This window comes from Gymnodraco acuticeps, unplaced genomic scaffold, assembly GCF_902827175.1.
Source record: "Gymnodraco acuticeps unplaced genomic scaffold, fGymAcu1.1, whole genome shotgun sequence".
Lineage (NCBI taxonomy): Eukaryota > Metazoa > Chordata > Actinopteri > Perciformes > Bathydraconidae > Gymnodraco > Gymnodraco acuticeps.
The window spans coordinates 2,138,970-2,247,038 of record NW_022990023.1 but is presented as its reverse complement, the minus strand read 5'-3'; the positions used below and the strand labels follow the sequence as shown (position 1 = coordinate 2,247,038).

Sequence of the window (108,069 nt, the reverse complement as noted above, 5' to 3'; positions counted from 1 at the left end):
TGAGAAAAAAAGGTTGGCAAAGCATGTCTAGGTCTAAAAGCCACTCGCCCAAAATGATCATCATGAACGTAAAAATGAAACATGGCTTATGTTAGTACTCACAGGCATCGAGCTAGAAGTTTGTGGAAGTCTCCAGTAACGTGCCATGAGTACACGGGCATGCAGGTAGGTAGACAAGTAGGTCAACTAATCAAAGGCCTGCACACCCACAGATATGAGATTTGTATACTTTTTATATCTTATTTATGAACTGCTGTCAGAGTGTAAAGAGTACTTTAAAGGTCCCCTATACTGTTTTTCATCAATATAATATAGATCTCAGATATATACAAAACGTGTCTCTGAAGTGGTTGGCTCCAAATACCAAACAATAATTGTAGCATCCCATAATCCCCTCTGTTTCAGCCCTGTTTCAAAAGTGCTGATTCTCTGTCTGTTACTTCAGATGAAAATAAGGAGCCACTCCCCACGCCCCTCTGAGAGATATTTGGTTACAAAGAACTCAATGGTGCTCTAGGAGGAGATTCAGGTGATAAGGAGGGGGGGGTTACCTTGGTTGGTGATTGGCTAATGGTTACACGAGACAAAAAATCGCTATGACATCATAAAGTGGCCAAAATCTGATCAGCTCATTTTCAGACAGGTTTTTATATAAATGGATCAGAACTAATGGAGCGCAAATCTTTTTTTCTGAAACTTTCAGAATCTCTTTACACAGAGGGGACACGTGTTTATGTATAAAAGACATGAAAAAGTGGATTTTGCATAATAGGTGACCTTTAACAAATACACAATCATGTTTTCTTAAATAGCTTTAAGAAGCAGTGTCATTACTTTCAAAGTCACACTGGTTGCCTCAAAATCTCATCTCTGGAGCTCCTCAGGTGACGGGCAGCACAGGGTCTGAGAGGTGTTTCTGGATGCCAGCCAGTCCCGAGGTCATGTCCAGGTTCCCCGGCAGCGAGGGGTATCGGAGGCTGCCGCACAGCCCGGGGCTCTCCAGCAGGGTGGATTTGACCGACGGCTGCTGCGGAGACAAGCCTGGGTTGGTCTCACTTTCAGGGGTGACGGTCATGAACATGGTGTCGTCTGAAGCCACAGTCACATGGATGCCGCTGGACAGGGACTCCTGGGACCTCTTGGTGAATTGAAGGTCAGTCTGGGTAATGCTCTGGAGTAAAGAAATCACCTTTTTTAATTTAGCGTCTTAGCCCTTGTACCTCACCAGGGAGATTTTTGCCTTAATATTTTTCAATTGCTTTGTAAAAAGCTAGTTTTTAACGACCAGCAGACGGAGGACGGTTAGCTCTTGGAAAAAATAAAAGTATCTTTTATGAGAATATTTTCATAAAATCATTTAATTTTGGTCAAAATCAATGAAAAAAGGTGTGACACTAAAGACACGTCTATTATAATTATTCTTAGCATAGTTTTCACTTATTTGGGCAAGTCAGGTTTATTGATGGTCCCTAAGTGGACCCCTGTGGTTAAGAGAATGGACTCGGATGTGAGCTAAAGGTCTAATGAATATGTATTAGTTTTTAATGAAGACGACATCTGGTTAAAAAAATGGTTTGTCCTGTAGGGATATCTCATTTAAAATAAAGAACAACAGTTTAATAAAATACGAGGAACAAATCTCCGTTGTTATTAGTAGTATTAGAAGTAAAGCATAATTCCCTACCTGTGCGGGGGCCCGGCTGTCGATCTGTAGGGCGGGGGAGGGGTACATGCTGTGCAGTACTGATTCATCAGTGGGGAGTGCACCAGACGATACGCTGCTGTAGGCGGGAGGAACAGGAGCCATCTGCCTCTGGAGCAGCTGGAGAATAACATTGATGTCGGCTGTCATGCGAGTCTCCAGTCTGGGCAATTGAGAGACAATCAGAATGGCAGAGGTCAATAAGTGAAGGAACTATCGAATAATCGTATTTGCTTCAACTGGAATGGGGACATGAAATGAGAAACATTAGATTTTTGAGCATTGGAATTTGAACACATTTTCAGATCATTTCTTTATTTGTATATCTAACTGTAGATTGCCTCCTCTATTATTTCCTTGAAAACCAGCCAAAGGCCTCCCTTGAATTCACCTGTTGAGCTGTGAATGGAAAACCTCAAGTCGAGACTCCAGCTCAATGGGCTGATCTTCTGTGAACGGTGGTGGGTGGTATGAGTTTCGGACAGATGAAGATCGCCAAGTGCGACTGGAAAACTGTTGTGGCGGTCGTTCTGGCCAGCCCTGATACATTCCTGGCACATTCAAAGATGTAGCTAAGGCAAATATAAAGACAGGTTTACCCATTTAGGTTGTATTACAGTAATGATAGTCCAAAAATATTCACTATGCAACATCAGCGCATGTTGTTAATTATAGCGTGTGTGTTTAAGTTAAGACACATATCTACCTTGGTCCAACACTGGCTCCCTCTCCAGTGAGGTGCTACTTGGGGGGATCAGCTGCACTGCAGAGGGGGGGAAGTCCACTCTGGCATCTTGTGGAGGGTATAACTCAACTTTGGCACTGTGGGCGAGCGGCGTAGCCAAGTCTTCACTAGACTGGGAACACGGGGATTCGCAGCTACAGTTGTCATCCCACTGGGCCCGAGGAGGGGAGTGGCGATTGTGCAAGGACTGATGGGGGTATGAGTCCTCATGATCGATTCCATCTGTTCACAGGAAGGCATCAACATTTAACACTTTTAAACGTAACGTAATATTATCACATAAGTCTAAGTTATCGGTAGAAGGCAGTTATTTACCAGGGTAGAGAGGAAGTTCGATTTTGAAAGGCTTACAACACTGATTACCAAGAAGAGCCTTGTATCCAAAGAATTGGCAGTTAGTTTGTGAGATAATTGTGTTCTCCTTTACGCGTCTCACCTGGCCTTATTCTGCAGTCCAGGGAGTGGTTTCTATGTCTTAGCTTGTGTCGACACCCGTAATCGTCACCAGAATCATCAGTTGTTATTATTGGTGGAACTTGATCGGCCTGATGAACATAGAAAGAACAACAGTTAACCTGTTTCTTTGGCTTTACAGGCCTAAAACAGCAATCAGAATTAAAATATGGAAACCAACAACAACATACATCTCTCAGGTCAAAGGTTATCTCCAGGTTCTTCCAGAAATTGTCTGCGAAGCCGGGGTAGATATCGAGGACCTCCAGCAGGTCTTCCCTCCGGACACGGTGCAGGTCACAGTATGTGATGGTGTGTACGTCTGCTTTGGACTTCCCTGGCTCATCGTACAGGTTGATAGGCTCTCCAAACACGTCATTCTTTTCTGCAAGAGCATGAATATTTGTATGAGATAGTCATGATGTTTTTCAAGCATTTTTGAGAGACTGCAGGCAAAACGACTGAGGCTTGTTATTACCTAATATTCCGACCACCACATCATCCCTCATGACTTGGATTGAACCGCGTGCGATGAAGAAGAGAGAGTCCAGCATGTCTCCATAGTGGATCAGAATATCTCCTGGAGGAGCGTGGACTGTCTTGAACCTCATACTCAAGGTGCGCAGACAGGCCTGACTGCCTCCATGGAAAGCCTTACAGTTCTCTAGCAGAGATCTGTTCAAGTGCAAATAGATGTCTGCCTGCAGCGAGCCTGGTAATCCCTTCATCACCTGAAAACAGAAAGACACGACCAACAGTATATTAGTGAGATGCAAAAGAGGGATATTAAACAACCTCAACCAAGTTGGACTTTTAAGAAGACCAGAACACTTAGTCTTGTAACTTTTTACTTACACCATTCATGTCAATGCCATTTGTGTAGGACCAGGCGTGTTGGAAGTGCTCCTCCAGCCTTTGGCGAAGGCATCCTGGGATTTGGTGGAATCGGATGAACTCTTTGACTCGCAGCATCTGGGTGTGGTAGCGGGTTGTACCAGAGTACAGACGCTGGATGATGGCTGACACATTCCCAAATATGCTGGCATACATAAGAGCTGGGAACGAAAAATAAATTGGGAAACAGATTATAAGGGTTCAGTGATTGTGGGACTTTAGTACGAATATCTGTTTAAAATTCAATGAAGATGTTGGGACTGTACAAAAAGTGCAAAGGTGGATGGGCTTTCATAAATTCCTCATTTTTTGAGACATTTACAAAAGGTAATTGTAGTTGTAGGGTAAAACCCAAATAAATCCTAATTAATGATGGGAGATTTCAGACTCCATTGTTACCCTTATCATTTCTGTACAGTCCCGCACAGTGATTTCAACTTACAGCCAATAACCATGACGCATATGGAGAAGATCTTCTCTGAGTTGGTGTTTGGAGAGACGTTACCAAACCCCACGCTGGTCAAACTGCTCAACGTGAAGTAAAGAGCCGTGACGTACTTGTCTTTGACGGAAGGACCCGAGCCGGTGTCAGTATCGTTGTATGACTTGCCCAGTTGTTCAGCCAGGTTGTCCAGCCATCCGGTCTCAGTGTACGGCCTCTCCACAAAGCCAATAGCGTACCAAATACAGGCGAGCCAATGGGCAATAAGCACAAAGGTGCACATGAGCAGGAACAGGACAGCAGCCCCATATTCAGAATATCTGTCCAGCTTTCTTGCCACGCGGACCAATCGCAGCAGTCGAGCTGTTTTCAGCAGGCTTGTTAGGGTTGCCATCTTTGGTGTCCATTAACGACAGGGAAGAGGGGGTTAGGCAGGAAAACGGCCATTCAAATTACAGTTACTTGAGATAACTAATTGAGGAAGAAGTTAAAACATTTGAGGAAAGAACAATTATATCTTAGTATAACTTCATTTTATAATCAATAGAGTGCTGAAAGAGTCCTAAAAGCTTGAGTTGGTATTTTATTTCAATTCCTGTTCCCTTGTCCATACGTTTTTTTGTATGGGTTTTTGGTTAGATTGCTCAAGCTTTAGAGATATTAACCTTGTTCTACAACATTAAATGCCTCAATAAATACACTATTTGTTATTCTTGAAGCTTTTACTTGAACTTAAAAAGGCAATAGCTAACAAGCGGCTAAATGAGACCACAGATGTTGTCTGGGACATTTAACATCAGTGGTCTAATGTTGATATTGTAACCGTGGTGTGGTTTACATTAGATTGTTATGAAGATGATCTTGTGTAAGTATCAAACATTGAGCTGAATTTTGCAATAATCTGAAAGATAATGAACAAATCATTGTTTTGCTTTCAGTCAAGGGAACCAAGGTGGTGCCAACTTCAAGATTGGCCTACAAAACGACATCATCTCTGCAGCACTCGATACAAACGATGTTAACTTTGGTTCTTCTGGAAAAATCATATTATATAATCTGCAGAGAAGCAGATCTCTTACCTCGTCAGAGCCAGATCTGAAAATGAGAAGGTCGAAAGGGATCGCTGCGAACAGATCAATGGGGAACCAGCCTTTGATATAGTGCTTGGCTATCCGGCTCGGCTGTGTGATCACTTCGTCGTTGCGGTTCACGTAAGTTGTGCGAAGGTTGATGACAATATCCACAATAAATAGCACGTCCACCAAAAGGTCTGCCACGTTCAGAGGGTTGCATGTGTAGCCACAAGTATGACTCCTTTGACGTATATCCCCATGTTCATCCAGGAGAAAGGTGGCCGAGTAGGGAGTGAAAACAGCTGTGTAGAGAACCAGGAGGAGAATAATCCAGTCCCAAAACGCCTTGAACGGGCTGTAGTGTAGCAAGATCAACCATGTTGTCTCTGGCACCTGGAGTTTGTATTCAGGCAGCACATCGGACTCCAAAGAAAGAACCTAAATATAAAGAATGCATCAGTATGCAAATGTTTCAATGTTCCCTTCCATCATATTTCTTCTATAGTGAAATCTGAACTATAGATTTTTAGGAGCATTTGAATGCATTTTAGAAAGACAATTTGTTCTCCCAGAAACCAAATGAACACTTTTACTTTAACCAACATTACAAATATAGCTTTTCACTTTGACACCAAGCAAAACAGGTACATTCTGTTAACTAATATTAAACAAAATCCCTTTCTAGAAGACACACTGTGACCATGTAGGTCCAACAAATCCTTGACCACCATCTTGTCATTGGTGATTCCCAACAGAGGCGTGACTTGAGTAAAGTTTTCCCCACAGATCATACAATTATTTCCAGATAGTTAAAAAGCAAAAAAATGTTGTGGTCTATAATCTACTATGCAGGATCTGACTGAGTACTGGTGAGCTGGGGGGGGCTGGAATGATGAGTTGTGCATCACACGACAGAGTTCATGTGCTGCCACGCTCCTCATGTTCTCTTCAACTTAACATTGGAAGCCCTGACAAATGTCACACTCATTGCAGACAGACAGTTGTATTTACCAGGTGCACAGATAAATAGTTCGATATAGAAAGATGGAAAATGTTAGGTTTTAGCAAGTGACCCCGTGCAGCAAGGTCACAAAGTGTCGACAGTTGTAGTTCATCACATAGCTTCCCAAAGAGGCAGTGATGCAGAATGCCGAGCCTCAGGGCTCCAACAGCGACAACAATAGGTCTGAATTGAACCGGTGCTCAATTAACTTTGCTTTTCACACCCAGAAGGAAAACACCCAGCCACATACTGATTTTTCCACTAGCAATCATCATGGCAACTTTCTGAAAGCCTCAAAACACGATTAATATGATCTCCTTAACGACGGCGTTAACCTGGCAAGCAGTGAATGCATCTGCGACGTCCTTTCTTGCTCCGTACCTGTGTGACCTTCTCCTTGACGTTCTGTGAGCAGTCCTTCACCTTGGAGGGGCTGAGCAGCTCTATCCTGGGGGTCGGAGGCGAGCGGCACTCAGGGCCCCTGCTGGCTGGACCCCCACTTATCTTAAGGTCTGAGTCAGACATGGAGCTCTACTGGAATACAGGTGAGCAGAAAACACATTTATATTAAGGCCAAAGTGAACCAAAAGATTATTTTTGCAGATGTTTTGCTTCTGTTTACTTCTTATAGTATAACATATCATTTTTCACTTCATTATTTTCTTGCTTTACTGGACTAATACAGTAGATTCGTATAACATTATATTTTCCAATTTCAAGCATGTCAAGCAAAACAAGTGACTCAGTGATGTTTAATATTCCGTAACGCCCTTAACAAATTAATCTCAGTTCGATTTCACAGAATGCCCATCTAACATCTAACACTTCTGCCCTTTAACACTTGATTGATAGATATACTTTATTGATTCCAAATTAGGGAACAAATGTGTTAGACAGTCTCAATACTTGACTCACAGTGTTACTGCGTAGAGAAGGCACGGTTACATAGTGGGAAAATCGCTATCAAATCTTCAGCAAAGCTTAATTTCATTGTAAGTAATATAACGTACCTGATTCGAAACCAGAATGTCAGATCCTTCTTGGACAACCATGACTCAGATATCCATACTTCAGGACACTTTCTGGACAAAGTGTTATCGAAAACATTCACTCTCTTCCTTCATAGTTCATATTTAGGCAAAATAAATGAACTTCTGTCATTCAGACATCAATGTTGAACCCTCCACTCGGGCACAGGGCAGAGGACTGGCCTGCAGCTCGCATGTTGCCGCGTGACACTCACCAGCACAGGAAACGAATCAATGCCATGCTATAGCTGAGAGGAACTGAGGGAGAAATCAATGATGAGCATTGATAAACAGAGCAAATGGGCTCAGTGCCATTATGCTGGACTTCCCCGCTAAAACCAAATCACGATTTTAGTGTCCTTGTATGCAGTTTGGCTGTGTAGATCTAAAATATAGTTCAGGTTGTGACGTACATCACACTGCTGTAGACAACAAAATCGGCCAGCTAAATGTACGGAGCTTGACAGTCATTTTTGGGGTCAATTACCTGTTATGACACTGGCTCAAAACGTCCTTCAGTTGTAACCTTCAGCCATATACTCTATATACATAAATATGTGTGTTATGTGTTACTTCCCTTTGAAATTTGAGCTTCAGTGTGAAGAATGATGTCTCTATTTGTATTGTATACGTACAACATGATTTTGTGACTGTCACTGAACATACAATTTATTATCACGGCCAAATATTTGATGTGTAAACTTGAATCCTCCAGACTCGAGCATATACCCTGATAATTGACTTTTCAGTAAAGATGACCTTTTATTGAATTTAACAGTTCAACTTTGTCATTGAAAAATATTTGCATATTCATAAATGATGTAGGAAAACGAGTAGATTTCATTTTAAATACTTTTAAAGAGGCTATTGTACTGTACATCTCATTGTGTCTTGATGGTATCTTTAAAAGAAAAATCATATTAAATTGATCCATGTCAACGTTTCTTCCATATTCAATGAATACAAGTTACATTTGATTTTGGTAAAACGTTTAATCTTCTCCAGCATCCCAAGAATGATGAGCTAAAGAAAAGGGACGTGAATGTGGTTATCAATACTTACTGTATTACAAACTTTTAAATACAGCATTGACTGGAATAAAATAAATAAAAATGCAGAAGTCTTTTGGCGCCGGCTGGTAATGATACTCTATTAATTTCAATCTTTTGAGAGAATATATTAAAGAAATGTCCATTTAAGTATACATCATGACAAGGACCACAACTTTCTTCCGCTTATAGTTCCTCACAGACAAGCGGTACAGGTTTTTTCCCCTTCGAAATATAATATCCAACATATGCGATATTCAGCGTCCACAAAATGTCCCGGATACGTCCTCAGCTGTCAGCCTGGATGTTGTCCCAGACTTGAACTACATCTGGACAGTCACTGAGGACTTCTACTAGCATTAAAGCCGCCTCCAGCTGATCTTCACTGAGAGACAAAGATATGCGTGGTACAAACTCCAACCCAACAGATGCGATCTCCAATCCAAGCTTCCCCAGTGAGGCCCGCAACTTACTGGTTTCCACCATGTCACAGATAAACTGAGGACAGAGAAACAAAACACAGTATTAGTTCAACTGTGGTTGGGCTGCAATTTACTATTATAGTCCTCATCAACATTGTGTATTTAAATGTGAGAAAATAGTGTCTTTAATCATTTCCAAATCGCAAGGTTCGGACAGCATTTGATCTGATAAACAGTCAAAAACACAAGATGGATACGCATTAAAATCATTTAAAAAAAGAGAAAATACATTTTGTTATTTTCTTTATGGGACTGGATATTTCTATTGTTCCCTCATATTTCTGGACTGCTCTCCTTAGAAACATGTCTGACCTTCAGGATGGGCTGCTCCTCCTCATCCTCGCTCTCTTGGACATCTTCGGCTCCCGCCTCGATGGCCAGCTCCAGAGCTCTGTCTGTGGAGACGTTCTGACCCGGGACCACCACCACCCCCTTCCTGATGAAGTTGTGGCGCACTCCGTCTGAAATCATCCCTCTGTGGGTGAGTAGTGGGAGAAAACACAAGACTATATTAAACTTCATGAGGCTATATTTGATTGAAATACATAAACCACATATGGGTTTGTATTAGGTAAGTTTTTTGTTTAAAAGCTGTATTTTTCTCATTGTTTTGTTTATATTCTTAGCCCAGTAGCCACTAGGGACATCTAGTGGCTACTGGGCAGTGGTGTAAGTGGTAGTAATACTATTGTCCTTAATACTCCAATACAAGTACAAAGTTCAGCAAAATGTTTTTTAACTATCAACATTAAAAGTACTCAGTGTAGAATGTTTTCACAGTATAGTAGTGTTATAAAGTGTAATCATTTGCTTTTATCGCCTTGAAATATTGTGACATGTAATGTCATTTCAATGTTGTAGTGTGCAATTCGTAGTACAGAACTGCTTCATATCATATAAGCATATTATACCCGTTCTTTGAGAGCAGCCGTTTGATTTCATGGTTGGTGCCTGTGCGGTTGTCAGTCAGCGTCTCGATGAGCAGCATGCACCCCCCCGGCCCCCGAGCTTCATAAGTGAGCTGCGACCCTGGTTTGGTCTTTTCCAGTCAAGCCAAGGAAAAATACATGAATGAGTTAATCGCAGCATTTTATATCATAACAATAGCATTTTCATGATATGTTCTATACTGGATAAGTATACAGACAGGTAACAAGGAAACATTTGTTGTTCTCTTTGCCAAGTAGCATTGATGCTGTTAAGTATAAAGGACTTAAGCTGCCATTATAATAATAATAATAATAATATATTTTAATTATTATAGCACACTTAGTCTATTAAGATATTTTTTCCACATTTATTTTGTCATTCATTCATTATATTTGCTTTAGTCTCTGTCTGTAAGTGGTGGCTCAACCTCTCATTAAGAAATTGTATTTTGTTTAGTTTTTTCATTCATTTTTCACCCATTGCCCACCTACCGCAGTCTTGATGGCGGACTCTATGGATGTTTTGGGCATGTTCTTGCTTTTGCACTGCTCCAGCACGTTGGCTAAATTTACATTCATCCCTGGGTTGGCTCCCCCTTCTGCAGATTAAACAAACATCACAATGAGCTGACATGAAACGCTCCGAAATGTATATGCAATATCTTATTGTCTTTAAGACTCTTGAATATCTTACCTTTCACAGCTACCTTTATCAGAAAAGCTAACTTCATGAACATCTTGCACCTCGCCATATCTTTAGGTCCCTTGATGTGTTTCACCTTTGACCACTTGTTGTGTCCTGCACAGAGGGCGGAGCACACCTGCAGCGACCGGGCAGGAGAGATCCTCCACGGCGGGTAAAGCACACATGAAGCCGGGAAGAGGACGCACTCCCCCGGGTCCAGAAACCTGCCTGAGGTCGCTAGTGTCCGGGGGCGCAGGATCCGGAGAGACCTCAACACCGCCGCCCCAGCCATGCCCTTCAGAGTGGATACAGTGTTACAGTAACCTGCTGTACATGTGGAGGGAGACAATACTACGAGCCTCCGTCTGCAGGTGAGGCCTTTAATTTCAGAAACCTGTAACTTTCACATCATCAAATAAATGTAAAAGCCTTAAGTTTTCCAAACGTACTGTTTGGACAAGTCGGCTGAACACGCAGCTGCTGCTGTCCTTGTTATGAGACCAGTTACTTCCTGGTTGTGACGTCAGAACGTGACGTTAGAAATGGTCGCTTCAAAATAAAAGCGCAATAAAGCGACATAAGCAAATTGACAGTTCACTACAAAAATGAGAACAATACAAGATAATGTATTGAATAAAAAATGTTCTTTCTACAAAACTACACCTGCCAGGCATACCATCATTATATATCACAGCTGGTAAAGGTGGAACTACTTTGAATTCTGTCGTTCAATGGACAGCTTCCCCCCCCCATCAATGTATATACTCGCATTTTAGACTCTAACTGTATATCTGTAGACTTGGTATGTCTTAAATGTCCGGTTAGGATGTATTAGAACGAAATCTAAAATGAAAATTGTAAATAAGCAATCTGTATGTAAAAAACCACCTGTATGTAACAGTGGCGAGCCGTGACTTTTATACCTAGGCCCTCTGACCCCCCCCTCCTTCCCTCGAGTTATTACGTCACAGCGTATACTTCAGCGGAATATCAAAACAACGGCCCGGGGTGCAAAACGCATCAATGAAAGTGACCCTCTACCACACAAAACAACACCTGTAAATAACCCTATTTGTGTTCTTTGAAATTGAAAAGGATATTGCATTGTGTTTGTTACTTTCGTTGCAGTTGTATGTCTTAAGTGTAATGTGGCATGCTATTATTTTGAAGGCGAGTAAACGCTGTTGACAGGAAGTTGTTGTTGCTATGGAAATAGAAAAGTTTCACAGCGGGCGGAACTTGTCATAAAGTCCGCGATAATAACACCCACCCATTTAGAGGGAAGATATGGTTGGTCAATTGTACTGTCATTTGACATTACTCTCTCGTTCAGTTACTAAAGCTGGGCCCTCTGTGAATTCATAGCTGGACCGCCTGGACGTCCAATCAGCTCCTGTCTTCACAGTAACTCGCAGAGACGAGCTTCTTTCATTTAACCCTTCACATTCCAACAGAAACTGAATAGGCAGATTCGAAGGATTTATTTCTTTGGAAATGTTATTTTAAATACAATTAAATCAAGTTATTTTGGTAAAACTAATGAAAAATATAACTAAAACAAAATATTTAAAAAAATATTTTTTTTAAATATTATTTTTGTAGAATATCTTAGGCCCTCACAGAGGGCCTAGAGGGCCCTGACGGCTCGCCACTGGTATGTAAATTGTAAATAAGCCATCTGTATTGTAACGTTCCCAAGATGAGTCGGAGACAGGCTTGTAGTTATTAGGCTATATAAATAAACATTGATTGATTGATTGATTGATTAGGCTTTAATAACTAGTATTTGAAGACAGATGATAACAGGTCACTTCGTGGGTTCTACCCATAGACTGTATATATAAGGGTTCTACCGCACACTAACTTATTTCCTAAACCAACCACAAGATATAGCACTGTCTACGTCACAACTCCCCGCCCTCCCCCGTCCGCTCCACCAACCACAGGCCCGCACCTCAGCCACCATCACGGTGCAGCTCTATGATTGGCAGAGAGACGGGGGATGCCTAAGTGACACCCTGAGTAGCCTATCAGGATCGCTACAGTATGTCAAATATGTCTTATATGTCTTAAATGATATGATTAATTGGAAATGGGGGACCCTGATGTAAACAAGACGAAAGTCTTTCTCTGGTCTGCATCCCCTTAACAATTGTATGTTTTGAGCTGTACTGTACTGTACCCAATATACAAGCTGTTAATAAACTTTTCAATCAATCAATCAATTAATTTATGTCTACTGTTCCTGTGTATCTTCACCTAAAATAGCATGTCTATTTAATAATAAATATATTTGTTTGTATAAACTAACCATTTGAATATAAAGTAACTTGTTATAGAGTATAAACGTACAATATTGGCTTCTAAAATGCAGTGGATTAGAACAGTGGTTCCCAAACGGTGTGCCGTGAGGCAAGTCTGGGTGTGCCGTGGGATTTTGTGAGAACCAAACGTTATTATTGCAATTTCCAACTACACAAAAATAATTATTTTTTAATTTACTATATCAGTAATTTGTAGGTTTATATGTACGTAATCTGCGCGACTTGCGCGTCCACATCTCCACGTGCAGTGCTGCATAAACATGGCTGAGTCAGCGATAACTTTCGAGGGGTGGAGGTATGCCCATTATTTTGAGTTCGTCCGAAGAATAGACAGGAATGTGACGGTGAGGTGCAAACTGTGTCCAGGCCAGAAGCTGTTATCCACTGCTGTAAACACCATGTCAAACCTCAACAAGCACCTGCAAAGAACACATGCTAAGGTGAAGCTAACGCATCTATTTGTTGTTTGTTTATATCACGTAGTCTGTTCTTCTTCTCTGTTTTCCGGTTGTTGCCTGTTTTGAATGACAAATACACACTACCGCCGCCTGCTGGTAAGGAAAGTTATTGCCACTAACGCATGCGCAGTTCGTACGTGCTCGGCGAGTAAAGTAACCAGTATGTAGATAGTAACGAAGTAGTGTAATATATTACTTTTTAAAAAGCAATATGTAATATATTACATTTTTTAGTAACGACCCCATCTCTGGAGTTGGCGTTCTCTACTCTGATTTACATGAAGAACAACAGGAGGTCACGGCTCTCTGTTGAACAGGACTTGCGAGTGGCCCTCTTCTCAGTGCAACCAAGGATTAAAAAATTCTGCGCGCCCCGACAGGCACATGTATCTCACTAATTTGTAAGTCGGCAACAATATTTACAATAGCACATGTTTCAATGCTGATTGCTGAAATGTTACATTTATAATTTGTAGTTCAGGACCATGGACAATGCAGCTTCCTTGCATTGACAGTTCTCTGTGCTGAATTTCTGCTGAGTTTCCTTTGCCTCATTTTTTATTTTGTGACCTGTCTGGTTTAAATGAGTGTGTTGCTGCTTTGATGAAGCCTAATTTGATACAGTTTCAAATTAATTTCTGAAATATTTCGTTAATAAATATTTCATGAGTAATATAGTTGTCTTTGTCACATTTTATTTGGCATTAGTAAATAATTATGCACATTTACAGATATTTTACATGATATGAGTGATAACACGTGTTATAAGGGCTATTTTGCACAATAGGTGTGCCTTGAGATTTTTACTTGTCCTTTGGTGTGCCTTGGGCACAAAAAGTTTGGGAACCACAGGATTAGAAGAATGAAGTAGTATAAAAGGAAATAATCAGGTAAAGCAGACATTTACATTAAATTAAGTACAGCACTTGCGTAGATGTACTTAGTTACATCAGTATGTTTGTTCATGTCAAATATTCACAGACGTTGCTGGTTCCTCATCTAATGAATACCATGCATACTAAATATTTATACTGTTTATTGTCATTTACATTCTCCAATATAGTTGTATATATTCCTGGGTCATTGTAAGGAGTGCTGCATGAGAAAAATGTAAACTCGTAAACCATGGGAACATAAAATCTCTTAGAGGGCCCCTGGGTGTTTCTGGTTGACATTGGGAACATTTATATATATAAGCACACATGTTAAACCACAACTGATCCCAAAAATAAGCCAAATTATTATTTATGATTCCCTTATCATTTGTGTATTCATTATATCTGATAGTATCAGCGAGGTTAGTTCTAGAGATGATAGGTTAATTGGCACAAACAGTAAGCAGTGTGAGTCTGGTCTGTATCATTGTCCTTCTAAAATGTCCGAGCGTGAGAACTGGAAAATAAATGTTGGACTCTTGGCATGGGACCAACGTTTATCAAATCATACTGCTTCTATTCATGATAAAGGGACATAATAATAATAATAATAATAATAATAATAATAATAATAATAATAATAATAATAATAATAATAAAAAGCCTGTGCTCCATTCTTGTCTAGGATAAAAAAACAAAAACATCAAAGAACATTTTTGAGCACTAGAGATCTGACCAATATATGTGTGACCAAAATGTGTATTTAGGTGATAAAGTATAAGACTTAAGTTATGGTCACAATTAAGTTCTAAGGAGAAGGCTTATATTCTAAGGAAAATTAATGAAATATTAGTTTTTTACTTAAACATACAGGGAGAGTAATTCAAAGAGCTTTACAGCAAAGGCAAGAAAATAGAACAATTAAAAAAAGACAAAATTACACTTGTGAAATACTACATTAAAATATGTTGAAATTCCATACATTTACTAGATATAAATTGCACAAAATGTGTCTAAATATTTGAAAAAAGTATTACTTTCATGCCACAATATTGTTATAGCTTTCTTTTGAGTTAAAACATCGTTAGGGGGTATTCTAAGAAAATATTGATATATGTAATCAATTGTGATTAAATCAGCAAACAGGCAAATATTGTATTACTGCCACTGCTTAAAATCTTCATGCCTAATGAAAACGTATATAGCTCCGCCCCTTTTACTTTGTCTGGAAGGAGACAAGCGGAAAAAAACAGCCACAGAGAAACAAACAGATCTACAAACAAGACAGCAGAGACAGAGGAGCAGAGCCGATGAGCACGAAGGGTTAACTGAGGTGGAAGCCACAGCCAATCAAAGCCAACCTGTGTCTGATAGACAGCCGTCCAAAGAACTGAAAAAGGAGGAGATTTAGTCCACAGTGCTTCCCTCTGTCTCTCTTCTCTCATTACACACTTCTACATTGTCCCTCAAACCTGAGACGTGATGTCCACCGAGCCTCGAGGAGAAGCCTGCAGAGAAGAGAACTTCTAAAAAGCTCCAGAAGAAGAATCTGCAGAAACAAGAACACCATGAGCAACGATGGGATACCAGAGAAGAAGAGACCTTAACTTTGGGATATGAGTTCCTTCAATGCAACGTGAGGAGGATAAGATGATCTGATGTCAAACAAACGTCCAGTTTGAGTCGAAAAAAGACGTCATGTCTCCTGCTAAAGGAACCGGTGTCTTGGCTCTTTTCCACAGTGCCATGATAGTGATGGCACTGGTGAGTTTAATCTACTTATCCTGATTGGTGATTGCATTGTTGATTACTTAATTGATTGAATGGGTTTCAGAACTATTTAACTTTTCTTTGTTTTTTTATCTACTTTCCTCTATTTGATTAAGTTTATCGACCAAGCATAGAGAGACAAATAGTTTCTTTGCATTTACTTTTGGTCTCCGAAAAAAAACACGAACATTTGCAATCCCATTTTATTTTTTATATTTATGATTTGTGCAACAAAGTTCTATTGGATCCTATTTCATTAGATCTTATTTGTATTGGGAATCACCTCCTTAAATGAAACAAAGCAGCAATTCAATTCTCAGTCTTAACAAAGGATTCGTTTTTATATTCTACATTGAAGCTTTTCACACAGGAGCTTTATATCTTACACTATAACATGACTGAGTCAGAAATAATCCTCACAAACTTCTGCACTTTGGGCCAAATATAGAAAATGTCATATATCTGTGACTCTCTTTGGTCGTTATGTACTTCAGAAAATGTGCCAGCCATTCACAAGCAACACTAAGCATAGAGAGTAGAATGGTTCTTCTTTTTTTAACAAGTGAGGGGATAGCGAATCGTTTTTTTTTTTAGCAGTATGGACCCTTTAACTAAATGCCTAACTAATACCATAGGAATAACAACAAAACTAATATAATTGTAGGATATGTTGCCTCTACATTAGTGAAATGACTGATAACAACTAGGGAATTGCACAGGTAACTCACACTAAAGCGCAGAATCTCCACAATAACAAATCACCTGTGTTCTGCTTTACCTCACCTCCATCCGGGTGACCCCTTTAACCTTTCACCTACTGAAGCGTGACCCCCCCTGCAGCTCCCAGACCACCGTCGCCTCTGAGCGCCATCTCTTTATCTTCGCCGGGTCGATCCTGAGTGTCGACCTCAGGCAGAATTACAACCTCCTGCTCAGTCAGCCCGAAGCAGAGGTCTGAGATAGCAAATTCAATTATGACACAAAGGAGAGCTGATTGTTTTGCTAACACTCCCTGTCCGTCAGCACAAAACCCTCCTGTGCAACGAAGGGGAACGACTTCTCCGTATTTACTTGCTTGTTTTAATTTATGGGGATATTTTGTCGAGGCCGTCTTTGTTCAACATAAAACTTCCAATATCTAATTGTGGGCAGAAATTATCGACAAGTGTTTTAATGGGATTGCCAACACAGCCAGAGTGTGTCCAGTACAAAAACAACAAGTGGATTCATCTGAATTCTCTGTATTGACTTTGGCTTCAAGTCCGCCCCCCCAAAACAAATCACTGTAAGGAATGAGTGATACAATACTGAAAACAGTGCTCACTGCCAAGCTTATGCCAAGAATGTTAGTTATCACATATCCATCAACATGAACAAAAGTTTCCAGTTAGTCAGTTTCCTTTGCTTAAAGTTACAATTTGAAAGATTTGCACTATCTTTTCTTTATAAGTGGTAGTTGCAGGTGGATCTCAATTCCTATAAATCAAAACAGTGTGCACCCCTTGTGATTTTTCCCAGGATTATTTCCACAGACACCATCAGCGATAAATAGAGTTTTGACAGACTGAATTCAAATCTTTGAGATTATGGCTTTAAAAGATTAAATAATTACAGAAAATAATAAATACAAGTATATTCAACTTCTAGATTTAGAATCCTATTTAAAGGAATATTCTATTCACAACATGATAATTTGAATATACATTTCTCACAAATCTCAAGAATGTATTTTCTCTCGCATGGATATATCGGGAAACTGAAACTGTCTTGAAGAATTTAAAGTGGACCTATCATGCTATATTTGAATAATATAGTGTAGGACCATACCTATATAAGGCATATTTATACTTTTTATTTTTCAAAATCCCAAACAGATCATGCATTTTAGCCATTCCTCATTTCGTTCAATTTAACACCGTCTTTTCATGGGCTGATTCTGTGAGAACAGCACCATCTACAGGCTTGGCATATGTACTACAGCGTCTCCAGCGCTTTCGAACGGCAATGTCCGTGGCTGTCTCCTCCTGATTGGTGGAGTTGGCCCAATAGCCGTAGCGCCACTTCTGTGACGTCATAGAAGTGTTCAAATCTGGATCAGTCTGTATCAGATCCGTTGCAGCCCCTTTTTAAGAGATTTGGGTATGGAGGAAAATAGAGAGGGTTGTGTTTTCTGACACTTGGTGAGTTCCCTAGAACACCGGGGACACATATTCATGTATGAAAAACGTACAAAAGTGCATTTTGCATGATCGGTCACCTTTAAGTAAATCAACTCTGATTGTGATGTATCACCCAAGACCCAAGTCTCATTTATCAAGTCAAATGCTCACTTCTTATGTGCATTTTTGCTAAACCTTGAAAAACTGATGGTGCATTCACACTGAATGTGAATTTAAGATTTAATATATTGTTTGTGTCATTCCTGCTGCCTGTCCATTGGCTCCTTTGTATTGAGCCTAAAGTTGAAAGTATCAAAATGAAAGTGCTCAGTCTTCTGAAAAACAGCCCTCATGATGGATAACGTTTATATATTACGTTATGAGATGCTTCTATTCATGCAACTTAACTATTCTACCTCTTTCCAACTTTTGCCAAGTCTCTTTCTTTGAATCTCTCTGCCTAATCGCTTCTCTCACCGCCCTCTTCTGTCGGTCAAAGGATTCTCATGTGATTTCTGTAGTTGCTAGTTTTGCTGCTCTGTTGTGAAATGTAGCCGCCAACACAGAGCTGCTTGTGTGGAGCAGCTCTCACCGGCATGGCCGAGGTCTCGAGGTAAAGACCCCCATGTGGCGAGCGGCCGCCCCTCCACTGAAAAAAAAGCAGTTTGCGAGGGATCACGACATACCGCACCCTCACAAAACTATTTCACAACACCTGGAGGCAGCACATTAGATCCTCTGGAGGTTCTGCGGCTGACACATCGCCCTGCAGCTGGGAAAATACTTCAGAGGGACTTCAGTGGGTTTTCCGATGCTTTATTTGAGTAAGGTACAAATGTCACACTGGGAAAATCCTGCATTTAAATCGTTACCTAAGTAAAAGTATGTAAGCAGGCAGTAGTGAAAGAAGAACTATATATATATATATATATATATATATATATAAAACCTATGTTAATAAAGTAAAAGTACTCATCATACCATAGTGTAGAAGTACTCTGTTCAAGTCCAATATCCAACATTTTATTTGAGTAAAAGTATGAAAGTATGAGTGTCAGAATATTCTATAATATTATATTAATTCTGCACACCAACCCACTTCCGATTAATATCTAATATGCTATTGGATACAAATTGGATAAAAATCATAGATGCATTATTTTGACTGAGGATTTTTGACTATATTCTGCTGGGTAATTAGTTATTTCCACCAAGGGATCAATAAAGTTAATCCTAACCTCTAACTAGAAAATGCATTTCCTGCAGAAAATGCGTGTGAATGCTGTAAACTGTGTACATTTGTGGCTGAATTTAGCTGAAAATTCAGAAAAAGCTAAATATGTTATTAGTTGAATGGTCTCTGTAGCTGCTTTTAGCTACAAAAACCAAGTAAGTGTGTTGCTGAACTTAGCGGAGAAATGCAGAAAAGTGAAATTATTTGAATCAAAATTGTTATAGAAACTTGAAAGTGAAATGTTAACTGGAAGAGTAGGAAAAATAGTGAAGAAGCTTAATATTTAAAAGAAAGGGTTTAAAAAAGGTATAAACAACAACATGTATAGCCTCAATGTCCTGAAATAGCTGAATAAGTTAATAGTTTAATGGTTTCTGTAGCTGAAAGTAGGCTGAAGGAGTTAGATATTAAATGTAAGTAGTAGTGAATGAATGTGTATTAAGAAGAGAAAACAAAGTAAAAACCAGACAGAATATTTTAACTGCACACTTTTGAACTAAAACCATACGTCACCAATAATGTATAAAATATGTGGAACGTGTTGAAGTCAGTATGAAGTCTCCATCAGACAGAAAATAATAGGCTGAGACAGTCTTTAAACTCCAGTCTGTTTGTCAGTGTTTGTTTCTGTGCTGAGCACCTAATCATAACACCTTTGTGTGAGCCCAGAGATCAAAGGTTACCATGGTGACGGCGTTATCAATCACCTGTGTACGTGAGCCCAGAGATCAGTGGTTTCCAAGGAGATGTGCTGTGAAAGGAGAGCCTTTCCATTGTTCTGAATGAGAAATAAACCTCTAACATTTCTAACTATAGTTTAAAAACGGTAGCTGCTTTCGTAAAATGTCAACGCGTGGAGGATGTCAGGACCCTGACGAGCGTCTGAATCTGCTTTTTGTGTACTTTCGGGTCCATAATGTGGCATTTTTGGCAGATTTACTAAAGGTGTGCAGCTGCTGCTCTGAGGACAGATCAGGCTTGATTTACAATGGGCCCTAATGGAGACATGCTGAACGTTTTTGTCACTTCATGCCCTCAGGAGGCATTTTGTTTGATTTTTTTTTCTTAATTTTTAGAGAGGTTTTCCTACTTTTTTCACAAGAAATGATGTCCCAGGAGTGTAGGGTTTGGGAATTATGGCAGTTTTAAAAAAAAAAAAATGTAAGGCGAATTTCAAGCTCTCCTCCACTCTAGCTGTGACATCACGCCCTCTAGCCTTTAACGAGCTGCGCAATACACACGTTAAAATCTGAAGAAGGCCTCTTTACCAAGCTCCAAACTAAGTTAAATATCTCAAAAAGTATAAAGGTAAAAAACAAGAAAAGCCATGTCCTGAAGGAGCTGAACATTTTAATATTTGAATGGTTTCTGTAGCTGAAAGTATGTGGAAGGAGTAGCACAAGGTGTAGGTAAAAGAGGATTTGAAGGTTCCTCCCATTGAGTTACGCATGTTAAAAAAATTGTTTAAAAAGATGAATATTTCAAAAAGTATAATATATTTTGAAAAAGTTGAAAGTTTCCCATCATGTGCTGAAAAGGCTGAATAGTTTGATATTTGAATGGTTTGTGGCTGTTGCACAGCATTCACACTAATTATAGATAAGTTATTTGTTGGTTATATACTGTAGTGGCGTACAAATATAATGTAGCAGCAAATGGAAATGCTCAATTAAATTACCTCAAACTTGTACTTAACTAACATGTTCCCTGTCACTTCAATAACTTTATTGCATCTTTCTCTACAGATCGACTCTGATGATGTCATCACCCGAGATGAGCAGATCTACGTTCTGATTGGTGCTCACGCCCGATGTGAGAGGAACATCCAGGCACAGTTGGCCCTGGTTAAAGGTTAGCGTGCTTTTTTGGATAATTGTATCCATTTAAATTAGGGACAGGACAGTGCTCAATGTAGTTATCCTGTCATTAAAAAGACTATATGAATAAAATGTAAACCTTTCCATAACATTACTTAAACATTTATATGTTGAGTTTGCCAATTAAATTCAAATAGTTTTGTTATCTTTTAAAATATTTATTTCATAGCATACCAATTGTTTCTATGAAAACAGAAGAGGTCAGGGAGTGCATGTTCAAATATGTAATCAGAAACTGTATTTATTACATCAATTATTTATTTTGGATCAGATATGGCACCCATCCAATATCCTGCTGAGCAGTATCTCTGTGATTACAGAGATGAATTTGGGTGCAGACAAAAGCAGGTCATTTTTCATTCATGCTACTGATGAATTGTTTGAATGATCTATTTGGAGAGGAAGATGGAGCCCACAGTCTGAAGAAAAGTAATGTCCAAGCGAGGCGCAGCAAACATCAGATCCACAGATATCATACAAAATCCTCCAATATAAAACTATAACAATAAAAGATTTGACAGTATATATTTTAGGAAACCATAACACGTGATATTTTCTTCAATCATAACCATTCAAACCTTTTTTGAGATACTTTAATGGAGTATTTCCATGTAATGCTACTTGTTTCTTCAACTCCATGTCAGAGAAACAACATTTAACTAACAGCTCCTTTTTAATATTTCTGATTAAAGTTTTCACCCAAAACATGACAACACCAGAAGAGTGCACTAGTCATGATGCTTTTATACAGATTGAACTGCAGTACAGTATCTAAAGTGGTCAAATGCAGCTATATTTGTCTAGTAATTAAAATTAAATGCTGCTTACACGTCAATGGATCAAATACATACTCATTGAATATGAAGGAAAGCTCAAACTTTATCTTTACCTGTCTAACAGCTGTGTTCCTTTATTTGTGAAGAAGGTGACTGTGTCCCCGAGTGGGATGGGATCATCTGCTGGCCGCGGAGCAGGGCGGGTCAGCTGGTGTCAGTGCTGTGTCCAGAGTACATCTACGACTTCAACCACAGAGGTGGGTCAGCTCAGGAGACGCTAACACGCAGGAATAATGATAGAGCAGATTAACAAGGAGGAAATAAACGTTATTCAAATGAAAAATTACACTATTGCTAATGTTTTGCACTCCTGTGACCCATGCAGGACGAGCTTACAGACAGTGTGACGCGTCAGGAAACTGGGAGCAGGTTGCCAGTATCAACCGCACTTGGGCTAACTACTCCGAGTGCACCACATACCTGACCTCCAACCACAGGATTCAAGAGGAGGTACGCACGTGTGTTTGTCTACATACAAAGAGTGTTTGTCTATGGATTTTGACGGATTTTGAAATCTTTAGTGTTGCAGAATACTGCTGTTTAACAGTGTATTCAGATCCGTAGTACCAAACTGTGCAAATACTATATTCAAAATCTAAACACATCTGGAATACATGGTTTTTACTGGACACAGACGCAATGGTAAACTGGAATCTCAAGTTGACTAAAGCTGATAAATGCACAGTAAAAAGTACCGTATTTGCTGTTGAGATGCTGTAAAGTAGAATAACAGTATAAAGCCTCGTAAATTAGTAATACCTCAGCACCTAGACATACTTGGTGTCTGTTGCGCACTATTAACCATGTTTTTGTTTTGCTTCAGAAGGTGTTTGAGAGACTCCACCTCATGTACACTGTCGGATATTCCATTTCTCTAGCATCGCTGTTGGTAGCCGTCTCCATCCTCTGCTATTTCAAGTGAGAAACATTAACACATCTCTTCAAAAAGCATCGGTATTCACAGTCTATTGTCTACATCAGTGGTTCCCAAACTTTTTGTGCCCAAGGCACACCAAAGGACAAGTACAAATCTCAAGGCACACCTATTGTGCAAAATAGCCCTTATAACACGTGTTATCACTCATATCATGTAAAATATCTGTAAATATGCATAATTATTTACTAATGCCAAATAAAATGTGACAAAGACAACTATATTACTCATGAAATATTTATTAACGAAATATTTCAGAAATTAATTTGAAACTTTATCAAATTAGGCTTCATCAAAGCAGCAACACACTCATTTAAACCAGACAGGTCACAAAATAAAAAATGAGGCAAAGGAAACTCAGCAGAAATTCAGCACAGAGAACTGTCAATGCAAGGAAGCTGCATTGTCCATGGTCCTGAACTACAAATTATAAATGTAACATTTCAGCAATCAGCATTGAAACATGTGCTATTGTAAATATTTTTGCCGACTTACAAACTCGTTACTTTACTCGCCGAGCACGTACGAACTGTGCATGCGTGAGTGGCAATAACTTTCCTTACCAGCAGGCGGCGGTAGTGTGTATTTGTCATTCAAAACAGGCAACAACCGGAAGACAGAGAAGAAGAACAAACTACGTGATATAAACAAAAAAGCATGTGTTCTTTGCAGGTGCTTGTTGAGGTTTGACGTGGTGTTTCCAGCAGTGGATAACAGCTTCTGGCCTGGACACAGTTTGCACCTCACCGTCACATTCCTGTCTATTCTTCGGACGAACTCAAAATAATGGGCATACCTCCACCCCTCGAAAGTTATCGCTGACTCAGCCATGTTTATGCAGCACTGCACGTGGAGATGTGGACGCGCAAGTCGCGCAGATTACGTACATATAAACCTACAAAGTACTAATATAGTAAATAAAAAAATTATTATTTTTGTGTAGTTGGAAATTGCAATAATAACGTATGGTTGTCACAAAATCCCACGGCACACCCGGACTTGCCTCACGGCACACCAGTGTGCCGTGGCACACCGTTTGGGAACCACTGGTCTACATCATCAATAAAACACAAGTCAAAATATGTGTCTTTAACCCTACAGGCGGCTCCACTGCACACGCAATTACATCCACATTCACCTCTTCACCTCCTTCATAAGTCGTGCAGTCAGCATTTTCGTGAAGGACACCGTGCTCTACTCCATATCTGAAGATAGAGAGGATGACTTCAATGCATTGAAGCCCCCTATGGTGAACAATGTGTTTTAATATTTATAACCATTTATTCTGTTAACACCATAACTGTGCTGACAGCATACCGTCAAACTATTCCTTTATTATAAACAGAGCTAATGGACTTTTCATGTCAACATTTGATGGCATGTTGATGTTTCCTTCTTCTTTGTGTCCTCAGGCCGGCTGTAAAGCGGCCGTCACTCTCTTTCTTTATTTCCTGGCGACCAATCATTACTGGATCCTGGTGGAGGGGTTGTATCTTCATAGCCTCATCTTCATGGCCTTCCTCTCTGACAAGAACTACCTGTGGGCCCTCACCATCATCGGCTGGGGTGAGCTGCATCAGACCAGATACTCTGCTGTCTTACAGTGGATTAAACAAACTCACATTATCCTAATATCTCTCTCCGCTCCTCCCAGGTGTTCCAGCTGTGTTCGTGTCTGTCTGGGTCAGTGCTCGAGCATCGCTGGCGGACACACAGTGAGTCTTGTGATGCTTTTCAGTGTCTTATATTACCACAAAGCTGTGTCATAATTCCTCACGTTTCCTTTTTTCTCTTTTTGCTTTCAGATGTTGGGACATCAGTGCAGGGAACCTGAAGTGGATCTATCAAGTTCCCATTCTGGCAGCTATTGTTGTAAGAAAAAATACTTTTTCAGACTATTGTATATAGCCTACGGTAAATACCTTTTACACTTGGGTTGATTCTAACTGCGGCCTTACTGTACACCTCTGTCCATACAGGTGAATTTCCTCCTCTTTGTTAATATAATACGTGTACTGGCCTCTAAACTGTGGGAAACAAACACTGGTAAATTGGACCCTCGGCAGCAGTATCGGTAATATTTATTTTACTTTGAAATTCCACTGAAAATGTTTAATAGACATCCATCATTCTACACTATAGTTTTTACAAATGTTAAAAAAACGACATGAATGTTGTGCTGTTTATCTTCAGGAAGCTGCTGAAGTCCACATTAGTCCTCATGCCGTTGTTTGGAGTTCACTACATGGTGTTCATGGCTCTCCCCTACACTGAGGTCACAGGGCTGCTGTGGCAGGTTCAAATGCATTACGAGATGTTCTTCAATTCATCTCAGGTCAGAAAACACAATTATAAACTCTGCATAGAATGCTGTGATTTCATGTTTAATTCAAGTGTCTATTATGACTATGATTATAACTTCTATTGAAATGCTTTAAAAAAGCGTTAAGAGTGTTAAATCCAGAAATATTATCTCAGGGTTGTACTATGAGGCAACATTTCTGATAACCTGAACTCGTGAAAAAAAAATCTTTCAATGATTTATATTTAGTTATTTTTAACACATTTCAAGTGTGTGTTATTACATTTTAAACAATACACTTATTTGCTTTTTGCCAACTAAAATATATATACCACACATGGTCTGTGTGGTAAACATTGCGTTTCAGCCAGCAGCTGTTAGCTTAGCATAAAGACTGTGCCATGATGTTTTGTTTATTAACTAAATCACGTTTTTTTCAGGGCTTTTTTGTGGCATTCATCTACTGCTTCTGCAATGGAGAGGTAATGAATTAGTTACTTTTGAAAAGCAGATGTACTCTAATAATAAATGAAACAAATATAACAGGGTTGCCAACTTTGGGTACCTGGCTGGAGTGAGATTTTGATATCATGGGTTTAATTACATAATGCGCACGAAATGACTGCTATCGTGTCAGCAGCGGGACCTTAGCATATATATATAGGATATATATACAATATATACAAATACAGTGGCGTTTTTATATGTACAAAAGTGGTGGGGCACAAAAAACTTAGATGTCTATAGCTTCTGCAGTGAGGTTCATGGCTGGTGAGGCACTGGCACTGACTCTTCAGGTTTACAAATATTATATTTTGACCTAAATCAAAATATAATATTATTTTCAAAAGCTTTTTTTGTCTGATGCTTCAATTAATTTTAAACAGACAGTTCAACAAAAGGATACCCAAAAAATGTAATTTTCTCATTTAAATATTGAATTGTTCTCTCTTAGTAAGATCCCATTTTCAATAAAATTGCAGTCTTACCTTGACTTGAAGATTAAGTCCATTTGCCTATCCTTCTGGACAAAAATCTCTATTACTTTTTTGTAAAAGTCCTCCTTATGTTCTTGTAGTTTCAAAAGTCTATCATAAATCTAATCTAATCAATAGATTTATGATTCGAAAATTATAAAAGTAGGGTAGACATGTGGATATTATCCGGCTGAACAAAACGTGCATGTATCTAACAGCTACGTTTCCCACATACAAGTCCTATGGAGAAATCTCATTGCTTTTTTGTCGAGGGAAGCCATGCGTAGCTTACTTCCGGGTGTTAGGACGCCTCACTGCAGCTCTCTCGTCTCCTCTTCACACACACCACACTTTTCGCGGCACACGTACAGCCAATCAGCTCTGAATGATGTGAGATGACGTATGGTGGGGATGGCAGCACTATGCCCCTATGGTCATAATTTTTTTGCCACACACATTAAATAGGAAAATATTCTGAGCATGCGCAGTGTAGTTTTTACAGTCACCGTTCACTTAGACCAGTGGTTCTCAAAGTGGGGGGCGCGCCCCCCCAGGGGGGCGCAGAGGCATGACAGGGGGGGCGCGAGAGACCAGGAGGAAAAATGGTTATTAAAAAAAAAAAAGATTATAAAAAAAAAAATAAAAAAAAAATCATATTTTGAAAAATTATTGATTCGAAAATAATATGATACAGTACTATTACGTCTGGGTCTCTGTGTTTCATTAAAGCTCGGCTCTGTGTGTGTGTGTGTGTGTGTGTGGAACGAGCCATTTTGTGTGCGTGCGTGAGCGAGAGAGAGAGATAGCGCACCGGTACCGGAGATCGTTGATGTTAGCTTCTGGTGCTAGCGAGCTATGCTAACGGATATAAGGAGTTTTTTTAACAACAAAGTGGAGGAGAGTCCTCTCCTGTCAGACTGAGAGACTCAGTGAACTAAAGGACTCTATCAGTGTTATCTCAGTGGGTCTCAAACGTTTTGGTCACCATTAATGTAAACAATTATTTCTGAGGCACACGTTTATATGATCATTATAGTTATAAAAAAATAAGAGAATAAATTAAAAACAGCTATGAAATACTATATGACAGTAAAACAAGAATAAAGTTTAAAAGAGTGATTTATAAAATATCCATAAAGAAATAGTAAATCTGTTTACAATTCTGTTTCATCTGGGTGTTGAGAGATGTATCCATAGATCTCTTCATTTTGCTCTCAAAGTGCACCAGATTGATGCTTTCAACTTCAATATTTAAAAATCTTCCCGGGGGAGCATGCCCCCGGACCCCCCTATGTGAAGTCCACACACCACCTATAAAAATAGCACTTTACCCCTGCTTACACCTATATGCCGAGATTTGATATCGAGCCTTCATTGTAACAGTCGCGGGTACATAGTGTATGTGCGTGGGGAGTGTTGCAGTAGAAAATTCCACTGTAGCTCCCGGTACATTAATGGGAAACCCTAAATGTTTGAGCACGCTCTATGAAAGGTCAAGCTACCCCACAGCACCCCCAAAAGAAATCTCTGGCGCCGCCACTGAGCCTGACTATTTGTGTTGGGGGGGCCCGACTTTTTTTTTTCTCCAAAGGGGGGGCCTGACCGAAAAAGTTTGAGAACCACTGACTTAGACAGAGAGAGGGAGGGGCAGGATCGGGTTTTGTCCCACATGGCTCTAAACAGCTCAATAGGCACACACTGTAGACACTAATTAGAAGAACACAGACTAAAACAGCAATGTACAGACGAATCAGATGATTAAACATGATCTTAAAATATATTTTATAATTTATTTTTTGCATTTTGTTGTAATCATTATTTTTAATACTTTCTGCTGACACTAGGTGGGGCTGTGCCTGCACCTGCCCCTAATGACCAGTCGCCACTGTACAAATACACAATATTGGACACAGAATATAAAGGGCACAAAGTTTCATTAACTATTGAAAGTCAAACACATGTTTGTTTCCACTGTTTTATTGTGTACCTGTCGCGATAAGCAATTAATTGACGTATCGCACGATAAATAAAAATGAACTCGATAAATTGCCATTTACATGAGGATGTGACTAGCAGTTTGAAAGGATGTACTTGAATTATTATTATATATTATCATTATGTCAGTGGTCTAAAATGGTCATACAACGGTGCCGACAATATTATCGTTTATCGCAATAATTTCCGGGAAAATGTATCCAACAAAATTAATTATCGTGAGAGCCCACATACGGGTATTGGGCCGAGCGCGACACCGTACTTACGGTCTGCGCCGTTTTACGCGAGGTGCAAGCAGCCGTACACCGTCTAGGTGTTGCTATGCTTCCTGTACTGAATATCATAGTCTATTGCCTTAATCAATATCTAGTCAACTCTAAAATACCACATATATGCAATGGCATGATAATATTATTGTGACAAGTGGGGTATTCACCTGGTGTTTCCAGAAATTAGACGTAGATGCTGCCAAAATCGACGAAGGCCACTGTCGTTTTTCCATACATCTGCAGGCAGTCTGTAACAACCCACACAGCTCTAGTTTACGCTGGTAACGACCTAAAGCACACCCCTCAAGTCCAGAGATGTAATCCGAAGACATGCAGCGATTTCTTCGGTCGTTAATTCAGAAAAAAAACCTACTGCGCTCTGCCTGGCTAGTTAGCTAGCTGTTTATATTTGCACTTCCAGGATATTAGCACCTCCAGGAAAATGGCGCATTTATATATATTTATATGGCGCGTGTTGCATTGTGGGTAGCTCGTGACGTCACTGTGTGTGAAAGAATACATGAAACACACACAAACAAATCTACAGACTTACTCCAAACTGCCAAATATATTAATTAACACACTCTCACTCTCATATACTCTTTGACTCTATTTTGGCCTAGTAGAACAATAAGCAGCAGACTTTTACTTTTTTATCATTTCTACTGGTTCTTAGATCTGCGCATGCGCAATACGGGTCGGCAGTTGCGAGAGAGTATTTGTGTATGGGATAACCCATACAGTGGTGGGGCTCATGTCAGTATTTGCAATGTAATTACATACACGCTCCCCTTGACAGTGAAACGCCACGCGTGAGGTTTAGATTATTTCCCTGTCTCAATCCAAATTGAACTGTATGAAATAAAAAGGCACATTTGTCTTGTAGTAAATAAAAAGGGCGACATGGAGCCAATCCTGCAATTTCCCCACAGGTGAAAGAGTTGACATGCTGAAAACCCAACCCCTGCAGGGGGGGGTCTGGGTGGATTCTCCCCCAGGAGATTTTTTTAGTTTTAGTTTTGAAATAGGCTACTAACATAAAATACACATTCTGGTACTCTCTTGAGAAGAAAAATAAATAAATCTATTACTACACGACATATTAAAACAATTAATTCCATTTTAGTTTTTTGTTACTTTGAAAGCTGAACCTGCTGCTCCTCACAGAGAGAAGAGGCTGTGTGAATTACTTTACATTGTGGATAAGGGTGGATAGCCCCCATTGTTCTGTGTGTCAAAATGAAAGACAGCCCACACACCTATCAATCATCAAACCGTGGGGTCTTATTTCATTACGTGTTGATTTCTATCAACACGTAATGTTGTATCGATGTATAGAGATGTACTACAACAAAAGTATTCTCCGTTGGGACTTCCTGGAACAACACCACGCCGTTATCTTGATTCTGATTGGCCAGAAGACATTATCAAAGATAATTTTGAGAAGACGATCACTACCTGACAAAAGTTTTCAAAACCGTTTCTAGTCTTCGGTATTCTTGTTTTTGGCGTTAGAATAGTTTGGGCAGCGTGAGAGCGTGAGATTGAGAGTGAAAGCATGTGTCACACGCCAGATGCGTGAGAGTTGGCAACCCTGATATAACTTTCTGTCTGTCTCCCTCCTTCTGTTCTCAGGTGCAGGCAGAGGTAAAGAAGGCGTGGTTAAGACGCAGCCTCGCTCTGGACCTCAAGCAGAAAGCCAAGATGACCAGCAGCGGAGGCAGCTGTTACTATGGCGGCATGATGTCTCACACCACCACACACAGCGTCAGTCTGTCTGCTGCCAACCCCCGGGCTCTGTCCTCAGGAGGAGCCTCGGGCGGCGGGGCAGGGGTCAGGCCGCCACGCCACGGCTCCCTCCACCCGCAGAGCAGCCTGCCTGGATACGTGCCCGGTGATGCTGAGACCCCCGGCCCCCAGCAGGAGCTGCCAGTGAGGAAACCAGCCGGGACGGAGACGGGGGTTTTTTCCAGGCACACCAGAGCCAGCAAGGAAAATCGTGACAGCAAAACTCATGGAGCACCTGAGGCACAAAACCCAGGAGCAGAAGATCCAGACAGCAGCTTATCTCTGAAAGAGCTGGAGACCATCCTGTGAATGTTTTCAGTATTTGAGAGATGAGCATAAACGAAGAAGTCATTTCTACAAACCTCTTTGTTGTTTTGTAAGACTGAGGACCTACATGACATTTTTAGGGTTTACTTGTGTTGGGATTGTTTTGTCAAGGTCAGGAAAAAACTTTAAGTCTCTCAACTTTTTTGTTCGTCATTTATTTATACAACTAAAGGTAGAAAGGCAAGTGGGGGAAAGAGAGGGGAATACTTCGGGTAAATCGGATTTTTACCTGTGTTGCTTCAGTATGGACTGGCAAAACTTTGAACATGGAGTTCTTGAAGGGCTCAGAAAAATGGACGACTACAATTCCATGACAGCTGTTTGCTCATGGAGATTTTGTGAATTTATCAAAAACTGAGCAGAGCTTATTATAAGGAACTCTGTACATTTTCATTGTTATGAGGATGATACTCAACTATATTTATTTATCCATCAAGCCTGATGAAACCAATCATCTAAATACAATTCAATGCTGCCTCAAGGACTAAAAACATGGATGACCATAACATGTTTTATGTTAAACACGGCCAAAACTGAAGTTATTGTACTCAGCCCAGTAAAGTCGCTTCAGCTGATTCAAAATGCTGCAGCTCGTGTACTAACCAGAGTTAGGAAAAGGGACCACATTACTCCTGTTCTGGCTGCCTTACACTGGCTCCCTATAGAACACAGGATAGAATTTAAAATTCTTCTTCTCGCCTACAAAGCCCTTAATGGGCAGGCGCCATCTTACCTAACTCATTATACCCTACTGTCCTACTAGGGCATTGCGTTCCAAGAATGCAGGGTTGTTGGTTGTTCATAGAGTCTCTAAAAGTACAATGGGAGCCGGGAGTCGTGGCTGATCCTGTTGCTGTGGTCCTGGATCCTGGGTCCTGGATCCTGAGTCCTGGATCCTGAGTCCTGGATCCTGAGTCCTGGATTTTGAGTCGTGACTGAACCTGTCACTGTGGTCCTGCCTGACTCATCATACTACTTCCCTGATGGCTCCCTCCTGGGTTCATCTTCTTATTATACACACATGCATTTCCAAACATTTGGACTACCTATGTTGAAAATGTATTATCTTTTTCAATTTACACACAGCATCTATTGCACGTCTGTCCGTCCCTGAGGTTTCTCCCATTTTCCCCTTTAAATTGTGAGGTTTCTTTGGAAGTTTTTCCTTGTACGATGTGAGGGTCTAAGGACAGATGGTCGTATTGTCATACTTATATTCTGTACAAACTGTGAAGACCACTGAGACAAATGTAACATTTGTGATATTGGGCTATAATGATTGATTGATGAACTTGTTTTTTGCTTAGCAACGGTCTTAGGTCATTTTTTTTTGTAGGTAGGATCAAACTACCATCACATAAAATATGAGCATAGAAACACAAACACATTTTAGAAAATGACACTGAAGGCCTTTTCTCATTACAGAGTACAAAATCAGGATTGTATGCAAGACTTGTTGTAAATCTTTTTAAGAACATCTCACTGTAAATGGACTGAACGTGTATTTATATCCTTTTAAATGATGTCAACAGAGTTCGATAATCTGTGAGGATAATGAAGAATCTGTAGGGAATGAAGAAAAGTCAAAGGCAGGACCTGGATGTTTACACAGGAAGACTTTTTGGTGATATTTCTCCCTCTTCAAATCTTTCCTGTGTTGGATTTCCCAGGCCAGACTGGCTGACGTGTGTGTGTGTGTGTGTGTGTGTGTGTGTGTGTGTGTGTGTGTGTGTGTGTGTGTGTGTGTGTGTGTGTGTGTGTGTGTGTGTGTGTGTGTGTGTGTGTGTGTGTGTGTGTGTGTGTGTGTGTGTGTACTCTGTCTATCAATCTGCTGTAGCAATCTTAAATGAAAAACACCACGGCCCCATGACTTTACATCACATCCATTAACCCTAAGGGTCTGGGTATAATGAAGTTAAGTCTCATATTGTGTGAGACATTTAAAAGAAATGGGGTATTTACTGACACATTTGATGTCTTGGACCAAAACATTAAAATATCTGAAGCTTGTGTTAACCACAGACCTTTTCTCAGGCATCTAACTAAAAACACAAAACATTTAATGCTAACTCTTTTCCAGATGTTAAGACTAATTACTTCAGAACTCTATATACTTATCATTCAGCAGTGTCCAGACAGCTTGTCTAGACAGCGTATGTTTCTCTGTTGTTGTCAATATTGTAAATACAGCCATATTTATCAGCCTGACTGGACCCTAAGGGCTGACACAAACCTTCTGCCCCTCGCAGGCCAAACCCCAGCCCCTTCCTCCCTGTAACCTCTGCCCCGACCGCCCTCGCAACACCGTCCAGAATTTCACACTTTGTCCTCAGGATCTGACTTCGAGCTTCAGGAACCTGAGCTCTTTAAAGACTTCGAGCATGAGTGACAAAACCTGCAGAACAAGGTAAACACACAGGGAATTGAACCTGCACATTTCAGGGCTGGTTATAAAATAGAGAAAAATATAAAGCGTAAGATTATTTTAGTTTTTTTTTTAGGAGTATGCATTGAAATGAGAAAAGTGAATCAAATAAAACTGAACTAAAATGAATGGGGGTGATTTATTTACCACTTGTTAGCCCTATGTGTTTTCAAGGCAATGCACTTTACGGCATACTGGTTTCAGGATGTAAAAGTAGAATCAAAAAGGTTTTTCAGTTTTCTTAATTCTACCTTTATTTAACCAGGTATGTCCTACTGAAGTTTGGAACCCGTTTTTAAAGAAAAAGCTTTCCAAAGACAACCAAATAAAGGTTACAAACAACACAATAAAAGATTAAGAGATTAGAGAGATTAAGATTTAATGTCAAGAGATTGAATAATGTGATATAAACAGAAAGGCTATAAAAGGCTAAATTAAGAATGCAATTTTAAATCATGTAGTTAACAATGGTCATCACGTCTGCCAGAGATATCAGATTCATTTCTTTGATTTCCTCCTGCAGACTATCTCTATAAGTGGCTGCGCAGAAAACCTGGAGGCTTTGTCTCCTCTCTCTGTAGGGACAATATGGTGAGACACTGTGTACAAAAGAGGTGTCACCATTACTGGAGGCAATAATGACAAGTATAAAGCTCAGTGTGGCTCAATATGACAATTCCATAGTGGATGCATATCCTCAACGTTCTGAAATACATGAGCCGAGAAATATGTGAATACACTAACATGAGATATATATATAAAACATTTGTTCATCCTTTTTTCAGGGCTTTTTTGTGGCATTCATCTACTGTTTCTGCAATGGAGAGGTAATGAATCAGATACTTTTGAAAAGCAGATGTACTCTAATAATAAAAGCTTTTTGTTTAGATGTCTGAGAGTCATCAAAAGCATGGACTTCTAGAAAACATACGGAATAAAGCTCTGCCCCCTGTTGAAAAAAGGAAACATTACAAGGTAAAATGTCCTCACTGGTTTACGCCCAAGATATAAGTCAAAATACATAAACTAATTATCAAGCAATATTTCCGTGTGCACTGTTTCTGACTTTCCCACAATGAAAACCCTAAAGGCAGAACATCCCTTTTAGACAAAAACCACATGTCGATGTAAAAAAAAACAAAAAAAACAATAACTTTAGAACAGAGTTTGACTTGCTTATCACTCAGGCATTTAGAATAAGGTTATCATGATACTGAAGGAAATGGGATTAGTTTTTAAGTAGTAATAGTGAACATACCAAACTCCAAGCACACATGGACTTAAGACATATCATCGCAGTAATTCAACATTTGTCAGATTTGAATATAAATAATATATATATATAATTTAATCTAACAGTACATAACAAACAAATAACTGTGACTCCTGTTAAAAGCTTGACATACGTTTGCCCTAAAATGTGCTCTTCCTTACCCTACCATTCCGAAAATATTTGATGATAAAAATGGGCCCATACATCTTGTATATCAAGCAATTCAACCTGAATCACATTTTCTATATTCTATTCATGGGCACTTCTAGTTTATTCTGCATATAAGCGATATGCCCTCTGATTGTCCTTTACAGACTAAAATTGTATATTTCACAGCTCTGGTGTGAAAACAGAAATATAAAGCATCCGAACATATGGAGTGCCAGACACAGATATGCATGAGTGATTGCTCCTCCACCAGGACAAACAAAAAAAAACACCAACCCCCACCAGCAATGTATGGTGGCAACCAGCTGTCAGCTCATTAGAGAGGAAAGGTTGGGCGGCAAAGTGTCCACAGGGTGATCCAGACATTATCTACTGTTAGCAAGAGGGTGAAGGAAGAGGAGAGAGGAGGAGAGGCTGATGGGAAATGACAGGAGGAGGAAATGATCAAGCATGATGACTAGAGGTGATGATGTCAGTCACTCTCATTGTACAGTAAACCCATTTTCAGAGGCTGTTATTGAACAGGAAACTTAACGCTCAGTCACATGATCACATGGTTATACATTATAGGTGCTTTGTGGCCTTAAAGAGAAAGTGTGGTTCATAAAACAACATGCAATTTTGGGAGCTCTCTGCACTTCATTTTGCAGAACAGGACAACACACACAGTATATCATATGCTTTAAATAAACGTAAATAACACACCATTGAAAACATGTCGCAATATAATCAATAAATCAATAATGAATTATTGTTATAGGCTATTTTTGATTGTCAAAATGTGTAATATTTGTTTCACTTAAATTTGATTTAGTTTTTTATATTACCTTTCATTCAAGTCTAAATGTTGTTATTTGTCATGTTCAGTCTTTTAATGTAATAATTTTTATTTGTTGTCTTCAGTCTTTTTATTTTCTGTTTTGCTTTGTCTGTTTCATTTAGTTTCTTCATTTAGTCATGATCCGTCTTTTGTTTTATTTATTTTTTCAACATACTCAGTCTTTTAATTGCATTTATTTCCCCGACATTTTTATTTATAATTTTTTTCTCCATCATGTTGAGTCTGCATGACGAGCCCATGACGTCATGTTGAAGTCATAAAGTAGGCGGGGTCAGAGAGAGAGCAGCAAATGTATTGCAGTCCTCAGCGAGTCCTCTGTGTATGAGAGTAATAATAAACCCCACATACTGCATGTTCCGGTGTTTCTGATGCCTCAGGCTGTGTATCCTCCGGCGTAAGACGAAGCACCAGCTGCCGGCAGGAAGCAGCTTCCTCTCCGGCCAGGAGTGCATGCGGAGGGCCGGTGGCCGACAGGGAGGGGTCCTTTGATTTCAGGGCTTCCTCCTCCTGGATGGAGCCCGGCTGTGTGCAGCCAGCGATGGCCATGGAAGATAACTCGAAAAAAACACCGGGTCGTAACGTAGCGGTGGAGAGAAAAAACCTGATTACCGTGTGCAGGTCAGTGTGCTGTCAAAGTGTGTGTGTGTGTGTGTGTGTGTGTGTGTGTGTGTGTGTGTGTGTGTGTGTGTGTGTGTGTGTGTGTGTGTGTGTGTGTGTGTGGTGTGTGTGTGTGTGTGTGTGTGTGTGTGTGTGTGTGTGTGTGTGTGTGTGTGGTGTGGTGTGTGTGTGTGTGTGTGTGTGTGGTGTGTGTGTGTGTGTGTGTGTGTGTGTGTGTGTGTGTGTGTGTGTGTGTGTGTGAAGTACGTGTGTGTGAAGTACGTGTGTTTTAAGTGCCTGGGATCTGAATTTAGTGCAGTATTTAACAGGTTAAATGTTGCATATATGACAAGTGGTCATGTGGTTATAATTTGTTAATGTTTTTTCTGGTGTTTTTATTCTAACACTAGATAATAAATGCACACAAGACATCTTCTGACATGCATGCTTACGTCATCCTCATAATAAGTCATTATAATGAACTCTGGGCCTGTGCGGACATGAAGCCTGCATGTGTATTAACAACCTTTTAATACACATCATGTTTATTTTATACTTACAAAATCAGACAGACTTGCCTCTGAGTTTAGCAGTGTCATCTCTGTCAGTGAGATGTATCTCCTCCCTCCTGATGGGGTGGTTGCTATGACGACAACCTTCCTGGGGCAAGGACTAGCTGGCACCCCTGGGACTCAGGGCATGGAGGCAGTTACTTAAAGTGTCCTGATTGAACCATGAGGGGGGGGTTTGGATAAAGGTTTGTACTTCAAAGCTTTTGCCAGAACACATACAGTATAGACATAATCATACTGTATGCATGCTTGCTATTGACCACACAGTGTAAACATCAGCACATATAAACTATATGTTTACATGCATGTCATATTAACTTACCGTGAAGATCTTCATTCAGAGATGTGGTCTGTAGTTAGGTCTGCTTTAAAGTGTAAACACACTCAGTTAAAGTAACTAGCATCACATTTAAAGCTGCCACTATCAATATTTTTGAGCTCATTGTTTTGATTGTCCAGTTCGCACATTTTCTGTTTTGGTTCACTTTCAATTGCTCAAAACAGCTAAATGGCTGACTATTTGTTACTTTTTCTGTGCCAAACAGTCGACAGATGCAGTTGGCGATTCACAAGTAAACATTTAGCAGTTAAAGAGCCAAATACTTCCATCTGGAGCATTGAGGAGACCAAAATTGGAGCTAAAAGGAGAGTTCATATTGGACTTTGTCAGGGACCAGAAAAATAAACTTAGATTCATGCTGAGAATTTGCTCAAGTTGCCAAAACAATCAGTTATTTCAGATAGAAATTGGCTATTTATGAAACTGACATACAATTCACTGTACTGGGAATGCACGTAGATTTAGACTTTTGCCCAAACAAGTGGTGATTGCACTTGGTTATTAAATCTGGCAAAAATAATGGCATAATCCTTAATTTAAAGCGCAGTAAATGTCTAAACTCTGGCTTAATGTCTGCTCTGTCCAGAAATATGCTGCTTGTTCTGCCAAATTCAGATCATTGATGTTAAAGTCAACTGGAAATCCTGTCATCAAAACATCTCTTATCTGTTTGTGTTAGGCCCAAGTCATGTGACTGGAGTCCACATGTCCAGTCATACATTATGTTCTTGTCGTATGTACAACTAACAAACATTACACACACAAACACACATTCAGACGATCTGGTGCAGGTGAACAGCACCTCTGTTGAAAAAAGCTTGTCTGTGTCAAGTGACGTCCCTGCTGTTTGTAGTACAGTGAAATCACGAGGGAGTGTGCTTTTTCTGAAGATAGTCGGACATTTATTGTCCAGTATCTGTCAGAGCAGCTGAATGAGACATTGTTGCCCCTTGAACAATGGGGATTGAAATCACTTGCCTCAATTGCCTATGTTTGGAGAAGCTTTGTCTTACGGACACACACAAACTGACTGTGTGTTTACTGTAAAACGCCCAGATGTGTTTTACTTTAAAAATGTTAATATTTGGCCACTAAACTCTGTGGTTCTAGAGTCAGTAAAACATGACCAATCTCTATCAGAAACAGTGTTTGTTCATGCACTTCAGAGGTCATGTTGACCGGGTTTCAGTTGTGTCTGTGTCACCCCACAGCATATCTCCTTGTCACTGGAAAAACAACATTTGGCAGGTGTTCCTCCAACACACCTGCTGAATTATTTAGTCTCCAGGAAAAAATATTTAGGAGTGGTCATTTCAAGGAAAGGATAATGTTGCCTTAAATAAACAGCATTCATATGGCAGGAGTTCACCCCAGTTAACATTCAATTATTCAGGCACATTGTAACACCAGAATCCATTTGGCAATTTTAAATATTTAGCCATGCTAGACATGTAGGGATGGCACTGTCTGTCACATGGTCCATCCCAAACTCAAATCTCAACATTGAACAACTATATGGAATGATAACTATGAATTTAGTACAGACATTCATGGACCTAAATATACAAATATTGTCCAGTTTGTGACGAAATACCTGCAAAAGTAATCGCATTCCCACCAGCCATTGATTATTTATGTTTGTTCTATTTCTTCTTATTATTGAGTGTTTATTTTGACTATTTCACATGACAAAAAACGGTATACATAGAGAATTGCAAAACAATTACTCAATGCTTATATTACAATGTTTTTGTATAGTTATCATTTCTAAAGCTTGCCTGAGAAGGCTCTTTTAATATTACAAATATAAAACATGTTCAAAAATAAAACAGTTGAGCAGATCGTACAGTAAACACTTAGCATTGCTAACAGGATGTCTAGGTGACTCAGATAAGTGACCAGAAGCGGATTTATCAGCTAAAATTCCCTTTTGTTAATAAGACTAAAAAAGGGATAGTGATGAATATATCTGCTTTATTGTTAACTCCTAAGTTTGTCCTTCCCCAACAATTGTGTTGATTTCTGCTTTTCTTTCACAGAACTATTCCAAATATATTTCTTATTACAGTCACTTTCATTATTGTGCTGGTTGTCTGGCTACTTTTGTTTTCTCATTTTAATAATGTACTGAAAAACAACATACTGATGGGCTACAGGCTTCAGGCATCCATTACATCAGACCAGAGTCATAAATTCAAGCTGTCCATTTCTAAGTAAACCAAGTCGTCAGAGCTTCCTGAAAGCGCTCCATTAAGTCTACCTTGTGGATGAGTCAGACGGAAATGGACAGTGCAGCGTGAATGGGCAGAAATTCACATTAACATCACAATTATGGGAATAGCATAGTGTGCATTTAACCTAGGATTCAGTTGCTTCTCATTTTAACCATTTTACAGGTTTTTATCGTTTGTTCATCTAAATGTATCATTCCAACATGGTTATATCCTTATAATTCGTTAAACTGAATCGAAGGAAGAAGTAATCCATTAATCGCATCCCTGACTAATCTATTCCCACAATTATATTTTTCCTGGCAAACTCTTTGTGTATAACTTTTCTCTCTCTGTCTCTTCTCTCTTTAGGTTTTCAGTGAAGACGCTGTTAGAGAAATACACAGCCGAGCCCATCGATGATTCCTCTGAGGAGTTCATCAACTTCGCAGCCATCCTTGAACACATCCTCAGCCATTGTTTCATAGGTACAACTTATAATCAATGACATGTTCAAAAAACTTTTTTTAGACGACAATACAAGTTTTAAACTATTTTTCGTCAATATTAAAGGTCACCTATTATGCAAAATCCAAATGTTCCTGTCTTGTGTACATAAACATGTGTCCCCTCTGTGTAAAGACATTCTGAATGTTACAGGAAAAAAGATTCGCACCTGTCTGAAAATGAGCCGATCAGATTTTGGCCACTTTATGATGTCATAATGATTTTTTGGCTTGTGTGACCATTAGCCAATCACCAACCAATGTAACCCCCCCACCCCCCACATTATCACCTGAATCTCCTCCTAGAGCACCATTGTGTTATTTTTAACCAAATATCTCTCAGAGGGGCGTGGGGAGGGGCTCCTTATTTTCATCTAAAGTAACAGACAGAGAATCAGCACTTTTGAAACAGGGCTGAAACAGAGGGGATTATGGGTAATGCTGCAATGATCTGTTTGGTATTTGGAGCCAAACACTTCAGAGACATGTTTTGTATATATCTGAGACTTATAATAAAGTAATGAAAAACAGTATAATAGGGGACCTTTAAGAAATGAAGACGTGATTAGCCATTGACCATTTATTAAAACCAATTCCACCATCTCTCTGAATTCAAATTAATGCATTAATTATAATTTATTGAAAATAATTGTCTAACATGCTGTTTGTTCTTTGTACTTAACGTTTTTCTTTATAGTCGAACATTGGGCTTTCTCTCATACTGTACTGTAGCTGCACCTGTTTGCCCAAGACTACACTCTGTGTTTACTGAGATGAAATAAGTTGATAGCCAGGTCCAACATATAATTGTAGAAAAATATCTTATTCACGTTGCACTCTTTTCAGGCTCCGGCAGCTGGTTTGATGGTCAGAGGAGTTACTGGGACTATGTCCGTCTGTCCTGCGCTAAAGTCCCCAACAGCTGCATCAGCAGCATCGAGAGCATGGAGAACATCAGCACCTCCAGAGCCAAGGCAAGACCTACGTACACTTAAAGTGAAAATTGAAAGGATTCACAGTGAGATGTTATAGTATACAGTAAGAACTGTAAAGTCATTTCTGAACCTTGTGTGACTCCTTCAGGGGCGAGCCTGGATAAGAGTGGCCCTGATGGAGAAGAGGCTCTCTGAATACATCGCGACTGCTCTGAGGGACAGCAGAACAACCAGGTTAGAGGCCACACACACACACACACACACACACACACACACACACACACACACACACACACACACACACACACACACACACACACACACACACACAACACACACACACACCACACACACACACACACACACACACACACACACCTCACTATACAGAACCGAAAATGAAGGTGTTTATGTCACTTAACCTTGTCTATTTTGTATATGTAGGTTTCTCCAAGATGTGCTTAGCATTACATTATGTACTCCAATTTAAACATACTACTTCATCAGCACCAGCAAACTTTCCATTTTCAATCCTTTCTATAATTTGAAAGTTTATAGATAGGGGTCTATTCATATATCATTCAGAGCCTCATATTTATCATTTTTCATTCCTAAATAGGATACATGGCAAAGTTATCTCTGTAAAAGCCACTTACTCTATTGCATCAACAAAATGAACCAATCATTTTAACCCGGCATTATCCAATAATTAGTTTTCTTTTCTAAAAATGTTTGCAAATTAAAACATTTATTAACATAATGCTTCAATTGGGCAAGTTTAATGGTGGTTTATAGTTGTTAAGTTTTTTACCCCATTCACCTGAGTCTCCCCTTTAGGAGGTTTTATGCAGAAGGAGCCATCGTGTTAAGGGAGGAAGCCACCGTCCTAACAGGGATGCTCATAGGACTCGGAGCCATAGATTTTAAGTGAGGAAACCTTAAAAAAATGCTATCTACGCATTCAAAACACTTGATTTGACATGGCTATGTGATAATATGATGTCTCCTGTCTGTCTGGTTTCTCCTTCTGTAGTTTCTGTCTTAAAGGAGAAGCCTTAGATGGGAAATCTTCTGCCGTGATTGACTTCACACCTTACTTGAAATTCACACAAAGGTTTGTTCATTAACACTGTAGAGAAAAGACAAAGTTAATTGAATCTCTTCTTTACTAGGAAAGTAGATTTTGATACTAGACACTTTAAAATAAATAATTGAGTGCTTCTGCTGCAGTTATGATTACCTGAGTGATGATGACGATCAACACAGTGTTGACAGCAGCACAAGCGACGACAGCGTTCCGGACCACCCCTACATCCCCCTGGTCCCCGACGAGGAGAGCTTGAGCACAAAGTGTCGCAAGATGGAGCAGAGGTTCAAGATCGTCAATGCTCAAAAGGTAGACAACCATATTTGGGTGTTTGACAATGCACAGGATAGTATTGCTTGAATAAATAGTGTTTCCACTTTTGGGATATAGGGTTATATACATTATCCCAAATGTTTCCATGAATTCAAATCCAGAAAAAACTGTAATTTAATCAAGATAACAGTCTGTTTCATCTGGTCGTTTGTAATGGCGGCTTTCCCCTTTACCCATGCATTAGTCCTGTGGTAATCTGTCAGAAATTAACCTTTTATCGCCAATTTGGTGGTTTTAACGTTGTTTTATTTAAGTAGGTGTAGCAAGTAGAGTTACATAAGTTAAGTATGTTGTAAGGTACCTTATGTGCGTTAAAATAAATCAACACTCCGTCTCCTTGGTGAAAGTCATTTTGTTATTTGACCCATTCATCAACCCTAACCTCCTCACTACATGGACTTCACACTTCCTCATACTATTTCCTTCTTTTCCTTTGTAAAAAATTGCATCACAAAATAATTTCTGTAATTCGCTCAGCATCTCTGTTGGACAGTTTCTAATTTGAGTATCCGAGAATGAAGATATGTCCTGTCACTCAGGGTTACCTGGAGGAGCTTGTACGCCTGCGTGAGTCCCAGCTGAAGAACACAGAAACGGAGAACAAGAGGCTAAAGGCCCACCTGGAGGAGCTGGAGAGCCACTGCACGCAGGAGAAGAAGGAACTGGAAGCCATCGTCCTGGAGCTTCAGGAGCAGCTGTGAGTGATGTCGACTTACTGCATGTTACCCTCATATTCCTCACTTTAAACCATAGAACAATTATGCATTTTCATTTGTTTAGGTGAAGGTTTTGACGTGTCTGTATCACAGATTTCAATGCTTTTTAGTAATGTATGTGTTGTATGCAAATTGTTGCCAGGACCAGCTTAATTCCCTGTGACTCCAACCACCTGGCCAAAAACCTTACAATCCCTCTGGTCAACCAGTGGCCGGCGATCCAGATTTACAACAACCAAGACGACGTCAAGCTGTTCCGCCGGTTTGTATTTGTTTAGACAAGGACGTGTCAGTTAATAATAGCCAATATAACGCCCTATAGCCCAGTTTGATATTTTCAAATTGCTCGTTTTTTGGGGGATGAGTGGTGCAAGACATGACAAAAAAAGATGACTTCCTTACATTGGAAGCTAAAACCAAAAAATGTAAGTTGCCTATAGATAGATTTAGCATTCCAGCTCAAATACTGCCCAAAAGTATTAAGGTGGTATATTACAGGGTTCATATCCACAAATACTGTATATTTGCATATAAGAATTACCCCTTGAAATGTAATGCATGCCATTTTCTTGTACTACAATCAATAAAGAGACTCCATTTTATTATATTTACAGTATTGTTAACTCCTTAGTTTGTCCTTTTGTTGTCCTGCAGGAGGAGTTTCCCCAGCACAGAGCTGCTGTCAGTGGAGATCAGCCTGGACTCAGACTCCCAGAGGACTGAAGGGAAACAGAATGGAGGAGCCTGGTGCACAGGTGACATTTTACACAGCCACACACACTGTGTTTTAGTGAGATAATAACTAACTCACACAAAACAGTTGAGTTGACCCTCCCTTCGCATGTGTGTCGCACCCTTACAGAAAAGGACTACACCCCCTCCATGATGGGCCTGTGTGGGTCCCTGTCCTCCCTCCGCAGCTGCAAGTCTCTGGCTAGCCTCAAGTCCAGTGAGTGCCTGGTCCACATCAGCAAAGAGAACAGTCCTGCCCTCTCTCCCAGCTAGGGGGCGCCAAATAAACACTGCCGACCTGTTAACTGAGACAATTCAACATGAAAACACAAAAGACTACTTCTGGGAGGTGGACAAATGCTCTTTTTTGTGGCCCTGACGTGAGTTCCTTCATGCTCTAGGTCTCAAGTTACACCTTTAAAGCATTTGTGAAAGAGTAGCCTCCCTATTTGTGACAAAGACGCAGGAAAAGCTGCTGTACTGCCCGACGGCCTCCTGCAGCTTCACTGTCTCTAATAGTCTTGACACGATTAAGCCTCCTGGAATGCAAACCACTGGTCCAGGATGACCTCTGTTACGTCATGATGTGTGTAATTACAGTCACGTCTCTACTGGTAACATTGAACAAAACATCGCTGTAGGATTGTCCTGTGTGTACTTGTCCATTTGTCTGTGTCTTATCCTTCTTCTGTCAGTGTATCTTATTCCGCCTCTTGCATAATACTGGCGGTGCTGGGTGGATGAGCTGGTATAACCTTAAAGGGAACAGAAACAATGTTTTGCCATATTATATCAGACTATTTTAAAAGAGAGGCTTATACTGTTAACATGGACAGAGGGTTTTATGATGAAGATTATTTAGAAATGAAAAGAAGCAGCTCTATGATATTAGGATGGTTTACAGTTTAGGCCTTATTCAATCATATAGTATGTTAGACACAGATTTTAGGATGTGACAGTAAAGACTTGAGAGGCTACAAAGGTTTGCAGAGCCATTACAATGTGAACTGACAATATCTATTGCATATGAATGCAAAGTGCATTGCAACTATGCAGAATGAATGTTTTCATTGTCTTTTTCTAAAAACCTGGCAGTAGTTTGAGCAGGAGAGAAATAGTGAATGTGCAACGTGCGTGTGTCATTTGATTTATTTTGTATTGGTTATTTTTATATTTTTAATTAATGTTATTGCTTTTTATCATTTAGTGACATACACATTGCAATCTCATGCAATGTTGTGAGATTTGGGATGCATTGTGTTATTTAAACTGCAATAAAACTCCCTTTTTTGAAACATTAAACAGTAGAATGTGTATTTTGTTTAGTTTTTTGCTAGTTTAGTGTATGTTCAAAAACAAGCATGAAATAACATTATCATCAGTATCAGCTGTAGTTAGTGGTGAGTAGAAAAGGTTATGCTAACATGCTAAAGATGGAAAGCTCTGTGAAGATTATTCCTACAAAACATTAGCATGTTAGCATTGGTGTTGTGAGCATGTTAGCATGATGATGTTAGCATGTAGCTCAAAGCACTGTGTTTCTCAAACAACCTCATAGCTCTGTTAGCATTTCTGCAGACTCTTAATCTTGTTCATATAGATACCCTTCAGGAATTGCCTCCACATTTACATTTAAGTGAATCTTTTTGCTGCATTTAAGAATAGTTGCCAATACACTCAGAAACCACAGTTTCAATGTATTACATGATCAGACCTTTATATATACAGTCTATGGATCAGACACAATAACACCACACTGGTAAGATATTAGTTGATTTATTTAATTTTCTGTAAATAAGTTGCTGAAATCTCATCAGTTGCATTTACTGTAGGTTAAATAAACCCACACACGGTCTTTCACATTGTGCAGAGGTCAATCTTTGTTTTCATGTCTCCCCTTTTAGCTCAACTTTGTGAAGCATGACATCACTTTCCTCAGATGGGTTTGAAATAGCTTATGTGAGGTCAGAGGTTAGGATCATTCATTCATTAACACAGACAAATACACAGAGCTAAACAAACAACAGCTGAAGGTCCTTTGGTAAACCCTGGAAATGTATTGAGACACATTCCTGATTGACATACTGTCCAATTAACTGCCTGGCTGTAAAATAAATGGATATCGGAGGGTGGGGAAAAGTTTGGTTTAGTTATCTGGTTTTGTCTTTTGCTGTTTTGTCAAAGTGACATCAATTGTTGGGTGCAGTTGCACGAGATAGATGAGCAGGCCGCTGGACACATTCAGCACTTCACCCTTCTGTGATAAAGCACATTTACTCCCATTGTGGTTTGCCATGGACACAAGTGTGTTATCTAAGCGTGGACCGAGGTCTCGTTTAACTAAGTGCACGCTGAGGACAGTTTAGTTTAGGTCAGGGGACATCGGTAGAGTTAGCACTGGTCCAGGATCTGCCTTGAAAGTAGAGGCCATGTTATCTTTACCACCTGCTCTTGTCCCCCCATTGGCACTCCCTTTACACAGTGTCCGGACACTTATCTCCCAAAATGCACACTGTCTCATACATGCAAATGCTACACCCAAACCACTTCTACCCAGATGGTGCACAAATGCCCTGCTAGGGTGATTTAATACGCCTCAACTAAGTATGATGAAATATTTGGCCAATAAATGAATGAAGGTGATATTAAATCAATATCTGTGGTTTTGTAGCCCATATTGGGGCCTATAAACTACAGATCCCATACTTTACATCACAACTAATAGTGTTTAAAACATTGTATCACTGGACTGTTGCCTAAAAGTAATTAGTATTAGTAATAAGTAGTAAGCAAACATTAAAACTGTAGTATATACAAATCTTAGACTGTATGAAATGCGTTTGAAAATGGCCCAGACTCCAGACAACTCTGAAGGCGACATGATTTTTATTTAAAAAAAACAAAAAAACAAAATAAAAACAACCTTGCAAACAAACGATGGCCCTTTAAATACGTCGTCGAATCACACTAGGCTTCAACCATTGACGAAGTTCTAAGAAGTAATCCATCTGTAATCCAACATACTAAATACGTTTAAAGTTGTTTTTTTAACACGTATTTAAAGGCGAAAATCGGTTAATATGAGATATGAATTGGGGGCGGTGACAGAAAGTAACATTGTCCGATGTTTGACGGATTGATGGGGGATTGTCCAATAGAATTGAAGCCGAGGGCTCCATCAACCAATGAAAAGTAAGATTCCGAGTCGGGCCCCGCCCCTCATATAATTAAATCCACACCAGCGTGGTGGTGGAGGTGTTTTGGAGTAAAGACAAGAACGCGGAGGGGAAAACTACTGTGGCCACCTCGCAACTTTTCGGGCCACAAAAACCCTCTACAGCCCGAAAAACCATAATGAAATATACTTCCAGGTTTGGTCAGGAGACGTAGAGGTTGACCCTAAAGTTACTTTTTGAAACTGGAGCTGCTTCCTTGTTCGACAACGGGGTGAAATATCTCAACATCCTCACAAAGAAACTTTGCTTGCTAGGCTGCTAACTCGCACACAAGCCAGAAAAAAAGCATGATCACCGCCGAGGATCACTTTATCTCAGGCTGTTAGTAACATCTCATCTGTCGAGTTAAGTGCAGCTGGTGGATGTGTCAACCTGGAAATTATATTTAAATGACTTAAGGCCGACTTTTGTAACGGTTTTCTAGTTCTGGTCATCATCACCAGTGGAGGAAGGGTTGCAGCTGGTGATTTAGCCACCAGTGTTTCCACAGAGCGCCCCCAATCTCCACCTGATATCCACTGCTTTTTTCAGCCACATAGTCCCAGATTTGTTTCTGGAAAGATGTTTGGTCCATGTGGAGTGGGACAGATCCGGGGGGTTACTCTGGGTCCACAGCCCCTCAAGGCTACTATTCCCTATCAGCTGTCCAGCAAGCCGAGATCACACCGGAGAGATGGAAAGACAGGTATGAGCTCCACACCTGTCGCACTGTGTGGATTAAAAACTGATCCTGTGTCGATTAGTATACTCTTAATGTGACTTTAAAAAAATGCCTACATTGTGTAATGCAGCTTAATAAACACTTGGCTTTACACAAGCTAAAATAACTTCTAATTAGTTATCATTTGACATACATGATCGAGTAAAGACCCTGTGATTGAGGAACCCTGTGAACTAGTAATAATCAATTATTTCAACACGGAAGTTTTCAACTACTTATTCATTGTTGTATTGTATTGATTTATATGCAAGTCAAACAGTGAGTATTAAGAAACTAAGATACAACCCTGTGGTTATGATCTGCCATGAGTTCTTGTTTTTGTTCATTTATCTGGTAGATGCCTTGTTGTAAACATTGAATTCTCATAGTTTGAAATACAAAACAGAAGTTCCCTGATAGTCATATCTTTTTTTCACAACAGCTGGAAAGCCCAAATCGCACCAGCTGAGCTCTGGCATGAGGCGGACGATGTCTCTGGACGCCATCATCGGGCCGTACCTACAGGGACACTGGCCCAAAGAACCAGAGGGACCGAGCAGCCCGTCTCGCAAGGACAAGTCCACCCAGGTCTGCTCCTGCTGAAGAAAGTGCTGAAATGAGTGGAATGCATGACTTTACCACAGCTGTTTCCACAGTAATAGTTTTGTTTTGAAGGTCGTTAACAACTTTTTAGGGGGTTGAATCATGTTAAACGTTAGGTTGCAGATTTTAGAGGAGAAACCAGTTGCTAGGAGATAGAAAGAAGGAGGGTCCAGTGCTTGCGTAGCTAAACCACAGCCATGAGAACTGTCCCTGAAGTCAGCTGATGAGGCCGTTTTGGCTGCACCCATCCTCTGTGCTGCTCTGTGTGCAGGCGCTCGCCACGGCTGTTCTGTTGCCCACATCCTCCCCCACCCCCCCTTTTGTTTTTCAGTTTCTCCATGCTCTTTTGCTTTTTGACAAGTGTGAATAAAGTCTGTGGGTGTGGATGATGTGATGTGGCTGCAGATCAGCCTTTGAGCATGAAGTGTGCAACTTTTGTCAAAAGATGTGTGAAGTCCTGAAATGTTGTGTGACTTAATAGTTATGATTTCCAGTCTGTGTGATTTTGTTATATGATCAGCAGCTTAGGCTAAAACTATGATGTATATAAGCTGATTTTTCAGACACATGTGATCTTATTTGTTATTATTTATAGTTGCCTTTTTCACTCCCTAGACCCCAGACTCATGGTCTGATAAATCCCAGAGCAGAAGAAGCAGCAGCAGCCACAAACGATCGGCATCGTGGGGCAGCGCTGAGCATCTGCGAGAGGTGAATCTCGACTTTACTGCATTACTCAACGTATGTTTGAATCAACCAGCTGAATGTCGAAGAGAGCAAGCTCCGGGGGGGAAAAAGGCCTGACTCAATTACTTTGACAACATTGAGCAACAGGAGACCAAATGATCTCATCTGCAAAGAGACTTCCCTTTTTTTGAGCTTCACTCATCATATATTTGATCTGAGCCACCACATAATCAGATTATAGCTGCTAACATGCTTCTGAAGGGGACCCTTGTTATGAAACATGTGACATTTGTAATTGAGTGTTTGTGTGTGTGTGCAAGCTGATTGACTGACAATAACCTGTGTTCGTTGCAGATCTCTAAACTAAAACAACAGCTGCAGCAGCGCAGCAAACCTGCCGTCTCTGGTGGGCACGACAAAGACCGCCAGTGTGGATACCCTCAGGGGAGCTGTAGCTTAGGAACTACTCGGGTACCTTAGCATCATCCCCACACACAAACACACCGCACCAATTACTCTGTGCTTGCGGGTACTCACAGATATTCCTTCATCAGTGCAGCCTAGCATCACTGGTTTACCTTCATCAACGTGAACTTGATGTGCAGTTCATCGCAGGAAGTGAATTCAATAAAACACTGAAGCAACAGGAAGACTACTAAATCACACTGCTTCTGCTTTCAGAATGAAATGTGTAGTTCTGCTTTTCAGCACAGCTGGTCTGCTCAGTTCTGTAGCGCCTCAGTCCACCGGGCCGAGGCGGTTTCACACCAAACTGTGGTGACGTTACAAACCAATGAGAACAGCTAGAAGCCTCATTAATACCTTAAGTGTTAAAAGAGTTTTTTAAAAGGACCTGCACCCCGTTATGTCCCTTAACACATGTTGCTTTCATATTTAACTTAAGATTAATTGGCTTTTCTGAAACAATGATTTGCATAGTCGATTAACCGGCCGATTATTTTCTAGATTAGTCAGGAATAGTTTCAAATAAATTCCTTCCTAGTTCCTCAGTCCATAATGATGGTTAATGGGTTGATTTTATATATTGCTTTCACACATACACAAAATATGTAATGTCTTTTTTAATAACTTGTTTGGTCAGTCCAAGACATTTATTCAAATATGATGTAAAGAGGACATTTCAATATTTGGGAGTGTGAAAATAGCGTCTTTAATCTTTGCAGGAAACAATCCTTAAACCATTAATCAAATATCTTATTGGAATATTTTTTCTGTCTAATCGCCAGGTGGAGTTATCGCTGCCTCGATTGCGGCATAAGAGTTTTTCAGAATTTGTAACGATGATAAACTCTATTTATGCAACATCTTTGTGTTGCTCAAAGTGCCTAACAATTAGAGCAAACATGTGACACTGACTTGTTAACTGTATAAAAACACACGAGGTGTTCGATCCGTCAAAGCCCTCAAAAGTGATGAAGCCATTTGCTTTGTTTGTGTCCTCAGACTCAGCCCATCCCCATCCCCCTGGCCCCCCTGTGTACTCTGGTCCCCCGGCTGCGCTGCAGTGTGGAGGGACTCAACCAGGAGCTGGAGGGCATGTTCATCTGCCAGCCAGCACACCCTCAGCACAGGGTAACTGCCCCCCTACCCTCCCTCAGCACACAAGATTCCTGCAAGATAGCATGTAATATAATGGAGGCTGACGTTATTTACATTGCTCATATTCTCAGCTCCTGGAGGTTCCAGACGGCCACCGGGCTCCGGTTCCTCCGCAGAGCTGCAGCAGTGGATCTCAGAGTGACCCCGCCACTACACCCTTGTCCTCCTCACCCAGTTCCTCTCCCACAAACTTCTACAATTCCCCACCGGACCCTGAAGATGCACCTCTGGATGTGCAACAAGGTTAGACAGGGTTACCAGAAAGGGAAAGTCACTGCTGTGACACTTGCACTTCTCTCAAAACATGGCCTAGATTTGGCAAACCACTCGGACAGAACCTAAAATGAGAGAACCACTGTGCAGTCTCACAGGCATCAGCTAAACCTGTTCCCCCAGCAGACACTTGAATAGTAAAGTCTGTGCACACTTCATTGTAGCCTCTTTCTAGATTGACACCATGGAATACATTTAAAAAAACAAGACATTTTAACCCTGTTGGTGGGGCAAAGCATTTAACCGCTTTTAACACAGTTCATGTTGATGGTTCAGACCGTTTTACTATAAGGATTCAACCTGCATTTATCTTGTGAAACACTGACTGCAGCTACACCTCCTTACAAACCAACGGGTTGTTTTGGTGGTTTAGTCAGTGAACGATCTGAAACTACTTTGTCTGCATACGTACACTATTGTATTAGAGTTGAACCATTTAAGTAGTACATGGTTGAATTTGAAAAAGGTTGACTAATCAATTTTGTTTAATAATTAACTGAAGTGATGGAGTTATGTCTAAGCCACAGATTTACTTGTATAGCCCAGAACATGTTTTTCGGATTGTCTGCCCCATTAAATCCCAGGAACAAACTGTCTATGAAAGTTTAACGAATCATTGATATATTGTCGTTTTTTGTCTGCTGTCTTCAGGTCTGACAGACGGAGCAGAGATGTGCCTCCTGTCTCCGTTTTCCTCCCAGAACGAGGCCGACCTCTCGTCCTCCCCGGGGCCCAACAAGAGCTGCTGCTTCCAGAGGGAGCCGCCAGAGGGCTGCGAGAGGGTCAAAGTCTGGGAGGAAAGCAGGTATGTGTGATCCCCATCTCCACAAAATGGAGACATGGCGCCTACATTACCCACAATGCAAGTTGAAAGCCAACCGTTGGAGATTTGGGTGTGTTCTGTTAGTGGGCGGCATTGAGCTACAGAGGTCTCTGCTCCAGAGCCCCGGTTGTTTCTGTTTTCAATTCAAACTTGTATTCTTCACTCACACTCGAGGCAATTCATCACAGCTCCCTCTGGAGCCACAAACACGTTATACAAGCTCTCTACATGGCCTTTCAACAGACTTTGTTGCTTAAAATGGGCACATTTTCCCTTTAGAGACTAGTTAATTTCCTATTTTAGATGTTTTCCTTAACCTCTACCCAGAGAGGTAGCTAATAAAGGGCTTTTTTTGCAATAAACTATTTAATTAATTCCAAATATTAAACATAAATTCAAACTGCGTGGAAGCTTTCTGGTGTTTATACATTAGCCTTTTTTTTTTTTTTTTAACGTGACCACACGTATATTTAGAACTATAACCAGTATGGTTAACCAAAGGCATGATAAGGGAACAATGTTTTCAAACTAAAACAACAACTGTACCATTAATGACAAAAATACTTCCAGTTTTTAAGTCTTGTTCTTACTCAACCTGTATATTGCGATGTGAAATTAGCTGCAGTGTAAAAATTCCGCTCAAGCCAAAGTCCTGCATTTATATCCAAAATATGTACACTTGAAGTACTTATTATGCAGAATAGCCCATTTCAGAATGTTCTATGCTACAATTATCATTGCAATAATGTTTACTGCCCTAATGTTGCATCTTGTAATGATGGAGCTCATGTTTATATACTCAGGGTGTCCGCTGGGTCTTAAAAAGTATTAAAAGGCATTTTCTAAGGTATTACATTTTGTAGCTTGTTTTCAATAAGTATATGAATGGTCCAAAGAGGTTGTATTCTACAGTCTGCCTGAATGTAATCATTGCGTAGGTGTGTAGTGTGATTCTGTGTAGTTTATTTATGGCATCCCGTTGGGTTTGACGTCATCTGAACAGGACATCGCGCGCTCACTGCTTGATAGCACGAAGCTCCGTTTACGCCGGTTGTCAAACAACATCGTTATGGGGAAATGCAAGTTTGCGTCCAAATGGTTGGAAGATAAGGAGGAAGGACAATCAATACTGTATATAGTAAATGTGAGGTAAAGTGTTTCGCCAATGTAACCAGTTAGAACTCAAAGTGGCGATGAGGTCTTCAAATGTATGGAAAGGGTCTTAAAAAAGGCCTTAAAAGGTCTTACATTTGACTTCAGGATTCCTGCATATACCCTGTCACTTTATATACAACTGGGAAGATGAACCTATTTTTCCTACACATCAGAATTGATTTATTCATTCATTTATGATTTATTTAATCTGCAAAGCTGTCAGATAAAATGCTACCGTTCTCGCTGCTGTTATAAATATGTGTCTTTCTCTTTTGTGAGTCTGTAACTTGTAATGTATTGAAGTCTTTGGTAAAAACCCTTAAATCATGAGGAGAGACTACTTTTTTAGTTAATTTGTAAGGGACCAGAATACTAACCATATCATTGATGGTTAAAATAACTGTTGTCTAACCAAATAAAGGTGTTATTTTTTGGGTGGTGGCGTCTTAGTCCGTAGGGACTTGGCTACATAATGGCTGCTCCTAACACTAGGAGAGGACTAGTGTTGTCAGGATACCAACATTTTGGTTTCGATATCAAGTCAAGAATTGCGATTCCGATTATTTTTCGATACTTTTCTTAAAAAAGGGGAAACGGTCTTAAATGTAATTATTGTGCTTTATTTCACACAAGAACCATAACACAAACTTTTAAAAAATGAGAACAATAAATAAAATAAATGACAAGAATTCGTATTAAATTAAAACATTTCTTACTGACAGGCCTCGTGGTGTCCGTAGGCTTGCCCTCACTGTCAGAGATATAGCTCAAATACTTCCAAATTTAGCTTCTGGCGTCTTTTTTGCCAACAAGCTGAGGGGCAGCGGCAGTTGCACTCCCACTTGCAGCCATGCTTCTCCTGTTCTCACATGCTCTGGCAGCTAGCGCGTGCACGAGAGAGGGGAGGCACTTGGAGCGTGCTTGAGAGGGGAGGGACTGCAGGTGCGGAGCAGAGCGCTGAACACACACGGCTCTTATTAAAGCGGCGCTTTCTCACCGGAGTACTTTCCCCCGTCATTCTTAAAGTACCGATACTAATGAAACGGAGGAATCGTAACGTTTTTAGCGGCAGGGTATCGCGGTACCTTTCAAGTATCGGTACACCGTGCAACACTGGAGAGGACGCCCCCTATTTGCCCACCCTGGACTAACCGATGTCCTTGGTGACCAACACAGGGGGGCAAAGTGACTCTCATAAACCTGTAGTGAAGGAACACCGCCCTCTCTGCGGATCCTGTCGGGAGAAACAAACGCAATGCGGGGTCAGGGGCTCAGTCTGTCCTAACTAGACTTGTCCTGAGAACCTTGGGGTCTCCGGTTCTCGTCTATATGTACACTGGCACCTCTTAAAATGCATGTGTGCACCTATACACCTGTCCATTTGTACTGTGAGTGAAGCCTACATATTCCTCCGGGTTATCAATAAAGGTTTATCTTCTTATCTTCATTTTCCTAAAGCCCCTCTCCTCTTGTCTTGTAGCTCTCCACGCCAACCCATGCCCGCCCTCCTCTCCTCCTGCCCGGACCCCAACAAGGTGAACTTCACCCCCTATGGGGGCTCCGCCTTCTGCCCCGTCAGCCTCCTGAGGCCGCTGCTCCCCTCCATGGACATGTTGTTCCGCAGCCTGGCCGTCTCCCCTGCAGGCTCCTGCTCCAGCCAGGGGATGGGTCAGGCTCTCCCAGACCCCCCCAGCACCTCCCCCGCTGTGGTGGGAGAGAGCTCTGGGGAGGGTCTCGCCTTCTGAGCAGCTGCAGATCTTTTTCTGCGGAAATTATAATGCGTAATGCAAATATTTGCTTTATTTTAGGAAAGGACCATTCCATATCTATACAGGTTTAAAATAATCTTATATTGAGAAAAAAATTATAATATTGAAAAAAATATATTCTATGCAATCCAATGGATTTGCTTTATGAGCGACTTGTTCTTTTTGGTGTCCGGGCATTATGATATTTCTAAATTAAGGCATTTCTGTCACTTCAAAGATATATTTTTGGCCAAACACACAAGTGTGAGAGACAGGGCAGACCTCTGTTGGATGACTGGCCCCCTAACTTCACATGATTTTATGTTTCCCCAAAGAAAGCCATGACACAAATTTATATTATTATACTGGTTTTTAAACTGCAGTGCGTCATCTCTCCAGTCGAGTCAGAAACACCCTGTGCGGATCAGTTTGCTTGTTTTTAAGTATTCAAAGATATTTATCTAGAATTCTTCTTACCTAACGTTACGTTGCACCTGTTGCTGGTGTACAAAGCACGACAAATCAGTTGGGTACTTTTTTTATTTTCCTAAAAAGAAAAGAAAAATGTAGATTATTGTAGACTGAAGGGAATTTTCCAGTTGTTGGACTTTGGTAGATTCAATACCTAAATGCTTCAGCTCATGCATTCCTGCTTTAAAAGATGTTTATTTTTGTTGTCATATTGTTTACGTGCAGAGAACAGCACAAGTTAATGGATGAAAAACCCTGTTATTCCTTGATGTTATAGATGTGTGCTGTTTATAGATATAAGGTTTCGCAGCCTAGTTGACTACCTAACCAGTTTTAGTGGTGTAGATTTGTCATCTGTAATTCTCTGAAGACGTTCTTCTTCTGCCAATCTGACAAGTTGATGTTCAAATAGTTTTATTTCTGGTAGACATGTTTGCACAAATTGAAATGCTACTTTTGAGTCGCAATTCTTATTTTTATATTCACTTTTGTACTTTAAGAGTAGTAATGTGTAATTTCTACATCCTTTTCCAATTACCTGCAGCATAAGCTAAAAAAAAACCTCTTACGTTTTGTTCTGTCAGTATAATTGAGGCAGGTGTTACATGGTATACTGTATCGGGTGGATTTTTATGCATTTCAGCAGAGGGTTTTTATGTGGAGACGTTTGTTCCATACCTTAATCCTGACCGGAGTTTTGTATGTGTGTGTGTGTGTGTGTGTGCACGTGGATTGAAAGTTAATAGTCGGATTGTTTGACTTCTAGTTTTAGTGTCCAGGTGAAATGCTGTTGGATTGAAACATTGTATGTTCCAAATAAGCCTCAATTTCAATGTTTTATGAAGCGGTGTCGATGCTGGGGACGTTCTGTTATCTCAGGTTCTGTGTTCTGTCCACATAAATATATAATTGATAACGTGTTGTCTTTGCGATTTATTTAACTGGTCTGAAGTCCTAACTCTTAATGCTGTGGTTCACCATGTCTGCAGGGAGGTGTTGCAGCTGCAGTCTGAACTAGCTTTGATTTGGGTCTACTGTAAACTACACATTTATCATTTAAATTAATGTCCTGTAGGGTCAATTTTAAAATACTGAAAGATCAGCTAGATGTTAAAGGTTTATAAAAAGAAAACTGAATTATTTTAGTCCCTCAAAATGTATATTTTAAAGTTTACAATTGTTTAAAGAAAATAGCTAAACTTAAGTGGTGGGAATTCGTAACTAAGTACTTTTACTGTACTGTGTAACTAAGTACTGTACTTGGGTACAATTTTGAGATACTTGTGCTTGAGTATTTCCATTGTATGCTACTTTGTAGCCCTACTTCGACTTCTATTACAATTCAGTGGTAAATGGTGTACTTTTACTCCTACATTTATTTAATACTTTTAATTACTTTGCAGATTTGGATTAATTATGTGACATAATCAACACTTTAGTTTTATAAGACTTAAGTTACACCTGCAGCAAAATTCAGCTGCACCTCACCAGCCTTCATAACACTATTGCATCAATGATTAAAATAACAACATATCATTATTCTGAAATGGGCCTACTTTGCTTTTGGTACTTCAAGTATATTTTGATGCTAATACTTTTGTACTTTTACTTGAGTTACTAAATGCAGGACTTTTACTTGTACAGAGTATTCCTACACTCTGGTACTTCTACATTTACTCAAGTACAATATCTCCCACCTCTGGCAAACCTCCTACTGATGAAGATCGTATGCTATGATTGAAAGTTACAAAAAAAGCAACACAATTGTGTGGTGACGGTGGCAAAACTCTATCTTAAAATGTAAGGAATCAGAATGTGTGAGGTAGGTTTATACTCTTGTAATGAAGAAATTGGTCCCGTACAGCATGTCAAAAATGCAGACGATGAGAGATTATGTTTTTTTCTTTTTTCCTGTTTCTGGTGTGTAGGTTAAAGTTATATAAGGACAGGGGAGTTTTCTTTAAGAGCTGCAGTTGCTGTACCACACTTGATCCACATTGCGGAAGGGTACACATTATACAGCTGTTAGCGGTGCATTGTGGGACTGTCTGACTGGAGGAGCTGCTCTGCTGTAGCGCGCGTTTCTCTTCATATATATTCACTTCAGACTGCCAGAGGATTCACCGGCATGTTGGGGATCATCGCCAAACAGCTCAAGAGCCACCCTGCTGTGAGTCCTAAACATGTTTATTTTATTATTATTTATTTATGTATTACATGAGTTCGATAACGCAAGATCGAGCCGGTGACATTGAACGAAGTGTTGAGGACGAGATGATCGCGCATGCTTCCCAATAACCGCACCTCATTAAGCCAACATTTTTATTTTTAAGTTATTGATATATTACCTGAGTTATACAACATTTGGGGTTTTATCATACATTACCCGGCAAATGATGATCTATGACTGCATGAATGTAAAATCTATCGTGGCAGATTTCAGGAGGAAATGGACGATAAAGGCAATACAACGCCAATAAAATAACTTTGTAATTGATATTTTCCCGCGATCATGATTTTTATTTGTATTAATAATATTGATCTTAATTTCTCAATCTCATCACAACATTCCGTTTATTGGGATATCCTCCTTTTAAAGGCGTTGTACATGTTTAGAGCTGGAAATCCCCATTAAAACAGGAGCTATCGTTTTAATTGTTGTTAAAAGTATCAAATCTATTTTCCCTATATGGTATATCGGTGTGGGTCGATGTACACATGTGCACAGGCATGTACAGTATGCAGTTCTGTACAGCACGTACACAGTGCAGTGTGACCCCCTGGCCTGATGCCAGTGCAATGCATGTCTGATTATCCAAGGGCATCCGGTTCGCTTTACGGCAGAGTCCATATTAATAATCCACAGGGTGCCACCGTGTTTGTCCTTTAAACAGTGTCAGATTTCCACTTCACTGTGTAAATGCTCTTTTATTGTCACTGAGGAGGCAAGGATGGGAGGGGATTATACATAGGCCTATATAGAAAGTGAAATCGTATGTAAGTGGTTAGTGACATGCAATGCAAACAACCAGCCTATGAGATTATTCTTTACTGTATTTATAAACTGTACTCTCACTTTTTATCTTTCCTTATGAAACCGAATACGAGTAGATGATTAACAGAATATCGTTATTTCTTGTGAGTTATAAATAGTATGTGTGTGATTACATTTTCTTGTCCTTGCCCCACAGCTCATCCCCCTCTTCATCTTCATCGGTGGCGGGGCGGCCATGAGCATTACGTACCTGAGTCGGCTGGCTCTGAGAAACCCTGATGTCTCGTAAGTCTCTATCACGTCTAATAAATGACACAACTACAGACATAGTGTTTTCTTAAGGATTTAGTTAGCTCTTTTATGTGTGTGTTTTCAATCAAATCTCTGATGTCATGTTAAAGAGTTTTTATACTGTTTTGTTCTCAGATGGGATCGCAAGAACAACCCCGAGCCCTGGAACAACATGAAGCCTGATCAGCAGTACAAAGTATACACCTTTATTTACATTTTGCATAAATTACTAAGGGCTGTTTGGTTAGATTTAATCCATAGTCCATATCGTTTCATGTTATCTTGCCTCCAAGTCCATATTCCCGCCCTCACACATTTGTTTTTTATTTGCAGCTCTTCGCAGTTAACATGGACTACTCCAAGCTGAAGAAGGAAGGGCCTGATTTCTAAATCTTCACTTCCCTGTCTGACACTATCGGCAGTGTTAAAAGCTGTTGCACTTTTTGCCAAATCCAAAAACAAACTCATGACACAGAACGAAGGTTGAATCATTTGCACTCATTCAATCATTTTCAGTGTGAAGGGGGAAAGGGATCATACTCTTATCAATTACTATATGAATAAAACAGGGAACCACCTGTTATACTAATTGATGAATTTATTTTTGATGTTGTGTTGATAATTAAAACTATTTAAATCTCTCTTGCATGTGTATTTCTTTTAAGTACACAGCTGCTTTGACAATAGGCACACTATAGTTACATCCTCAGGGTTTCACAAGGAGATGATTATATTTGTATTACTAATTCAGGGGAAATCCAGTCATTTCCTGACATGTATTGCGGTTTTTTAGTCTGCTGAGAATCTATGATGGACAGCAGTGGTTGAAAACTGCAGCTGCTTTGATTTCATGAGGTTACTGTCGTCCATGTCAGTGAAACTACAGCAAGTCAGATGTGGAGACCACCACTGAGTCTGTTTTTGATTAACCCTCAGTTTATTTTTTCTTGTTTGCTACATTAGGACATTTTTACATTTCCCACTCAGATGTATCTTTTTCTACAAATAGCATTGAAGTCATTTTGTTTTCCAAATGTTAAAGGTAGGGTAGGTAATTCACTTCAGAAACACTTTTTTCTATATTCCATGGAATGCTCTTAACATCCCGATAGCAATGAACAAATTAAATGCTTTGACAATAAATATATACAAATATTTCATCTGTGGAAGCCGTGGCGCTGGAAAAAGCAAGTCCAGTTATCTGCCCCGGCCCGCGGCAGATAACTGGATGGCCTACCTGCCTGTCAGCCTTCCATCTTGTGCCCTAAGGAAGTCTGAAGGAAGGGCAGATTTTTTTCGGTTGTGTACTTTCAAATTCTAGCTTACTCGAGCTGGTTTCTCCATTCTTACCTACCCTACCTTTAACACTCCGATATGACCTGTTAACTGTGGACATACTGACAAAGACCAAAACATAAGCAGAACCAGACATGCACATTTCTTGTTCACCAATAATCAAATATTAATTACTCTAATTTAAGCAATTCACTCTCCTTAAAGTTACTAACATTTAAGCTTCTAAAAACACAGTGCCACAGTTTTGGCTTTTTTAATCATTTCCAGTAAGAGCTGATCATCTTCCTGTTTCTATCACCATTAGCTGTTGTTTATTTTTCCAGCCAGCAGAGTGTGCTGTTACAGTAACACATTGAAATATAGTCTTTTTTAGTATTCATTTTATTTAGCAGCAGGAATATAAACAGAACAAGACAAGAAAGTAACATACTAAGATTGAGGACAGAATTAATTGACCCAATGTTTGGAATGATGCTACACCACCATATTGTCGAAATCCACTTTATTGTCAATCTCCTGTGTGTGTGATACAGACAGGGAGATCAAAATGCTGTTGCTTACAATCCCGAATAAAATGTTAAATATATAACAAATATATGTAGCTATATATACATACATATACACCTGTACACCCACATTTATGTATTTATCCAAAAAAATCTACAAGAGATCTTATTAAAAAAAACTATGTTTTTCTCACAACTTTTTCAAATGTTCCCCTTTTCCTATAAAAGTATTTACATTAGTAATAATGTTTTTTTTGTTTTTAAAAATGTAGTTTTCTTATTTATCCACTAGTCAGTGGTAATGCAACGTCTTTATGGCAACCTTGTATGCACGAACGATTCACCAGTTGTAAGTGTGACCAAAAGGCTGAGAGCAAAGTGAAGCAAGCCGAAAATGGACATAGTGGGTCTGTTGTTAATGGAGACAGCAGTTTAGAGGCCCTTGTTCTTCCATCAAAGTCCTCCACTGCTAGTGAAACAGTGCAGACAGACAATGCTGCTGATGAGGGACCATCCTCTGGAGACTTTTGCCCCATGTGTCAGATGCCTTTTTCCATTTTGGTGGTACAGACTCAAAGATGAAATGTTGCTGAATGTCTTGACACCTCCAGAGACACATGCAAAGGTACAGATATCCATATATCATATACTTTATCAAATAAAAAACATGACCACCAGCAGCTTCCTCATCAGAAACCATTGATCAAATAACTACGTCCATATCTATTCTTACTTGACACACCTTTCCTCCTGCATTCAGGTGAACACATGTTGTCAATTGTAGGCGGGGAAAACAAATATATATTATTCAACACACCTGTTTTTAAATGTAACTATTGCAGGGAATAACCTCAAAACAACTGATAACTGGCAGCCTGGTGCAGTTACATGACTTATTTGAATGCTTACAATGGCAGTAGGTCTGGCAGGCAGGTCACAGCCACATAAACACATGATAAACTGTGGAGGAACAAAGAAGCTGGGCTGGTATGAGGGCAGCAGGATCTAATAAGCAGGTGTGTGATGCAGGTCAGGTGGAGGGCAAGAAGGGAAAGGCAGATGAATGAATTAGAAACAGGTGTGTAGATGGAAATGGGCAATTAAGGGTCTGTGGTATGAAGTACAGCTGAGGAGTAGAGACAAAGGAACAAACTGGTGACAACTCAGGAGATAGTTTATTGAGTTTAGATTCACCTAACGAAATGATGTACATTGACAATAAATATTGCACCATATCCATTGAAATTCCCCTACACTTTGGCATATGTGATGTATCTTTGTGTCTCTTTCAGCCACTTTATTTACTGGACATGAGTAAAGTTTCGATTTTGAGAACATTATTTAGTTTCAGATACATCCTGCCTGGTTAATGCACACATTTTGTTCACCCCTAGTTTGTAAAATAGGGCTTTTGTTCAACATGTCAAGTCTCAAGCCCAATTTAAGAAAACCTGGACTACATAGTTTTTTTTAGAAAGCTCCCTTGAGACACAGCTGGATTTATGTGATGAGTAAACTGATATATAAAATCAGACACTTTTTGAGTATAAGTATTGTCAAAATGTTTTATCAGAATTTGCATGTGCTGTTGCTTTTGAATGACCATTTAGTACTCTGTTGATAAGTCTGTCTTCATTGTTTTCTTTTCACACAGAATGTCCAGATGGCTTCCAGTGCTGCTCCACCATTCCTAACCATTATAAGAAATGTAACCACACCGTCCTGGCCCAATGTCGAGCAAACAGCGACACAGCCCTCCTCAGTCTGTCCCAACAGGCAGGGACCAGCAGGGGGACGGGCCTCAGCTGTCTTCCAGGGCTGATAAACAATGAGGAGGATGGCTCTACTTTAGAGACTTTCCAGGATAGTGTTCTCAGTGTTTCTGTGTTATCCACTCACAGTAATCTCCCTGGAACACCTCCATCCAAACGTATGAATGGACTCATGTTGCTGCGCTCACCTGGCCCAGAGGATTGAAAGAAAAAGAAAGGCTGGTCGTCCTCTACTAAAACCAAAAAGTCAATCAGTTCTTTCTTTGGAAAAGGGGTAGAAATGTAAATTAGATTGTAGGTAAGATTCAGGAAGCCATTACAGAAATTGAAAGATGGTCTCTCTGACATGGGGGTTTAGATTGTCGGTAGAAAAAACTGAAACTTTATTTTTACGAGAAAAAGGATAGGTGAGGAGGTAGGTTAAAACTTTATGGACAAGAACTAAAGAAAGTGAAGACTTTTAAGTTTCTGGGAATATGGCTGGACGAGAGAGTCACATGGAGTATTCATATTGATAAAGTAGTAGATAAATGTAAAAATGTGTTAAATGTTATGAGGTGCTTGGCAGGCACTAAAGTCGGGGGCTGATAAAGCTGCTTTGAGGAACGTACAGAGCCTTAATTAGATCAGTCATAGAATATGGACTATAGTGTATGGTTCAGCTGCATACTCTTCTCTGCAAAAATTAGATAGAGTCCAGGCACAAGCACTAAGGATATGCTGTGGGGCAGTCAGATCTACACCAGTGTTGGCACTTCAGGTAGAGGTCGGAGAAATACCAATTTATTTGAAGAGAAAACAGTTAATTGTTAATTACTGGGCAAATTACTGGGCAACTGGGCCATGAAGATACTCACCCTATAGGCTACTAAACAAACTGTAAAAACAAGTTGGGAAAGTAACACAATTAAAAAAGAAAGTTTTTGTGTTTGTGTTTCTGAATTATGTAAGGAATTAAAAGTTAAAGAATGGAATATTAGTCCGACTGTTGATATCAGCGGTTCCACCATGGTTATACCTCAACCTGTAATAGATTTATCCTTATTGAAACGGTTACATTCGAAGAAAAATAAAATGAACGTGCAGGCTTACATGAACACTTCTATGAACAATATGGGCAGTTTATACACATATTTACTGATGGATCCAAAAGTCCAGAACATGGTAAAACTAGGCTAGTTGTGCATTTTATGTTCCTGAGTTAAAGGTCAAAGTGAAAAAGCGAGCAAGTGATCACATCGCAGTGTAGGCTACATAGTGGAGATGATGGCTATCTCACTAGCACTTCAGTGGATAGAGGAAGTAGGCTACAGCCAATGCGAGTGGTCATTTGCTCTGACTCCAGCGCAGCTTTGGAGAGTATAAATAACTTATCGTCATTCTGTCGTCAGGATATTCTGCATGAAATTGTGCACATCATGTATAGGTTGGGAATTGTAGTTCAATTTGTGTGGATTCCAGCGCATGTGGGTATTAGAGATAACGAGGTGGTGGATCAACTGGCAAAAAATGGATTGAAAGCAAATACAATTGATTTAATAGTAGGCCTACCTATCAGTAGAGCAGAAGTCAAATCATTTACGAAAGTTATTATCAAGCAACAATGGCAAAAGTTATGGGACAGTAACACTAAAGGGAAACATTTATACCAGATTCAAATGGAAGTAGGAATGGAAAGCACTTAGGGGAGTAATAGAAGAGAACAGAACATTATCAGCAGGATAAAATTGGGTCACTCTGGATTAAACTCATCACTCCATCTGATTGGAAAACATCCAACTGGCAACTGTGATGGTTGCCAACAATCAGAGACAATACATCATGTATTCTTTAGCTGCGCGGAATATACCAGACAAAGACTCATTCTGAAAACTGCAATGGAACAACATAACATTAAGGACATGGATTTCAAGTCAATATTCGCAAGTAACTCAATAAATGAAGTTAACAAACTCATCTTCAAGTTTCTCAAAAACACTGGTCTGAAGCTTTATATATCTGAAGACAAAGATTTAACATGAAGATTCAATAAATCAACAGTAGGTGGCGATAATGCTCCAAGTGGTTGCGACTCGCCATTAAAGCAAAGAAGAAGAAGATGAACTACGTTTTAGATGTAAAAGAAGAAGAAACTCGTCATCTCGCGATATTTCACTTACAAATAACGCGGGACAGTTTGAGGAGAAAATCAGTTGAAACCACAACCATCGCTGTAAGAAACAACATTAGACAGTCAACACATGTTTAATTAGACAAGCTGTGTGTTAATTGAGGCGGTATTGAGCTCAACGCCGTTTGTTAGACTGGTTTTATTTATATAGAGCCGCAGCTTAACAAGGTTTATGTTACTAGTGTTTACCGTGAACAACGTTCGTTAGCTAAACTGAGCTAACCAGCTGACCGTCTGGGAGTAAAACAAAAATAACCGGCTCTGTTTCTAAATGGATCCGATTGAGGACCTTTCTGCCCGGGTCCTGCTGACCCAAATTCTCAGCACCGAGACACCAAGGACCCCCTTCACCCGCAGGTACTTCACCTTAACCCTAACTAAATTTGTCTTGAAATAACTAGCGACGTCTGTTGTTATTATTGTTACAAGCTTTGAACGCTCGCTCTGATAAATGCTAACGTTATTCCTCATAACTAGAAAAGATAAGGTGGTTTTCGTAACACCAGCATGTTAAAACAAGGAAGCCTCAATTATTTAATACCCTGTATGGAAATAATTATAATAACCACAATAGTATCCGATCTATCCAAAGATGCACATGGTTTCCTCAGATCAGCTTGGATTTACTATTTTGTTATCAAAATTGTGTTTGTTTTCAATTCAAACCTGATTTATTTTTATTTTACTGGGAATCATTTACATTATATACAAAGTCTTGTTTTACCTACCCAAGATCTTCCCCCTTTCCGGTTTTTGAAACATATATATAAACTATTTAACACCCAAGTATGCTTTTTCTACAATGTCATTCAAATCACCTTCATGATTTCAAGTGTTTATTGTAAAAATAATGTTTCTTTTTTTAATCATACTTAAATTAAGGATTTTAAAACTATAATAATATTGATCTGTCTTGTCTTAAGTGCCTCTCAACAACTGAGTGCCAGCGCGACCAGGAGGAGCAGCAGTCGACTGAGAAACAAAGATGCTGTTCCCCAAACCCCAAAGGCCATCCTAAAGCACAGCCAGATACACAAACTACGAAAGGTGAGGAAGGCCGGCAGAGCTTGTGCTGATCATGGACATGCTGTGGATTTTCTTAAGGTTGACTTACTTCTTTCCAGAGTATATCCATGCAATCCCTGAATGCCACGAGAAGGGTCGGTCGCTCAGTCTCATTCAGATTGAGTAACATCCCTCCAGTAAACTCAATGCTGTTGGAGGATGGAGAGACACCGAGGCACCTACTCAAGAACATCCTGCAGACAGGTATGTGCATGGCATGGTTTTATTCACACCTAATGTTGCAGCTGATTGTGCCCCTTTTTTTTTAATCGTCTTTCATGTGATTCAGAGCCTGTGAGTACGCCTATGGTTCATGGGAGGGCCTCGTCAGATGGGCGACAGTCATCTTCAGCCGACTCGAGTAAGGGTTGCAGGTGAGTTGTGTGTGTGTGTGTAAGGGAAATTGCACTTTGCTGACATTTGGGATGACCAGGATGATTATTTCAAATGTTTAACTTTTTCAGTCCAAAGCTGATAAAAAACATCCACCCTGATCTTCTCTCTCTTCAGCAACATTGACAGTTTGTATGCTACCGGCTGACATTTGTTGTGTTGTGTGTAACAGGTTAATATTTGCTTCACTTTCAGTATTGAGCTGTCAGGGTTGGATTTGCCTGATTTAACTATTGGTGCAGCGAGTACCCAAAAAAGACTGAACCGGAAGAGACATCTGATCTTTGATTTGTCGGCTTTTGAAAAACGTCTTGACGCCGGGCCAGGTAAGGTTCAAGCAACACCTGAGTAGTGGTGTAAAGTAAGATCCTAAGGGTGTTGTTGAATTGACAGACTTCCAATAGGGTTGGATTGAACTAAGTATACTCCTGCTACAAGAATTAGATGATGATGTAGAAACATATGAACTATGAGAACACTTGTGTATTTTATTAATGTCTGGGTTTTATGATGAATGCTTGTGCTTACAGATCTGAAGGAAAATAAAGAAACGGAACAATCATCTCTTACTTTGTCAAGGTCAATTAAATAACAAACTTCAAAGTTGTGGCGTTTTTTTATGCATATAAAAAGTTACATTGCTTTTTAAAATGTTAATGAGTGAATATATAACTAAGCGGTCTCTCCATTCTGTTTTGCAGTCCCACTCTAAAAACCCCCTTTGTGGAAGTTCGGACTGAGAGAACAGGCCTGCGGAGAAGAGCTTTACCACGCCGTAGAATCTCAGTAGCAGGATTTGACGCTGCTGTAGATAGATGGTCGATGGAAGGTGATTACAATGAAAAAAACACTCTTTGTAACTACTCAAAAATGTACCTTTTTTAGATCAATTTGCTAATATACGTTAAAAAAAACAAGTTAATTTAAAGGTAGGGTAGGTAAGAATGGAGAAACCAGCTCGAGCGCGCTAGAATTAGAAACTACGCAGCCGGAAAAAATCTGCCCCTTCCTTCAGACTTCCTTACAGAGCCCCTCCTCCAACACACACGAACGCGCACATGACCAATGAGGGCACGAGATAAGTTTGTGCACAGATGGAAGGCTGACAGGCAGGTAGGCCATCCAGTTACTTTAGCCGGGCCGGCTAAAATGATTGTTCGTGCTTTTTACAGTACTACGGCTTCCACGGATTCATTTTTGTATGTATGTTTTGTCAAAGCACTTAAGATATTCATTGCTAACGGGACGTTAAGAGCATTCCATGGAATATAACAAAAAGTGTTTCTGAAGTGAATTACCTACCCCACCTTTAATGTTAATGAATTAAATTGCTGACCATTTAGGCTTTAAAATGTCAATAACAATAAAAGAACCCACTAGTTTTACCCAGAGTATATTTTTATTCTAATATGTCTCAAAATGTGTCATACATTTTTTTATATATATAATTTTACAGACAAATTAAATGGACTAATGTTTGAACAGAACACAATTCACATCTAAATTTGGCTCTCAAGAATATTTCGACCAGGTATACAGTATGTACATTTAGAGCTAAAGCCCAGTTACAGGAGGAAGGGAGCCGATAGCTGTTTTACGAAGGGAGGCTCAACTAGTGGCGTATCAATAACAATATTGTAGGTTATTTGCAAGTACTGTCGCTAGGGATGCTGCTGATACTTCATTTGTCGTTTTCCCTCTCTTCTTGTTACCCAGGAGAGACGAGCCGGTGGAGTCTCAGTAAGACCACCTCCTCTGAGGGCTTCACTCTTGGCCTCAGCACACTCTGTGACTCTAACATCACATCCGACATCATCCACTGTGACAAGGCGCTCTGTGCCCAGCCCGGTGCCATGACCGACAACTTATCAATAGCCGCAACTCGGGACAAACCGACGGTGAGGGTGGAGGAGGATCAGATGGAGGTGGAGGAGGATCAGATGGAGGTGGAGGAGGATCAGATGGAGGTGGAGGTGGAGGAGGATCAGATGGAGGTGGAGGAGGATCAGATGGAGGTGGAGCAGGATCAGGTGGAGGTGGAGCTGGGGAAAGAGAAGTCAGTGAATGCATTCCCAACTGAGGGGGGGGCCGAACCTCAAAATGGAAGTTTGACTGCATCTATATCTCAAAGGGAGGAAGAGAAGCACACAGGTGATGATCAAATGAAAGATAATGTAACTGTGGCCGAGGAAGAGGCAGGTGTAGCTGAATCCCTGGATACTGTTATGGAGGAAGAGGAGAACAATGTAGAAGCTCCAACAGAGGAGGAAGGTGAAGCTGATTCTCAAAATGAGGAGAATGCTGCAGTCAGGTCTCCATCTGAGGAAGAGGAGGCTGCAGCAGAGTCTCAAACTGAAGAAGAACAAGATGGAGTTGATTCCCAGGTTGAAGAGGATGTTGTACCAGACACTCAAACTGAAGAGGAAGAAGTTGCAGGTCACTCTCAAACTGAAGAACAAGATGGAGTTGATTGCGAGCCTGAAGAGGTTGCAGAGGCCGTGTCTCAGTCTGAGGAAGAGGAGGTTGCACCAGACTCTCAAGAAGCTGCAGTTGATATTGAACCTGAAGAGGATGCAGCAAAGTCTCAGTCTGAGGAAGAGGATGTTGCACCAGACTCTCAAGAAGCTGCAGTTGATATTGAACCTGAAGAGGATGCAGCAAAGTCTCGGTCTGAGGAAGAGGAGGAGACTGCAGATGATCAAAGTGAACAAGAGGTTCCTGCAGAGGAAGTGGAGGACGATTTGGCTGATTCTCAACCTGAAGACAAGCATGATGGGAAGCTGTCGGAGGATGATGCCGAGCAGTCGTCGGAACAGGAAGAGCAAGACCTGGAGCACACCAGCAGAAGGGCTCCTCGCTCTGAGGGCCCCCTCGTCGTGCCCGTCACTGAGGCAGCGGGAGACTTGGACCACGCCACAGAGGAAGGTGAGGACGTCCACATATTGAATCTCTTTTGACATGCTTTCTACATGAGAAGCAGCAAGTCAGCGCATTTAAAACATACTCAAGCAAACCCATCCTGCAAAAGCTGACTGAGCTGCATCCAAACCCCAATAGATTCCTCTTATTATGATTTTTTTATTTCTTTATATCTAATGAATTATTAATACATTTTTCAAATTGTCACATTACTTATCTTTGTCCTTTTTATGTTTAAAAATCATTAATATATTTTTGCTTTTTTATTTTAAGTATGTCTAAATGGTCAAACATGTGTTGGGACAAATTGGGGAAATAAAAGGGGGAAAAGTTTAAATGAAATACAGCCGTTTTCCTCTCAGGGCTGCATGTCAGAGTATTTTAAAGTTCAATGTTTAACAGCTCTGTTTGCATTCAGGATGGTCTGATGGTAAGTCTAAAGCACCAAGCAGCCTGCACATGGGAAGCCCTGAAACACACGCTTCCTACACGGACGCCGACCCTGGCGCTGTTAAAGAAAACTCCTTTCATCTTCCGGAGCTGGCGAATGAGACCAAAGACAGGCTCCTGAATGACAACTCACCTGAAGAAGCTGCTGAGGAAGAGGAGGATGAAGAGGAGGAAGAGGAGGAAGAGGAGGAGGACAGTGATGGTTAGTCTTTGTTAGCGTTTCATTTATTGAAAGTCAATTGTGAATAGAGGTAAAATGTGTTTTTTTTGTTTTCCAAAATCTTCAGCGATCCCAAGCAAGACCCCAGCTTTTGTCAGACAGAAAATGAGCTTTTTTCAGCCCAAACCTCAGAATATTCAAGCAAGGTAAGTTGCATTTTATGATACAATCTAATTTTTTTAAATAAAAACTGGGCTTTTACATCATAGCATATAGAAAGTCAGTTGTATAGTTTAAACTGACTTAAATTGATTGTATGTTTATCATCTACTATGTTACTGACTTTATATTTATGTATTATGTCAGCAGTAGGACAGGGGAAGCTATTCCTGTTCCTAAACCAAAGCCAGTGAGAAAGAAGGGGAAAGGGCCGGCTAAAAAGCAGACTGACCTTCCTAAGAGCTACCTGATGAACGTGTTCAAACACTTCGCCAAAACAAAAGTCTCTCCAGATGTGTACCCTGTCCTAAAAGATATGTAAGTAATATAACGTTGCCTTTAATTCAATAATATGTAATGTGTTTAGGACACCATGGATTTCTACCATTTACAGTACACACTAGCTTCATTTTATTTCCTGTTTTTACCAGAATGAATAAATACTTCGACCGACTGGCGGAGGACTTGGAGACATATGCTCTTCATGCAAAGAGAAAAACCATAGAGATTGAAGATGCTGAACTTCTGTTGAGAAGGTAAGTGTGATTTGTGCTTATCTGTGCAAGGAAAACACTAATGACTTGGGGATCAGTCGTTTTGAAAGATAAAAACAAATATATTTGTGTTATGGTCACCAGCAGTGAATGTTTGCCATGTCATGAAGAAGATTCAACTTTATTGTCATTAAATAGTACAGGTATTGGTAACGAAACAGTTCCTCTGCATTTGACCCATCCTAGTGTTAGGAGCAGTGGGCTGCCATTTTGAACGGCGCCCGGGGAGCAGTGTAGGGAACGGTGCCTTGCTCAGGGACACCTCGGTAGCACTTGGTCTTGCCGGGACTTGAACTGGTGATCTTCCAGTTGCCAAGCCAAGTCCCTATGGACTTTTTTTTGCCTATTTGTTGGCAATTTAAGCACAAATTAAACTCATTATACCCTAATGGTGTGTTTTTGGCAAACATGAACAGTTATTTAACCCTTGGTTTTTGCAAAAAGCTTTAATAAAAGAGTTACATTAGTAACACAGACCAGAGACATCAGTCCACAAAAGGGTCAATCATCAAATGAAATGCCTTTTCAGATAACAATAATTCATGATGGCCGACAGTCGAAACCAAAACAAAATGGTGACAAGTACACAGCAAAAAGTAATTAATACAATGCTTTCAGAATGATTTTGGACAACTATTATGTAGAAATTAATATTGTAGCAAAAAAAAAAACACTGGGTAATACCGACCTCTAGATGGCAGACTCGGACTCCACGTTTAGTCTGAAGTAGCAGACACGAGACGGTGCGGTGGCCCCACAAATATAATCAAATTCTGTGGGAAACACTGAACAGTACACCTAAACAATTTCTGACACTTTAGTCATTTTACTTACCATTTTTTTGTTTTTCAGGCAGGGACATGTGACTGACATGGTCCCAGTGGAAGTGCTGATTGAAAAATATCTTCGTATGGAACAGCGCAAACTCCTCATCCCCATAGCAACCAGCGGAAATATTGTTATTCCTAAAAAGCGGTGATGAATGTGTTCTATACTTCTAGATTTTATTTTGTACTTTTACATTTTACTTCACTGCCTTTGATTTGGACAATTGAGGTCTCCGTGAAATGTTGAAATGTTAATCAGAGTATTAAAATGTCTGTAAATGTGTAAATATGTGTTAACAAGAATTTTTGTTATGTGTACTTTTTTCTTTGGAAGCATTGGCTTGTTGAAAAAAGTTCATTTTCTGTCTTTGTTGACCCTTGTGAATAAATAAATTCAGTGAATCACACGTTTTATCTGTATGAAAACCAGTAATGATGCATGTGGAGCCCATGTGAGGTGTTGTGATGGCATTTAAAATTGTGCATTTACAGAATCATCAGGCTTTGGATAAAAGGGTTTGTAGTTTGGCTTGTTTGGGAATATATTGGAAAAGAAAGGCACCATTTTCTTTTCAGAGGGATTTCTTATCCCTGGCAGGTCATACTGTCCTGTGCGTTTTCTAGATTGGGAAATTAATTACAACTAACCCGTATCACGATCGGGGGAACTGGTGCAACTAATTATTTCAAAGCTCGAGGTTGCCTACCAGCTAGATAAATAATAAAACCTCACCCACTTGACACAAGGTTGAAGATGTATTAACGACCTTCAGTGTGAATATATCTAGAGTGATTCCATCTACATCATAATTGAATGAAATCTTTATTAGTCTTCACTTGTTAATCTTGGTGTGCTGGGTGTTTGAATGAACATAACATAGCTATAACTAAGTTTTGTTTTATCTCTTACAATCAGGCAAAGAAGAGAAGAAATAAGGAGAGAAACCCCCACACACACTTTAGAATCAGTAATACTTTATTTGTCCCCACAGGCAGCATGGAAATGTACAGTGCTGGTGAAAGGCAACATTAAAACTATTAAATAAAGATGCAAAAACACATATAGGCCTACCATGGTAAAACAATAAGGAAGATAATTAATAAAGAAATGAACAAGCCAACTAATAATAACTAGTAAACATAAATATAATGTTTTGTGTTTATTGGTCACAAAGGCAGTCTTTCTTTGGGTATGTATAATATAAGATTTGTGTGTTGATTTTTACATACATACATTACATACTGTAATTTCTCCTTTCATTCGTGGACTGTTAATTTACTCCGAGACAGCAGGGGTCGCTCTTTGTGAGACTTCATGTCTGCCAGTTAGCATGCTAGCAATCAACAACAGAATATCCCGGACAACTAGCGTCTTAATTTAACCCAACACAAAGGTAAGCCTTTCCCTAAATAAAACAACAAGCACTGACATGTGGATTTAAGACTTAAAAAGAAAGAATTAAAGCTCTTATGTCGTATTTTTAATTGCAGTTATTTCGACAATTTCCCCGACCGTTTTGTTTGGCTTAGGTTAGCTGCATGCTAACTAGCTTGATCAGTTAGCTCTCGTGCTATCGTCAGAGTGTCTGGATTACTCACAGTATTTTTTTATTTTGAAATGTACCATAACTTTTCATCACTGTATAGGATTTATTTTTCAGTATGAGCACACTGGTGTTCAAACCAAGCGTTAGTCAAGAAAACAATTTAGAGTATGCTACCTTTTCGATAATCTGTATTGTTAGCAGGTTAACTACCTGCTACTGTCACCGCCTACTGTAACTGCGAACTGAGTCTCCAGCATCGTCTGCTACAACTTTAACTCTTAATCAAACACAATGAAGATGGCTTTGTTTAAATGTTATGTATAGTTGTTAATATACATATTTTTTTTAATTTATGACATATATTTGGTTAATAGATAAATGCCAGGAACAAGACAATTTGCGTCCTAAGCCTTTTATCATTCTTTTTTAGAGCTACTTCTGTGGATAATTTAAAGTAGTATGTTGAGTTTTAGAAGTGCTTTGGTTGGTATGATCTGTTTTCTCAATCTGCTCAGAAACAGTCATTCATAGTTGTCATTTACATTTTTGGAAGAATTACTCATATATTGTAACTCGTCTCTGTTGCAAGTAAAAGTTTTGCATTCAAAATGTTACTCAAGTAAAAGTACAAAAGTGTTGGCATCAAAATATACTGAAAATACCAAAAATAAAAGTACTCATTATACAAGATTTCCCTCTGAATTGTAGTGGGGTAGATGTACAAAGTAGTAAAACAAATGGAAATACAATACTTGAGTAAATCTACTTTGTTACTTTACAACACTGACTGTAATTGATGGGTTTTAAGTAGTATGTTTTGTTCTTATTTTGTTCTGGTCTGTTTTGTCAATCTGCTCAGAAACTGCCATTGATAATTGTCATTTACAATTGTTTGAAGTAAAAAAGTTAGGTGTGACAAGGGTCTGAAATTGAGCATTTCTTTTTTGCTCTCAATTGTATTGCCAGCCTATGTGGAATGATTTATTATAGTATTTAGTAACCACTATCTCTTTAGTACCAGAACGTTTAAATGTGTTTTATAATATGACCTGACATACTTACCACCTGGCGCTAATTTAATTCCCTAGGTGTGACTGAATATTGTCTCACTAATGACTTGTACACAATAGTATGAATGACTCAACACCACAGCAATGATATCACTTCTGTTGTTGGCACTGAAAGCAGATGTTCTCTGACGCTGCTGGTGAACACACCAGACAGTTTATTCAACTTTACACCAAATGTTTCTCTATTGTTCTGGTGGCGTTACCTTTATATTGTGTAGTGATGCATTTGAACACAAGTGTACAGTATCTGTGAGGCAACGCTTGGCTTTCTTGCAGCACTTGGAATCTCTACTTGTCTTTTTGCTACATTTCTTTCCTTATATTAAAAGTCAAAGTGCTGCCCCACTGCAGATTTAAAAGGGTCTTAGACCAATTAGTTTTCTGGCTTTGCCCTCCAGATATACTGACTGAGTATACACAACTCGGTTTAGCTGAGTTCACTTAAAGTGTGATGACTTCGAGTAAAATCCACTGCGTTTGCACAGTTCTTCTACAGCAGGGGTCTCCAACCTTTTTTAGGACGAGAGCTACTTTAAAAAAATAAAACAAGTCGTGAGCTACTTTTAATCCTCTTTTTTTGCAGTGTATATATTTACCACATTTTAACATTATTATCTGCTTACCTTTAACCTTTGTGTGCTGTTTGGGTCTGTGGGACCCGTTTTCAGTGTTTACTAAAAGAACATTTCATTATTTTAACCTGCTTTATTTGGGGGTGGACCTAACCTCCTCTGGGGGGACCTCACCTCCTCTAGGGGGGTCCGGGGGCATGCTCCACCGGGAAGATTTTTTTTTTAAATGTTGAAGTGAAACGCATCAATCTGGTGCACTTTGAGCACACAATGAATTGATGGATACAGCTCTCAACACTCAGATGAAAGGGAGCTGTATACTTTTCAATAATCCAAACATCTTTAGAATATGATCACAACCAATAACAAATCATTTCAACCTGTTTATTCTTATTTTATGTTACCTAGTTAGCATTCTGTTTTTATTTATGCATATTTTACTAATCACTCCCCTTTAAAACTGTTTTTTGTTTTTGTATAGTACACATTGGAATGATTTCTTACTTTATCTTTTACAACTATAGATAAAGGTGTGCTCTCTCTAGCTCTCTGTCTCGCTCGCTCACGGAGGCTGTGTGCTCCTCCGTGGCGATGACGGCTTGCACAAAAAATAAATAATAAACATATTTGTAAAGTGGAGGAAACAGGATTTCGAAAAGTGGGTGGGACATGTCCCCCCTGTCCCCATGCGTATTTGTATGGTATTTGTGCAATAAATATATGCACGTTGCAACACACACACAGTAAAACTCTGCCCGGCCTCATGTGTTGTATCGGCTGGCACGACTAGGCTGTTCAATGGGGCTGATGTGTAGATTCTGCCAGAAGGAAAGGTGACATGAAGAGGTGAGGTGTCGCTCCACATTGCTTTTCTTCCCGACTGCAACGCTGGTCCCGCAAATCAAGCAAGAACGTGATTGGTCGATATTCATTGTAGAGTTCGCTATGATTGAGGTTTTGTTTATGCATAGGGTAGATTCTTTTAATCAGTGTATTTTTTACATTTTGGATTCGAGGGCTTGCGAGCTACCGGTAGCTCGCGATCGACGCGTTGGAGACCTCTGTTCTACAGTGTCAAAAAGTGTTTTAGTCACAAACTTGATTTAATCCCTAGTATGTTAAATGTTCCGTACTGGAACCTGATGTCTGAGCAATAAAGAGCAAGCGAATAACGTATAATTAAGGAATTTTAGAAAAGTGATTGAGTTTTTAATCATAATGGCATCTTTCTTACAGATAATCTCCTGTAGAACATTCCTCAAAAAGCAATACTGTTGAAGCTTAAATGAACTTAAATATATGGTTTCTCCATTGTCCCTTAGACCTCATTGAAAGCTTTAATGATGGGACTACTTGCAGTGTTTTGCAGCCTGCAGGGGTTTTCTGCCCTTAGGGGTCAACATGTCAAGCTTAAGTGTTTGTAATGGTGTGAGCCAGGTGACTGGACACATTAGATATGCATTGAGGTCACTCCTGCCTTTAACCTCCCGTGCCTGGCCGAGTGAGGAGGGTTTTAGGGAGGGAAGTACAGGGAGGAGGTAAAGCCTGGTAGCTAATGCTTTTCTGCCCGCTCAAATCCCCTGCAATGTAATTGTGGTTCTGCACAAAGTCAGGGATGAGAGCGAGGCAAGCTGATCGCTGGAGCAAAATCAATAGTTCATACCTTTTCTGAGATTGAGTTTTTAGGCAAGGACGAGCACCATGACCGAGGGCAGAATATGAAATCGCTCCCACAGAGGCCCAACACGCGCTCTGCAATCGATCCCCGGTCCCTGTACCAATTATAGTTTTAAGGTTTGTCTGTGGCTTGCTGCAGTCCTCAAAGACCAACGCTTTGGAAGTAGACATTGTGTTCACTGACACTTCGACAAGGGTTGCAATTTTATGTATCCCCCTTGGAAATTGCCGACTGAAAGGCCTTCATACCTCTAGTGTTTAATTTGGAGCAGAGATTGATTTCTCCTTTCTTTTGGTCAGGGGGACTGAAGCTCAGGAAAAAAAGCATCGTGGTCATAACTGCCACCTCATGTATCATATGTGTACAGATACATTCATTCATTTGAATTCAGATTGACTTAAATACCAACATATCTATGATCTGCTTGGCCACATTAATTGTACAAACACTGCTGTGAAGTTCAGGCTGGTTTGTCTGCACATGATGAAGGTGGGAAAGTGTTTTACTAGGATTGTGAGGATCAAACGGTCCATGGATTGTTTACCGTTCCTCTGCCATCTACTAGATTTGGAATGGACATTTATGAGTAAGTCATTCGGTCTGTTATATGATGACTTTTGATTGCATCCCTTTACTTAAAAGACCTTGCTGTGATTACTGCCGACACAGATAGTCAATATTTGTGATAAGTGTATAGATTGTCTGGTGAAAGTTCAGTAACAACTATAACAAATAATCACGCTGCTTTTGACCTGTGCTGATGGTAGTTTATGTTTTTGGAAAGTGGAGTCTTTGATAGACACATCTACCAGAGTTTGGTTAATGTATGTTCTTTAAAATTGAAAGACGTGTCAGAAGAAAACAACTTGGGATCATTTATTGGCTGGTTTATTTGGTTGCCTTGCTGAGGAGTTGGAGGTGTGCAGCTTGGTGTTGCATCTCTTTATCTAACAATTGTTCCAATACTCTGTTGCAAAAATGAAACTGAAGAGAAGGACCATAGTCCTGTTTTTAATTGACATACATTGCCTGTCCTTTATCTTCTTCACAGTAAAGCCACCTCTTATCCTGCCAGTCTTTATGCTTTTAGCGTGAAGCAGCAGCAGAAGTTATGGCAGTAGCTAGTGGTGCACGATCATTATCGGCCCGATCATTATCGGTCCGATATTAGGAATTGTGACGTCATCCCGATAAACCCGATACCAGTATTAATAGCCCCGATAATATAATATATTTTTTGGGTAAAAAAGAAAAGAAAACATACTGCGGTGTGGGTGGATTGGGATGAGGGGGCTTGTTTTTCACTCGGCTCCTCCCGTTTTGCCAGTACTGTGGTATTAGTGGTTTAGGAAGAGGGGAGTTCTTCACAAATCCAGCGCTCCCTAACGCATGCCTGGCTGTGACGTAAATGGTGTGCGGCCGTGAAGCCAGGACAGTAAACAAACATGTCGCCGGTAGTATGGGACTATTTCAAAGTTTCAGAGTTAGATAGTTCGCTTGCTATTTGTATTAACAAATGCAGAAGTTCCACGAGGAGGGAGAAAGGCAACGAGCTATAATACTTCCAACCTGATTAGTCACCTGAAACATCGCCATCGCTACGACGGTGTGTTAAAAGCGTACGAAGACGCCTGCGCTGCTAAACTAGCGGCGAATCCAAAGCCAGCTGCAAAGGCACCGGGGCTTTTACCTATCGACGAGGCTGTAATAAATACTGTAATACTGTAATAAATATGGTCACTTTGAAGAGTCAAAACTGTTCTTGGCTTTGTTTTGTTCATAGTAGTAATGCTCATGTCATTTGCTCACTACTAGTCTTTTTTTTACCACCAGGTGTGCAAAAACTACAGGTACATTTAATATATATATATATTATTATCGGTATCGGTCTTGAGAAGCAGGAAGTTATCGGTATCGGTTTCAAAAACCCAATATCGTGCATCCCTAGCAGTAACCAAATACAGCTGACACAGTGTAACGAGAATACACAGAGTATAACTGAGGCTGCTGTCAATGTCATAACATCCCACTGGATTACATGCATGCATAGTTTTCTTGAGAATCTGCCATGCTCCAGTTGGCAATCTGAATACAACACAACCTCGGCCACAACAAAAAATATCTACAATATTGAGATATCGTTTCTGAGTGTAAACACTTCGGATAGGGCAGAAAAATAGGGTTTAATTTTATGACATTTTTAAGGATTATTCCTTTGCGCTCTATGGCAGATATGTCCAGCTATTTCACTATTCAAATCTGTGTTTGTTTCACATCTCAGAGCATGGGTATTTACGGAGGAAGCAGTCGTGTGCCGGGAGTGTTTCAATACAGCGTGCGTCTTCATCAGAGTCCACCTGTCCACGAACCTGTATTTGATTTCTCTCTCATACCTCTGCTGGATTTTCTTTTGTCCCCATCCAACCACTTTGTGTGGCAATTTATCTCTGCGAGTGGTTCCTCAGACGGTGGCCCATCTTTCATTCGCCACCTGTTTTTCCATTTGGCCTCTATCATATTCTTTTTCATTTTCGTTCCCTATAACCCCCTTACTTTATCTTCGTCTCAGTCCATATTGCTACTGTTTAACAATGAAGAACAATCGGTGGTTCTCCAAAGATTTTTTTATATAGACCATTTTTAAACTGGGCGGAACAAAGCTTCATAAAAAGGTGCGTTTTGCTTTGGCAAGATGGAGCAATGTGATTAGAGCGATGTTAGCACAACAAAGCCCTTTTTGATCCTAAATTGTTGGTGCATTCTGCGCTATGTAAACACAGCACAGGTAGCACCCATGACAATAAAATAACAACAATATTACAATTACTTTTACTCATTGTTCCCATTAAGACTCCCTTTCTCCTCTGGATCAGGCTCCGACTGTGTTCCAGCCGAGTGTTTAGCAGCCTACTCATGCTATGAACATCTAGACCAGGGGTTCTCAAAGTTTTGATGAGTGAGGGCCAATTGAGGTACCCAATATTGGATTGAGGGCCGCCCAAGAAAAAACGGAACACAACATAATTCCAAAACAAATCCTTTCTTTATTGTACTAACCAATTATACATAAGATTAATCAAACATTAATTTGTCTCAAAAGTGCCTTGCAAACACACACACACACACACACACACACACACACACACACACACACACACACACACACACACACAGAGAGAGAGTATTGTGCTGGAGTGAGTGATATGCTGTGGATTTCCTGTCTTATCAGCAGGGCCCTGATTCAGAACCAATTCCAGCTACTCAAGCACCACAGGATAACTTGCAGAGCAAGACAAATACAGAGAGACAGAGAGGGGGAGGGAGAGAAAGAGACTTTTAAAATAGAAGCTTACCAAAGACCACAATAACATAGTATTCATCATCATCATTGTTATTATTATTGTTGTTGTATTTGTAACACAAATCGGCTATTATTGCCTGTCATCAACATACCTTTTCCTACTTTGAATGGGATTTATGGTGCTGTCTTCTGTTGGCTACTATTCCTTTGATGTCCGGTTCCATCTCCGTTGTTGCTATACGAAGGACAGCATGTAGATGGGCATCCGTCAGCCTGGATCTCAGCTTGGATTTGTTGATGGCCATGGTGGAGAAGGTTTTCTCACAAATGTATGTGCTTCCGAACAGAGAGGCCATTCTGATGGCATGTTGGCGAAGTGCAGGGTACGTAGCTGGGGAAAGTCCTTTGTAGAACTCGATGAGATTCTTGTCTCGATATGCTGCTCTGGCCTCAGAGCTCTCCTGCAGGTCGATGAGCTCGAACTGCATTTCTGCAGGCTCTTCTTCGGGTGCACATGTGAAGGGATCTTGGAATAGGTTGAATGACTTCTCGTGGTCACTGAAGTCCGAGAAGCGGTGGTGGAATTCCTCTTGGAGTTTTTCCATGAGGTTGTGGTTCTTGTCTGAACACAGGTGATGTAAAACGTCACATTCACCTGCGAGCACCTTGCAGGCGGGGAAATGGGTTAGATCCCCCTCTCTGAGCTGTCCCTGCAGTAGTTGAAGTTTTCGCTGGAAAGCTTTGACGCTGTCAAACAATGTGGAAATGAGCTTCCCATGGCCCTGCAGCTTCACATTGAGATCGCTGAGAAAGGTGTTCAGGTCAACAAGGAACGCTAGGTCACAAAGCCATTCAGTGTCACTTAACTGTGGCAGATCTTGTCCTTTTGATTGCATGAACTCAGCGATTTCTTTCCTCAAATAAAAAAAAAACCGCTTCAGTGTGGCACCTCTGCATCATTGGCCAGATCTTCGATTCGTCGTGTCACTGTGTCATTCGATAAACTTATGTAACGGAACTTTGACTTTTGTTCAGGGCATACAATGTCAGCCACTTTCAAAATGCAGTCTCGCACGAATTCTCCATCACTGAACGGCTTGCTCCGCCTGGCAATTTCGTGAGCTACCACATAGCTAGCCTGTGTTACAGCTTCACCGGATTTTGCAAGATTTGTGAAAACTGACTGCTGGGCAGTTAAACCTCTTTGAAGTGGTTCAAGTTTAGTTCTGCGCTCCTTGCCCATGAACTTGTCATACATTTTATGATTGGTATCATAATGGCGTTTGATGTTATACTCCTTGAGCATTGCATTCACCTGCTTGCAGGTGAGGCATATCACTTTATCCGACCCCTGAGGTAAAACAAAGTAAGCGTTGCTCCATTTATCCTGGAACTTCCTTTTCTCCTCACTGACACAACGTTTTTTTACGCGACGGCCCTGGCTCCTCCATCTCGCTTACACAACGAAAACTTCCAACAACTTTTGTTGCGAAGGACTGATGGTTTGGGCCACGGGCTGTTCACGTGAACACTTTTCCGCCTTTGGGACATGCTTCCAGTGCATGCACCCCTCATAGCTCCTCTCGTGCATCCAATCAGGGAGTGAGTTTGGGGATGCTCGCGCTGGGGGTAGTCAGTGGAAATAACAGTGTGCCTGAGTGTGGACGTTGGGAGAGACAGCTTGTTGTTTTATTGTATAACCGGACTTTTGTGTGCGTTCATATACTTAACCACACACGCAAACACACACACGCAAACACGCACACGCAAACACGCACACGCAAATAACCACAATCACACACACGCCTTTTTACATACCTATATATACAAACAAACACACATACATTTTGTGTACATATCTTGGCATTCACCTCCTATTTACAATAAACATCATTTGGAGTATACATCTTCTCTGGCATTTTAATCAGATGCACCACAGCGGCTTCTCATATAATTTCTTACCAGTCAACTAGTGACTCATCCAAAGCAACTTTTGACTTTTGATCTAGCAAAAATGACAGTGTAGCATTTCCCTCCGAATAATGGTCGTAGGCTTTACTTTACTGATGAATCAGAATGTATTTGTAACTCCAGACCCAACGTAAGAGCTTGTGGCCTCTTCGGGGGGTGCTAAACATTTAAAACATACAGTCCGTTGTTCTCTTTCTCTGCCGTTACATAGAAGACACTACTTTATCCTTCAAGTTGTCTCCAATGCCACCACAACTTCCTGTCAAACACGTTATCTCGCCTTCAAAATAAAAGCATGCAAACGAAACAGGAAGTGAACCTAAATTACTAGATACAAACCATGGAGGATTAAAATATAACGCATGCATTTCAGCGTGTCACATTAACTATCGCGGGCCGCCAGAAACATTTCCCAGGGCCGCCATTGGCCCGCGGGCCGCACTTTGAGAACCCCTGATCTAGACCCATCCAAAAGATGTTTCTGTCACATGGGACTACACTGTTCCTGAGAAGAAGATATCTTAGAAGTTAATATAAGTTTTCCATTTTCATACTACATACTATGCAGAATGTCCGATAGAGAAGAATGTGGATATCATTCCTTGTATTTGGTCTTCTGAGATGCTCCCAAAGCCTTAAGGTTAAAATAAATGTGTTTCTCCTATTACCTTTTGGCTTTTATCGTAGAAAAAAGGTCACTTACATTAGAATCCAGAATATGTTCACTCTGTAAGTGTGATGGAAAACTGTTATTCATCATGCTACTTGACTTTATTAATCAGTCATTTTCTGTCACCCCGACAGTCCCACGATGGTAATCTTGACGTTCTGACAAGGAAACATGTTTTAATTTAAAGAATTTGTGAAGGCTGTATGTTTGCTAAAGCATTAAAACAGACTAAGCTGATTCAAAGGGTTTTTAAAAAATTTAAAAAAAGTAATTCAGCAGTTAATCTGTTCAAGTCTTTTGTAAATGGTCATGCTTTCAGTTTCCAGTCTGTTCAGATGTTAGATTTCACACAGCCTCTAAGCAGCATCACTCAATGCTTCACCTCCATTCAGTGAAACCATCAACTCCCAGACGTCACAATTTGTTACGCTGCTTTTGGACCCAATTTATTGATGAAGACATTAAAGGCTCCGGGTGTGAGAGAAAGGTAGAGACGGATTAATGGTTCCAGGAATGGTAAAATAGAAAATACAGTATTGAAGAGTGGATCAAGAATTGGCCGCAGATTAACAGCATGAGGACCCAGAAGGAAATAGACTGGTTTTATAAAGCGTTGAAAAGAAATGAGAAAACAGTCAACTATCAGCCACTGACCTCGAAGCAAGATGAACATTTTTTATATATCTGGCATTGTGTCTAGATTAGGCGTTTTCAAAGTGTGGTAAGGTGAGCCTCCCCTCAGAGAACATAAGAACAGCCGCGCCCCCCCCCTCCCAATTATTATTGCTATTATTATTGTTGTTGTTGTTGCCATAATGCAGGGGTATTCAATTGCATTTGAAAGAGTTCCAGTAAGAGAAAATGTCATTAAATGCTCTGTTTTCGCTGTCTACCTTTCTATTTTTTGCGCACGCCATTTTAAATGACTCACTGCTGTTTCTCTCTTCTTGTCTCGGCTATGTGTGTGTGTTTGAATCTATCGTGCTCACTCACTGACTGCACCGATTTGATTGGCTGAGTAGCGTCACCTCCTTAAAACATTGAACAATAACTTTTTTAAACCTTTTTTTAAAAAAACAACTTTTTTTAACTTTTTCAACATCGTGGATACATCCTTATATGCTCCCGGCAACACACTGCACGTCAACTTTGCCTCCTTATTACACTCACCCCTACTTTAGTGGGAACAATGAGTCTGCGTTTTTGATGCTCACAGGCGGATGATGCGGGGATGCAATGTAGACCGGAATAAACGCAGATCATCCTCTGGCTGCAGCCTTGACCGGTACTTTGATCAAAGTCAATGCGGAAAACCCGCACTCACACAGGTAGGTGGAGTGAAGGGAATGAGCACTTTTACAGCCTTTTTGGCGAGGTGAGGGAACTCGGTCTCCACAGACAGCCAAAAGTGTGCAAGTGACGTTTTCTGCCAGACGCTGTCTCCTCTCTCACTTTAGGTAACTTCACTAAAAATCGATCCATGTTGCCGCTCTCATAAAGTTAGCTGAAGTTAACTAGCTAGATTTGACTCTTTCTCGTTATTTTTTTCTCACGCTGCGCCTCTCCTGAAGCTCTCTGGCGCCCCCCCCCCCCCCGCCTCACACTTTGAAAACCGCTGGTCTAGATGGTGTCCAGTTTTGTGTGAATTTCCCCTTACAAAAATATGGAAATACAGCCCTATCCCATAATTAACCAATGACACGGAATTGTGTGTTTAGTTCGCATACAAAGAAGCGTAATATCGAAAAGAGGGAGACAAAAGTCTGATTGTTATTTAATGCATGGAATAAATAGTCATGGAGCACGCTGTTGAAGTTTGTTAGAGTTTGTGCGTGCGTGCGTGCATATCCGTTTCTGTGTGACTTGAAGGTAATTTGGGAACCTTGGATTTGGCCAGTGGCTCCAACCCCCCCCTCCATCAGAGTCCTGGGAGGCCGCTTGTTTATTTACAGTTCATTTTGGAGACTTAATTGCAATTGTGGCGGCTATTGATCTCAGAACAGGCTCGGGCCATCGATCTCCCGCCGTCCCCCAACGGGTCAGGGACAATTCATCCAGCCAAAACACCACAAACCTCGATAACGGGCGATGTGGCTGCATGAATTAAATGATATTGAATCTTAACTGGATTAATCAAAAGATACAGAGCCTGTGTGTTGCATTACAATGAGCTGTTTTTTCTTCGTTTTCCCCTAGCCTTGTTAGGAGAATGTGTCTCACGCAGCTAGACAGGATTTTCGTGAAGATGGGATTTAAACTCTATCAACTAATCACACTCACATTGTCGGTTTCTAGGGGGCAAACTGCTTCCATCTGGCGTGTGCTGATGCAGATGGACATCAGGACTGAACATTGACGAGTGGAAGTGACGGATTCCATCTCCTCACCCTCTTGCCCCCGACACCTTCTGTCACGCTGGCAATGTCAAGAGTCCCGAGTCCCCCTCCCCCTGCGGAAATGTCCAGCGGGCCCGTGGCCGAGAGCTGGTGTTACACACAGGTACAGCTAAAAACACTATATCTATCTTTAACGTGAAATACATCAAATATTCGTAGCTTTACTGACTGTTTTCTGCTTTGCCAGATCAAAGTGGTGAAGTTCTCTTACATGTGGACCATCAACAACTTCAGCTTCTGTCGTGAGGAGATGGGAGAGGTCATCAAGAGCTCCACCTTCTCTTCTGGGGCCAACGACAAGCTGAAATGGTGGGCGGGCAAGAAAGCCATGTTGTTCATCATATTCTAAAATCTAGTATTCGTTATCATACTGCAGTGTACAGGAATTGAAACCGCCAATTTTGAGTCTGCCATCAGATAAGGGATCATCAATTTTGATCCCTTATCAAGCAAACCTTACACAAAATAGAATTTCACATACTCGTATATAAGCAATGGTTTTCTGATGAAAAGTGCTCTATTCAGTGTTATCATTAAACTGGTCATTTACTTCAAACTAATCAACATATTTGACGATATACTTGCACAGCAGTATTTATACAAACATTCAGGGACTATAGGGTCATTTTTCAAGTCTATTCTTCAAGTATTGGTCTTCCTTCTCATCAAATAAATATGTTTTTCAAAAGTGTGAATCACAGCAACCACAAGAGGCTCTTGAGTAAACAGTCCTAAATATGCACAACAAATATTAAGCTGATGAGTCAGAAGAATGCAAGCACTAGGGAGTGCTCTGTTAGCCTGCTGTATTCATAACGATCAGAAAAAGCATGAAGACACAGTGCATAGACAGACAACTTTACATTAAAACTGCATGTATCAAAATTCTTTAGTAAGGAGAGATTCATTTATTTGAAGAGATCCTAAATATTACACCCTCTCACCATCAGGTGTTTGCGAGTGAATCCGAAGGGCCTGGACGAGGAGAGCAAAGACTACCTGTCTCTCTACCTGCTGCTGGTCAGCTGTCCAAAGGCCGAGGTGCGCGCCAAGTTCAAATTCTCCATCCTCAACGCCAAGGGAGAGGAGACCAAAGCCATGGGTGAGCCACTGGGGGGCAACAACTTTGAAAGAGTCGGATCTAACATCCTGTGGAGTTGGCAGTTTTCCTGTGCTTTTTAAAATCACACTTTTTCTTTCCTTTTCTGGACTTCTTTTTGTCCTGATGGCCTGCAGAAAGCCAGAGGGCATATCGCTTTGTCCAAGGGAAAGACTGGGGCTTCAAAAAGTTCATCCGCAGAGACTTCCTCCTAGATGAGGCCAACGGTCTTCTACCTGACGACAAGCTCACGCTCTTCTGCGAGGTACGCTGCCTAGTCTTGGTTTACACCCTTTATCACTCCAGTGCATTTTTAAGTATTGCATTTAATTGAATATCTCTCCTTCAGGTGAGCGTGGTGCAGGACTCGGTGAACATATCTGGGCAGAACACGATGAACATGGTGAAGGTTCCTGACTGCCGGCTAGCGGACGAGCTGGGGGGATTGTGGGAAAACTCCCGCTTCACAGACTGCTCCCTGTGTGTGGCAGGACAGGAGTTTCAGGCTCACAAAGCCATCCTCGCAGGTGCAGACACCAGGCACACTCATTATACTGTATTTGGTCCTACAGTGTGTGGGTGTAATATTTGAACTTTAATTGTTACCGTTGCTTGACAGATTACTCGCACATTGACATAATTGTTCTTATATAACTGCTTCCAGCACGTTCCCCTGTATTCAGCGCCATGTTTGAGCACGAGATGGAGGAAAGCAAAAAGGTGAGCCAACGGTCCCTTCCGCTTTTTTTACTCCTAGAAATGAATTTGTTTTATTCCTCAGCGGCTCACTCAGATGTTCCCCGCTGTGTGGAGGAGTTACAGTGAGTGAAGGATTGTGGGCTGTCAAACAGCTGCAGCACGGAGCTGTTTGCAGAAGCTGAACGATAGTGCTTCTGAAATGAAATTGTCCTGCCGTACTCGGGGGTCAGGATTCATCCTTCACTGACAGAGCTGCAGAAGCAGAGAATTGCTTTTTCTTTTTCATCTGTGCACATGTGACTGTACGAAATGAAATTGCAGGAGAAGCAGCCCAGATGTTTTTTTTTTTTTACCAAGGCCAATTTCTGTTACAAAGTTTTAAAAGAATGAAATATTTCACTTTTGTACATTTGAAACATAGAGTAGATTTTATCTGCAGATAGAAAACATGACAATAGAGCGCCACAGTGACGCATCCTAAAACCCGGATGTAAACTCCTTCCGGTTCCTTCGACAAAAAAGCAATGCCATTTCTCCATAGGGTTTTGGAAAATAGCTGGAAATAAGGTCAGTGGTTGAAACACATTTAAGAGACGGATCCCGTTTTGTTCAGCCGGATAATATCCACATGTCTATCCTACTTTTATAATTTTCGAATCTAGTCGCCAGAAGCAAAATGCTAACGTTATGCTATAAACGAACTACAGCAGGGTCGCTGCTTCAACCTCACGCCAACTTGAGATCCATATTCAAAACTACAGATTCAAAATTGTGCAAGTTGAAGCGTTTGTTTTGTTTGCAGGATGCAGGGACTTGCTATCCAGCAGAACACGGGGAAAAACAAACTTAGCGGGAGTGTTCGGTGTAATGACGTAAAACGGCCTCGACAACTTCTGTAGTCCTATTCAGCCACTTGTTAACAACCATCGTTTTTCAGACACGTCAACTCTTCAGAAATCCCCAGCGGGGTCACTGCTGATGTATTTAATGTCGTAGAACAAAATGCGATCCGTCTCTTAAATGTGTCTCAACCACAGACCTTATTTCCAGCTCTTTTCCAAAATCCTATGGAGAAATGGCATTGCTTTTTGTCGAAAGGAACCGGAAGTGGTAAAATGCTAACTTACTTCCGGGTTTTAGGACGCGTCACTGTGGCACTCTATATAATAGTTTTAAATGATGTTTTTAAACGTACAGCAAGCTTTTTTTGTGTGGTCACATTGCTTGATTTGCTACAAGGTTACAATAAGTGCACATATTGATTTATTGGCTAGTCATGACAAATATGAAATCTGTTGGAGTTTTCAATCAGAAGCGTTCACAAGCAGATTAAAATGTGGTTTATTGTTGCATATTTGTTAAGTATTTCTCCAAAGTGTCTTTAAACACTGTGTAGAGATTCACAGCCAAATAGTTATCTAAATGCTCTTTATTTTTGTGGCATAATGCAAAAAACCTGCTGCGATCATTTTGTTCATGCTATAGTTTAAGCTCATGTCACAGGATTCTAACCTTGGTGTCTCTCCCTCTCAGAACCGTGTGGAGATCAACGATGTGGAGCCGGAGGTTTTCAAAGAGATGATGTGCTTCATTTACACAGACAAAGCTCCCAACCTGGACAAGATGGCTGACGACTTGCTGGCCGCGGCTGACAAGGTATTAGAACAATAGTGCAATGTTCATTTTGAAATGAATATAACTCTGAATACTAACAATCTACTGATCTTCTAGTATCAATGTCTGCATACAGCACCAGATTAGGGGTGGGAGATAAATCTGATCGACTCAATGCATATGCGCTGGTTCTATATTTAATATAATATGCAAATATCAAAATATATATTGTATACTGCTGGATAACCCCAAAACATGGAGGTATTATTTATAAACCAAAGCGCCCAGACCAACAACATCTGTTACTGCAGATAGAATTGCGGTCTTATCTGTATTTAATATGACGAGAGCAAACACTGAGCTTTCAGATGTCATAAGGTGATGAGATGAATTAAGTGCACACTAATTACTAACCCTATTATCCCAGTAAGTCATGATTCCACTCCTTTATGACACGGACCTCATTTAGTTAAGTATCACTAAATCTGTCACAGCAGATACCTCCTGAGTCCTGTTGAAGACATGCAGAGTGCCTCTCATGTTGTCCCTCATCTCTCTCTCTCTCTCTCTCTCTCTCTCCTCTCTCTCTCTCCTTCCCTCTCTCTCCTCCTCTCTCTCTCTCGCGCTCTCTCTCATGCTCTCTCAATCATCCTCCTCGCCTCTCTCTCGTGCGCTCCTCCTCCCTTCTCTTGTCTCTCTCTCTCCTCACCTTGTCTCTCTCTCTCTTAGATGCTCTGGTAGACTGAAGGTCATGTGTGAGGACGCGCTGTGCACCAGTCTTGTCTGTGGAGAACGCAGCGGAGATCCTCATCCTGGCGGACCTGCACAGCGCCGACCAGCTGAAAACTCAGGCCGTCGACTTCATCAACTAGTGAGTTCACTCGTCGTCACTTCTTACAGATCCTCAGAAGTCCTCTGAACAGTTTGTCTCTGTTCCTTGTCCTCTTTGTCTCGCCATTGTTACTGATGACACCAGACTCACACAGCGTCACCCTCTCGCCTCCTCCCATGGTGTCACTGTTAATAATTGAATTTCACATGTCCCCCATGGAGGGGTCTGTCTGACATTATTAAAAGCTTCCAGAAGGATCAGGACAACCTGACATCTCACTACCTGCCTAGATGAATGAGGTGATAAATCTGAACATGTGTCTGTGCTCAGCTCACACATATTGCTCCAGATTGTTTCCTTTCATTTATAGAGCTGAAACAATTATTTGATTTGTACATCGACCAAAAAAGAACTGGCACAAATCATCATAAAGATGTATTCATAATTCATAAAACTAGACAATGTTTGGCATTTTTCTAGAAAAATGCCAAACATTGTCTAGTTTTAGTTTTCTATGATCTGTTTTTGCCGTATTATGCTTTTTGGGGTTCAGCTTTCCTGTAGTGTGTTGTATAGGTTTTTGTGCATGTAAATGGTCTGCAATGGCTAAAATCCCAAAGTTCCCAGCAGACGGAGTTTCTCTCCAACACACTGAAACCTCCGTAACATTGTGACATCATAATGTAAAAATTGCGCTTCTATTGGCTAGCGCTCCAACACTTTTTACGTGATAGGCTAAAGGGTGGGACATCCCTAATCAGAGCAGACTGGGCTCTGGTTTCAGACAGAGGGTGAAAAGAGGTGCTGCAGCACAGGCAGTAAATGTTAACTGAATATTAAAGGGGACCTATTGTGCAAAATCCACTTTTTCATGTCTTTTATACATACATATCTGTCCCCTCTGTAAAGAGATTCTGGAAGTTTCAGGAAAAAAGATTCGCTCACTTTTTGTCCTGAAAATGAGCTGATCAGATTTTGGCCACTTTATGATGTCATAACAATGTTTTGGCTTGTGTAACCATTAGCCAATCACCAACCAAGGTAACCATTATCACCTGAATCTCCTCCTAGAGCACCATTGTGTTCCTTGTAACCAAATATCTCTCAGAGGGGCGTGGGGAGGGGCTCCTTATTTTCATCTAAAGCAGTGGTTCTCAAACTTTTTCTGTCAGGCCCCCCCTTTGGAGAAAAAAAAAAGTCGGGGCCCCCCAACACAAATAGTCAGGCTCAGTGGCGGCGCCCGAGATTTATTTTGGGGGTGCTGTGGGGTAGCTTGACGTTCCATAGAGGGTGCTCAAACATTTAGGGTTTCCCATTAATGTACTGGTCGCTACAGTGGAATTCTCTACTGCAACACTCCCCACGCATATACACAGTGTGACTGTTACAATGAAGGCTCGATAATCAGCTCACGGCATATAGGTGTAAGCAGGGGTAAAGTGCTATTTTTATATGTGGTGTGTGGACCTCACATAGGGGGGTCCGGGGGCAAGCTCGTCCGGGAAGATTTTTAAATATTGTTAAGTTAAAAGCATCAATCTGGTGCACTTTGAGAGCAAAATGAAGAGATCTATGGATACATCTCAACACCCATTTGAAACAGAACTGTAAACCGATTTACTATTTCTTTATGGATATTTTACAAATCACCTTTTTAAACTTTATTCTTGTTTTACTGTCATATTATTTCATACCTGTTTTTAATTTATTCTCTTATTTTTTTATAACTATAATGATCATATAAACGTGTGCCTCGGAAATAATTGTTTACATTAATGGTGACCAAAACGTTTGAGACCCTGTGAGATAACACTGAGAGAGTCCTTTAGTTCACTGAGTCTCTCAGTCTGACAGGAAAGGACTCTCCTCCACTTTGTTGTTGAAAAAACTCCTTAGAGGCTTCTCAATACTCAAATTTCCCCTCCTCGACTCCCCTCCTCGGTTCCCCTTCTCGAGACTTAGACCCGCCCACAGGAGATGCGAGCGGAGGACCGAGGAGAGAGGAGGGGAAGCAGCAGACGTTTAAAGAAATGAGAACTCCTCTCCTCTGAGCGGTCATTTTAAAGAGACGTCCGTTCATTATTACGTGGCAACAGCTGCATCAGCTGTCGAGTGTTTTGTCATAGCGCTGTATCTCTGTTAGATCAGCTGAACATTGTTCCCCCACATATTTACTTTGAATTCATTGAGAGTGCGGTATAATGAGACAATAACAGGCTACAGATGCGGACACACACACACAAATATATTTATATAAATAATATATACAATTTAAAGTATGAGAGCACTCTCATAATAACGTAACACAATCAGAGACTGGATATATCCCCCCCTCTCTCTGGTCGCTGAAATGGGGAATTGAAATTACGGGCCAAAAGTTGTATTTACAAGTAGGCCTATTAAAAGTAAGCAGAGGACACCAAACCAACTGAGACCCGTCTGTCCGCCGCATTTACGCACTGTACAACACACACTTACACACTGTACCACACACACACCTACACACTGTACCACACACACACCTACACACTGTACCACACACACACCTACACACTGTACCACACACACCTACAGCTCCTAAAGCATAAGCCGTTGTGTATTTTATTATGTGAAGCAATGGTCTTAGAAAAATATCGACTCTTTGTTTGTAGATATCTACTAAACTAAAGCAAATAAAGAGAGTAGGCCTGTTATACTGAGTGATATCTATTATACACACTGCTCTGCTTTCTACATGGACCTCACAGCTGTTCTCTCTGGAAACATTGTGACGCGATGAAAGCAGTTTCTAAAATAATATCCAGGGGATGCATGCATAGCTGTCATTGGCTGAGATAAGTCCGGCCGTGCGTCACGCCTCCACCGTTCCCGGAAATGCATCCGTGGAGGAGCCGTGGAGGAACCATCAGTGTATCCTCGGTTAGAGCTCCTCCAGAGAGCCTCCTCGACGCTCGATCCTCGGTCCTCGGTGTGCATTTAGAGAAATGAGATGTCCTTCAAAATGGCGCGATGAAATTCATTTCCGGGTCACTACCGGAGGACCGAGGAGTCGAGGAGGGGACATTTGAGTATTGAGAAGCCTCTCTTATATCCGTTAGCGTAGCTCGCTAGCACCAGAAGCTAACAACAACGTTTGCACACACAAAATGGCTCGTTCCACACACACACAGAGCCGAGCTTTAATGAAACACAGAGACCCAGACGTAATAGTACTGTATCATATTATTTTCAAATCAATAATTTTTTTTTTTTTAATAACCATTTTTCCTCCTGGTCTCTCGTGCCCCCCCTGTCATGCCTCTGCCCCCCACTTTGAGAACCACTGATCTAAAGTAACAGACAGAGAATCAGCACTTTTGAAACAGGGCTAAAACAGAGGGGATTATGGGTAATGCTGCAATGATCTGTTTGGTGTTTCGAGCCAAACACTTCAGAGACATGTTTTATATATATCTGAGACCTATACTATATTGATGAAAAACAGTATACTAGGGGACCTTTAAAGCATGTAATTATGTCACAGTAGAGACAGAAAATACAAACACAAACCTGAACAATTGCATAATATTTCCTTTTTAAATAAAAAACTTCTATAATATTAGATTCAGAGACGTTTCACACCCCTGTAAAACCGATGGATCGTCCCTAATATAATGTTTTTTGTTTCGTCCTCCAGCCACGCTGCGGAGGTGATGGAGACGGCGGGGTGGAAGTCCATGGTGGCGTCTCACCCTCACCTGGTGGCCGAGGCGTACCGCTCCCTGGCCTCGGCGCAGTGCCCCTTCCTCGGACCCCCCCGCAAGCGCCTCAAACAATCCTAACAGCAAGACGCTGACACCCATGCATACGCACACACGCTCATGCAAATACACACAAAGACACACAGACTCCCCCCCTCACGCAGGGACAACCTTTCCCCTCGCTGTTAACTAGTTCACTACCTACAGCCTCCCCCGGACCCCCCCCCCCCCCCTTCTGCCCCATCCAAACCTGCTGTATTTAGTCTCTTCTAAAGACGGAGGGAAGAAGGAGGAAGAGGAAGTGGAGGTGAAAGAGAGGGGCTGGTGAAGTGGATGTTTGTTGTTTACAAGAATAAAAACAATACCCCTCCCCCTTTCTCCTCGGCTCGGGCCCAGTGAGGTCTGACATTGTGCTCCTATCTTTGTGTGAAAACCAAACCCCTCGACACCCCGTTAGTTCCTACTTTGGAATCCGTTCGGGAGGAAGGACTGGACACCAAAACCCCAAAAGAGCCGACTGTCAGGGGATGAGGAGGATGAAAGGATCATAAGGCTACTTTTTGCTCTGTTTGGAGTCCGAAATGCCCCCAAACTCACGAACACATGGGCCTGCGAGGGACAGAAGAAATGGGCCTGTTAGTTACAAACTAGAAACCCCCCCCCCCCCCCGAGAAAGACAACAAGGGCTAGTCTAAAAAGCAGATATGGGACAAACTTAACGTTAATTCTCCTTGAGAAAGTTGGAGAAACATTGCACTAAAGTCACAGGTCACCCCTTAAGAACCCTTACCAGCAGTAAAGTAGTAATACTGTAGGCAAGCACATACTGAAGAGAGCTTCATGAACTAAAGACCCAACAGGACCACCAAGAACAAGAACCCTTTAAGAAGACAGAAACAACACATGTACTCCAAAAACTCTGCTTCATTCGCATCCGTTTCATTTTTTTTTTAAAGCTGGGAAGAAACAGTATAGAGAGGGTACAGAAAAGCAACTGGACGTCATTCTTGGGGAGATTGTATTTTGTGTGTGGATCTGTTTGTATAGCCTTGAGAGGAAAACATCTCAAGGTTTCGACGGACAAACCAACCAGGAGGCAACAAATTGTGCCTCAACTAGAATTGAGATTGAATCAGGCATGTTGATGCTATTTTGTTTCTTATTTGTTTTTTCCCCCAGAACTGTCATTTCTATTTTTTTCATAGGAATTTGTACAGAGACCAGTGATTTTGAAGCTGTGTAAACAAAAAGCATTTTCCACCGTGAAATTGAAAAAAAAGCGGACTTGTTTTCTTTGCAGGCATAAAGACTGAGGGGAAATTGAAATGAACACGTTTTAATGTTCAGAAGAGACAGAATGTGAAGAGATGCACACCGAGGCAAACCACATCAAATACATTTGAAGTTATAATTTCAAACTGGCGGAAAATGGTAATGATCGAAGGAACTGTCGTTTCTTTCCTGTAGATATCGCTGGTTATGAGAAGTGACACTTAGTTGTTGCCAATTTTTTGTTCCCAAAAGATTAAACCACAGCTATTTTGTATTGAATGCAATGCAAACTTTGTCTGGTATTTTTGTCTGAATTGTTTATTTATTATTTTCAGTCCGTCTCATTAAACAGGCGTTTCATTTAGAGATGAATATGGGACTCCACAGATCACCTCCTAAGGAAAGGTATCAGGTATAAAGACCGGTGTTTAAAGACATTTCATTTGATGACTCAAGTTTTTTAATCTTCTTTAAATTATGATTAAATCCTGGCATTTTAGTGTGTATTTTTTTGTTATCCCTTTTTTGTTATCCCTAATTAACTTTTTGGAGATGTTAATATTTAATGTAACCTTTTTTTCAATTTGCACTTTCCAAAACATGAACAACTTCCTAATTTCTTTCTATGATAAAAACACTGGAGTGAAATTTGGACGAAAGGCAACCAAAGTGCTGCAATGTAAGTCATTACATTTACCCAAACACTTAAGTAAAAATCTGAGGAACTTTACTTAAATACTTAAGTATTTCCATTGCATTGCACTTCTACCCCCAACATTTTCAGGTATATTTCTTTACTCCACTTTAATGATGTGAAACCTTAAAGGATTAACATTTCCGGTAAGTATATGTTGGTCTTAAAAATTCTGACGGATACATACATAAATATAGTAAAGTATATCATACTATGATAAAACTGCATGTGTAGTATGAGAGTTTATTAACTAATGTTTAAGCTTTGCTGTTGCAGGCCCGATTTACTTCAGTCTTCGTCACCATGGAGGAATGAGAGAAATACGTTTTCTTCACAAATTCAAGGTAGCAAATGGTGAGTTGTTGATGTTGTTGACAAATGTTTATTTTGAAGTATTTCTTTAATAGGGTTGATTGCTTCACATACATGTCCTTAGTGTGTACATGAGGTCTAACATTTGGCAAAAGTGTAAATTGATATGCAAAATAAGAACGCTGCAAATGCATGGGACATCCTGACTATACAGTGAGTATATATATAGTCTTATTTCTTAAGTATTACAAACTAACTTAACTATATCACACCTTACAAACCAAAACTTGCTATTGTCTAGTATCGGCAGATATTAGTATGGGTAGAGCAAAAGTAATTACTTTATTCAATTAATATTTTTATATAAAGAGAATACAATACTAAATATGATTGATCTCCTCTCAGGATTATCTGCATTGCCTGTTTAAGGTTTTCATGAGCATTATTCACAACTTTCATAAAAACTAAAGGATACATTGAAAAGTATAATTTAAAAAACAAACAATCGCCACATCAATCAATAATGAAAATATGTTTGTTCCACCCCTAATACTGTGCATTCATAAAAACAGTCTAAGACAACTCTTGTAGTCTAGAACAAGCAGATATTGGACTAAAACATATACTTTAAAGGCTGATCAATGGTAAAACAAGCATTCACTAGAATTGAAACTGGACATCCAAAGAAACATCCAAAGTATTCTCTTTGCCCTCTGGTTAACCTGTGGGCAGGTAGGCTCCTGGGTTGTGGGAGCTGTAGTCCGGACACACTTTCTGCACCAGTCTGTAGTCGGTGCTGTAGAAAGAGACGTAGATGCAGATGACCTGGAAGGGCTTGGAGCACATCCAGGTGACGTGGCTCTGCGTCTGCTCTTGAGCGCAGGTCTTGGACGGGTCGTAGTTACACAGCATCACCTTTTTGTTGCGCTCCGTCTTCTCGTAGTCCACCCTGCAGTTGAAGGTCTTGGACTCTTTGGGGTTGACCACACTCTGGCGCTCCAGATCAAACTCTACCTCCTTCATTGGGGGCACGAGGCTGACGGACACGTTGCCCACCCCTGTGGAGTTGTGGCGGAAGTAGACTCCCAGAGAGCCGTTCCCGTGATCCACAATCTTTCCCATTATCAGCAGATTCAGTTTGACCGTTTTAATGTTTGAGTAGAAGTCCCCCCAGCTGAACGTCCTGGAGAACTTGGATGCTCCATGGACTTTCATGATGGGACGGAGCTTTATCTTTAAGGATGGGTTGGAGTGTGACTGGGAGTTTCCTCCGAGTATTTCCAGAAGTCCCTGCTTAGCATGGGGGCCGGTGAGGGGGAGTTTGGTGTTCAAATGTCCAGTTTGGAGCGCCGAGTCTTTCTGTGAAGAAGGGTCTTCAGAGGATGCTCTCTTGCTGAAGGAGACTTTATCCTGATGTTGCCCAAGAACAAACTAGACAGGAAATCAGGAGAGAAATGTGAATGTTAAGTACAAGGGGACATACATGTTTAGAGATTCAGTTTATATTCTTTAAGAATATCTATTCTACGTTACACTACTGTCCAAAAACATAAAAGTGATGTGTCCAAAATAGAAATGTATTGATTTAACACCATACTTAAGCATCACAAGTAAATAGACTACTGTATATCTAACTACACACATACTATTGTTAGATCACACTCCAAAAATGCATTATATTTAATTATTTTGACATGTAACTGCAAAATAATTCATAATTGTACAGGGTTATATCATGGTATGATAAAAGATCATGGCTGAAAATAGGCTAATTTAGTTAAAAAATACTTAAAATGCAAAAGATTGGTACACTTTTTTAACAAATACACTTTGCTACTCTCCACCTGCTTGCTCGTTCTTTCCCTAACATAACACCGGTGTGAATGATGTCCTTGACTTACCAAACCAAAGGTTCCTTCCAGAAGTATCCAAACAAAGTACCGTGGGGCGAACATCTCCATACTGCATGAATCCCTGTCTTAAGATCCATCCATTCACCTGGACTTCCTTCAGGCTGAGTACAGTTATAAGTCCATGTTGAAATGCTCCTTCATTTGAAAGTCTGGGAGAGTTGTTCCTGCAGAAACCCTCCTGTGTGCTGCAGCTCCCTCGCAGACACACTGGGAGGCTTTTTCAGATCTCAAGGTTTTTAACACTCAGTTTTGCTGTGTCTCCCCCCGCTCTCTCTCTCACCCTCCCTCACGCACACTCACGTTCCCCTTTCTTCTGGATGTCCAGCCTGTTGTCCCCCTCCCCTTCTCTCTCCATCACTGGAAAACATCTTGCATTATCTTCTGGGTGATGAAATATAAAAATGTACACTTTTTAAAATGAGGATTTTTGATGAATTTGACTGTCACTGCCCCACTGTGGCCTGAGAGCAAAGTGCAGACTGAAAAATAATAATACAAATTGACTAGCACATACATGTCAAACTCAAGGCCCGCGGGCCCAATCCGGCCCGTGGTGGATTTACTTTCGGCCCGCAGGATAATGTTTGATTACTATTAGATCTGGCCCGCCGGTATATTGCGCGCACACCTTCACTCAATCCTGAGGGTTTCCTCAGCTCAGAGCCTGACCCCAAACATTGATGAACTTGCACCCAAGATGAGATGCTAGTATCTGGCTTGAACTATCATCACAGAGCAGCAAACTGAGTTTACATGGATGTTTCCTTCTGCACTTTTTTTTTTGCGACAACAGGGCATGTTTGGTTTTTTCTTTGAGGGAAATTGTTTTTTTTAAGCTGTTGTTGGCCTGTGGAAAAATGTAAAAGGAAATGACTCTGGAAAAGCTGCAGATAGAGCCATAAGAAAATAATTGATTATTTAATGTTTAATGGGCAGTAATTTAAGCTTTGTTAGTTCCAGGTTTAATATGTGCAATAAGTTCATTTCAATAAGTTTTGCAATAAACAATGAACCAGTCCGGCCCTCGACTAGTACCCATTTTTTTTATTTTGGCCCACTGTGTATTTGAGTTTGACACCCCTGGACTAGCAACTATAATTCTAAACAAAAACAAAAATAAAACAGAAACATATTTATGGAATACTAAACAATGACATTTTTTATTAAATGTTATAAGAATATATTGTTGTAAAGCTTGTCATACATTTGTCGCAAAAAAGTTAGTACAGTCTGAAAAAAAGTCTTAAATGTGTCATATTTTTTCTTTAACAAGTAATAGCAATTTGTAATATGCCATACAATTTTACAGAAATGTAATAGAAGCATGATGAAAGTCTCCAATAAAATAAGTTATAGTATGATATGAAAGTATAAAATATAATTTTTAAAAAACTATAAAAAGGTCCAAAATGTTATATAAAATAATCATAGCCATTCAAAAAGGTTGTAAAAAGGTTCAGAGTTTAGTATGTAAAACAAATCAAAGCATAGTATACCATAATATTGAATAGAAATGTTGTAGACGCCAAATAGGTTTCATTTTAAACATGAAACTCATAGCATGCACTAAAATATCTTAAGAATGGAATAAAAAACATCACATTGTAGTTTTTTATAAAGAGGGATTCAATAAAGTATGACAAATGTCATAAAACAAAGGCAGATTAAGGGCGGAGGCTGCACGCATTATCAAGCCTTTCTTGCATTGTTTTTTCTAAGTGGCTTACAGTAAATGAATTCCAGCTTGTGGCTCTGAACCAACTCAGAGACGTGACTGACGGCCACCTGGCACAGGTCTCTGCAGCCGACGCTTTCCTGTAACTCCACCGAATTTGATTTCATAAAGTCACCTAATGTAAACATATTTTTTATCAAAATAACAACCTGAATCATTTAAACTCCTAATTTGCCCCATAAAGGTGGAGATAAGCATGTGATATGATTCCAGTAGAGGTAGTTTAATTCATTCACCTGCTGCAGATTTGCTATTTTTGGGTCATTTGGATTAATTTGCACCTGGAGAATGTCCCGCCTCCTGCCAGCCTGCTTTTGCTTGTTACGAAGGTCATGTTGCATGGTTTTGTTAATTGCATTACGTTTCTAAGGACAGAGTTACGATAAGGAAGCGGAATAAAAGGGCATCTATTTAAGATCGGAACAGATTTTGGAAAGATATCAGCACTTTCCTGTTAGCTGTGCATCAGAGCAACAAGTGTGTTCAAGTTAAAATAAAACAATGATTACCACAAGCTTTAATAAAAACTGCATTAACCTATAATACAAGAGACCAGAAAACTGACAAAAAGATACACAGACGCTTTAAAAAGGATCTGTTTTTTCTTCATCAATACGATCATTTTCATCCATCAACTTAAATCAGACAGTTATCAAATAAATATGATCAAATTATAAACTTAGCAGCACTTCGGTATTGTTGGTTTGTGTTTCTTTGTTTCGGGAGCCTTTTAGATATCCAGGTGCTTTCAAGAGCATAGTGGATTTTAAACCTTTTCTGTCAACTTAATAACTAGTTCTTAAGGGGCTTCATGTTAATTAATAATGTGGAATTTGAAGGATGCAATTGCTCAGATAAAACACAGCAAATAAGTTGAGGCTGCATTACAGATCAGTGTGGGAGTTTAAAGGCGTGAGACGTGTGTGTTCAGTTTTGAAGGACTGCATGTACAACATATTTGAGAGTAGTTCCTTGTTTGGGCGGCACCCTTCTTTAAATGTTCATCCCTGATGTGTACGGTAAATCACGCACACATCAAGTTGACACATCATCAGACACATCTAGCTTATTAAAAACGGCATCAATCATCATATTGTCCTGCAGGTGATAGTCTCAGTTTATGTGCTGTGTTTTATCTGAGCAATTGCATCCTTCAAATTCCACATTATTAATTAACATGAAGCCCCTTAAGAACTAGTTATTAGGTTGACAGAAAAGGTTTAAAATCCACTATGCTCTTGAAAGCACCTGGATATCTAAAAGGCTCCCGAAACCAAGAAACACGTCTGACTTACCACGAACGCACCTCTTTTCCCTCGATTTCGAGTCAGTCTGAGCTCTACCTATTTGTATGCTTTTATTGTCTGTCCATAGCCTTTATGTGCCTTTTATCTATTCTTGTAATATTATATTTTATTATATTATGATCTTGAGTCGTGGCTGTGCCTGTTGCTGTGGTCCTGGATCATAGGTCCTGGATGGATATCCTCGTGGATTCATCTTCTTATTACAGACACGTGCATTTCCTAACATTCGGGCTATATGCTGTAAAATGTATTATCTCTTGGATTTACACACGGCATCTATTGCACGTCTGTCCGTCCTGGGAGAGGGATCCCTCCTCTGTTGCTCTCCCTGAGGTTTCTCCCATTTTTCCCTTTAAACTGTGGGTTTTCTCTGGAAGTTTTTCCTTGTACGATGTGAGGGGCTAAGGACAGAGGGTGTCGTATTGTCATACTGATATTCTGTACAAACTGTGAAGTCCACTGAGACAAATGTAACATTTGTGATATTGGGCTATATAAATAAACATTGATTAATTGATTATAATGTTATGTTCATTTTGAAGCACTTTGGCAAACCCTCTGTTTTTTAAATGTGCTATAGAAATAAAGTGGATTGGATTGGTTTTAAAATGTGTTCTCATTTGGGGCACATGTGTGAAGCAGGCTTACTGTCTCTGAAAAGATCCTGAAAAGAAAGCACTTTAATCAGTTGATGTGAACTCTACATCCTTCCTATGAATTGGGATATAGTACCAAAACAACTGAAGATACCTCGTGAACAGCAATGCTTCTCTTCTCTCCAGTAGTGCTCTTCTCTCTTGTGTCAAACGTACAGCACACAGTGATTTTGGTACAGACTTTGATTAAAGAATTACATTTAAAATGAGACTTTTAACACATTGCTTCATCAAACTAGTTCAGACATTGATTGCCATCAGGTGTGCCTTAAATCACCTGGTGCTGATTAGCAAAGATTTACACTTCCATTTAAAAGTCAATAATAGGAAGAAGCGACTTGATATTTATTTCAAGATATAAATAAATACCTCTAAAATCCACAAGGTAGTGTGTTTATCAGGATGGAGAACAAAAGGTAAACTAAAACAAAGTTAGATAAATAACTTTCTATCTCTGTGTAATGCAACATAGCTCACAATAAGTGCCTCTATCTTTGACTTTTTCTGTCATCTTTCCAGGTAAATGGAAGTCTCTCTTTTTCCACCTCTGTCAAGTTTCGTATCATGACATCGATTTAATATCAATATATTTCCCAGTTAGCCCAGTAACATTTTAACTGCTGTATCAAGGGTTTAGAACGACAAATCCACACTGATTTTCCTTTTAATAGTTTCCCATGCATCTACCTGCACTGCTAGGTCGACTTGTGGACTTTGAGAATCAGAATCAGAATACCTCCCACAGAGGGGAAATGTGCGTTGTTACAGCGGTCACAGTAAATTGTCAACGGGGGGAGTGGGGGATGTCAGGGGCGGCGGGTGCTGTAGATAGTAAATGTAAATATGTAAATATTTGTGTCACTGCATCCTGGTAAAATACAAATATAATGCAATGTCTGTGTCTTTGACATTAGCGCTGCTAGCCACCTGTGCCCTGTACTACGAAGCCAGTTCAACAGACCCTGGATATGTTTGAGTAACAAACAAACTAACAACAACAAACTAACAAACGAGATCTCGCTAAGCGGTCCTACGACGCTGGTTATCAACTCGGTAAATCAAGCCAGGGTTTCTCTCTCCAGCTGAGAGCGCGTTCACGTCTAAGACACGAGTGGATCTGACTTTAATTACATTTGACTCGAGTGTTTCGTCAACATAATGTGTTGCTAAAAATAATGCTTCTGCATACAGTATGTGACACTGTAAGTGTTGCACGGCCAGATACGGCAGATAAGGAAATATATGATATTATATGATCGATGATCTGATTGATGATGTAATATGAATGATAAGTGCGACACGTCGGCGTCTTCTCTGCATAGGCCTACGGCAGTTTTAAACTGTATTTCCTTTATCCTGTAATATGACTTGAGAGATGTAAACTCCACACACTGAGTTGATCTCTTTTCTATAGACGCCGGAGGCGGGCAGCGTCAGGTAAAACAAGTTATTTAGCCTTCCCAAACCTGAGCCTCACGCGCCGCCTATGGGGGATGTGCTAGTGATTTATCCGACCGGCCCACTTCGGTACCGGCCCACTTCGGTACCGGCCCACTTCGGTACCGGCCCATCGGGATTCGTCCCGATGGCCAGTCCGCGACTGCACCCAGCCCACGTAAACTGTCAACCCTCGCTGCGGGGAAACGGTGGACCTAGTGTCCCGATCGGAGTGGGAATAATAATAATAATAATCCGTGCATTTTATCCATTAATTTCCCCAACATTGTGGTGAAAAAACACACATTTGTGTTGGTGTACTACAACTACAAAAAGCATCGGTTTGTTTTCTCATCAGGAAATGCAGACCGGCACAAACAAACTATTTTTAATCATCATTCTCACGATCATTTAATGTATCATATGTTCGCCGAATTGACATGAAAGCACTAATAAATGTAGTTTCATCCACTTGAGTTTACAACTACAAAAATAATCGATTTGTTTTTATATCACATCCTACGGGAGGAAATTCAGTAGCTCTCACTACCGATTTTTAATACTAATGTAATCATCATCTTCACCACGATCATTTATGTTTATGTTCGCCGAATTGACATGAAAGCATTGACAAATATGAATATACTGTAGTCAACTTCATTAAAACGTTATTAACGTGCCTAAACTCAGTAATTCACCATTTCTACGCATGACAACACACTTTGTCCGTGTTTGGCTCTCTCGCAGCACAGTGAAGCGTTCCCGCATTGACGTCACTTCCGGCTTCCCCCAAAACTTCAAAATGAGTCGAAGGAATTTCCCGCGATGTTCGAAATTATTGATATTTATCGGAACGGTATCACTTTTTCTTTTTTAAACTGACTGTGCGAGATTACTAGTAGCCCAATATTTCATTGCACAACAGTTGTTGGGAGGCTGTCACAGGCTCTTTAAGTCATCACTACATCTGTAAATGCATCAATGAAACTCTGTAATGTTGTTTATTTCCTGCAGCGTTGCAAACCCATCCACCACAGAGGTCAGAGACTCATCCCAGCATGACCCTAAAGCTCACGCTTTGACAGGTTATTATGTATTTTTTTTAAATCTCTCTCTCTCTCAACGTCTGTATTCTTATAGGTGATATATTCTATATTCACTCACCATCCACTTTATTAGGTACACCTTGCTAGTACCGGGTTGGACCCTCTTTTTCCTTCAGATCTGCTTTAATTCTTTGTGGCATAGACTCAACAAGGTGCTGGAAACACATATTGACCTGATGGCATCACGCAGTTGCGGCTGATTTGTTGGCTGCACATCCATGATGCCAATCTCTCGTTCCACCACATCCAAAAGGTGCTCTATTGGATCGATATCTGGTGACTGTGGAGGTAATTTGAGTATTCAATGAACTCATTGTCATGTTCATGAAATCAGTTTGAGATCATTTGAGCTAAACGATGTTCACTTCTATAGTATAAAGCAGGCATGGGCAAACTAAGGCCCGCGGGCCACATACGGCCCGTTGGACCTTTTAATCCGGCCCGCGGAATATTGGTACAAAATTGTCCAAATTATAGTAATGACCGCATTAATTTTGCCTTTTTCCTGCAATTCCCGTAATTTCAGTTTATTCCACTAGATGGCGCACTCTAGACACAATTGACCACTCGGCAACCCGGCAAGATCTAAGAACCGCATATGTCACCCTTAGGAGGGGGTCGAGATTAACCTGAGCAATCATGGTGAGTCAATATAGTCTGATTAGCTTCGGTTGCTATGCTAACATCACCTGTAGAATGCCCGAGAAACTTTCATAACAGCGTTGTGATGCCAAACAGCGTCAATTCAGACTGACACACATTCACTGATGGGGATGGGGAATATTTATCAGCTGCTTGTGTGACAGTCAGACAGTGAACACTTTCCAGCGGCCGCTGCTGGGAGTTAACGGGAGAATAATCTCCGGTGGACGAGCCGCGCTCCAGCGGGCGGTAATGCCACTGAAACACATTAATAAACAATGCACCACGGCACTCTGGAGAAAGGTATACGGCTGGAGAAGTAGTTATTTAATTGAATCTGGCTACGTAGGATTAAAAACAACCTAACGCAGTCCTCTATTGATGTTATGAGCGGTGTTGCGGAGAAAATCAACCACGTAAAATGCAGTGTGGGTCTTAAGAACTTCGAACGCACGTTATGTCATGACGCAAACGAAGACGCAATAATTCACCTTTGAACCTAATTCACATTTGAACCTGCATTTAACAATGAGTGGACCAAAGAAAAGAAAAGTTGACAATGAGTGCCGAGTGTTTAAAGAGGAGTGGACAGCGAAATATTTTTTCACCGAAGTGCGATCAAAGGCTGTAGCCTATGTCTTATTTGCCAAGAAACCGTTGCGGTATTCAAAGAATACAACATCAGCCGCCACTTTTCCACCAAGCATGCTAACTATGCTAGCAAACAGTAAACGCAAGAACGGGCGGCTACTGCTCAGAGCTTGGCAGCCAATTTAAAGACTCAGCAAAATATTTTTCTCCAACAAACTTCTATTCAAGAGTCAAGCACCAAGGCAAGTTATTTGCTAGCATTCAAATTAGCAAAGGCCAGCAAACCTTTCTCCGAAGGGGAGTTTTTGAAAGAATGCATGGTAGAGACAGCAGGTCTCTTGTGTCCAGAGAGCAAAAACAAATTTGAAAAAATGACTTTATCACGCAGGACAGTGACTCGCCGTGTAGAACTAATTGACGAAGATTTGGCCAGCGAGTTAAACAAAACAGCTGAGTCATTTAAGTTATATTAGTTAGCACTGGACGAAAGTACCGACGTAAAAGACACCGCTCAGCTCTTAATTTTTATCAGAGGGATTAATGACAATTTTGAGATAACGGAGGAGTTTTTGACCATGGAATCTCTAAAGGGGACAACACGAGGAGAGGACTTGTATGGCAGTGTGTCTGGTGTCATCGAGAGGCTGAAGCTACCTTGGTGTAAACTTGCCAATGTCACCACAGATGGATCGCCAAACTTAACAGGAAAAAAAGTCGGACTGCTGAAAAGAATCCAGGATAAGGTGAAAGAGGAAAACCCTGAGCTGGATGTCATTTTCCTGCACTGCATAATCCATCAGGAAGCCCTGTGTAAATCTGTATTGCAACTTGATCATGTTGTGAAGCCAGTCGTAAAACTCGTTAACTGTATACGAGCGAGGGGACTTCAGCATCGTCAATTTATTAAGTTCCTTGAGGAAACGGATGCTGATCACCAGGACTTGCTTTATCACTCTCATGTCCGCTGGTTAAGTTTGGGGAAAGTATGTCGACGAGTGTGGGAGCTCAAAGGGGAGATTAGCTCATTTTTGGAGTTAATCGGGAAAGCTGACGATTTTCCAGAGCTGAGCGACGCAGATTGGCTTTGTGATTTTGCTTTTGCTGTGGACATACTGACACACATGAATGAGCTGAACACGAAGCTACAAGGGAAAGATCAAATTGTGCACGAAATGTACACAAATGTGAGAGCCTTCAAAGCCAAGTTGACTTTATTCTCAAGACAAATGTCAAACAAATCATTCGCTCATTTCCCCACACTAGCAACACTGAAAGAGGCCCCTCGACGTGTGAAGAAATACAGCAAATCGCTGGACGACCTGCACGGAGAATTCTGCCGTCGCTTTTCTGATTTTGAAAAAAATTGAAAAGTCACTTCAGCTGGTGTCATGTCCCCTGTCACAAGACTGTGAAACAGCGCCGCAGGAGTTGCAATTGGAACTGATTGATCTTCAATGTGACTCCGTCTTAAAGGAGAAGTTCAACTGCCTCAAACTGGAGGAGTTTTATGCATCACTAAGCGAAGCCAAGTTTCCAAACATTAGGAGGATGGCACAGAGGATGCTGGTGTTGTTTGGCTCTACCTACGTGTGTGAGCAGACGTTCAGCGTGATGAACATCAACAAATCACGCCACAGATCCCAGTTAACTGATGAACATCTCAGATCTGTCCTGAGAATTGCCACAACCAAACTGACACCAAACTTTGATGCACTGGCAAAAAAGGGTGACCAACAACACTGTTCCCACTGAAATGAAATGTAAGTTTTCTTAACTTTTTCAGGTAATGGCTTTTACTTGTAATTTGTATTTGTTCACACAAACACTCTCCATCCATCTGCTACTGGCCCGGCCCGTCTGTCAAATTTGAAAACTCATAGTGGCCCCCGAGCCTAAAAGTTTGCCCACCCCTGGTATAAAGGGACCTAAAGTATGCCAAGAAAATATCCCCCACACCTTTAACCACCACCACCAGCCTGAACCGTTGATACAAGGCAGGATGGATCCATGCTTTCATGTTGTTTATGCCAAATTCTGACCCTTCCGCCAGGGGCGTTTCCTGGACCTGGGGGCTTAGCCCACAGTGGCGGCACCAGATATTTTCTTTTGAGGGTGCTGTTGGGTAGCTTGCCGTTTCATAGAGGGTGCTCAAACATGTAGGGTTTCCTATTAAGGTACCGGGCGCTACAGTGGAATTTTCTACTACAACACTCCCCACACCCACATACACAGTATACAATGAAGGCTCGATAATCAGCTCACGGCATATAGCTGGTATTTTTTCCTTAATGCAATGCAGAGATATTCAATCGCCAAGCATATACATTTAATTGATTTTAAATGTATTTGATAGTGAGAAGCTTTTATAAATGGATTTACAATATTATTTTTGCACTGCTGAAGACTTTTACCGGAAACCCCAGGAACAACCACCCACACTTGTTAGCCTTTACAGAGCATGTAAAACATCCCATGATTAAAGATGATAATATTAATAAAACTTTAACTGCTTCCTCGTGGCATTCCACCATCTACAGAGGCATTATAGATCTTATCATGATGTTTGTTTACTTTTTAACTAAAGTCAAATGTTCAGCCACATAATTTTTTTTGCAAGATATTGTTTTTGATTAACAATAGTTTCCTCGTCATACTAAATCACGCCTTTTGGGTTCTCCCTTCCCTGTAAGGAAATTAATGCTTTGTTTTTTTAGGTGAGGCAGTGACTCACTCAATTGGATTGATCAACCAACTAGGTAACTTTCAAAAAACCAAAAAGTAATAGACTAAAATGTAAAACCCTGAGAAAAAACAAAGGAATATAAGTATAATATAGAGGAATGTATATATTTAAAGGTACAGCACGTAGATGTCTAGATATGCAACAGTATCTATTCAACATCTGTGTTTTAATAATTAATTTTAGTGTCACACGGATGCACATAATTTATTTCACATACAAAGTACATTTATCAACATTTTCAAATTACATCTTTTAATCTTTTAATAAATCATCACTATATTTTTTAAAACGTCTTTGGCTTTCACTTTTTCTTTTTTTAGTATTTGTAATCATATCATTTTTTAATATGCAAACAAATTATAATAAAAAAATCAATCAATCATGACATCTAGATCAGCGGTTCCCAACCTGTGGGCCGCGGCCCCTAGTGGTCCGCGAAGGCATTGCAAGTGTGCCGCCAAATAATCTTTTTTTTTTTTTTTTTTTCTTATTTTGTACAGGCTAAAGCAGGGGTGGGCAAACTTTTTGCCTCGGGGCCACTATGAGTTTTAAAATTTGACAGACGGGCCGGGCCAGTAGCAGATCGGTGAAAAAATATTTAGCTGTCCACTCTTCATTATACACTCGGCACTCAATGTTGACTTTTCTTTTCTTTGTTCAACTCATTGTTACAAATCTAGGTTCAAAGGTGAATTATTGCGTCATTGCGTCATCGTTTGCGTAATGACGTAACCGTTTACGTGCCTTCTTATGACCCACACAGCGTTTTACGTCGCTGATTTTAACACCGCTCACAACAACATCAATAGAAGACTGCGTCGGGTAGTTTTTAATTATACGAAGCCAGATTAAATTAAAGAACTACTTCTCCAACCATATACCCTTCTCCACAGTGCCGTGGTTCATTAATGTGGTTCAGCTGCATTATCGCCCGCTGCAGTGCTGCTCGTCCACCGGAGTTGAGTCTACTGTTAACTCGTGGCAGCGGCCGCTGTTAAGTATTCACTGTCCGACTGTCACACAAGCAGCTGATAAATATCCCCCATCCCCATCAGTGAATGTGTTTCAGTATGAATTGACGCTGTTTGGCGTCCATTGGACCCATTGGTCCATTGGCAATCGCGCTAGCCAATAGAAGCACGATTGTTAAATAGTGATGTCTCTATGGCACAGAAGTAAACAGAGGAGTCCAATGGAGGCGTTTGAGGCAGGATGTTAGCCTTTGCAGATCATTTACATGCACAAAAACCTATACAACACACTACAGGAAAGGGAGAACCCCAAAAAGCAAGTTACTTCAAAAGACCCTGGATAGTTTTCCTCAAGATGGAATTTGTACATTTGGCCACCAGCCTGAACCGTTGATACAAGGCAGGATGGATCCAGGCTTTCATGTTGTTTATGCCAAATTCTGACCCTTCCTCCAGGGGCGTTTCCTGGACCTGGAAACATTAGGGAATTAGCCCACAGTGGCGGCACCAGAGATTTTCTTTTGAGGGTGCTGTGGGATAGCTTGATGTTTCATAGAGGGTGCTCAAACATGTAGGGTTTCCCATTAAGGTCGCTACAGTGGAATTTTCTACTACAACACTCCCCACACCAGCCTTTACAGAGTATGGAAAACATCCCATGATTAAAGATGATGATATTAATTCAACTTTCATGCTTCCTTGTGGCATTCCACCATCTGAGACATTACAGATCTTACCATGATGTTTGTTTACTTTTTAAATGACTCAGAACTTAAGGGCTGTCAAATGTTCACACCTTTTGGGTTCTCCCTTCCCTGTAAGGAAATGAATGCTTTGTTTTTTTAGGTGAGGCAGTGACTTTGGATTGATCAACCAACTAGGTAACTTTCAAAAAACCAAAAAGTAATAGACTAAAATGTAAAACCCTGAGAAAAAACAAAGGAATATAAGTAGCCTATAATATAGAGGAATGTATATATTTAAAGGTACAGCACGTAGATGTCTATATATGCAACAGTATCTATTCAACATCTGTGTTTTAATGATTAATTGTAGTGTCACACGGATGCACATAATTTATTTCACATACATTACATTTAGGCCGCGGCCCCTAGTGGTCCGCGAAGGCATTGCAAGTGGGCCGCCAAATAATCTTTTAATTTTTTTAATTTTTTAATTTTGTACAGGCTAAAAAACACAAACATGGACATAACAATAACATA

General features: G+C 40.4%; 8 protein-coding genes and 1 non-coding gene across 11 annotated transcripts; 7 read left to right on the top strand and 2 right to left on the bottom strand.

Moving 5' to 3' along the window:
- Positions 1–861: 861 nt before the first annotated feature.
- Positions 862–10,777, bottom strand: LOC117544851 (potassium voltage-gated channel subfamily H member 6-like). Its single transcript, XM_034214328.1, has 16 exons — positions 10,495–10,777; positions 10,293–10,399; positions 9,783–9,910; positions 9,184–9,346; positions 9,108–9,123; positions 6,694–6,779; positions 5,316–5,747; positions 4,237–4,630; positions 3,756–3,955; positions 3,379–3,631; positions 3,092–3,285; positions 2,884–2,992; positions 2,409–2,669; positions 2,094–2,274; positions 1,685–1,865; positions 862–1,171 (listed from the first exon to the last, which is right to left on the bottom strand). The coding sequence occupies exons 1-16, from the start codon at positions 10,775–10,777 to the stop codon at positions 881–883; spliced, it is 3,279 nt and encodes a 1,092-aa protein (XP_034070219.1). The 3' UTR covers positions 862–880.
- Positions 10,778–15,391: 4,614 nt separating this feature from the next.
- pth3r (parathyroid hormone 3 receptor) lies at positions 15,392–32,099 on the top strand. The gene is given in 15 exon segments (XM_034214632.1): positions 15,392–15,906; positions 21,051–21,156; positions 22,105–22,215; positions 22,344–22,468; positions 22,842–22,936; positions 24,054–24,201; positions 24,365–24,402; positions 24,404–24,423; positions 24,426–24,518; positions 24,607–24,667; positions 24,758–24,824; positions 24,932–25,026; positions 25,146–25,287; positions 25,695–25,736; positions 30,131–32,099. Coding segments are annotated over 15 exon segments (1,671 nt in total). The 5' UTR covers positions 15,392–15,840; the 3' UTR covers positions 30,593–32,099.
- A 3,490-nt stretch (positions 32,100–35,589) lies between these two features.
- rundc3ab (RUN domain containing 3Ab) lies at positions 35,590–44,647 on the top strand. The gene is made up of 11 exons (XM_034214646.1): positions 35,590–35,935; positions 39,409–39,524; positions 40,389–40,516; positions 40,626–40,711; positions 41,315–41,404; positions 41,511–41,591; positions 41,708–41,873; positions 42,437–42,594; positions 42,756–42,875; positions 43,268–43,368; positions 43,476–44,647. Exons 1-11 carry the CDS (start codon positions 35,829–35,831, stop codon positions 43,616–43,618), a joined length of 1,296 nt encoding a protein of 431 aa, XP_034070537.1. The 5' UTR covers positions 35,590–35,828; the 3' UTR covers positions 43,619–44,647.
- A 1,942-nt stretch (positions 44,648–46,589) lies between these two features.
- On the top strand, positions 46,590–55,577 carry LOC117545012 (protein FAM117A-like). Its single transcript, XM_034214651.1, has 8 exons — positions 46,590–47,266; positions 47,724–47,869; positions 48,500–48,595; positions 48,926–49,042; positions 50,036–50,164; positions 50,263–50,434; positions 51,116–51,269; positions 53,923–55,577. The coding sequence occupies exons 1-8, from the start codon at positions 47,143–47,145 to the stop codon at positions 54,185–54,187; spliced, it is 1,203 nt and encodes a 400-aa protein (XP_034070542.1). The 5' UTR covers positions 46,590–47,142; the 3' UTR covers positions 54,188–55,577.
- LOC117545160 lies at positions 53,576–53,694 on the top strand. The gene has a single exon (XR_004568774.1). It is a non-coding gene; the product is annotated as a small nucleolar RNA SNORA26 (small nucleolar RNA).
- A 1,055-nt stretch (positions 55,578–56,632) lies between the features above and the next one.
- ndufa4 (NADH:ubiquinone oxidoreductase subunit A4) lies at positions 56,633–58,588 on the top strand. The gene is made up of 4 exons (XM_034214684.1): positions 56,633–56,831; positions 57,853–57,941; positions 58,083–58,143; positions 58,281–58,588. Exons 1-4 carry the CDS (start codon positions 56,790–56,792, stop codon positions 58,335–58,337), a joined length of 249 nt encoding a protein of 82 aa, XP_034070575.1. The 5' UTR covers positions 56,633–56,789; the 3' UTR covers positions 58,338–58,588.
- Positions 58,589–63,677: 5,089 nt separating this feature from the next.
- cenpt (centromere protein T) lies at positions 63,678–70,685 on the top strand. Of its 3 annotated transcripts, XM_034214608.1 has the most exons (14): positions 63,678–64,048; positions 64,615–64,738; positions 64,816–64,960; positions 65,046–65,130; positions 65,345–65,475; positions 65,680–65,728; positions 65,851–65,978; positions 66,866–67,752; positions 67,834–68,074; positions 68,487–68,720; positions 68,806–68,884; positions 69,045–69,215; positions 69,329–69,433; positions 70,304–70,685. In XM_034214608.1, the coding sequence occupies exons 1-14, from the start codon at positions 63,963–63,965 to the stop codon at positions 70,428–70,430; spliced, it is 2,592 nt and encodes an 863-aa protein (XP_034070499.1). In that variant the 5' UTR covers positions 63,678–63,962; the 3' UTR covers positions 70,431–70,685. The 3 variants fall into 3 exon arrangements, with proteins under 3 accessions (XP_034070499.1, XP_034070498.1, XP_034070497.1); XM_034214607.1 differs by having other exon boundaries at positions 66,866–68,074; positions 69,048–69,215; XM_034214606.1 differs by having other exon boundaries at positions 66,866–68,074.
- A 904-nt stretch (positions 70,686–71,589) lies between these two features.
- On the top strand, positions 71,590–93,029 carry LOC117545037 (speckle-type POZ protein-like). Its single transcript, XM_034214685.1, is given in 11 exon segments — positions 71,590–71,672; positions 83,383–83,586; positions 83,671–83,792; positions 84,434–84,585; positions 84,720–84,847; positions 84,932–85,109; positions 85,247–85,302; positions 86,815–86,951; positions 87,637–87,673; positions 87,675–87,766; positions 91,404–93,029. Coding segments are annotated over 10 exon segments (1,125 nt in total). The 5' UTR covers positions 71,590–71,672; positions 83,383–83,508; the 3' UTR covers positions 91,549–93,029.
- Positions 93,030–93,845: 816 nt separating this feature from the next.
- Positions 93,846–95,768, bottom strand: LOC117545028 (neurexophilin-1-like). Its single transcript, XM_034214674.1, has 2 exons — positions 95,647–95,768; positions 93,846–95,176 (listed from the first exon to the last, which is right to left on the bottom strand). Exons 1-2 carry the CDS (start codon positions 95,704–95,706, stop codon positions 94,463–94,465), a joined length of 774 nt encoding a protein of 257 aa, XP_034070565.1. The 5' UTR covers positions 95,707–95,768; the 3' UTR covers positions 93,846–94,462.
- Positions 95,769–108,069: the final 12,301 nt, after the last annotated feature.

Bases quoted from the DNA above. Each gene is read 5' to 3' on its own strand.
- LOC117544851 (XM_034214328.1), bottom strand. From the start codon at position 10,777: ATGGCTGGGGCGGCGGTGTTGAGGTCTCTCCGGATCCTGCGCCCCCGG. The intron at 9,347-9,782 runs GTATAATATGCT...ACTCACCCACAG, and splicing joins CGGCTGCTCTCAAAGAACGG to AGGGATGATTTCAGACGGAG. The intron at 2,670-2,883 runs GTGAGACGCGTA...TCCTGTGAACAG, and splicing joins GGACTGCAGAATAAGGCCAG to ATGGAATCGATCATGAGGAC.
- rundc3ab (XM_034214646.1), top strand. From the start codon at position 35,829: ATGGAGCCCGGCTGTGTGCAGCCAGCGATGGCCATGGAAGATAACTCG. The intron at 40,517-40,625 runs GCAAGACCTACG...TGACTCCTTCAG, and splicing joins TCAGCACCTCCAGAGCCAAG to GGGCGAGCCTGGATAAGAGT. The intron at 42,595-42,755 runs GTGAGTGATGTC...AATTGTTGCCAG, and splicing joins CTGGAGCTTCAGGAGCAGCT to GACCAGCTTAATTCCCTGTG.
- LOC117545012 (XM_034214651.1), top strand. From the start codon at position 47,143: ATGTTTGGTCCATGTGGAGTGGGACAGATCCGGGGGGTTACTCTGGGT. The intron at 48,596-48,925 runs GTGAATCTCGAC...TGTTCGTTGCAG, and splicing joins GCGCTGAGCATCTGCGAGAG to ATCTCTAAACTAAAACAACA. The intron at 50,435-51,115 runs GTTAGACAGGGT...TGCTGTCTTCAG, and splicing joins ACCTCTGGATGTGCAACAAG to GTCTGACAGACGGAGCAGAG.
- ndufa4 (XM_034214684.1), top strand. From the start codon at position 56,790: ATGTTGGGGATCATCGCCAAACAGCTCAAGAGCCACCCTGCT. The intron at 57,942-58,082 runs GTAAGTCTCTAT...TTTTGTTCTCAG, and splicing joins CTGAGAAACCCTGATGTCTC to ATGGGATCGCAAGAACAACC. The intron at 58,144-58,280 runs GTATACACCTTT...TTTTATTTGCAG, and splicing joins AGCCTGATCAGCAGTACAAA to CTCTTCGCAGTTAACATGGA.
- cenpt (XM_034214606.1), top strand. From the start codon at position 63,963: ATGGATCCGATTGAGGACCTTTCTGCCCGGGTCCTGCTGACCCAAATT. The intron at 68,075-68,486 runs GTGAGGACGTCC...GTTTGCATTCAG, and splicing joins GGACCACGCCACAGAGGAAG to GATGGTCTGATGGTAAGTCT. The intron at 68,721-68,805 runs GTTAGTCTTTGT...CAAAATCTTCAG, and splicing joins AGAGGAGGAGGACAGTGATG to CGATCCCAAGCAAGACCCCA.
- LOC117545028 (XM_034214674.1), bottom strand. From the start codon at position 95,706: ATGGAGATGTTCGCCCCACGGTACTTTGTTTGGATACTTCTGGAAGGA. The intron at 95,177-95,646 runs GTAAGTCAAGGA...TTTCCTGTCTAG, and splicing joins TGGAAGGAACCTTTGGTTTG to TTTGTTCTTGGGCAACATCA.